This window comes from Cyrtonyx montezumae, unplaced genomic scaffold (assembly GCF_038088225.1).
Source record: "Cyrtonyx montezumae isolate F1298 unplaced genomic scaffold, pur_monq_1.0 scaffold_23, whole genome shotgun sequence".
Taxonomy (NCBI): domain Eukaryota; kingdom Metazoa; phylum Chordata; class Aves; order Galliformes; family Odontophoridae; genus Cyrtonyx; species Cyrtonyx montezumae.
The window spans coordinates 10,382,078-10,514,380 of record NW_027071970.1 but is presented as its reverse complement, the minus strand read 5'-3'; the positions used below and the strand labels follow the sequence as shown (position 1 = coordinate 10,514,380).

At 42.3% G+C, this 132,303-nt stretch overlaps 4 protein-coding genes across 5 annotated transcripts; 2 read left to right on the top strand and 2 right to left on the bottom strand.

The window, feature by feature from the left end:
- The first annotated feature begins 808 nt into the window (after nucleotides 1-808).
- IFT81 (intraflagellar transport 81) lies at nucleotides 809-36,122 on the top strand. Its single transcript, XM_065739184.1, has 18 exons — nucleotides 809-990; nucleotides 1,768-1,871; nucleotides 2,496-2,676; nucleotides 5,363-5,452; nucleotides 6,529-6,594; nucleotides 6,913-7,023; nucleotides 8,430-8,514; nucleotides 14,942-15,109; nucleotides 16,374-16,465; nucleotides 18,363-18,509; nucleotides 26,531-26,680; nucleotides 27,746-27,874; nucleotides 28,811-28,900; nucleotides 30,293-30,379; nucleotides 31,157-31,228; nucleotides 31,315-31,400; nucleotides 34,887-34,932; nucleotides 35,848-36,122. The coding sequence occupies exons 1-18, from the start codon at nucleotides 847-849 to the stop codon at nucleotides 36,028-36,030; spliced, it is 2,031 nt and encodes a 676-aa protein (XP_065595256.1). The 5' UTR covers nucleotides 809-846; the 3' UTR covers nucleotides 36,031-36,122.
- Nucleotides 36,123-71,549: 35,427 nt separating this feature from the next.
- ATP2A2 (ATPase sarcoplasmic/endoplasmic reticulum Ca2+ transporting 2) lies at nucleotides 71,550-111,379 on the top strand. Of its 2 annotated transcripts, XM_065739182.1 has the most exons (21): nucleotides 71,550-71,765; nucleotides 72,818-72,835; nucleotides 72,924-73,006; nucleotides 79,986-80,090; nucleotides 82,753-82,891; nucleotides 92,310-92,390; nucleotides 93,873-93,958; nucleotides 94,817-95,281; nucleotides 97,714-97,802; nucleotides 99,818-99,920; nucleotides 100,428-100,559; nucleotides 100,646-100,768; nucleotides 100,927-101,145; nucleotides 102,451-102,786; nucleotides 103,018-103,238; nucleotides 104,007-104,209; nucleotides 104,570-104,655; nucleotides 105,101-105,234; nucleotides 106,063-106,180; nucleotides 106,297-106,417; nucleotides 111,086-111,379. In XM_065739182.1, exons 1-21 carry the CDS (start codon nucleotides 71,648-71,650, stop codon nucleotides 111,097-111,099), a joined length of 2,994 nt encoding a protein of 997 aa, XP_065595254.1. In that variant the 5' UTR covers nucleotides 71,550-71,647; the 3' UTR covers nucleotides 111,100-111,379. The 2 variants fall into 2 exon arrangements, with proteins under 2 accessions (XP_065595254.1, XP_065595255.1); XM_065739183.1 differs by lacking the exon at nucleotides 111,086-111,379 and having other exon boundaries at nucleotides 71,564-71,765; nucleotides 106,297-106,890.
- Nucleotides 111,380-120,763: 9,384 nt separating this feature from the next.
- ANAPC7 (anaphase promoting complex subunit 7) lies at nucleotides 120,764-126,557 on the bottom strand. Its single transcript, XM_065739180.1, has 11 exons — nucleotides 126,340-126,557; nucleotides 125,962-126,148; nucleotides 125,238-125,357; nucleotides 124,619-124,730; nucleotides 124,244-124,397; nucleotides 123,997-124,139; nucleotides 123,524-123,641; nucleotides 122,932-123,128; nucleotides 121,996-122,220; nucleotides 121,561-121,711; nucleotides 120,764-121,260 (listed from the first exon to the last, which is right to left on the bottom strand). The coding sequence occupies exons 1-11, from the start codon at nucleotides 126,438-126,440 to the stop codon at nucleotides 121,071-121,073; spliced, it is 1,698 nt and encodes a 565-aa protein (XP_065595252.1). The 5' UTR covers nucleotides 126,441-126,557; the 3' UTR covers nucleotides 120,764-121,070.
- Nucleotides 126,558-127,218: 661 nt separating this feature from the next.
- Nucleotides 127,219-131,675, bottom strand: ARPC3 (actin related protein 2/3 complex subunit 3). The gene is made up of 7 exons (XM_065739179.1): nucleotides 131,589-131,675; nucleotides 130,313-130,412; nucleotides 129,495-129,571; nucleotides 129,288-129,356; nucleotides 128,906-129,032; nucleotides 128,321-128,415; nucleotides 127,219-127,673 (listed from the first exon to the last, which is right to left on the bottom strand). The coding sequence occupies exons 1-7, from the start codon at nucleotides 131,592-131,594 to the stop codon at nucleotides 127,611-127,613; spliced, it is 537 nt and encodes a 178-aa protein (XP_065595251.1). The 5' UTR covers nucleotides 131,595-131,675; the 3' UTR covers nucleotides 127,219-127,610.
- Nucleotides 131,676-132,303: the final 628 nt, after the last annotated feature.

The window sequence follows — 132,303 nt, the reverse complement described above, 5'->3', positions numbered from 1 at the left end:
AGAGCTAATCCAAGATCGACACGTTGTTTAGAATTGCAAAGTATTACATTTATGATTGCTGCTTACTGAATAAAATCCTGCAGTGACATACAACCCGTGCATTTCAATTGGCACCAATTTAATGACTCACTGCATGCTTCACTCCATCATCTGTGAACTCACGTGGGTTTCTAAGACAAGCCAGATAGCGACCTGTAAAGCAGGGGCTCTAAAATCCAAAACCTATACGTGAACCCCATGGCTGCCGTTCCTTGCCGCTATAGAGTGCTGCGCTGTGAAGACCGCACAGAACACTGCCATATAGCATGTACACTGCAGGGGACACACCGAGCTCCCCCGGGCTCACACTGCGCTGGGGTGGCCATGCTGTGGGGAACTCGGGGCAGGCTGCCTCGCCCCAGGCAGCGTGAGGTGAGGAGGGGGCGGATTCCCTCTCCCCACAAACCCACCGACGCCATTCTGTTCCCGCCCCTCCGCAGAGCTCCCCGCGCCACTCTACGCATGCGCGCGCTCCTCCAGCTGCAGTCCGCGTGGCACGCCGGAAGTGACGTCATCACCGGGCCTGGCAACCGTTACCAGGGTAACCTGAAGGCGCGAGTCGGGGGTGAAGGCCCCGGCGGCCCCGCTCCGTTACCTCACGGCGCGGGGGTGGCCCCGAGCGGGCTCGGCTGGGAGTTCGGCCGTGCTCCTCCGCCCTCTCTGTAGGGTTTTCGTAGCCCTCTCAGGTGTGAGGGGCTGGCCGGCCGAGCCTAGTGCCAGCTGAAGGCCGCTGTGCTGCCCCGGCGCCGCTGAGGCCTCGTGGCATCTCGTCCGGTTCTTCTGCAGAGGTTTATCCGGGACGCAACCATGAGTGACCAAATCCAGTTCATTGTTGAGAAGCTCAATCAGGAGCCCTTCAGGAAGAACTACAATTTAATCACCTTTGACTCCTTAGAGTCCGTGCAGCTGTTGCAGCTGCTCAGTGACGTGCTGGGGGAGATTGACCCGAAGGTAAGGAGGGCAATCAGAGGTGCTCGGACCTGGGTGACTGCCAGCATCTTAAATTGGCTTGTCACAAAAATGGCACGGAATGCTTTTATTTACGGCACAGTGTAACTTTGTGGCATGTTTGGTTTACCAAAATAGTTTGTATGAGTCTTCCTGGAAATAAATGTGCCTGACAAGAATCCTTTGTGTCTATGTACCTGCAAGTTTTTTGTGAACAAATGTTTCTTGGGCTTGGGATACTGGATCCTGGTCCACCAGAGACTGATGACTTTATCTTTTAACTTGGGAATCAAGATGGAGAGCTTAGATCGGTTCAGACTGGCAACAACTCTATTCTTGAGTCAAAAGTCAGGCTATGTCTTGCTCACATACACAGTGCAGGAGCTTAGCAAGAGTTGTTTCTCATTTGCACTTGGTAACTGAGTTATTGACTCCCCTTACACTGGCACTACCAAAGGTGTGAGACCAGAAGGGATCACTTGTGTACCTGAGGTGCAGAGTTATGTGCTCTGCTGGGGTAAGATTTGAAAGTGATTTGTTCTTCTGTGTAGATGAGGTCCTATGAGCAGGGAGAACTTAAGCCTAGAATAAAATTACCTGAATACATGTATAGGAGAAAGGTATTTTAAAGATGTCAAAACTTGATGATATGTATATGTTCTGTGTGGAACTCACTTCACTGACATATGGTAAGTGAATGAAGTCAATTCTTTTAATGTCACTAGTTAATTAAAATGACTTGAACAAACGCTGGACCTTTGTATGTTTCAAACTATGTAGCATGCTGTTGACATTAGAGAGGAGCTGCCGGAGAATACAGCAAAAAGAATGTTGACTCTCCTTGGTATCCTTAAATACAAACCTCCAGGAAATGTAACAGACCTGTAAGTATCTTTTGATCCATAAGTCCTGGCAAAGCCTACAGCTTTTATGTAACAACCGTTGAGTGTTTTTTGTATTCTTGACCTTGACCATTCAAGTGGACATGTGTAACATAAAGAGCTCCTGTTTTGTCGTCCTGGGGTGCGGCGCTGGGATGGCAGCACGAGGCTCCCGCAGTGTGGGGCAGCCCCGGGGCCAGGATGCAGCAGCTGCTATTGCGGAGTCTGCCAGGAGAGGGTGCCGCCTGCATGGCAGGGTCACTCCTGCCCCCAGCCCCTTCAGACTGCATTGCCACCCTCCAGTGCCAGGCAGTAATCCCGAAAACCTGCACTTTTCCCTCACTGTTCTCTTTTTCCGAAGAACATTGCTGTAAAGGATGAATTGTTTTTGCAGGCTTTATCGTTTTGTTTTGTTACGGGGTTTCTGTCTGCTTCAGGGTAGCAGAATCAGGATCGTAAATAGCAAACTGGCACCATGACTGCTTTCTCTATTAACTGCATTAAGAAAACCATTAGGGAAGTGGAATGGGAATGTCAAAACACTGCAAATTGTTTCCAGCCAGCGTTCTTTCGTTTGAGATTTATTGATAGTAGGTGATCCTTTTTTTTGTTGTTGTTTTTGAATAGGAGTGTATTTCGCCAAGGGTTAGTTACAGGAAGCAAACCTGTAATTCATCCTGTCTTACACTGGCTTCTTCAGAGAACCAATGAACTCAAGAAAAGGGCTTATCTGGCTCGTTTCTTAGTAAAACTAGAAGTGCCAGTGGAGTTCCTACAAGATGATACCGTGGCTGACATCAACAAACAGGTAGTATTGTTCATGAATGCCAACATTTTATGTTAATTAGCTAAAGTGCCAATAGAAGAATGGATCCACAAATTGAGGAGTTACTGTTGAGATTAATGTTCAAAAGAGTTATGACAAGAGCATGCTGGAATCAAGGGTACACAGTTATTCATAAAGTTTATGTTTTGACCACCATTCTTCCAATAAACATGAAATTGTTTAGTAAGAGGTAGCATTAAATTAAAATACTATGTGCTCAATAACCTTCATTTTCATGCTGGCTTAGAAATATACTTTCTTCTTATAACACTTCTTTACTTTCTGTGAACTCTAACATGGATATTTTTAACTTTACAAATTACCACTTCAGATCTGTTTGGAAAACATTATGTAGAAAAACTGCTGGCAATAATATTCAGCCCCTAACATTTATATCAGTGTTATTACGTTTTTACACCTGTGTTATCTGAGGTACGTATTTATTTTGGCCCAGTTTTCTCTGCTTTTTGCCCTATGTAGTTGCTTGCAGATCACAGTGTGTGTGAATGTTCATAACAGGAATCTTTGCTTATTAGCTGTGCGCCAGCAAAGCGAAGCTCTATAACTTGACTGATTTTCTTTTTTGACACCACTAGCAAGGTCTGATGTATAACTTTGAATAACTAAGCAGAGTAGGAAGGAGAGAAAGGAATGCTGGTTGTAAGTTTTCTCAGTATGTCACAGTCCCAATGTGTATAAATATCCATCTCCATTGTTTCCATTACGTAAGATGCATTCCTTTTTGGGATTGCAGTAATAAAACCATCTTATTAAATGAATGCCCTTCTGATTTAACTCAGAACAGAAGCTGGGGTAATAGAGTGCCTTTATGTAACACAGCATTACCATGAAAATATTTAGATACTAATGAATTAAAGAATTTAGCCTAAACTATTTATGCAGGCAGGCATGTGATGGTGCATTTTAATAGAAACATTTCAAATATGAAATTCTGGAGATCTTAGAAACATGAGCGAGTTTTATGGGCGTATAGAATCAAGTTCACATGCACTGCAGATTATTTAAACAAGTTTCTCAGAATACCTGCCACTTCTCCAGTTTTGTGATTTGGACATCAAATTGATTGCTGTGTATAATTTTAAAAGTAATCAAATTTAGGGAAAAATCTGATTGGCCAGTCTTCAGTGAGTTGCTCCCAGGAGCCAGGAATCACTCCTCCTGCTGCTGAAACCTGGGCTTTGTTTGGTCATTTGAGTGTGTGTCAGTTGTTTCAGGTGTGTGGCCCAGCTGCAGAGAATGCCTTTTTTTCAGTGAACGTGGGGAAACTTCCCCTTTTTTCTGGTTTGGCAAACTGTGCTGTGCCCATGTTTGAGTTTTGCCATTGGGTTTAAATGTTGTGTCCTAATGAGGAAGAGACTCTCTAAACTCATCTTTTTGAAAGAGGTAAAGAAGGGGTACAAAGGAAAGCTTCTGGACATCAGCAATAAATGCAGATGCTCCCAGTTAACTTGCTCTTTTGTTATTTGTTGAAGTGCTTCTATAATACATAGATGTCTACAAGGCAGTTGTGTTTTTACTTGTTCTTTTTTTCACTCATTTTTCATTACCCAGCCTGTGTGTACCTTCTAATCATACCTTTATTTGTTATTTAGTCAAGCTCTTCTTGATTATGTAATCTTTTTCTCAGTGGCCATTTTACTGCAGTTTTTTTTTTTTTTATTCAATCCAGTTTGCCCTAGTGTGCCTGGTACTGAAACAACCAGAAACAAAAGGACTATTTCAGGTGCTGGTTCCTCAGGGTTTTATAGGAGAGGGTTGCTGCTTCGCCTCTCAGAAATGTCATCTCTGTTTGACCTGGCCTTCGCTGTTGCTGTTTGATGTTCAACAGTCATATCAATTGCTCTTTCCAGGAAGTAAAAAATGATATTTTCTGTTTAGATTTCTCCATCTCATTCAATGTCTGTTTCTGTGGAGATTATTCTTCCCTGTATCTCAGCCTGCGTTTCTTCAAGTTGAATCTAAATTTATTTCCCATCCATATTTCTAAACTTTTTCTGTCCCCTGTTATTTCTCTACCCACACAGACTTTCACACTGCCTCGCAGTTGAAGAGTACTGGTGGGTAATGTACTGGTATGGAGGTAGCACACTGTCTACTTCTTCCTAAAAGCCTAACTACGTGTATCAATCTCTATAATATACCCAGGGCATGATTATGCAATATGGTGAAACTTTCTCACATCTTAAGTCAGGTGTGCTCTTGGATTGCTTTACTGGAGAGAAAGTCAGTGCCCTAATCTCGAGCTCCATTGCCTAGCTTATGCATCTTGTTAGACCCAGCTCTCTCTTTTTAGCCTGATAAGTTTACTCATGGGGTGTATACAGGTCTATAGTAAGGGAGAATAGTTGATGTAGCATTGTCCCTTTCAGCTAACATCTTCCTGTTTTGAAACTACATTGCTTATTACAAGAGAAGAGGTTAAAATGCTGAAGAAATGGAACTATTAACTTCAAATGGAAGATAGTTCACTACCATTTTTTACTTCTGCTTTCTAAGTTTGTAAACTTTAGTGGTGAAAAATCCATTTAATTCTTGTTTTTACAATGTTTCTGTGTCTATGTTTACTTTCTTAATAGTAAAGCAACATGTTGGCATCAAAGCTCTCAGCCATAGAGCTCATTCTGCATATTTTTCTCTCATTTTTTAGTATGAAGAACTGATGGAAGCATTTAAAAACCTACATAAGGAGTGCGAGCAGCTCAAAACATCTGGTTTATCTACTGCAGAAATAAGAAGGGTAAAAATAGGACAAAATTGCATCATTTCTAAGTAGAATTTTGTTTTTGTTTTTATTTATTTGTTTTTGAATGTTGTTTCTACTTTTTTTGGTTTTGTGGACTCACTGTAGTGTGTACGTTGTGGAGGTCAGAGCTGATGGGCACTCGGTTGCCTTTTTGAAACTGTTCTTTGTTGGCAAACAGAAAGTCCTTGCTTATGCTTAGAACTGGGCCTTCTGAAGCAGATGGGGAAGGGAGGCTGCCAAGATTGTGTTCAGCATGATTTTCAAATATTAGAGCTCTTTTTCTGTGACCACAAACTGATATCAAGCCTTGAACTTTACTGATATAGGGTAATAATTTCAGAGGTTGAACGAATTAAGTACATAAGTAAACAAAAGTGGTGTTCCTATGTGACTAAAGTGTTAGTAAAGATATTTGTCCTGTTTCAGCAAAATGTCTGAGCATGAATCCAGCTTTCCATTAAGACATACAATCAAGTTAAGCAAATGTTGAGATAAGGCCTAAACTGATAATTGAGTTCCTTTTCTCTCATAGTTGTTAATGTATGGTGTCCTGTTGTCATAAAGCAGGATTAAAGAAGGATAATTGAATACATGTTTCAGAAACATAAATTATTTATTTTAACACAATTTAAATGGGAAAAGTGTCAGCAAGTATGACTTCTATGCAACTTCATGCAGATTGTCAGGAAGTGGGTAATGGTGGAAAGATTTAAGATCAAATATGTAATTGTATCAGATGTTGAATTCATGCTGATTATTTTGCTTGGTTGTTTCTGTTTGTGGGGTGTAGGGTTTCTTTTTATTATTTTTTAGAGAAATACACCTGCTTTTATTTTAAATGCTTACATTAATACTGAAGGATGCAGAGAGTGGAAACTGAGGAAGAAGTAGAGGGGATGAAATAGACTGGAATCCTGGATATTCTAATCGTGAATTGATAAAGTTATAACTGCTTCAGTGTATTCAGAGAATAATTCTGCTTTTCACTATAATTTGTACAGAGTGAAGTTCAATCTGCACTATACAGTAAATAAATTAACATTTCTTTGTCTGTTTTTGCTGCTGTTTAGGATATAAGTGCAATGGAAGAGGAAAAAGATCAACTCATCAAAAGAGTAGAGCGTCTTAAGAAGAGGGTAATAAGAGAAGTAACACTGTTACATTTCAGTGTCATAATCCTTGGCTTGCAACTCTGATTTTGGAATGCAAACAAGGATTAGAATAAACATACTGCGTGTCTAGGAAGGAGTCAAATAACTAATTGACCTACAGGGAATCTCCCTAGGCGTTAGTCCAGGGCTTTTAAGAATCTTGAGTCCAGTACTTTGCTGTCATTTCTGAGTAGTAACATGTATGGAAAGGAAGTGCTAAGTGGGTTTGTTAGACATATGATCTCTTCCATGTATTTCTCAACTATCTGACAGTAACATGCACTATTTATCCACTTACTGTAGGTGGAGACAGTACAAAATCATCAACGAATGCTTGAAATAGCAAGACAGCTTCGCTTAGAAAAAGAGAGAGAAGAATCTTTGGCTCATCAGAAACAAGAACAAAAAAATCAGGTATTGCCATAAAAGTGTACCTCTTAAAAGAGTTTTTGATATCTGTCTGGTGATTGTGCATGTAAAGAAGTATACATCAGGAAAAAAAACAGAGCAGAGTTTCTTACAACATCAGAAAATTAATTCCTATTAAAATACAAATATCTGTATATGTCTTAAAGGAAGAGGCTTGATGCTACAAGTTTTGAACATCTCATTTGAGATATTTGGCAGCCTCAGCTGCCCCTGACATCATCATTTTGCAATCCTAGGAAGTGTTCCATGACTTACTGTGGGAGCACTCAAAGAGAGGTCATTATATTTATGGTAGTGAGCAAACGTTTCCTTAGTTTGATTGTATCTCTGTGCACTTGCACTAAGATTTCATAGGCTCAGTAACATAACAAGTACCTTCGCTTTTTGCTGTGGAACCACGCAGGGGGAATTTGTTTTCAGGAGCAACCTTGGGGTTTTGGTCCCCAGGTCTCACAAAGGTGATGTGATGTCCTAGTAAATACTGGAAGCAGATTGCATCTGAATATAGGGATAGATTTTATTCCTAAGCTGTGTTGCGTGTTCCCACGCCAGCCTGCCGTATCACCTCACTAAATTCTGTTGATTTCAAATAGAATATGAACTTCAATGCTGCTTTAGAAAGAGCAAAACTCAGATTCCTAGTATTACAGACAATATACAGATTTGGAATCAATGTGAATCAGAAGGCTTTCAAATAAATAAACATCTATAAATATCTAAGGAGCAGGAGGCGCCTGTGTGGGAACTTCTTCACAGTGAGGGCGATGGAGCACTGGCACAGAGAGGTTCTGGGGTCTCCTCCTCTGAAGACGTTCAAGATCCACCTGGACACCTACCTGTGCAGCCTGGGCTAGGGAACTGCTTTGGCACGGGATTGGACTTGTTGATCTCCAGAGGTCCCTTCCAACCCCTACAATTCTGTGATTTCTCTAAGTAGTAGAAATACTATTCACCTGGCTGCTGTTGTTTGGCAGCTTTTTCATGTGTTTTCCACTTGTCTCAGCGATAGAATAGTGGATTACTGTGATAGCTCAGCTGCCTTCTGAGAGTTGCAGCATAAAGAAAGTTTTCTGCTGCAATCCTGGCTCTGTTTTTTTTTTGCTGTTCTTCTGATGTTTAAGCCACTTGAATATTTGCTTAAAAATTGTATAACGAATTTCTGCTATAGAGAAAATACTACATGGGAGTACAATACTTTTCTTAATTAATGGTAAAGAATAAGTAAATCCAGGCCAATTGTTGAAAAATTGATTTGGCACATTTCCTTGTACCAGAAGCTGGTAGCTACCATTTTTTGTTCTGGGGATTCTTTGTGATATTCTTTTGCTTTAGTTACTTGGAAATGCATTTCAAAGGAATGAGATTATGCATGTCCAATTTTCTCTCCAAAGTTATTCCATGCAGAGCAGAGACTGCAAAGAACACAGCTGCAGCTGAAAGAGATGCATCATGCAGTAGTGGATTCAAAACCTGAAAGTAAGTAGTAATATGTAATGTTTGGGAGGTTTACACTTCTTTTCTGTGAGAAATGAAATTAAAACTGTGTGATTCTTAATAATGTGGTAGTGCCAAAAAGCATATGTGAACTAGAGAGGAGCTAATGGAAGAAATAAATTCTAAAGGCACGTGCTGGAGTTCCTAAAGGTGCGTGTGCCTTGCTATAAAAAGTCAGGGAGATGGTCATAAAGGAAGATGATGAGATACCTCAGTCTTGTTTTTGAGGTCTATTCTTAAAATCTTAAGCCAGTTAAGTACTGAAAATTATTTATAATATGATGCAAGAGAAAAAACAGCTGGAACTAGAAGAGAATGAAAAAGCAGAAACCTCTTAGAAAAGGCAGAGTTTCGATGCTGTGAAGTTTTGTGTCTTTTGTATTTCCAGTTGGGGATCAGGGAAATAACTGCTTCATCTCAATGAATGTACAAATACATGGAATACTGTGTTTTATTTGGTGTAGACTTGTTTGGTGGTGGTTGTTGTTTTTGGGTTTTTTAATATAACATTCATTTGTAGAGCTTTAAGGCCTGTTTCGTGTTGTAGTGCAAGTTTCTGTTGTAGTTTTGTATGGTAACAAAACCAAAGCCACTTCATAGTTAAGCTTTGTATAGAGAATGGATTTTACATACGTATATATGCACACTTGATTATGATTATATTTTATATGTTTATAGATGTACATACCAGGTATTTAATATATTAACATATAAATCTATATATTCCATCTATAGTATTTATATAAAATAGTTTCTTCTCATGATGTGACTGTAGCTAATTTAGTTGTGTGTCGTATTACATTAAGAATGGCAAGACTGCTTCTGCTCATTTTCAGTCATATCTCAGTCTACAAATCATACTAACAAAATTAATTATACTCCTTGTAGAGTAAAATTGTACTTATCGATCATTTATAGAAATACTGGGTAGGAGGGAATGATATATAATAGATAAATGCATAACTTACTGTCTCCAAAGTCTACAATTCTACGTCTATGTTTCTGAAGGAAATACATAGTTATATTAGTCTGAGTCTGTGTAGGGTTCAGTGTTTCTGATGCATGTGACCTCAATTGGTTATCAGTACTACATCACAGGATTGATAGAAGCTTTATGTGCTGTTTATACTGTCATTGGGGATGATTTATACAGAGTACTGTACCATATGGAGGATGGGAGTATGAAGTTAGGACTCAGAATGTTTTTTTTTCCAGAGCCTTTGCACTGACAGAGTTGCTGTGGTAAAAAGTGTGTTAGAATGCTTTTTGTTATCTGTATAAATTCTTTCCCAAATGATAGAGTCTGTGTATTTAGATTTAAATTTAGCAAAGTAATTCATTGTCCTGCCTTCTCAGGTACATTTGGTATTTCAGCTGCATCACAGAAGCATTTTGGCAGTTGTTTTGAGAGAGGATTTTTCATAGTCAACAGCACATTGTGGTATTACTACTTTGAAAGTTGTCTTTATTTCTTTACAGTGTTCATCAGCCACTGATCCACAAATGAAACTAAAGGAGTATCTGGACTATCTTTAAAGAACCTGTGGTGAATTCTATAACTGTTCCATTTTTGCAGTAGCTGTCTGAGAGTTTATACAGCAAAGCTATGTCAACGTTTCTGTTTCAGTTTGTAGGGTATTTTTAAGGCCTGTGGGAATTAGGTGGTTTCAGTTCACAGAAGCAAAGGTAACATAATAAAAAGTCAGTAAATATGTCATTTGATCGCTCAGATGTGAATGAAGTGAACGTTTTTAATACCTTTATCTTGAGCCTTACTTACAGGGAAAAAAAAGTATTTAGATGTTCTGAAGAAAAGCTTGGAGTCATGATTTAAGAAAACTTGTGTTGAAATTTTGCCCAAAGACTTCAGGGCTTAGCTTTGTAATTTAATTGCTTTTCCCCACAATAGTTACAAGGACACTGCCTATAGTAGCAATTACAGAATGCCAACTGTTGATTTCTTTTTCTTTTTTTTTTTTTAATTGAAATTATTTGACCACAGCATATTGAATAGGGTTTCATTTCTTTTAAAAGCTTTATTGGTCTGCAGTTGTCACTATTTATTTTTTTAAATTCCCTTTGGCTCCAGTTTTGTATCTCAGCTGCCTACTTGCATCAGTATAGCTTGTATGCTGACGATTCAAGGGCTGTTTGGTAGTTGTGGATTTTCACTGCAAGTCTGATGCTTTTTCTTACAATAATTTTCTTCTGTTTTTAATAACTAGCCTGTTTTTACTTCCAAAGCAAGATACATTGATAAAAGCTGTTGTTAATAAGTAGAAGATTTTTATATGTGTTATGGGTACATGCTGCTTCGATTACTTCATCTCGTAATTAACTTAGGATGATGTTCTTTGAAGAAATGCAAAGTAACTCTTCAAGGAATGCAACCAACCCGTACTTATAAGTGTCATTAATGTGGAGTTAGCATATGTCTACATTAGCTATGACAAAAAAATGGAGCTTATGGTTAATAGTTTATTTACTGTTAGAAATATAATACGTTATTTGGAAGACCTTGTGTTAGACCAGGAAATGGGACAGAAGCATTGTTACTTCTAGAATTGGGGAAGAGTGTTGAGAAGTTAGATTTCAAAGGACCACGGTGATAATTCTAACGTGGGTAGCATACTGTGTAGGGGAAGTTAGGGGAAGCTGTGTAGTTTTTCAAGGAGATATTGATGGATGTAATCGTTATCTGTTAATGTGTCCATGTCCTAGAACTCTGTTTAATACAGGGAAATTGGAAGTGGTATCACTGGAAGCTGCAAACTGAATCACTTCAGTACTCATTTGTAGGGGGTGAATGCAAACAGGGAAGTAAAGGCTTTGATTAGCAAGAGAATGCCACTTGGAAGTCCATTCTACACCTGCCTTTGTCATAGCCTTCCTGTGTGATACTAAACAAAGTGTTTGAGGGGTTGGCAGGCAGCTTTCTTTATTTAATTGATTAAATTAGTGTTGCAGATGTTTTTGATATGGAATGCCTAATTGGTAGCTCACAGAGGGAAAAGAAGTAGGAGCCTACAAAGTACAAAGTAGATCGGGTTTACATCTATTAGAAGAATTATGCAGGGAAACCTGCTTCTTTCCTACATGACTGAGCAAGCACTAAGAAAGTCTTTCTCCCATCTCACTTTTTGCAATAATAATAAAATAGAATGGAAAACATGAGGAATTGCTGTTAATAGCTCTTCACGTGTAAGGTTGGCAGAACCTTGCCAAAATAGCCCTAGGGCACAGAGCCAGCCTTTCTCTGCAGCTTACGTATGTAGATTTTGTAACCATAAGTGAATGCTAAAACATTAAAAACAGGGCTTATATGTGTAATGGAAAATTTAAAGTATGCTTGCTTTTCTTTCCTCTGTCCTGGGAATTTGAGGGGAAAAAAAATGTCTTTCACTGAGAAAAAAAATTCTTAAAAGAGCTGCTGTGTATTTGTTTTTTAAGGTTCTGTTGAGCAGCAGAAATAGCTCTTAGGTAGTTACTTCTCCATGTGTCAAATCATACAGGAGGAAAAATATCTCCAGAAGTATTTAGGAAAGAACTGCATTAGTCCTGAGGGATTATCGTGTCTTCCTCATCAAGATGTCAGGTTTTAATTTGCTTCATTGTGTGATGGAGAACCAGGCAGTGTTTGAAGTAAGTTGGTAATAGCTCTCGGGTTATTGGAGAAACAAATCAAGATACCAATCAAGGTTTTACCTAGTGAAGTCAATAGTCCCTTCTGTTTTCAAATCTGTTTTCAGAAGTGGTTGTTCAGGCACGGTTGTTTCATGAGTTTAAGTGTCAGATCTGTAATAACATTTAAGCACGCTTTATAAGAAAGCTGTAGAAGGATAAGAAAGGATAGATACGTTATACGTGCACTTGTTTTATTCTTTTACCCATCTAAGAGGAAGGCTGGAAAACAAGAAATTAGCTGATTAAAATATGACTATTAAGTATCAGGATAATTTAATCGATATCACTTTGATTTCCACACCAAAGTTCTTGGTTATAAATATCCACTGGGGAGTTATGTTCCTAGTTCTGAGGTGATAATTCAGCTCATGGTGTACGTGGGAAGCTTTGCTGCATTTGCAGAGGTGGTAGATTTCTAGTGAGACATTAAAGTGTAGTCCTTCCTGCACAGCTCGTCAGTGGGCTGAGGAAGACTGAAAGTCAGTTCTCTTGGAAGAAAGAGGTGGGCATCCTCAGGGGTGGATTGGTGTTCTCTCCCAGTAAGTCCCTGCATGTTTCTTAGAGTCTAGCTGTAGTGCCCAGCACATAATGGCTCCTGCATACACACAGTAAGTGTGCTGTCTGTTCTGAAACAAATATTGAAGCTATTCTGCACAAGATAACCTGCCCACAAAGGGGAAAAGAGTTCATGGCAGTGCTGTCTTTCAATGAAGTGAACCCCTGGAAAAGAGGGATTCCTGCTCAGTTTTAGTTTGGGTTGACTTTATTTTGTTAGGAGTGCTGCTTTCCCTAGGGTCTATTTTCTTTCTTCTCATTCTTGAGGCTTTCTCAAGAGCTAAGTATGGCTCTTTTCCTCTCTGGCAGCCAAACCAAGTAACTTTCCTTCCAATCTAAGCTGAGATCAGAGAGTGAGGAGGATCTGTCAGTACTGTGTCTGGTCCTCTCGGTAAAGAGATGGGAAATAATGGGGCCCCCTTTTCTGAGGCTTGTATTTCACTTTGTTCCATCCTTCTCCTTTCATCAGTCGGTGATGTGGTCAGCAGACCCTTTAGCCTGAGAGCCATAAGCTCTGTTTTTGACTTGCATCCTTTCATCTCTGTTTCAGCAGCATCAGCTCCGTTGTTGTATCTCTGTATTCAAGCTTTTCTTTCTTTCTTTCTGTGGAGAAAGACAGACAGAGATTTGGCACTCCTTGTTTTGCTTTGCATTTCGTGGCAATTCCATGTTCTCAAGAAAAAAAAACAGCCAACACAACAACCAAGAAAACAAACAGATAAAAAAAAGTACCAGAACAACAACTAACCAACCATACACCCCCCGTAAGTACCCAGGGTACTTACCTGTTAGTCATTTTGGTCATGAAAAATATTCTGAAATACCTCTTCCCACTCTAGACTGATGTGTAACTTCCAAATCTTAGCACAGCCCTCAGTACAGGTGTCTTGGAGGAGTAATTGCACTAAACTATCTGTTGTCAGCAGACTGCTGTGTAATGTAATTTAAATAGCAATTTGGTTTTATTCTGTCACATTTTTCTAGCTATGTATTGTTCTTATCTGTGTTTATAAATAAATTATTTGTAATAGAGGCTAAACTACTCTACCCAGTAAGGGCAAAGTCATTATAAGCATGGTTTTGTGCAGTGTGAATCAGGCTGGTGCATCAGGTAGGTGATTGCTTTTCTCAATAGAATTTTTGACGTTACACAGCAATTTCTTCTCGTCTTTTTAAAATCTATTTTTGTTTTCAATGTTCACAATATACTGAACTGAGTATTTTGAATGGGCATTCAATATACTGTCTCAAGATTGAGCATTTGTTCTTAAAAGAAAAAAATCATCTGTTATTTAGAGAGGCATTTTTTGATGCAGAAGACTCTTACAGTGTGCATACATTTAATTCTGCTCGTTGTAAGGCCTTTTTTAGATACGAAATTAGAACAAAGAAGTTTTATTTTAAGGGAGAATTTCCAAGGACATAACAGGCCTTACAGGAGGTTGGCCAAATTAAGATCTTTGTTCTATTTTGAGACACAGATAAAGGATTCACGCTGAGATAATTTCTGTCTGCGGATGATGTAATTCACATGAAACAATGACCTGTGTAATCTATGGGTAGAATTGCTCCCCTGCTCCAGTCAGGGAAGTTCTGAGGGATACAAGCTTCAGAGGAGCCCTGAGCAAGGCAGCACGGCTCTGACATGCTGTGCTGTCCCTCACTCTGTGCACACATAAGACACCAAATTTTTGCCATCAACATTTGCGTTTTGAAAGAATGTAATTCATAACAGCAAAAAAGTATCACAGTGCAATGATGTAATGTCTTGATGTGTGCAAGGTGTGCATGTTAATGGTGTTATTAAGGTGTTAATGGTTCTCTGTCAGTGTTGTGTGTTGAATTTTGTATCTGATTCATCTAGGCTTTTGTACAGGGAGAGATTTTACTTGTTTTATTGACTAAAAGAATATACTGAGGAGTTATTACCCACCAGTATCTCTAACATATATCTATTAAGTGTAATGCAACTTGTTTTGTTTAACATCCAGATTAAAAAGCTGAATCAAGTAACTATTTGTTAATTTGAGTTTTGAGAGGAAGATTCAAGCATTGGGCTGTTGTTATTGTAATCTGCTGTTAAACATTTCAGTGTGTTGAGGAAATGGAACTTAATTATCCTCTACATTACTTTCTTCATAGACACACATTGATTTAATTTCTTCTTAAGGTTTAATGAAGAAACTGGAAGAGGAGATAAATTTCAATTCATACCTGGCTACTGAAAAAATACCTAGAGAGCTTGAAAGTAAGAAGAAATCAGTATATTTCCTACAAAAGGTAGTTGCAGAGCCAGCTATGGGTCAATCAGATCTCAATGTACTCGAAAGCAAGGTAAGTTGACCAAAGTGACACTTAATTTGTGTTTCAAAGCGTGCTCTAGAGTTTGTGCATATTGCAGTTCTCCTGTGCCTACTTAACATCCTTGAGAAAAGGTTTGATTCCCAAAGGAACACCTCTTCAGTTGTAAAAGAAGTTGTGTTACTCACTAAATGCAAGCTCCTTAGGTAAGTAAAAAAGAAAAAAAAAACACCACAAAACCCATCGTATCCTCAAATGCTATTTAGAAAATTGTGTTAGCAATTTGCTATGGTATGAGCAGAGAGATCAGTTCCTCATTAAAGGTTTGATTTCTCATCTTTTCAGTTTTAGCGTGTTTTAAACTTTCACTGTCATCAAGGGAGTTTATGACAATGTAAGAAGAGTGCTTGTGACATGGTGAACAAAGCTTTATTTGAAATACTTAGCTTTCAAAGTACTCAGCTGTTACTCAGAGTAATGTTGGGGCAGTGTCCTGCTCTGTACCTGCACTTCGTTTTGACTTCATTAGATTTTAGCATATATTTACACAGCTTGCTTATCAGCAGTCATCTAGTTAGCAGAGAATTAAAGGAAGGTTGCTAGGGCTGTGGTTTCCATGGCTGATGAGAGTCCCAGTGTTAGCATTAAGTCAGAACTGAGGTAGCTGGAATCAGTGCACTGGTGTAGGTGTTTATTAGTTTCCAGATGCAGTGGGCTTTAAAGTTTCAGCTACAATGAAGATCAGCAATTTGAGCCTGTGGACAACCAGGTGCATTTTGTGGCAACAAAATGTGAGTACCACAGAGATGCAATGTGGTGGCTGTGACTCTTAAAAGCACTGGTAAAACTTGGTGTCTCTTAGTTTTTATCTGCTCTTCTTTAGAACTCTGATGAATGGTTAAGTGAATAGAAGTGTTTGTTAATGCTGGTAAAAGCACATTGTCACACAGTATATGGCATCATCAGTCTTCTTTTTTCTGTCTTTATGTACCAGTTCACTGATTTTATTTTTTTTTTTGGTCCATGTATACCAGTTTACTTCATTTTCAGGGCAAATGTCATGCTCCTGCCTTATCATAAAGGCACAGAACTGGAAATCAAAAACCCAGCCTTTTCCTGGCCAGTACTGAGTAACTCATTGAGTTTTTTGTGTTCTTTTCTTTCCTCTATTCTGAAAATGGAGCTGGCAGTATTTCCTTGTAACTGGGTTGTTAATCTGGTTTGCAAAGCGTTCAGTTCTTGGAGAAGACAAAGAAATAAAGCTCCTATTCCCCTATTTTTCTGCTCTTTTTTGCAGATAGATGAAGTGAATGCACAAATAAATCAGCTTATCGAGAAAAGAATGATGAAGTATGAGCCAATTGATAGTAAATTTTCCATGTATCGCCAACAGGTAAGGAAAAAAAGTTGTTTTGTTCTAAGCAGAAGCAGTGGAGCAATTTCAGCCACTGATTGTTGTACATACTGACCTTTAACTTATCAAAGCAAAAATCTGTAGGAATAAATGATAATGCAAGACAAAAACTAAACAAATGGTGTGCTTGAGGCTTAGTGAAACAATTGCTTTCAGTCGTGCTAGTGAGTTTGTCAGTTGCTGTCCGAGGTGTCACACGTCAGCTGCATGACAGTAACTGGAGAATCGCTTGGGAAGAGCTATTTTGGTAAATCTCCAGCTGTGGACAGATTCTTACAAGGCAGCACGTGTGCTGGATGCAGAGCTTGCTTTCAGTCATAGTACTCACTTGTGTTTGACCACATGCTGCTTTTCCTTTTACATCTGTTAAGAAGGCATTCTTTGAATTTATATATATATATATGTATTTCATCCTGAGGAGGCTATAAAAACGTTTCTCTGTAAAATAGGCTGTGTGGTCTAGTCTTAGTAAATTCAGAAGTTATAAAACGGATTGATGAAATCTGAGACTTCTACAGCTTACACAGAAACATGTGGTTTCTTTTCCAGCCAAACCTGTATAGCTGCTGATTTTTATTGAAGATTTCCATAATGATATTTGTGGTGAAAGCTTAAAAAAATAAAAAGGCGTAGGTAAAATATATGAGTGATAGGAAAAAATTGTGATTAAAATATATGCAACAGTTCAGTCACATAAAATATGTTAAATATGCCTGGTACCCAATGTGCTGGTACCTAGGACTGCTATAGCAGTGCTCAGTGGTGCTCAAGGAGTTCAGATTGCTGCTGTGAGTGGAAGGCATACAGTGGTCTTTGCTTTGTTCTTCTGAGGACTTGCTTCTGCTTCACAGGAATGATCATGTATATTGCAGTACAGTTGGTCACTGCAGATATCTCATGGAGCAAAGAGCTGAGCTGACCCCTCCAGAATTCTGTTAGATGTTCTTAGAAATAAAGCTGCTCCTCTGAATGTAGCAAAAGCATCCCAGTGTGTTTTGCTGTACTTTTACTGAAGTTTTTCCTTTTGTACAAAGTAACCAACAGTGCATCCAGATTCAGGTGCATACAAGTGAATTCCCGTGTTGTGTTATGTAAAAATATACTTTGGCAAGATGACAGTGCTTTATTTTTCTGAGCTAATGTATATTTATCTTCTTAATGAACTTTGTCTAATGTTAGGTACTAGTAAATATTCTGCCTGGTACAAAATGTTATTTTTTAATGCTTTATCTTCTAAAAAAATAAAGACTAAAAAAATTAATGAAATAGTCTATGATCTACAATATTTCTGTACTTTTCTGCTTTATTCATTGTCTTTTAGCTGTTTGCCAAGATTCAGAGGCTAAGTTCTGCTTAGTGTAACATATTTCTGTAGGCTGGAGTAGGTTGGAGTTATAAAAATCTGTATTATGACATTTGTGAAATCTTGGATGTCTTTCCAGTTAAACCATGTTGATGTGTCTTACATATGCACAGAAAGGGAATAAGTAGATTAAATGGAGCTCCCAAAATGCATCCCTTTTCTTTAACAAAAATGAAAAAGGAGGTGAAGAAACATATCCAAAATGTAAAATGCATCAGCGTGAATCTGAGGAACAAAGGGGCATGGCTGAAATCTCGGCCATACTGAAGGAAGTTGGGAATTGGCAATCTACTTTAAAGAAGCTGTGGTTTAACCCACTGTGTAATTGTGTAATCTGTTGGTTGGTTTTTTTTTCTTTGCAAAGAAATGTGTTCACAATTGCTAATGAAAATGAATTTCCTGCAGTATAAATGTAATTTCAGTTTTCATGTTTTTGTTTTGTTAATGGTTAAACAAGGCAAAGCAAATGCAGTTTTTAGTTTGTGTCCATGTATGTTTCTAATTTTCCTTCAGGCATCTATAATTTCCCGGAAGAAAGAAGCCAAGGCAGAAGAACTGCAGGCTGCTAAAGAAGAGATGTCCAGCACAGAAAGGGAGATGATACAGAAGACAAACCAGGCCCATGAGTTAGATGGCTCTGAAGTTCTGAAAGGGGATGAGGTGGGTGATGTAACAGTGCCTGTGAGGAAGAAGAAATTTGTAAGAGGTGGATTGATTTTGTTGTTGTAGTTAACTTGGAATTTCCTTTTAATTTCACACTGCAGTAACTGCTTCTGCTGTTTCTCATCCATTCTTGTATATGGTGTCAAACTATGTGGCCTCAGCGTTGCAACAGGCTGAGTTCTGGTATTTTTTTTATCCATGTTAAATTAAAATTGGACGACAAACAGTGGGTTTGAAGACATTTTTGAAGCGCAGATAGTACAGTGCTGTCCAATGCTTTCTGATATTTAACAGCACTTTTTAAAGTACTTGATTTATACTAAGTTCAGATTATTAATTTAAATGATTCACATTCAACCTAATAAGTTGCAAGGCATATGAGGACTTACTGTTGGGCTGTTTTAACATTCCAGAGCTTTGAGTCAAAATAATGTCAATATTATCACAGTGGTATGATGATAACTTCAACCAACTACAAAAGTCAGCGAGACTAATGGGAGGCTTAGGACTTCAAGTGATAAGTCATGACTATCAGTTGTATTTCAGTCAGTGTGTAATAAAAGTCTGCTATGTTACTATCTGATCATAAACCACAGCAGCAGCAGTTATCAGAAGTGCATGTAATACTTTGGTATTTACTACCTGCAAAAGCTTTTACTTCAGAAATATTTTTTTGTAGACCACCTGAAGTTTGTGTAACACAGACTTTGACTCACAGTCTTCTCAGACAAAATTACATTTGAAGCTGTACTTACTAAAGCAGCTTTTTCTTCTTCAGACATTTGCAAAGAGTAAGGCTGCTGCAGCTGGACAATGGCTTGTCAGCAAAATAAATTGGCTGTTCTTAAGACAATAATTTTTCTCACTTTGGAAGAAGCCTACTAAGTGTACTTAAAGGCAAATTCCCTAAGGAAAGACATGAGCTGCATCATATTCTGAATTAGAATATATCCTGGTTTCAGCTGGGATAGAGTTAATTTTCTTCCTAGTAACTGGCAAGGTGTTGTATTTTGGATTTCAAATGAGAGTAATGTTGATAACACACTGGTGTTTTAGTTGTTGCTGTGTTAATTTGCACTGCCATAACTTTATCGAGAGTAACACTCTTTCTTTGTCTGTTTCTGTGCTTTTTTTACATACTGCTCAATACAGTCAACGCCCTTTGTAGAAGGAACTCCCTTCCTGATCCCATAGGACATGCCTGTTCCACAAATATCAGTTTTGTTTTAAAGGAGTCTTACAGAGTGAATTAAGTATGGGAATATGTGTTTGTGTACACTCATGCATAAAGACTTCCTGGAACGTATGCAAGTTCCTCTTGCCTTCTTGCCTGTCTCCCGTTCAGTAAATCTAGATGAAAACCAAAGGTATAAGCAATAACACAACACTTTCTGTCCAGGGTTATGTTTAGAACGAGAGTATCTGTAGATTCCAGTGAAATTAACTCGTGCTACAAGTCTTGAGTAACTCTTTGAAGAATTAAGCTCCAGCTTTCTCTTACCATGATGACAATAGGCATTCATGGCGTTCCGTTGGTAGCAGTAATAACAACACCAGTGGATTAGACTTCTCTCCACCTCAGATTTTTATCCTCAGTGAGCACTTGGCTAGAATCGTTGACAGCTTTCAAAGTAAAAATAGAAAGCAGACAATCTGTGTTTCTGTGATGGGAAAGAAATTAATTGACAAGAATGCATTACAGAGACAGCAACATATGCTTTACATTATCTGTAAATACACTGTAAGGTAAGAAATAATGGATGTTCTGAGTGAAGACATCATACTCTTATCAACAGTACCTTAAACAGAGCAAGGCAGGAGGGAAGCATTTAGTCTAAAGGCTTAAGGATGAAAAATTCAAGTTAATTGTCTGCCATGAGGAAGAGGCTCAAGACAGAAGGAAGACATTACCTGTTTTGAACATAACCTGCATTCCTTTTGTTCAGATGTGTTCTATGTTTGATTTTTGAAATATTTTCAAGTCCTCACGTTGATGAGTGCAGAAGAAATGATGGAGTGCTTTGGGCAAAATGTCAGCTCAGTTCAGAAGTGTTTGAGTTTCGTAAGAACTGTTTCCTGTTCTGTGAAATACTTTCTGTATGTTGGCCAAAGGAAGGAAGCCAGCATTATACAGTGCTCTGTTCCTGTTTATTAGTTCATAAGCTGTGTTGTGTGGGTATGTGTATATATGTGTGTGTATATATGCGTATAATGGAAATAGGTCCTCAGGGAAGAGGTGATGAAGCAGAAGTGAAGTGAGCAGGTTATCTTTCATCAGTAAGTCTCTGTTCATCGCTCACCTAGACTATAGACTTGTTTCTAGTACGATATGCCTTTACATTTGTTTTCTCTGCTTTATTACTCCAGCTTGAGCCAATGCTAAAGGAAATTAGATTAATGTAATGGTGAGTCACTACTGCAATACATATGGTCAGTGAGGGCAGGAAGAGGTTGTAGATTCAACCTTCACATTCCACTCTTTGACAACTGAGAGCTTCTTTTATACCTTCATGATGTAGTCCCACACATTTTGCATTTATTTCCCCCATTTTCAAAAAAGGAAGAAAGTTTTGCTATCTTAAGCTCAGAACAGGCTTTTAATGCTGCCACATCTAACTTATCTAAGCACAGCAGTGAAATAGTTTTCTCACCCATTTCTCATCTTTTCGTCTACCTGTGTCCTCTTACATCATAGCACTCACAAGCAGTCAAAGAATTAGTGCCTTCTTAACTTATGCTCCCATACCAGTATTCAGAACTTCAGTGGAGGTCATCTTTGCACTTCATTCACCAAAAGGTCAATCCTGGCTTATGTTTTTAGGTGCTAGTGTTTTGCTTTCTTCTCTAATCATAAGAAAGAATGTTATAGCATTCCAGTTGGTTTGAGAGTTTGCACAGCTACACAGAACTTAGAAGAAACAGCAGGGAATAACCAACTCATTTACATCAAATGCAGAAAAGGTAGGAATAAATTGCCTGCTTCAGTGATTATGAAATCTTTTTAAGTACTTCAAACAAAGCACAATGGACGTGGGGCAAAGTTGGCAGGCACCTAGCTGCAGCTGTCAGATCCTGAAAATTAGGGAATCAAATGTTGACACTTAGAAGGCTAGATGGTTCAATTACAAGTGATCCTAGGTAAAGCTGTGATATTTTTAGCTCTTTACACAACACATTGTACTTTTCAGAGTTCAGTATAGGGCCCCAAGAGCCTAGACTTTCCCCAGGTTTCAGAATAGAATAGTATCATAGCAGTGCATAGCTACAGTCACTAATGTTTTTGAGCATGTGGTATGGACAGACTTAGCTGTTTGTTAGCAGGTATGTGAGGTTTGCATCTTAATTTACGTAAGTAGTTCAGTCTTTATACAGATGCCTACCATGCCTAATTGCACCCTGGTATAACAGTAAAGACAGAGATTGATGCACTTAGAGAACAGAGACAGCAAAGTCTTGGATTGCAGATCTTGTCACTTCTCCTCTAAAATGATTGAGTCAATCTGAATCTACAGTAAGCAGTTACTGAGCCCTGGGAGGGCTAGGGAGGCAGATCTTTAAGAAACCATAAGGAGCTCACTACTTGGCCATGAAATGGTTTCAGTCAGGACCCAGGGTAGATTATCCTGCAAGTTTACCATCTTAAATTTGCATTAAGGTTCTAGGTGCAGTTAAACTGCTGTCTGTCAAAAGCTCCTTCAGCATGGAACTGGGAGTTGATGGCAATGAAGTTGTGAGAACAAAAGCAGAGACTTCGTAGGATTCTTACAGGAGCCAGAAGCTTTTTGCTGTAAGAAGTTAACCATCATTTAAGCCAAATGTATGCAGTGATTCAGACATAAAATATAGCTTCACAGAACTGAACGCTCTTTCAGCACCCACTAGGATGAATAAATCATCAGTTGTATTGATCTGTGCATTTTCAGCGATAACTGAGAATGGTTTTTCATTAAAAATATTCTGATTGGTCTAACTTCTTAATAATGGTACACCAGAAGCAAACAGTCCTAGAAGAGAAATCCTACTCAAGGCTAATGAAGAATTTTCCTAATTGATCTGCCCAACAAGGTTGTAGGATACCTTCTTTTCACTTAGTTGAGATGATAGCAGTTGGGTCTGTTACAAGTTTAGCCCTCTTTTACGTGAGTTATTAACCACATCCAACAGTGGCAACACTAGCTCAGTTTTAAAACCTCTTAAAAATAGTTTTATTGAAATAGTGTCACGATCATTTTATTGAAATAATGTCATGATTCCTGAACTGAGTCTTAAAGCTTTGGGACAGTCTGTATGCCATTAATTGGTCTAGTTAAAAACTAAAACATCTGCTCCTTAATTCTTAATAGAAACAAAACCAATCAGCAAAGATTTTCTGCAATTACTGTGGTTATGCAAATAATTCTATTAAAAAAACTTTGAAACCTTTGGATTCTGCATCTCAGAAGGAAAAGTTTTATATATTTTTTTTTACAATTAATACTTTATTTTCTGTAGTAATTTCTTGTGAAGAATATTTTGATTACTGTAATATAATCAGATTGATATGGCAATCCACAAAACAGTATTTCATGAGGTTGACACAGAAGTGAGTGATTAATCAGGGATTTGTTCTTTCTGGTAGACAAGCTTATCCATTTTCTCCTTCAGTGATCATCATAGACTAAGAACCTTGTGAAAATTTCTCAGGGGGTGAAATCTGGATTTCAGGAGACTGAAGGGAGGAGTTAGGAGTGAGCATGAGAGGAGCTGGGCTTTGATCTCAGCTCAGCAATGCACTGAAGCATGGGGTCAGCGTGCTCGTGTTCTTGCCTGGGGAAGGGGGTCAACAGTTGGACTTGGGATGATTCTGGAAAAGCCATTTTCATTGCTGCAATTCAGTTTTGTCATATCTAGAGTTATAACAAGGCAATAGCAATCACTTTCAGCCTGTAATAAGTGAAGAAGTGTAATGTACTGGCACTGGTGGGTTTTTCAATAAAAATGGAACATGGTATGAGAAATCTGCCCAGGGATGTGAGCTACCTGTGTGTTTGGGACCTTCTAAGACATCAGAGTCCTGCTTTCATTCACTCTGCTTCATGGTCTAGATTCCAAGCTTTTTATGTTACAGTCTCCCATAAAAATAGCTCAGTGGAAAAGCATAATCTTTCTTTGCTTTCGTTTGGATCGCTTTTATATCTCAGGGGGCTCTGGCTCAGCTAGCAAATGAGCCCACAGGCTTGTTTACTTTAACTGCTAAGTCAGTGCCAGCATTTGGTTCCTGTCCAGTCATTTCATCTTCGAAACTTAAATAACTATTTGTGTTAGGGTGCTTGAGAAAGGAAAGCTTGCTGGTGGACATAGCCTTGAATGGTGCATTACTGTGAGTGCTGATGGATCCATGGGAACTCTGTAGGTTGAGCCTGCTGTTCCTGTGCAGGGAGCAGTTGACCTTGTCTGTGGGAAAATGCTGTTGGTCAGAAATGGATTCCTTTTGGGTGGTTGAAGTGATGTGGCTAGGCAGTTTTTCTTCCTTCGGTTCTTCGTTGTGTTTAAAATACCTTTTGCAGCAGTAAAATCCAATCTTGCATAGCATTTTAAGGGCTTGATTTTCTTCATCTATATATAGTTGGGAGCATGAGATGCACAAAGTTTCAGAAGCTGTGCTTAGAGAAATGAAGGCACTGGGATTTTGCTAGAGGCTTATTTATAGTTTTCGGAAATCTTCAGTACGATTCTCAGCTTTTAGACTGGAGAAACCTAGCTGTGCCAGAAGATCCCTACCAGCTGCTGAGTTAACTGGAGTTAAGCCTAACAGCTCCAGCTCCGAATTTGGCTCTGCATCTAAGGAAGGCTTCAGTTAGTGAGATTTTCAGGGGCTAATCTGTGCTGCATTTGGAGAAGGTGAATTCTTTTGAAACTTGTGCCAAACTGGTGATTGATTTCTACAGATACAATCGTTTTGCTACTGCTGTTTATACCGTTTCACCTCATTTGTGGCAAAAAAAAATTACATGAAAACCTGTTTGCTTTTTAAAAGCCAGAGATTGTGATGAAAGACAGGCATCTATCTCCTAAAGGGAATAGATTTCACTTGACAACGTGAGCAGCTTGTAGTTCACTTCGGATGAAATTGTTACTGTACAGCCTTAACTTAATCAACTCATAATGGAGCATCGGTGGAATCGGTTCTTGAATCAACAAAATCCTTTGACTTCCATTGTAAGATGCATTATGCTTTGAGCACTGAATATGCAGATTCTCTACCTCCCACTCAAATTATTTTCAAGACTTTAAAAGTAGTTATAAAAGTGAGGAGAACCATGGTTTGTTTTTCATCCTGGCATAAACTGACAGATTATTCAGATTTGATTGGTCTATGTGGTCGCACACACAATAAATTTCATCCAACACACTTTACTGTATTCCACTGATCAAATGAAACCTCTCTGGATCTGCTCCATCAAGACAGAAGATTGCTTCTCTTAAATAATTGGAGAGATGCTATTTATACTCTGTCTTGAAAATCACACAGAACTTGGTGCTATCTAAACAATACAGAAGAAAAAAAAAACAGTTGTTTGTGTTAGATAGGAGGGTATAGATGAATCTGCTATGAAAAATAATTCATTCTGGTTATATTATACGAAGTGTGCCAATAATATAACAGTGACAGTACGACTGTAAGAGGACTGCCTCTGCTGCACAGTGCTGTGGATTAGGTGACCTTGTCTATCCTTGTCCTAGGTAGCACACACACAGTGTAAAATGGTATTCTGAACCACACATAGTCCAATCTGCATAGAGCACATTGAGTAATTTGTGGGTTTGTTCTTTCACCAAAAACGTTTATAGCTTTTGGCTTTAAAAATAGTTGTGGAGCATAGCAAGAGAGAAGCAGCTTTGGCCTAGATATTGCACAGGATGGCAGATGAACAGGGTTGATTTCATTTTGGGCATTTTGCCCAGGACACTTTTTATAGAACATACAGTTACTCTGGGGGTTCTTAGGCTGTGGTCTCATTGGTTTTTTGGATCCCTCCTATAGAAGGGAGAGTGGCATAACTTTGCAGGAAGGAAAAAAACCCAAATGTAATATCTGAGTTCTTTTATGTTTGAGTCTAAACTTGTGGTGGAGGGGCTCCTGTTTCCTCCTGGCCGTGTCGTTTGCTCACTCTGCACGTGCTGAACGCTCCTCTGTGAGGAGCACTCTGAAGCCTGTTCTTGCAGCATCTACACTAATAAATTTTGTTTTCCATCGCTGGATCTGAGTGCAGTTCTGAGCTGTGACTGGCAGCTCCAGGAGCTATGCCTGTTTGACAGATGGAAAATATTCAGGCAAAGAAAAGCACGACATGTTTGTTTCGACATCTGATTTTTCATCTTGCAAATCGAGCACACGTGGATTCTGATGTTGTTTAGCTGTACGGATGTGAATTATTTTTGCTTGGTCTTTAATAAAACTGTAAATTCCCCAATTCCTCCAGATTTGGGTGGAACATGCTGCATTTCTCTGCTTCTATGCACGGACTCTGCTTTTATTTTCCCATTTTTAAAACTTTAACCAGCGACATTGAACGAGTCGAGGAAAGAGAGCATCAAATTTTGAGAACTAGCAGTTAAAAAGAAGGATTATGTTCTGCTTTTCACTGTCCTTTCTTACCATGTCTTTGGTCTGCTGTGCTCATCTGGTGCTCTGCTAAATGTGCAGATTCCTATTACATTGACTTTATTGTCCATGATTCTCAGAACATCTTGGAAACAGTAATCAGTTTTCCAGCAGTCAAATGGTGGTGAGCAGAACTGAAGGGTCTTCCTATTGCAAATGGTTGAGCTGGGGTAGAGCATTAGAGCTGGATTTCTTATCTCACACAGCAACCAAACACTGCTGACAGTAAATAGACTCTGGGAATCCTTGGTTCCAGATTCTAAACACTTCACCTTCAGCATGCAGTCCTGATAGGAAAATCAGTCGGTGATGAGACCCTGCCCTTTTTCACTTCGAGTTTTATGATGGATGCTTCTGTTCTCTCTCACTGCAGTTCAAACTCTATGTTAATAAGCTCCGGAGCAAGAACACAGTATATAAAAGGAAGCGACTGGAAATAGCAGAAATTACAGCTGAGTATGGCATCCTCCAGAGGACAGAAGAACTCTTAAAACAGCAGCATGAGGCTCTTCAGCAGCAGTTGGTAATACAGGCACTTCCTAGTCCTGCAGTCCACCACCCTTCCTTCCTTGCTGGCTAGCTGTGTAATGAGGTGGATGCTGTTTGGTTATTTTCTCATGCATACCATCCTACTGTCACCAGTAAAAGAGTCATTAGGGTACAAAATCTATTTCTGTTTGCTAAGCTGTTGTACTTCATGTTCACCAACAGTTTTTTACAGGCAGTCTTGAATGATCTGCAGTTTCTCTGTAGAATGAGGGGCTCAATCATGCTCTCTGAATTCAGTGGTAGATCTTCAAATAACTCCAATCGGAGTGGGGCTGCATTCTTATGTTAGGCTTTTCCCTTAATATCAAACGTGCCCATTCTAGCCCTGGGCAGAGTGGCCTGTTGGACTGTGTGTGCTGAGAACATCTGCAGAACGTTTGACACAGCAGCAGCTCCTTGTAGAGACAAATGTTTTCCTAAAAAACATGCTTGTAAAAGATGTTGGAGGATAATTGACTTGGTGTTCACAGACGGATGACACTTTAAAAATGAGTGTTTTGCACACTGCAAATCAGCACCTAGCTTTCAGCTTACTGAAAGTCCCTCCATTGCATACTTAATGAGCAAGCATTGCTGATTACATCAGCACTTAATTAAATATGAATTTTACATATATTTTGTCATATCGTGCAAGAATGTTGTAATCTGGCATTAATATCACTATAATTAATGTAGTATTTATTTAGTTTAGCTTGACAGATGTTCACAAAAAGTCAGCTACCTCACATCTTCTGACTGACCATCTGGGTTTCACATATCAAGCTCCTTCACAGCCTGACCTAGAGCCCATTGCTCATTGTGGAAACCTCCTGCTAATTTCATTGGGCATTTGATGACAGAACATGGATGTATTACAGGAAGTTGTTACTAGCTTGCTGTAGAGGCACGAGAGGAAAAGTTTGTGGCAGCTACATTACTAATGGCTTTTAAAATAAATGGATTACAGTACTTTTCCACTTCTTACGGTATTGCATCTTTATGAAGTAATTTGCTCTATTAATTAATGGATTCACATTCAGGATTTATTTTGTGTCTGCAGCAAGCCATTGAAGACAAGAAAGGTATTTCTGGATATAGTTACACTCAGGAGGAGCTGGAAAGAGTGTCTGCAGTGAAGAGCGAAGTGGATGGGATGAAAGGGCAGACACTAGACAACATGTCTGAAATGGTGATGCTTGTCTTTAACTGTTGTATTGCCACATTTTCGATATCTGGTTCCTCAGAGTATAAAACCAAGTGGAATGTTCTAGTTGGGTGTTTCACTTTCTTTTAGTACAGGTTGATATAGAAGGATAGGTACTTTCCAGCAGTGTAGGTAGCAAGTCTTGTCTTTGGTTTTCACTTTCTTTTTGCCTATTATTTGACCAGATAAACTGCTTGAGTCTTCTACAGCATCATTTTCTAAAATGCATATAACTCACTGGAGTTAAGCATTCATTTAAACATTTTTCACTTGTCTGAAGAACTAAAGGTTATTTCTTCTCTATAGCCTAATTTTCAGTTGTCCTCAGATCTGCAGTGTTTTAACTTACCATGTAGCCATAGAAGCAAAATATTATAAAGGAGCCAAAGCAAAATAACATTCTTTGAAATCATTAGGGCACTTCAAAAATAAAGTGGTAAAATCAAAACAGGATGAATCTCAAATAGAAAGCTGGGCAGAATTTTCAGTGTAAATATTTTGAAGTGATTCTGTTTTAGCAAGTTCAAACTTTATTTCACCTATGCAGAGGTTTTTTGGCTGGTTGATTTATGTAAAGATCTCTTCTGTCAGTGTAGCTGTGCAGCTCCTTTGTTTTCCCCTCTCCTTAAGCCATTCAGGCATCTGGCACATGGATCTGCTGCTCTTGGTGTTCTGTTAAACAATGGGAACAGAAGTGGTCTGGTTTGTGGTAATGACCTCAGTGCAATGCAGGCTCTTTCCCTCTGTTAATTAGTTCTGCACTTACATTATGTTATATACAGTTCAGTCTTCTTTTGTCTCATAGTTCTTTGGGTATTTTTTCCCTCTTGATAATTTGTTTTTTGTCTCTTTTCACAATCCTAATGATATAAATGTGTTAATACCATATTATCAGCATATAATACTTTGTCCCTCTTCCAGGTAAAGAAACTGAATGCTATGGTGGCAGAGAAGAAGTCGAGCCTAGCTCCTGTCATCAAAGAACTGAGACAGCTGCGTCAAAAGTGCCAGGTTGGTAGGAACACTTCAGAATACTTTGAACACTGCTTATGGATGAAATAGGGCAGGCAGCAGGCAGACGTTGGGGGGCAGTCCTATGTTTTGCTGTGCACATCTCTCCCTGCAGTCAGGAGCTGGAGTCAGAGCAGGAGTTCATTGTACCGGTAGATTTAAGGGGCATGTGTTGATACGCAGTGGCATTGAGTTATTTGCACCTCCTGTGGTTGAGGATCTACAATGCAGGAGCTGAGACAGTGCAGGAATACAAGTCAGAGCATGGTTCGTTTAAGTTTGATTTCATGTACCAGGCATCTAAATGCTTCAACTACTGCAAAACTCCATCATCTCATAACTTTATTTAACTGCATGCTTCATTTAGTGTCTTTTTTTTTTCAGTCTTGAAGTAGGTTTATTTTAATGTATTAAACCTTCCTCTCATTCTTCACAGTTAAGGTCAAAATCACAAATGGCCGTAACTCACAGATCTCTGCTGTGCTATATAAGGATGTAATCAGCTCTGGAGAAAAGCTGGAAACAGCAGAATAAGTCAGGAATGATTTTCAACAAGCAACAAGTGAAAGACTGGAATTTCTAAAAGCTAACAGTTCAGGCACAGATTCACACTGAGATTTTGTCCTTTATAGTAATTAAAAATCAAAGCAAAAATGGCCTATAATGGTAAATAATAAAAATAATGCTTCAAAATGACAGCAAAGTTAGCTTTCAAATCAGTTCCAAAGCTTTTTGTGCTCCACGGCAGCAGAGATCTCAAATATCTCTCTCTTTTTTAAATAGATCAGAAATAAACTTCATCCCAATGGTTGTGTACGTTCATCTAAGTCCTATATTAGTCCTCTGGAATGACAGATTTATCCATCTGTTTTCAGAATTTTACAGACAGCTGAAGAAGTCATTCAGGTCCACAGCTGCTGTGAGCAGGCTCATTGACACTGGAGTAAATCGAGCTGTCCCTTTATCTATCAACTAAATTTCCAGAAAACTTATTTTTAATGGTTCTATTTAAAGTGTCACCAAGTGAAATCCATCTAAGCCATTTGTTGTGTGCCACTTAAAAGCTGTTCTTTCATAGGTAGCAAGGGTATAATTCTTCATCTCCAATTTTGTAGTCGTTTCTCAGTTTTCTTGCCAGTGCTGCCCTAATGATCTTCTGTGGTTGAAAAGAGGAAATTTGCATGCAGTGTTGTGGTGCATACAGCTTGTTCACCACTATGCAGCCTCACCATGTGTGTGTAACAGTACCCACGTGCCTGCTGAGTTTACATAAGTGTCAGGGAGCGTGCCAGTAGCTGAGGTTGATGTGAGACCAGCAAGAGCCTGCTTGAATGTCACCTGTCAGTCAATTGAAGATTTCATTTATGTACCCTTCTGCCCTCTTCACATAAGGAATTAACTCAAGAATGTGATGAAAAGAAAACCCAGTATGACAGTTGTGCAGCAGGGTTAGAGAGCAATCGCTCCACGCTGGAACAGGTAAGATGGTGGCTTGGTCACACAGCTTAATAAATGCCATGCAATGCATTACTCACTACAGTTCAGTACTTTCCCTGCCTTCCCTCTGGGTATGGAAGGTCTAGGTTCACTTCAGGTGGCACTGAGTCAGTGGTGATCCACAACTATGCAGACCATGCCAGAAGCTGCTGTGCATGAGCTGCAGTCCCACACGCTTCCTGTTCTGAGCAGCAGCAATGAACTCAGTGCTACCTCAGCCCATCCACTGAAGTCCAGCACTGATTAGCAAGAGTGAAAGAAGAGGCATCTGCCAGGAATCCTGCTGACCTAAGTATCTGTTAGAAAAGAATTTCACAGTAAAACGTTAAGGATTAATTTATTAAGACAAATCTTCACATGCGTTTAGCATACTCTTTAATTTAGCAGAACCAATCCAATGGCTAATTAATGCATTGAAGCTGATGGCAAGGATTCTTCATTAAATGTGACTCATCGTGCATTCTTGAAAATTATGGACAGAAATAAAACCTTTTTTTCTAAATAGAGCAATATAGATATGTCAGGGAGCTTGCCTGTGTGTGACTTACAGCTCTTTGAGGATGGGAGGTACCTAAACCAGTTAAATATTCTGACATGGGAACAGCGTTAATATATATAAAATTCTAGAAGCACACAGGAAATGAACAGTTCAGAATGATGCCTTTTGTATTATGGACTCGTGGTTTATGTGGTGACACAGAGCACATGGTGTGGATCTTCAGTGAGAACAGCCATTGAAATCTGATTCTCGTACTACAGGAAGTGAAGGGGCTTCAGGAGGAGTGTGCTCAGGAGGAAAGCAACTACCATTACGTGAACTGCATGAAAAGAGTAAGGTCACAGGAGGGATTAAATCATGCTCTGTGAGATGAAATAGGATTTATGTGTTTTTAAAATATTTGTATCTTTTGTTTTAGAATCTAGAAATACAGCTGCAGCGTGTTAAAGAGGAAATGAAGACGTACGTCTCCCCAGATCCACAGGAGAGAAGAAAGGCAATTCGGTACTGTACTAGTGTGTTTCTTTTGTGTTAAATTGAAGGATATAAACTGAGAGTGAAGTTGGGAATTTTCTCACTGGCATTTGAACTGGAGGAGTTCACCTGATAAATTTAGAAACTCTATAATAATCTAAAAATAAGCTTCTTGAATTCCAGTATATGCTGCTGTAAACCTATGAGTTCTCTCAGACATACCAGAAGATTTTCCCCTCCTGCTGGAGATTATAGGCCCCAGATAGTGGCTTTAACTCACAGCCCCTGTTGGCATTAGCTCAGATAAGCTGTGCTTCAGCTAGGTCCCACGGGAAGCATGGCTCTACCAGGCGTAATGTCTGCCAAGTTTGCCCTGAGTTTGTAGGAGATGATCTACCACCTCTCAAAAGAGCAACAATACAGTGCCCTCAAATTCTGGCAACTCCTTGCAAATCTGCTGTCCTTTCAGATGCAGTAGCTGTTACCAACGCTGCTCTGGAAATGGAGGACTGCATGTTCATATTGTAACTGCTTTTGTTTTGCTCTTTTTTTTTTTTTTTTTGAGGTTTCTGTGCCATATCAGTAACTTTCATCTTTAAGCTCCATTTCATTGACAAGACAGTTGCATCAAAGTGAGAGGTTTTTAAGGCCCTTTGGTTTTGTCTGGTACTACTGTATGAAGGAGTCTCTAGAGTATCCCATTTTTAGTTCAGTGCAGAGGGGGAATCAGCTCTGCCTTGTACCTCTCTGTCTCACTACCTGCATCAATGAGCAGTTGGTTTTATTGGGTAGACTTCAAAATCCACAGCAATATTGATCTTTGATGTGAGGCCTCTTCTTAGATTGCTGCATTTGTATTTCAGAGATGTGACAGATTGCTACTTGAGATCTGCATGAACTGTCGTGTTAGAGCTGTGGTTCACGTGCAGTCTTTGGTACAACGTGCCAAAGTGCCTCACAGAACTGTGCCATTCACAAAACAGTTCAAAAACATCACTGAGCAGCACTGCAAAGACAAAACTTAATTAGACAATAATCATTCTGCATTTCATTGCAAAGCTTGAGAACGTTTGTCATGCAGATGTCACAAGAAGAAGAAAGAACTTAAAGTTGTCTGTCATTTCTCTAAGGAGATGGAAGAATAAGTTAATTTCCCAAGTTATCTGTCCTGTTAGGCTTATGCCTTTCAGAATAATCTCTGGGCAGTTCTGTTTGCAGTGGTGGCAACTAGGGAAGCTATCCTAAGTGGGAAATAAATGTAGCATCACAGGATTGTTTGGGGTGGAAGGGCTCTTAAAGATCATTTTGTTTTAAACCCCGCTGCTGGGGATAGCTCCCACTAGGCCAGGCTGCCCAAAGCCCCATCCAGACAGGCAAATGTCATCTGAGGCAATTTCTTCACTGGGAAGTGGGCTGAGAACGATTTTATCTAACAAAAGCAGGCAATAACAAAATAAAGTAGAAGTGTGTAAAGAAAAGCAGCTGCGAGGAAAGACCTCAGTGATGATGTGAATATTCATTAGTATGAAAGGCAGCACCAGCAAGCAGCTGAGAGGAAACGAGGGTCGGACAGCAGGCACTGTCCTTTTATGGCTCTGCAGGGAAGGGAGGTTTTATTCACAAATGTTAAGCAAAAAGTGCTCCAGCTCAAACACTTGTGACAAGAGCATGCACAGTGTGATACTCACACAGACAAGCCACTGAATCCAAGTGCTGGAATTTAGGGCGAGTCCAGCTATGTCATCCCAGGTATGGTGAGGGGAATGTGAGCGAGCATTACCACTCTCTGCTGTCCCTGCTTTGCTTGCTAATGGGGGCACAGAAGATATTCTCCCTCTCACAGTGACTATACACATTTCTGACCTTGTGTGAGAGGTCGCACGCTAATTGCGTTTAAATGAATTACAACAAACTTCAATACAGACATCTTCACCAAAAAAAACCACAAAAAAACATGTTTCTAGACATCATTTTAGAATGTGAATGTATTTTTCAGCAGGCAGTGGAATGTAAACGGAGTGAAAATGAACCATAAATAGAACAGCACTTTCCTAACAACGTATTGAACAAAAAATGTCTTATTTCCAACCCTCTTTTTTTGAACATAAACTCTGTTCCGTGCAGTCAGTTCTTAGGAATGCGAAAAGTTAATTTTCCTCTCTAAAAATAGAATATATTTTTTTAATGAAGTTATCAAGTTGCATTCTTTCCAGTCATCATTATAAATAGTAAAGAAAAGCTTACTACCAAAGACATCTGATTTTATTACTTTGAAAATTCTATTAAACAAAAAAATATTTTTAAGGCCCAATGTGTGTGAGCATATGCTATGTGCAGTGGAAATAAGGAGACTCGGTGCTGTTCTGTGTCTCTCGGATCTGCTGAGGGATCAGCTGTGTCTGCACAGCTCTTGGAGCAGCCTCAGGACTGCTCTGATTTGTTCTGGCTGGAATTGTCCAAGAGTGACAGATCATAACGTGCTCCAGCTGCATTCTGGGGCCCAAGTGCTCCGGGCAGAATCTTGGAGGACCTCCTAGGGATGGAAGGAACATAAGGAACATGATGCAGTGGTTCTGCACTGCTGCTCACTGCGCTCCAGAAGCTTTCACACTCTGATATTGGGAAGGCTGATATTTCCATTTGGAAATTAGGATTTCTCTATGCAAAGTTCTTCTATTTGAGCAGTTTGAAAAGTTCTTGATGTGAGCTGGGTTATTTTGTACTCCATGAGAAACCTCTCAGTCTCTTCGTGTACCATTACACTCAAAATACATTTTTTTTTCAAGTAATTCAGCAAAGAGATTTTTGTCCAATCTAAAAACAAAATAAGTACTTTAACATGCCTGAACTGTGCTGCTACACTTTGTAATACTATATTGTCAGGTTTCAGGTACTGAGTTTGCCTGTGTCAGAAGGTGATCCAGCCACTGTTACGGACAAAGGTGTACAGCCAAGATTTTTTATATTGTATGTCAACAGTCATCACTCCTAAACCTAAATTTAGGCACCTCAATGTGATGGCTGTTTTCTGGAAGTGAGGAACCCACGGCGGTTCCTTTGCAGAGATTGGATTTGAAATGCTCTTCTTTTTCGTTCCTGTGTTTTCCCACTCGTTCTAACACCACACTTACAGTGTTTAAGGGCTGTGAATTTGTAATCTTTGATGCTTGTACAAAGCAGGCTCCTGGCTGAGTTCAGAATACCACCACCTGAATGTTTTGCTGTGGTCTTCAAGCTTGAAGCAGCAATAATTATGCCTGGTTCAGAAATGTAAGAGCTCTCATCCAGTATTGCTTTTGCGAACTGCATAACTGGGAGAATCAGAGTGATCTGGACTCTGATGTCGTGGAATTTGTTGTCTAATGACAGAAATGTTTCTTCGTGCTTCCTCTTTCTGCCTCACCTCATTTATGAGCCTCCTGATACGTTCAGAATTCTTTATGCTTTCATCATTATTCTGTCACGTTATAAAGAACCAGACAAAATCATAATAAAATTATTATGTATTTCCTTTAGAGAACAGTATACACGAATGATCCTTGAACAAGAAAACCTTGGGAAGGTAAGAACGAGGTTTTTACCATGTGAAAAAAATCATAGCATTCATATTTTCATGGGCCTTATTACCAAAGGCTGTGGTCAGTCTTTTATAAAAAGCATATTGCAGCCTACAAAGAAAATTCCATCACTGCTGGCAGTGGTAATTAATACTCTGAGAAGAGATCATGCTAGCTCTTCAGGGCTTGATTTCCTGCAGAGTATAGCATGAGCCACTTGTGAAAGATAGTCCAACAGCTTAACGTGACAGCACATTCCCAGTAAACCATTTGGATAAGGAACTGAAACATGGGCATGACAAACTGTGCCAGCTCAAATTTGATGCTGTATATAAAGCAACCCGTTGATGACAATAAATTTTGGGCCTGTCAGTCTTATCATTGTTATTAAAGGCCAAGGGATCATCATTGTACCAGTGCTAAACAAAAGCAGTTGTCCACGGAGCTCAGAGCAGCACGGAAGAGGTTAGACTTAGCATTCACACTGAACATCTTTCTTTTACTGGTTTCCTTTTTATGAGTCAGTCTGTTGAGGGATTTTTACAGGGCTGGGCCGTCGCTGTTAACGATCAATAGCAGGTTTCATTGTAAAACATTAATGTCAGGTTTATAATCTGATCGTATGAATGCATTGCAGGCTGCTACTTGACACTGTAAGAGCTTTGTATGGAAATAAACTCAGCTTTTAGCTCAAATATACGAGACAGTTTTAAAACTTTGTAATGATTCTCAGTCCCTCCAGAGCAGATGCCTACATCCCCAGTGCTAATTCATCTGTCACTTGTAGGGAGTGTTACTAACTTGCACAAAACTAATATTTCAGTAGCTTGTAAAAATCCTCGTCGTTCCTGGCTGCCTTTATAAGTAATTTTTGTGATGTAGGCTGTTTTGACAATAATATATTTTTATATTTTTAACAGAAATTACGAGAGAAGCAGAAAGTTGTACGGGAAAGTCACGGGCCAAATATGAAGCAGATCAAAATGTGGCAGGATTTTGAGCAGTTAATAGAATGTAAGAGAGAATGTTTTCTAAAACAGCAGAATCAAACAGCCATTGGTCAAGTCATCCAGGAAGCAGGTAAAGACAGGCTTGTGCTGTGAGCTCTTCTTTGTACCCACGTCAGGTGAGAAGATGGTGGGTTGGCCTCTCAAAGGTAACCTTGTTTTAAACGTTGTTGCTTTCGTGGTAACCTTTTTCTATGTTTTTGCTTTCATGGTTTCTTTATGAATTTGTTGTATGCTGTTTTCTGTGATGGATAAAGTGCACCTAAACTATGAAGTTGTTCCTCCATTGTTTAAGTGACGACAAAACATGGTGAGGAAGATCTGTTATGAGATCTGTGCTAGGGTGAGCCTCGTCATAAATCTTTGTTTCAGAAGGCTGGGAATGGCATGCATCTGCAGAGAGATCAAAGGAAAACAAATCCTTTTCCAGGGTCACAGAAAACTTACGTAATTGCTCTGCTCCTTATTCTGTATCGCTGAGGTTATATTTTTGCAAGGGCTGGTACTTGATGGATAATTGTGGACCTCCTGGCTTGGCCCTCTCCTTCCCCATTGTCTTTATTCATCTAGTGTGACTGGCAAGAATGGAGCCATTTTCACTCTGAGCTGCACAGACCTTGCTTGCACACTCCTAGTCATACTTTCTTTGTGTGGTTCAATTAAACTGATTGTGCTTCCAGGAGACAGTCCACTGCAATAGCGTCAGGGCTGGGCTCTGGAAACAATCACTTGGATTCTGAGCTTTTTCCATTATCTGTTGTAGTTTTTAACGATTCTCTATTTTTCTCTATTTCTTGCAATATATAGAAACATCTTTTTCTAATTTTTCTTAGTTGTCCCTGTGAAAGCATTAGCTGTGGTGCACTAAAACCTTTCTCAATTGAAGATGTTTTGCTGTTGTACCTGTGCAGTGTGGTTCCAAAGTGGTTGCACTATCCAGAGAGCAAAATCCCAGGAGTGGAGGGCTCCTGGAGGATGTAAATGTGGCTCAGGGTTCCTGCATATGTTAGGGTATGCAGAACAGATATGCAAGGCTCCCTTGTGCTCAGGCTTTGACCTGTGGGCCACAGGCAACTGTCACAGACCTAAAAATTGCATCACGAGACCCTCAGCTAACCCAGGGTAAGAGGAATGCAGATGGGGCTTGAAACTGTCCCTCACGCTTCATCATTTCTGATGAGCACCTCTTAGTCACAATCAAAAGAGCAGAAGCAGAGAGATAAGTGTGGGTGACGAGAGCTCCTGCTGTTCTTCTGCAGGCTCTTGGCTTATTGATTTTTTTTTTCTTTTTCCTGACTAAATAAGAATGGATTTTTTCACTGATAATTCTTTGAGATGTAATTTGGACATAAATTATTTAGCTTTCTCTGACACCTAACTGAGAGATCTGCTATTTTCTCTATCAAGGGAGGGTATGGTAACTACAGTTCCCAGTTTGTCTTTACATTAAGTGTATCTGCTAACAGAACTCAAATAAAAAACAATTACTACATTTTGACTGAATGGTAATAGCTTTTCATTGGTGAAAGAAGTAATGGAAAGTAAATTCTTACTGACTGCTTTCTGTCTGGGCCGCAGGAGAACGAGGTTTAAAAGCCTTAGGGTCACTTAATTACATTTCCCGTGTCCCAAAAAGGTTCCACATCCCACTGCACGCCTAAGGAGCGTGTCCAGAGATACTCAGGACATCCTCATGCAAGCCCTCCCACACTGCTGAATAGCTGAAGATAGTCTTTCTCAACAGCTGCACATTGCTCTTTCCCAGGACAAGGGGAAGCAGCACTCTCTGCTATGCACATGATCTGTGAGCAGGGAGGGAAGGCTGCTGTGTGGGACTCTGGCAGTTAAAGTGGGGAGAAGGTGCTCCGTTGCCACCAGCAGCTGCTTCCTGGGTATTCAGGTTACTTAGTAATCAGTGCTGGAGGACTGTTTGTGGTCCAAAGCCACCAGAGTGGGATGTGGAGGAAGGGCATTTTATATACCTCAAGATTTTCTAACAAATCCCTAAAAATCCTATTTGAGTGGACCATTTGTACCAAGATTTATTGCAGCGATTAGTCTGCTGCCCAGGAGAAAGCAATGCTTCTGAAATTCATAGCAGTGATGTGGAGTAAGGCTGAGTATAATCATTTTCTGTTTTTCTGTTCACTTACCCTAAAAATAGTTCATCTTTCTTCCTTGTAAAAACAGTTTATTGCTAGTTACTCAATGGTGACGTGATTGTTGCTCTGATCTGATTAGTGCTCTGTCATTTGTACAGCACTGAGAAAGGGCACACAGATTATACACCAAGCAGCAGCAAAATTACTTTCTGAGACGAAGCAGAAAATCATAATGACTGTTATGAAAAGAAAATTGGGAAAACTCAAAAGCTATTTTTACCTTTTATATAAGTGGACATTTAATAAGTGCAGCCTTAATGGTTTCTGCTTTCCCGTGTAGTTCATGATTTGAAGGGAGCACACAAAGATTTTGCAGTTGCACCTTTGCTTCCTAACTTGTAAGGAAAAGCTTACTCTTAATTTTGAGTATTTTGTTATTATTAATAATTTAGCTGGTTAATTAATAAGATTAAACATACCATGTGGTAAAATTGCTGCCTTTGCTTTGCAAAGGCCCAAATAAATCAAAAAATCTGCATGACTACATTTGGGGTCTCGGCACTTACCAAATTTCTTCCAGTTGGAATGCTGACTGGAGCAGCCACTCATGAGCAGCTGCTTACTTTGCTCCAGAAGTCTTCTCCTTATCTCTGCCCAGCACTGGATGAGGAGGTACTGCAGGTGACGTTGTGCAGCTTTGTGTTATTTAGTCATATTAATGCCAGCTGTCCCTTACAGCCACAGGAAAACCCCACGTGGGCCCCTGAGATGAGACAGTTACAGACATCAGCAATAGGCATGAGAACAGCACACCTACAGTGTTACATAACCTGCCATGTTATCAACCGAACGTGAGAGCGTTTCCTTTACACTACCATGTTACTCCCATGTGGACTACAGAAAGTAAAATAAGTGTTCTTGCACTTCAGCACACACCTAGGGATGCTTATCTGCACGCCTTTACTCACACGGAGATGTTACTGCGGTAGTGTAGTTGCCCACAGACATAGAAGTCTTGCTATTGCATTTTACTGTGTTTAAATGTACGGATTTCCAGAGCTTTCCTGATAAGGCTTTTTTGCAGATATGATGTTGATCACTGTTATAAAACTCAGAACAGCATGAGCATTTAACAACAGTTTGGTGCTCAGACAGCGTGCTTACCATGAGCGTTTTCTGATTAATAAGAATGAATGGAGTACCCAACAAGCAACACAAAAACCATTCTCTAAACGACTTGCTGGTTCAGGAGCTGGAAGTAGAGAGCTCTTTCTCTTTGCATCACTATTTCGTGTCTGGCCCAGATAACAGTGACTCAGAGTTCACCATTAGCTTCCTGGTGCCTGTCCTCAGCAGTGTGCACAGGACCACTCTGGATTCCTAAACCACCACTCTGGCAGTGTCTGCTGAGCCTGGAGGAAGGCAGACAAACGTGATGGAAGATGACAGAGGCTGAGTGCTGGTACCCAAAAGGTGTCACCCTGGGAGAAAGGTCGTGACACAGTGACACAGCGGGAAGCTTACTCTGTCGTCTTGCTCGAGGATGAGGATGCATGCAGGTCTGCTTTCTTTCACTGGTGCTGTATTTGCTCAGATTTAGGTGAAAAAGACAAAGAGCTCGTTCTCATTCTCAACGTTTGCCCGACGTTATCTGTTGTAGCAGTAGGTCTCCTGCTGAAGGGATGCTGTTAACTCTTCAGCTGCCTTTCTCTATCACAGTCTGGAATGGGAACAATTAAAATTTGCAGGGACACGACAGTGTTGCAGTGAGGAAGTGATGCATGAATCGTGACTTTGTCATAAGGTGCCACCTTTGTGGGCAACATCTGCTCGGGAGTTGTTTTCTAACAGTCAGAATTGGACCCATTTGCAGCTTGTTTAAAGAGTTCTCTAAATTCTCAGGTGCTTCTGTTTCTGCAGCATTGGTTCCACAGTGGCAGCCTCAGAGCTCCCAAGGCAGTCCGTTTCTTTGCAGGTCACTGGGTGAAAAGGGTATTTTCACAGTTTCATTGCCCTGCTTCTCGTGCTCCCAGTTTACAGAGGGAAAGTGCTGTCAGCCACGCGCTGCAAGGAGCTCTGCTACTCGGGGCAGGGAGCAATCACACTCCAAATTATCAGCAGGAACTGTGAGACAAATCACACAGTCCATACTCTCACAAAACCCTCACTGACTTCAGTGGGAGATTTGCCAAAATAAGGTCTGCTGGATTTAGCTCTTCCTCCCGATGGAACGAGTAGAAATTAAAGGGCCAGGATCAGATCTGTGAGACAGAGAGAACAAGAGGAACCATCATTATCTTAAAACGATCAATTTTTGCCCAATGCAATTCAATGTTCCATTAGAAGCATTTAATTTCCAACGAAAATTGTTTGTGCAAAATCCACTACAGTTTGATTTTTATCAGAATTGTGTGAGGCTGTCTTGCTCAATCTGGTGCTGGAGTTTTTCTAACATTTAATATACCACATTATGCCTTACCTTACATTTAATGGAATTAAGAAATGTCGTTTTCCCATTTTTTGTATCTCCCTTCCTAGTAGTTTTGAGACAAGTACATTCCTGCCAGTGAGGATGCACAAGAGCATTTGCTGAAGGTGGTTCCACAAAAGCCAGTGTCTGTTGCACTGCTTCGGTTCTCTCTGTCAGTACAGAGTGGCGTTTCATTCTGAAGCTCCTAAATTTTATTGCAAGAAGTGCTTAATTAGGTCAACTTTTCAAACAGGATGAAGCCTGTTTTGCAAATACCAGGGAAAAAAAAAGGAATTGATAGGAGCATGGAAAATGGGATCTTAGCGACTTTCAAAGGTGAATTCCTTGTTCTGCTTCTTCCTCATACTCCTTGCTCCTGCTTCTTGCCCCTGGAACGGAATAGCAAACATGCCTGGCAGTTATGAAGCAACAAGAGAAGTGTAAAGGCATGCATTTATACAGAGAATATCCACTGCAGGGAAATAACAGAGGATTTAATCTCACAGTTTCTTCACGATAAATGTTACAAACTCACAGTTTCTTCACGATAAATGTTACAAGTGTTTTACACTGAAAAAAATCATAATTTCTGCAATTAAAAAAGGGGAATGCAGCGTTATAAATGGGCTGCTGTTTTTTGAAGCATCAGCCCAAACTCCTCAGGTTTGTACGCTGTGAAGGGTGCAGTTGATCTGGTTGACACCGTGACAGCAAATAAGCTCGTGCTTCAGCACTTCCTTGGAGTCAGCACATCCACCTCAGAGCCACTGATGACAAAATGCCCAAAGCACAAAGTGATTTATTTATTTTTTAATTCAGAACCCTAAGAGTCGAAGATCTAAAAATGAATCATCGTGTGAAAATGATCCATTTGCATCTTAACTATCTCTTTCAGTGATGCGTTTCTCTGGGGCAGCATCCCATGGACTGCAGCATTCAGAAACCTGGAATCTTTTAATAAAGCACTGTTCCCACCTCCCTTATTCCATGCTTTGAAGCTTGCTGCGTTTTTAGAGCATATTTAAGAGAAAACAGCACTGCATCAGAACACTGAAAGTCACCCACAGACAACCTGTTCCAGCGACGCTTTGCATTGGCGCTGCATCTTTTGTCCTCTCTGCTTCATTTTCATTTTCATTTCATGTAGGCTGATGAGACCACTCAGGTGTCTGCAGGAGTGAGTCAGGAATGATGGGAGATCTGCTTCACGTTCAGGGGTCAGTCAGGAGAACACAGCACTTATTATTTCATGGGCAGTGACATCATCAGCTCGAATCTCCTTAAGGAAAATGACTTTGAAAACCAGGGACGATCTGAATCCCCTGGCCAGGAGCTGCGGTGTGCTGTGCTTCACAGTGGGCTGTTACTGTTCCATGTTCTGCATTTACTGCACTTCAAACATCTGTATGTGAAACGCATCGCTTTAAAATCTGTGCATACAGAAGGTTCTTTTCTGCTTGTTGGTGTAATTGAGGGAAGAAGGTTGATGGCAAAACGTAATGAGAGGGGAAGAGAGAACTCTTATGCTGGAAAAAGCACTATAAATATTTTCCTGAGATCATTAACGCAACCTGGTAACACTTCGCCTCGTGCAGCGGGAAGAATTATACCATCATTTTATGAAGTTTCTAAAAAGTGTTTGCAATTCCATCCCAAATATATGTGGCTCTTTTTAAAGCATTTAAAAAAAAAAAAAGCCTCCTATAATTCTTAATTCTTTAATCAAAGTTGTTTCCAGGCTTTGAGGGGGTTCACTTCCCAGGGCCTCGGCAGCAGCGGACAAATGTTCGACTTTTATTCTGACACTTCTGGAAGAATTTGATTGAAACTATATATGTGGAGATAACACCCAACAAAGTGCCCCTCTTGCGTTTGTTTCAAGATATTTTTGGAAGCAGCAGAGATGACCTTGGATGGAGCTGCTTTTCCAATTTAGGACTTCATTTGGTCTAAGAGAGTAAAATTATACTCTTGGATCCTTCTGTGTACCCACAAACAAAACAGTGTTGTTACTTTCTGCTACTGTAAAATTGGTTTTCTGTACCTTGTTGGCAGTGTCAATCTGTTCAGGATAAGAACTGTTTTAGGTAATCCACAGTTGCATTCAAACACATATAAATAGTCCTCCAGTGTATCACGTGTCCCTGTAAAGCATTGTGCAACCTAAGTGAGCAGCGGTCCTTTATGTAACACCTTTCTTTCTTTATAACTAGTGTTAATAAATAAGCTTTAGCCTTTGTCTTTGCTTATAGACGTCAAGAATCTGATTTCAAGGCAGGGCTCGCACAGGCTTGATGCAGTCTCAATGAGGAGGGTGGCAATGCTGGCGAATGCGCTGCGATGGGAACTGCCCCCTGTCGGGATGAGGGACAGGCACTGTTTGTCAAGCTCCAAGTTTAAACCCAAGGTTAGCAGCCAGGCCCCGGCACTTCTACAGTGGGAGACAGCTTTCTCTGGATGTAGGTTTGCCAGCTCTGCAGTTGTGTCTGCAAAGTTTCATTAGGTCCGATCGATTATGCTTTAAACAGTTTGCATTTCATTTTCTTTAGAACCAGTATATTTTAATTCACTTGTGCTGCTGTCCGCTACAGGCACGCCGCAGTGCGTAACAAAAGGAAGTGGGTTTGTTGAGATTATAATGCAGTTTCGCTGCTGTGAACAGGAGCAGAATTGACAGAGTACATTATTCCTGTCTATTGTTTGTATGTCGTTTATTATCATTGTCATTTATCCTGCACTATCGTATCTAGTGTTGTAAATAATGTTTTTGTCCTGTGTCCTGTCTAACGGACAGATGCAAATGATGATACAGAAGCTAAATCCAGACATGCCAATCCAGTCTATTTGATGTAAGTGGTGTATGCAAATGCAGATGTAAATACACTAAGAGTACGTGGCTGAAGTTCATCTGGTTGTGCTCCACCATCAATACTTACAGCTGTATTTTACACCCAGTACACCTGGTGGAGTACGTCAGGAAACATCAGGAAACTTTCCTTAAACACCCAAAGGAAATTAAGAGATTTTTAATACCCAGCACTGCACTCAAAAGCACAAAGAAGCATGACTGTGAAAGCACGTGAGAAGAGCTGTGGGGCTGAAAACGTGGTAAGGGACAAGAGAGTTTGTGCCCCCCATGCTCTGGCCAGCTGTGGGCAGAGCTGCTGCTCCTGCTCGTCGTTCTCAGCAGTTGCACAGTTGGACTTAGAGCTGCTCAGGTACACAGGCAGCAGATTTAGCACTGGAGCACTACGTTTTGCTTTTATACGTGAGGACGGATCCAGGGTCGCCTCCGTTAATGAGTAACCCACTCAGTGGTGATAGATCCTATTTATTCTGATAAATTTGGCTTTAAAAACTGAACTTTTGTTGGTACAAGTGTAAACTGCAGGGGAATAGAAATGAGTTTTCCCCGTGAAAAACACTCAGTGTCAGCAGCACGAAAGAATTAAATGTTCAAATCATTTTGTGAAGATATCTGAAAAATCATGGTTTTCACAAAAGAAAAATTAAAAGCAAAGTTAAAATCTTCCAAATAAAACTTAGACTTTCTTGAAAGAAGAAAGAAAACAAAAGAAAAAACCCCAACCCAAAAAGCTGATGGAAATGTTCTCCTTACTTACTAGATACTTGCCTTGTTACTGTGTAGTGCCATTCGGATCAGATGAACCCTTCACAGCAGCCATCCTCCAAGGAGAGGTGTGCATTCTGGAGTTCGATAAGGGCATATTTCTTTGATACAGCAGCTGCATCAGAGCCAAACTTCACCTGCAAATACACAGCACTGGTGCAATTTATCTTTGAAACAATCCATGTGGGTACATGTGTTTCTTATGAAAGGCATTCAACAAATAGAGTGGGTTGCAGTGTTATTATTTCAGTGATGCATAAATATTGAGTATCCAAACACAACATTAGCTAATTAAGTTGAGGGTGACGATTGGACAGAGATAAAGTACACAGTAAATAAGCACAGATTACGCCTGCCCTCTCACTGCACCTACTGTGGCTGCTCCCTGAATACACTGAGAACGTTGGTACCAGGAAATTGAATCCAGCAATAATTGGCACCTGGAAACTAAAAGAAGGTCGACAGATATCAGAGAGAGCTTCTTCAGCTGCAGTGCGTTGTAAAGACACTATGGGGCTTGGCACAGAACTTAAGGACAGGACTCCTCCAATAAAATAGTAGTGAGAGCTTGGTTGTTAGAGGAACCATTAGGCAGAGGCAGCAGTAGTGTGAGCCAGAAGCAGACACACCAGAAAGCTCATTCCATTTCCGTGTTACTCTCCAACATGGGTGGGCAGCTCGCAGCCATTACAGCCCCCATGCAGAGCCCTGCCTCTGATGCTCACGCAGTTGTGCCCACCTCGTGCTTCATCAGCAAACTGCACAGCTGGCTGATCCGTGTTAAGAGTTCTGAAGGACTGACCCGTCTGAAACCCTTTTTTCAAAGGTTGCTTGCAGCCTCCCATCGTGGAAACACGAGTCCACAAACGTACCTGTAAGACACTGCAGGCTCGTGCTGCTTGCATGCATCTTTTACGATTATTACTTCACGTGCAGTCAGTGGATGAGAAGGGTTTCCTGTAAGAGGAGTGGGATCAGGTAAAGGACACGAGGGAAGCTGAGTGATGGGCAGAGCACGCTCACTGCCACCCTCTGTGCCCATGGAACAAAGCAACGGTAAAGAAACCCCATCCTGCCCAAACAAAGCTTTGTATTCAGAAGAATTCTGTTCCAGATGACTTCAAAAGTTATGTTTGTATATTCTTTGACAGATTAGACGAGAATACAGCAATACACAGTACCAAATAATTAGGAAAAACCAGCTGGTAGCTTGAAAGAGGTGGGACTGCCCTCCTCTGTAGTACTTTTGTCTGATTCAGTTTGTAGTTATTGTGAAAACATTTCTCCCATTCTCTAGCCCAACTGTTTGTGGGCCCGCACGGTCAGGCCGTACCAGTGTCTGGGTGAGAGATGATTATTAACTCAGTTGTTCAGCTTATAGCCGCAGGTAGCTGGAAAAGCACAACTGGAGGGGTAAAGAGCAGCAGGCAATGAACTGGAAGCAAGTGGAGGGGTCTGGAGCTTCCCAAACTGCCTCTGCTGCCAGAGAGGACATAGCACTGCGCTGTGATGGCAGCTTGTTGTGCTCGAAGCCATTCAGTGATTACAGCCTGGAGACACACACGCAAGAGACTGTGGGAAATTCCAAAACGTATGAACGCAGTTATGACTTATTCTATGATTCAGTTAGGCACTATTCTGCAATCTCTTCAGAGACACTGAATACATACTAAGCCCTGCTTCTTTGTGTATCGGTCGTTTGGTCAGCTCAGGGCGTGACCAAGTGGATGATATGCACTGCAGCAGCCTGCTTTGCATACACACCTCTGCAAAACCAATAGGTGCACCGTGCGACGGAAGCATTAATTAACAGCATTTTTCTGAGTTAGTGCTTTCCTCCTGAGCTTCATTCAAAATAGATGTGACTGATACAAATGTAGTAACAACGTATTGCCAACAACTCCTGTAATATCTTCAAGTTTTGTTAAGTCATTTATTAAAAACGCCTTATAAAATCAGAACATCTGCTTGTGGGAAATATTGGACTTCTGTAACGAGTAATAGGATAACAATTAGAATTCATTTGTGCTCTAACCCCTACAAAATGAATGAATTAACCTTTTTTAAGTCGACTAAGTCACACCTAGGAGAACAGAGTCCGACCCAAATAATCCATAACTAGATCATCAGCTGTAACACTGATGATCTCATGAGATTTGGAGTGGCCTCAGCTGCCCTCATCCTCCAGCTGCAATTCAGAGAACTGGCTTCATTCTTGAAATAAAAAGAGAAATTTTAATAGGATGTGCATTACTAAAATGATGATGTTGAATATCTGCCTCCCTGGAATTGTCTTAATCTGTGAATATAGAATCAGAAATCAGATTCTGACCCTGTCAAGCAGAACAATGATATTATTCCTTACCTGACTGGGGACCTGTGACATCCGTCTTTAACTGTCAAAATCAGTACATAAAAGTGAAGCTGCAAAAATATTCTTTCCATAATTCTATTTTTTGAAAGACACACAACTGGATCGATATTGAGGTTATAAAATAATAGATGTCTGTATTATTCTCATATATTGTTTGATGTCTGATACCTTTTTAAAATGGTATTCTAATAATACTCTGTCTAATAATATGTCTAATAGCTTTTATTTGATGATCCTTGGTGTCCCTTCCAACCCAGGCCATTCTAAGAGCATGATGTTCTATATTAAATCTGAGATGCTTAGGGTCCCTCAGAAGGATCAGAAGGCCCTTGCACTAACAGCAGGGTTCTCTTCCTCATTTCTGTGGCATGTGTTGTATCCAAAATCACAGTAAAAAGAAACTGCTCAAAACTGAAATCCTTTCTCACATTTAACTCAGCCAAAATTCCTGTGATGGCGGAATCAAAGTTGGGTTTGTTCTCTGACGGTAAGGAAGCCACTCTATGGAACAATTCACATCTTTTTTACTCCAAACTACAAAAACTGTTCCTTTCTTTGAACATTTAAAGTCATCTGTAGCTGTCAAATAAGTCCACTGCCTGTGCCCAGAATTTCCTAGGAATTTTGCTGGAGGAACTCACACGTGTACTGATCTAGAAGAAATGAGTAATCATTTTCCTTGTGAAAGGGCAGTGTGTATTGCAGATGGGAAGTGGCATTCCCTTACAAACACTGACATGTATGTAACATCTGAACTTAAGCTGAGACCCTCTTCTTCCTGTGAAAGATGAAAGAAGAAGCAGGCAGGAACGTCAGGGCCGGAGCAGGCTGCACTTCTGAAAATGAACTCACACTGGACAGAGGGCAGTGGCAGTGATTGTGTGTCTTCACCTTCACTGATATTTCTGGTTTTTTTTTTGCAGTATAAATATCCCACGAGGAGAAGATCTCACTGCATAGAACTCTTTTTTTTTCTTCATCTTTTTTTTCCCTCTGTTGAGTCATTTGGCTGCTTTATGTCTCCCGTGTAGAGGTGTAGCTTCACAAAATGCCTACTGCGTGCAGGAAGAACTCCCTCTGAACAGATTCTGCACCTGAGCATCAGGGAAGGAAATAAATCTGGAACTGGTGACATTTCAAGGACAAGGAAACAGCCGCTCAGAGGAGAATTATCCGATCCAGTTGGTGTTTATTTTCACTTACATCTAGCAACCTGCTCTCCAACAGAAGATGCTTCTTGGCAGAAAAGAAGGCTGTCTCCTGTCTGGACTGACTAGAAAAGGTGGCACTAAGGACAACAGGTATGCTTTAAGCATGTATTAGCATTAAGCATGTATAAGCCACGTATGATAGCTCATTAAGGATAAATTCTGCATTCCTTCCCATCATGCTTCTCCTCTAGCAGCATAAGCTAAATCTGCCTGGCACTCACAAGTGCACATTCCAAACTAAAGCATTCCACACGAGGAGTTTTAGAGTTGATTGTTCACAAACAGTGTGTGTGGAGAAGCCGTGAGGTATAGCTCAGCTGATGTGTTTTACACATGCTTACTTCTCAAATCAGAATTTCACAATGAGTCTTTTCCTCTTAAGAACTGTTGGGAGAGACTTTTGCAGTCTTGAGTATGCTGTAGTGAAGGTCTGAATAACTGCAGATTGCAAACTGGAGTGAAACAGATTGCATCAGAATGGCGAATAGGTTAAGAAGCAGAAAAGAGCTGTCACTTTTTGCTGCAACTGAATCACTAAGAAACGTAAAAGGGTAAAATCCACACTTCCATCTGCCCAAGGCTCAACCCTTATTTTTGGGTTGCTTCTACTACAGTGATTTTGTCTTGTAAAACTCCTTCATGTAAGACATTAAATAATGTTGAGTCACTGATGTGCCAGCTATGGTATCCAGTAGTTACTGTATATAAGCCTGAGTGTTTGCTCTCTCCAAGTCTTTGCCTCAGTAATATCTTAAAACATAATAGTCTCTGCCTGTTGGCTTGTTTTCTCACGGGGAGGGTGACAGAACATTTTGTGTTCTCTTATCTTCAATAGCAATGAAACAGGAGGAGCTCCACAATGCGAAACCAAATCTACTGCTATTAATACAACAACCCAGCCACAGAGAGGAGATTTGTTTATTTATCAAAGCTAGAGATGCCTCTCTCTGACCTTTCCAGAGCTTGTGTGCTTTACTGGGAATGGATTCCTAAGGACGGGATGCTCTCTTTAAAAATATACACTAAAAACTTAGCCCCCACTCCTGGAACAGAGCCAGGGCTGTAAACCCGATTCTGTGAAATGCCCCTCAATGTTGAGTGTTCAGAATAAGCCTAAGTAGGGCAGCAGTCAGTCAGCCCACTCGCCTTTCCTACTGCCAATCAGTGACACATTAACGGACTGTAACCATACATGGGCCTGCTTTCTGAGGCCTAACATCTGCCTGCAGCCCGAGAAACCTGTCAGTAGCTCTCTTCTTTGTTTGTTTGTGGGGCTTTTGTTGTTTTTTGGTTTTTTTTTTTTTTTTTTTTTTTTGCAGAATTTAAAAGCATTTTAGACTGTCCTGAACTGTATTTGTTTTTATTTTGTATTTACTGACCCGTCCGGACATCTTAAATAATCTCTGCAATAGTTACAGCTACAACAGAAGGCAGCACACAGTCCTCGGAAGACCCAGCCTTACGTGGCAGCTGTGCTCTGCTCACCTGGGCCCTCCCAAGACATGGAAATGTCACAGTGTGGCTCACAGCAGTGCCGTCGGTTCCCCTGTCCTGCCCTCTGTGCAGCTGTGCTGTCCCTGAGTGCACCAGCCCGCACTGCAAGGCGCGTCGCAGAGCTGCTCACCTGCAAAGTAACACTGAAAAAAGAAATCAGACTGCCTCGTTAGGCACTCAGCTCAGCGTGACTAACGTGTCTGTCAGAAGCACTGGCGAAATTGCTCGTGGGCCTGAGCACTGAATGTTTCCTTTTTTTCATTTTTGCTTTTACTCCAAGTGCCTGTGCCTGTAAAATGCTGGGAAATACAGGGACTGAAAGCAGCACGAAGGTGGGGGCACAGCTGCAGCTTTTGGCAGAAGTACCTGATGCTGGGGACGAGAAAGTGCCTTGCTGAACTGTGTCTTATGTCGAAGTCTTGTTTCAGTCATCATGCTACTTGCTGTTTTCTAGGCATTCCACACAGGGTCCTGTGAGTTGACAAAGCTGATCACCTGCAGAATTAGAAATGAACTCCAAGAGTCCAAAATAACTGCCAACTCTCTGCGAGCAACCATTGGGCAATATTATCTATAAATAAAATCTCCCAAATATTACTCTGAACCACATAGCAGCTTGGAAGGCCAAAAAACTGTCTTTCATTACTGCTTCACACTTTTAAAAGGACTGGTTTAGCAGTGATGCATCCCCTCATGCTCTGACCAACTTCACACTTCATTTTTAATCCAAATCTCAGTAACAGGCTTTGGGGACCTTGTCTGTATTCCTTCCTACTCAAGTCTGTTCCCATCTGCCTGATCCCCTCAGTGACTTTACAATACTTCTTTTGTGTCACCAAGAACTAGTGTCGCCTCCCAGTCGAACTTCCCACACTGGTCTCTAAAACCACACTCCCTGCTTCTGCATGTACAGTTTCTGTATCTGCAAACACAATGAATAAGGGCTTGTTTGAGGGCACAAAATTTACTGTTCAGACTGAGCTCTCTGTCCACGGAAAAACTGCCAGAAAGCATCTGATCCTGGTAATGAGGGGAAGGGCATGTGAGCAACCTGTGGAAAGAGGTCCCTCACCCTGCCTGGCTCACAGCTGGGGTTTCTCCCTTGCAGTTGAGACGGGTGATGTGAGAGGTTAGGCAAGAGTGGGAGCAGATTCCTGTGGGGCTTCACCAGCCAAACTCCTATCTAGCAGAAGGTTGCTACAGCAACTCTGAGCTACCCGAGATACAAAAATTATGGTAAAGGCTGCTGAAATGGCTCACTACTGCTCGGGGACAGGATAAGGCAAATCCTTCCCTTTGATATGGAATGGTTTCCACTGGCGTGCTTTTATGGCAGCTCTATACAAGCGCCAGGTTTCCTGAACTTGCTTGGGAACCACGGTTACCTTTCACTCGAAAGCAAGACACCGTTACTCATGTGCACGTAATGCAAACAGAAATAATAAACCTAAACACTGAACAACAAGCCAGTGCTTTTTGTTGGCTTTTTGGTTTTTTTTTCTCATGGAGAGAATAAAAGAGGAAACAAATCGTAGTTAAGTTAACATCTTACGGAGCGAGCTGACCAGAATATAGAAATCAGCACATAGCCAAACTGTGTGTTTTTCTGACTGGAGTTTCACATAGATACAGAAAAAAACAAAAACAAAAACAAAGCAAAAATGGGACAAAAGCCCTCATAGCTCCCCGGCGACTGCCCAGCTGTTTTCTGGCTGCCTCCAGCCCGAGCATGTTTTCCTCTGGCACTTGGCCCATTCACAGGTCATTCAGTCCACTGGACTATGTCATAAATACCAGACAGAGACGATGCCTTGGACAGAATGGGAAAGCTTGTGACCTAAACGGGACCTGAATTTAGAATGGGGTGGACTGAGGATACCAGGGACGTAGGACCTGTGCTATCAGCATACTCTGACAGCGACAAAAGCTTTCTCACAGTCACTCCCATTAACCTCCAGTTTACTTCTGAGCAACTCAGTTTACTCCAGAAGCCAACAATGAATAAAGCAGAAACTCGGTTATCTGAAATAGTACCCGCTTTTAGCTGAAAGAACTGGCTTCTGAAATTGTGGTGATGATTTTGCTCAGACAGCAGTTTATACCTCAGCACTGTATTTTGGTCACACACACACAAAAAAAGGACCAAATCGCTGTGGGTACAGATACAGTAAAGTTGATATGGTTATGTCCTGGCTGAATTTGGCCCAGCATGCCTAGGACATCCTTTGGGATTATTCTGTTCAAAATATCACACTAATCCAATCTCCTAAAGCTGCCGAATGTTGTGATATTTGGTATCAGAGTGCAGCATTTTATAGGTTTTGATACAAGCTTGGTCTCTTGTTAACAGGGAATTTCACTGGTTTCTTACCTTTCACCAGGTCTGTGAGCTTTTGGGCTAACCCTGAAAAGCCTGAGAATGAGCTATGCTTCCACTGTGCCCAAACACGCTGAGCCAGGCAGTGTCTGCTGAGAAGCTGCTTCCCAGAGATCAAGAAAAGCATATCGTTTTTAAAACAAAACATTTGTTAACTAAGGATTTCCTGGATTTTTCTGCTTTCTTATTTATACTATGATCTAGACATTGTGAAAGCACTGTCTAACTTCCAGTATTATTTATGGAAGCCAGCCCGTTGGTGTTTCCAGGTCTTAGGGAGAACTTACAATTTGCAGTTTCAGTACCAGGTGCATAATCCTGACTTTAATTAATAAACTAAGAAATTACGTAGTGTGAGTACTTAACTCTCTCATGCTCTGTCTGAATATCCACAGGCAGGGCATCTTCTACTGGGTCAGGCTCCTGAATCCTGAAAGCTGTACTCCTGTGACAATTTAGGACCTGTAGGTGTCCAACCTTTTCAGTGCAGGAGGGGTAAATACGAGTTTGGGAGTGTTCCTGTTGGGCACAGAAAGACTTGATGCCTGAGCCCATAAACAGACTTCAGGAAACAAACAATTTCTTATGAAACACTGCACACTACCACTTCTGACTAAACCTCTTCAATGCACAGCAGAAAGAAGTAGGCAAGGAATAGTGATTTAGCAAACTGGATCCAACTTCTGTGCTGTCAGTGTGACTGCTCTGATTTATAACTGTGATGAAAAAATCACTTCAAAGTATAACCCTCCCTTGGTGGGCCCTGGGTTTGCATGCTGTTTGTATGCATTATGTGCTGCACATCACAGCTGCATAAACAAAGTGGTTTGTAAATATTAGCAAATTAGAAATCAGCATTTTAAATTTCGTTTGCTTGAGTAGAAATGACCATGCACATAGCACAGGGCAGCACAGAATCAGGTCAGTGAAGTTCACATGACTCCTATCTAAGCAAGATTGTTAAAGGTTGCACAATAGGGGCCATTAACAAAAAGGAGAGAGCTCAATAATAATAAATAACTTATTTAAAACCCTGCTCAGCTGCTCCTTTACCTTACAGTCCTCCTGCCTGCCACTCATCAGAGGACTGTTTGTGCATCACTGCACAGACTTCACCATCACACCATCAGTTACAGGTGCCCCAAAGACTTTCTAGGATGTCAGACAAAGGTTACAGTGTGCTGATGGCCCATGAGGATGTTACTAGGAGCATCGTGATTTTCAAAAGCTTTTTTGAAAACCTGGGGGAATATATCCCCAATTTCATCATTTAAGAGAGAAATTATTAAGACTGTAAAACACTTCAAACTGCTGAAATTAGAAAATCTTGGGTTAGAAGAAGAAGCCTGGAGTCACGTAATTAAAAATTACGTTGGGGCATATACATGGAAAGGCAGCCTTTACTCTGGCATTTTCTAACTTCAGAGTGCTTGCAAATTATTCATATTTTGGCAAAGATGTTGGATACATAAAATGTACATATTATATATAGAACTGCATTTATCTGTTATATTTTTTGCCTTATGAATACGCTTTCCTGGTTCCGCGTCAGAATCTACAACATATTCAGACACCACTTGCTGGATTTAATTGTTTCTTGATAATCCAAAAGCTGAGCCTGGACCTGTTCAGCCTCTCCATACTTCAGTCTTGTACTTTTTCTAAGCCACTGTATGGCAACTGCTGAGTCACAGCCTGAACCTCTGATGGAGCACCTAAAGGAAAGACCTGGTCAGCCCTGGGAGCACAGGTGAAGGCAATTCACCTGTGTGACCAGAAGGGGTGGAGCTCCTCTTAGACCTCATTTAAGGGCTGACCACCACAGAGGAAGGGTTTTGTGTTAGAGATCCCTCCTCTGTGGAGTTTTCCCTTGTGAGCATTAATCCTCAGAGATGGGTGAGTACTCTTTTCCCTTCTGTTGTAACATCTACTTGATTGCACTGGTCCTATTGCTGTTAGACCATTATAGCCACCCCAGGTATGTTATCTCAGAGTCCTGAGGTAAAGTGATTTGCTCCTGTTTATTTATTCTGCCTCATCTGCCAGACAGTTCTGAGCACAAGTATTGAGAGTGGTGAATGAGCAAAGAATTTTCTTTCTCTGATTTCTTTTAAAAAAGAAAAAATGTACAATGCTGTACCAAGGATTTCCAAATGAAAGAAGTGCTTTTACTACGTTTCTTGAGAAGGAGCGTGGCCAACGATCCACATAAATACCAACATGTGAATCTGAAAAGAATCCTCATGTAGAATTAGAAAAATGGAGGAAAGGGTAGAGAAGGAAACCCAACGCTTCACCTTCTTGCAGAACACGTGCGTAAGAATGTGGTTATTTCCTTCTCCAGAAGGAATCAAGAACTCTCCTATATTTTTTTCCCCATTTTTTTTTAAGAATCTTTTGAGTTATTCAGTTATTATGGATGCAAAAGCAAAGTATTTGACTTTGAATGCGTTCAAATTCTGAATTATACAACTAATTAAAAGATTTACTTCCACTCAGGTCCTCTTCATGTAGTATAGATGTTCTCCAAAAGCAGCAGAACACTGCTCTTTTGCTCTGTTGCTATTCATGATCTCAAAGCACTGTAAATGGAAGTAAGTTTCACAATGTATTGTGCAGATACTTCAGTTTCATTTAATTCAGTGAAAACTGAGGCAGAGATTCAGGAACTGTGGAACCTGAGGGCAGGGCTCTCAGCATTCCCTATGCACATCCATTCTTTCTCCTTTTTCCTCTTTTCCAGCACATGTACTCTTTCAAAAAAATAAAGGTTGGCAACATAGTAAGCATCTTCTGACATGGTTAGAGAACTAATGTGCACTCAGACCACAGTAAACTTATATCCAAGATGCCAAGAACACCAAACACGTTAGTATCAGGAAATCCTGATTGCCTCCACTGAGAGGTCAATGAGAGACACTTATGTACATTTGCTGTTTGTTACTCAAATATCACTTCCTTATGACAGTGTGCATTACCTAATCTGCAAAGGTCAATGCATTGCTCTTTAGTTCCTTGCAAATGACTGTGCAATGAACTTTGCCATTTTTAATACGTATTTCTGAGGAAAAAAAAAAGCTAAGGGTACAGGTTTGAGGCTCAGAAAGCCTCTCAACTTGAAGCACGATGTGTTTCTAGGGCTAAGAGCTTTGTAACTACCAGACCTAAGCTGAGACTTAGAACTGATTCACAGTTTGTACAGAATCTAGCACCACTAAGCATATAAGGAGTCTAGCTGTTGATTATTGAATCTTTCTGCAATATAATTGCAATTAGTATATTGATCATCAAACACAAAGCTTTAGGAAAACTGAGATATATTACCACCTGATGTGTGCTGATAGTTAATAGAGGCATTGGTGGACAACTTAACTCTGCATTGTCAATTTGCTCACTTAAAAAAAAAAAAAAGGACCTAATGTGGAAATATTGCAGATCAACAGCTTGTCAAAACTGCATAAATGCACTGAGACTGGTAGGGCTGAACACAGTGCTGGCTGTGTACAGAGCTGCCAACTTCTCTTTTCAGCCATGTGGGCCTCCACTGAAATCAGCCAGTTAGTATGGATGCTCAACACAGCTTACAGGTCTGAACCACTGTGGATAGCTTGCATAGAATTAGAAATCCCCATGCTGAACCAAGACAGCAGGGTTTAACTTAGCAGGTAGTGGAATGCACAAGCACAGCACGGAGACAAGACTGGGGAATTAGGCTGCTGGCAAGTAGCAGCTGAAAGCTGACTGAACACAACAGATTGGGCTTTCATACTGGAAAGATAGGCAGCAGCTATTTAAATAGAGCATTAACAGTTTTGCTCTTAATTATTTCCAAACCTTCCAGATAATGCAGACTCAGTATGACATGTATCTTGCTGTTTCTGTGAGCTGAGTTGAAGCTGAATGGTTTGTGGAAAATTTCTGTCTATTGAAAACTACTTTCTTTTGGGTAAGTGCTTGTCTTCTTTCTTCATGCAGTTCTCATGAAAGTACCTGAATATATACCTCACAAAAATGTTTGCTTTCTCCATTCCAAGTGGAATTTCTTCTGAAATGACACTGCCTTGCAAGCCAACAAGTGATCATCGTTCTGACCCAGGGGCAGGTGGAAGGCCACTAGTCCACAGCTAAAGGGGAAACACTATACCTTCAGAAAAGGGAGATTCCTATCCATGCAGTTATGTATCTGTCACGGTGTTGTCCGTGACAGTGACCCAAGGGAAAACCGAGAAGGGAGAGGGGAGAGAAAAAGAAACTGCGTCAGTGGCCGCGCGGCCGCCCGAGCAGAGCCGCGCTCCGGGAGGGGGAGGGGGGAAACGGCGGGAAGGGATGGGTCGACAAGAAAACAACGGCACGATCTGAGAAGGAACGGTAACTTTACTAAATCTAATAAAATTGAACAATTGAAAGAGAGAGAAAAAGTTTCAAACCAAAAGCTATGAGCTTACGCTAAGGAGGACCCGCAGGGGAAGCACACGTGCTGAACCTCCACGGCAGCCCAGAGCAACGCGCCCAGACCGAGCGCCGCCTGCATCCGGTGCGGAGCTCCGCCCCTCCCCTCTGCTGCTCCCCCAGCATTAACTCCTTCACTGCTGCATGATGCTCTGATGTGGAATACCGGCATCAAAACCACAACATTCCACCCCTTATTCCACATCATCACATCATGCTTAACACACATCTATACATAACCAAACAGTAATAACATGAGTTACATAGAAACATATATATATATATACATACATACACACATAATTACAGACTGCATTCCCCCAGCATCAAATTCCCTTGTGGGACACACTGGACGTCCCCATTTTTATCCATTACCCACCAGGTGCACCCAGGTCCCTGCGCAAAAACGGTTCCACGGAGGGGTTTGCCCTTTCCAGAGGCTGGAAGGACCCACACCGCTTTTCCCAACATGCTCCTCACATGTACCACAGGGACCTTATCTCCCTCTATGGTCTGTAGGGAGCCGGACTGTGTAGGACCCTCTCGGTTGACTGATCCCCTAGTGTTGACCAGCCAGGTGGCTTCTGCCAGATGCTTCTCCCAGTGCTTGAATGTCCCACCACCCATTGCTCTCAACGTGGTTTTTAACAACCCGTTGTAGCGCTCGATCTTACCAGCAGCTGGTGCATGGTAGGGGATATGGTAGATCCATTCAATGCCGTGTTCTTTGGCCCAGATATCCACAAGAGAATTTTTGAAATGAGTCCCATTATCGGACTCAATTCTCTCTGGAGTGCCATGTCTCCATAGGACTTGTCTCTCGAGCCCTAAGATGGTGTTTCGGGCGGTAGCATGGGGTACTGCGTATGTCTCAAGCCACCCAGTGGTCGCCTCCACCATGGTGAGCACGTAACGCTTACCATCGCGAGTTCGTGGCAAGGTGATATAATCAACCTGCCACGCCTCCCCATATTTATACTTTTCCCATCGCCCTTCCTGCCAGAGGGGTTTCATCCTCTTGGCCTGTTTAATTATGGCACATGTGTCACAGTCATGGATAACCTGTGCAACGGCATCCATAGTTAAGTCCACCCCTCGGTCTCTAGCCCACTTATAGGTCGCATCCCTTCCTTGATGGCCTGAGGTCTCATGGGCCCACCGAGCTAAAAATAGCTCTCCTTTGTTCTGCCAGTCCAAATCGATCTGAGACACCTCAATTCTGGCAGCTCGATCTACCTGATGGTTATTTTTCTGCTCTTCAGTAGCTCGATTCTTGGGCACATGAGCATCTACATGGCGCACCTTTACACCCAACCTTTTTGTTCGGGCAGCAATGTCTTTCCACAGTTCAGCAGCCCAAATAGGTTTACCCTTCCGTTGCCAGTTGTCCTGTTCCCACTGCTGCAACCACCCCCATAAAGCATTTGCCACCATCCAAGAGTCAGTATAAAGATATAGCATGGGCCACCTCTCCCGTTCAGCCACATCTAAGGCCAGCTGGACGGCCTTTACCTCCGCAAATTGGCTTGACTCTCCTTCTCCTTCGGTGGCCTCTGCAACTCGTCGTGTGGGGCTCCACACAGCAGCCTTCCATCTGCGATGCTTCCCAACAATACGACACGATCCATCAGTGAAGAGGGCATACGTCTTTTCATTCTCTAGTAGTTCGTTATATGGTGGGGCCTCTTTAGCACGTGGTATCTCCTCTGATGGGGATGTTCCAAATTTCTTGCCTTCAGGCCAGTCCATGATCACCTCCAGGATTCCTGGACGGTTGAGGTTCCCCATCCGAGCTCGCTGTGTAATCAGTGCAATCCACTTACTCCAGGTGGCATCGGTAGCATGATGGGTGGGGGGAACCTTTCCTTTGAACATCCAATTCAGCACTGGCAGTCGAGGTGCCAGGAGGAGCTGTGTCTCAGTACCAATTACTTCAGAGGCAGCCCGAACCCCCTCGTATGCGGCCAAAATCTCCTTCTCAGTTGGAGTGTAGCACTCCTCTGAACCCCTGTACGCTCTGCTCCAAAATCCAAGGGGTCGGCCTCGGGTCTCCCCAGAGGCTCTTTGCCACAGACTCCAAGTGGGACCTTTCTCTCCAGCAGCAGTGTAGAGGATGTTTTTCACATCCTGTCCCAACCGAACTGGCCCCAGGGCCACAGCACGGGCTATCTCCTGCTTGATTTGCTCAAAGGCCTGCTGCTGTTCAGGACCCCATGCAAAATTATTCTTTTTCCGAGTCACTTGATAGAGGGGGCTTACTATGAGGCTGTAGTTTGGGATGTGCATTCTCCAAAAACCTACTACACCCAGAAAAGACTGTGTCTCTTTCTTGCTGGTGGGTGGTGACATACTGGTGATTTTGTCAATCACATCTCCTGGAATGTGACGACGTCCATCTTGCCATTTTACTCCAAGGAATTGAATTTCTTGGGCAGGTCCCTTCACTTTGTTCCGTTTAATAGCAAAACCAGCACCCAGAAGAATTCGGATTATTTGCTCTCCTTTTTTAAAAACTTCCTCTGCTGTATCACCCCACACAACAATGTCATCAATATACTGGAGGTGCTCAGGTGCCCCACCCTGTTCCAGTGTGGTTTGAATCAGCCCATGGCAGATGGTTGGGCTGTGTTTCCACCCCTGGGGCAAACGGTTCCAGGTGTACTGAACGCCCCTCCAGGTGAAAGCAAACTGTGGTCTGCACTCTGTGGCCAAAGGAATAGAAAAGAATGCATTGGCAATGTCTATAGTGGCATACCACTTGGCTGCTTTTGACTCCAGTTCATACTGCAGCTCCAACATATCTGGCACAGCAGCACTCAGTGGGGGTGTGACTTCATTCAGGCCACGGTAATCTACCGTCAGCCTCCATTCTCCACTGGCTTTACGCACCGGCCATATGGGGCTGTTAAAAGGTGAGTGAGTCTTGCTGATCACTCCCTGGCTCTCTAGCTGACGGATCAAGCTATGAATGGGGAGCAAGGAATCCCTGTTGGTGCGGTACTGCCGTCTGTGCACTGTTTTTGTAGCGATAGGTACCTGCTGCTCTCTCACTTTCAGTACCCCCACAACAGACGGATCTTCTGACAGGCCAGGTAAAACAGACAGCTGCTGAATGTTGTCTGCATCTACAGCAGCTATTCCAAAAGCCCATCGGTACCCCTTGGGATCCTTGAAATGTCCCCTTCTGAGATAGTCAATACCGAGTATGCATGGAGCCCCCTGTCCAGTCACTATGGGATGCTTCTGCCAGGTTTTACCGGTGAGGCTTATTTCTGCCTCCAACACAGACAGTTCCTGAGAACCCCCAGTCACTCCAGAAATATGAATCAACTCTGTCCCTTTATAACTCGAGGGCATCAGAGTGCACTGTGCACCAGTGTCCACCAGTGCCTTATATCTTTGTGGCTCTAATGTGCCAGGCCATCTAATCCACACAGTCCAATACACTCTGTTATCCCTTTCCCTCCCCTGGCTGAGGGCAGGGCCCCTCTATTGGTTACCTGCAGTGACGGGAGCAATTTCATTGGTGGCTGATCTCTGCTGTAGTTCTCTCACCCGTGCTCGCAGTACAGGAGTGGGTTTTTTATGCCACTTCCTCATGTCCTCTCCGTTTTCTCGTAAGAAGCTCCACATGGCCACACGTGACATGATGTTACTGCCGTCATTTGCTCGTGCAGAGGGGCGGTTGCCTTTGGTGGCCGAGACTTTCAACAGTTTGATAAATTGCTTCATCAGATTCTTTGCGTCATGCTCGTCTTCATCAGGTGTTTCCAATACTGACACAGGTTCATCCCTATTCATCAGTAATGACAGTTCGTCCAGTATAGTTTTCTGTGTCTCCTTAATCTCACCTACTTCTTCTGCTACTATAGCTGCAATGGAAGCACGTGATGGTGGAAACTGTTGTTCAAAGTTTTGGAGTGTAATAGTCAATTCATAAACTGGGAGTCTTCTGTCTTGACCCTCGAATCTATGGAACATTGCTACCAGTGTACTTGCGTACCTCTCTGGTGCTGTTTTTGAGAGCTTGCGATATACATCAGGTGTGCACCTTACTCTATCAGGATCACGGTCCTGGTGTGGATTGTTAGGGACGAAATTGGGATCATACAGCATCTCTACTAGGGCTGTTTCTCTCAAAAATTGGATGCCTTTCTCCACGGTGTTCCATCTTTCCACCTTAGGCTCCAGATCATCTTTGTAAGGGTATCTATCCTTTACAGCCACTAGTACTCGTTCCCAGAGGGTAGCGACTCCATTCAGACATCTGCCAATTCCTCTGTCGATAGCTGGGTCTCGGGCAATGCTTGCCAGTTGGCGGGCTTCGCTGCCATCTAGGGACACGCTGCTGGCACCGCTGTCCCAACACCGCAGCAACCAGGTGACAATAGATTCACCCGAGCGCCGTACAAACTCCTTTCTTGAACCTTGGATTTCAGTCATCTTTAGGGGCCGACGAGTAGTGGTAACAGTGACTCCATCATCATCGCTGTCTTCTCCATGTCTCTCACTTTTCTTAGTGGCCTTTTTAGGTGGTGGTGGTGGTGGTGGTGCTGAGGAGGGCCCCTCGCCTGGATCTTCCTTTTTTTTCTCTGCTTCTTCTTCTTTCCGTTCTAGGCGCGAGGACGGCCGTGTCCATTTCTGGCCTTCCACAGGGGCAACCGACACTGATACCGGTGCTTCCTGTGATTGGTCAGGTCTAACTTCGAGGTTTTCATTTTTGCTTTGGACCTTGGTTTGGAAACCATTTCTCTCCAGAATATCAATTATGGCTCGATAAGCACAAGCCAAACCCCAAACAATACATTCCTTCTCAGATCGTCCTGAGTCACATGACTCCTTACCTAAACACTCACTGAATTTCTCAGGATCCCACAGGTGCTCAAGATCAAAATTGCATAACACCGGGGGTCCCCACGCTTCTAATTTCTTTCCTAATTTTTTCCACCTTCCCTGCCATTCAACACTCTCTGGTTTTGAGGAACGCTCCCTCCACATGATGTAAATTACTATTGCAGAGAGTGCATGCAGAAAAACAGATAACACAGTTGCCGGGCTGACATCTTGAATATAGGTAAAGACCTGAAAAGAGTAATTGGAAACCGTTCCAAATGCCGCATAATCTGTCACGTTAGCCAGGGTGTTTAGGTAGGAGGCATGTAACCCCCTCAGCACACTAAAGTAGCTGTATATCCACATTACTCCGGTGCTGAACGCGAGGAGCTTAAAAAGACGCCAGCATGCTATTAGGTACATGAAAAACCTTAGTCCACTCTGCACCAGATTTACAATGGAGTGCCAATACTGCATTGCCCGCATCCTCCACCAATAATTGTCACGGTGTTGTCCGTGACAGTGACCCAAGGGAAAACCGAGAAGGGAGAGGGGAGAGAAAAAGAAACTGCGTCAGTGGCCGCGCGGCCGCCCGAGCAGAGCCGCGCTCCGGGAGGGGGAGGGGGGAAACGGCGGGAAGGGATGGGTCGACAAGAAAACAACGGCACGATCTGAGAAGGAACGGTAACTTTACTAAATCTAATAAAATTGAACAATTGAAAGAGAGAGAAAAAGTTTCAAACCAAAAGCTATGAGCTTACGCTAAGGAGGACCCGCAGGGGAAGCACACGTGCTGAACCTCCACGGCAGCCCAGAGCAACGCGCCCAGACCGAGCGCCGCCTGCATCCGGTGCGGAGCTCCGCCCCTCCCCTCTGCTGCTCCCCCAGCATTAACTCCTTCACTGCTGCATGATGCTCTGATGTGGAATACCGGCATCAAAACCACAACAGTATCACTCACTTTTTGGTCTGGGATGACCTAAGAGTGTGGCATTTCTATGTACTGTACAGTCTTTCCAGGAGTTTTTAGAAGTATGTCAGTTACAAGTTTTATCTCAGATGTGTATAGCCACGGTGGCTGGTTTATACCACAAAGGAGAAACTGAAAGAGTATAACAAACCTTTACTAATATAAATGCCATACCTATCTTAAGTATCTCTGAAATAAGAGAATGACCTTCCAAAATTACGTAGCTGCTTCAAAAAGTGAGCATTTGGGCCCTGTTTTCACACTTGTGTTTTCTATACATCCTCCATTACACTTTCAGTTAAGACTGGAAACCCTCATCAATACTAACGTGATGTGGATCCAGGGTAGTCATACAACAGCACCTGTGACAAGTGGGACAGAATGTACCACTTGACATTTATTCAGCCTGTGAGAGGACAGACGTGTGAAGGTTATAGTACTATACAGTTTAAAAGGTTCATGTAGACAACATGATACAGTAGAACAGAGTGGAACAGAATGGAATGGAACAGTCTGGTTGGGAAAAGCTTCAAAGATCGTGGAGTCCAACTGCCTGACCTCTTCAGAGCTAACCATGGCTCCATGTTCTCTTAGGGACGATGAGTAGCCACAGGTTTTGCCAGGGCAGGATTATCACGAGTTCTTGTACAGCAAATATGAATTAGCAGATCTGCTGATCCCTTCCTACAACTGTTATAAACAGATCCTCTACAAATACAAGCCAGAAACAATTCACCTCTTTACCATTCTCAGTGCGATTCTCATTTGTTTTTTTTCGTTCTTTTCTGGCATGTTTCAAATGAGAAAACTCTTGGATGTGAAAGGTAATCAAATTCACACTAGGAAATGGCAGGTGAACTCAACATATTGCCCCAAGGCTTAGGCCTGAGGGAATTTCAGCTGTGCAGAGATCCAGTGCAATAAGAGAATACAGAAATATAAGGAATGTATTGACATTGCTAACTATGAGAACAGACAGGCACTATTGGATTGATAAAAGTAGTAGGGGGAGGGGGTAGAGGTGCACGACAGTGATTCAAACTCCTTTTGCACAGATATAAAGAGCTACAGAAGCAAGTTTGGTGCTGCCATCAACTCCCCAGCCCAAAGCAGCACCAACTGGTGCAGGTGAAACGATGTGGGACAGCAGCAAGGCTTGCTCTATTCTTTCAGCGACAGCTTCAGAAGTTCTGCCACACCTACGTTATTCCTGGAGTACCTTATCCTCCCCCTCCGCTTTCTGCATGGATGATTGAAGCTGCAGCCTGGCCCTAATTTTGCAGCTAGTCTCAACAAGTACAGTTAACAGTCCGAAGCATTCCTGGCTCAGGGCAGCAGAAACGAGCAAGTCTTTTAGCAGTTGATATCCAAGAACGTATCAGACAGAATATTTTCCAATTATAGATTTGGTATAAAAGTTGTAAATTATGAACTCTAGATAGTTTGTACTGTACCTTCCATTTCAGCTGTGGATGTGAAAGATTAAGGCAGGACAGTGTCTCTATTGCTTTTGCTTTCTGTTTGCAAAGTCTGGAAAAGAAAATCTATTTTCTCTGCAGTGGAGCAAGTTTTAATCCTAGCTTCATTTTACTGTTCCATTGGAGACAGCTTACTGTGTGTTTTCCACATTTTCAGCGCTGTAAACAAGGAAACTAGATGATTTAATTTTTAATTTCATTTAATCATCCTCTCATACCTCGCATTTATCTGTTTGCAGATCGCTGCGTTACCTATGGATGCTGTAGCTAAATGTCATTATTTTTACTGTACAAATGGAGCAGTCAGAAAAAAAATGCTTACCTAATAGGCCAGTGGCAGAGGTAGAAATATATCTGTGGGTTAGAGCTCAGTAAGAAAAATGTGTTTTCATCTACAGTGCTCTTGGATTTAAAACATTATTTTGCCTGGTTCAAAGATACTGTATTATGTCTCCAGATGGCTTTTTCTTAGAGCTATACAGCTGGAGTACTAGTGTTCCAAAATGTCCCAAATGAATTTCAAATGAATATCAGAAATAGGCAAGGATATACATGATACATGCAGAATATGCATCCAGGGAAATCACAGAAGATCTAGTTTCCTCTAGTTGGTTATGCATAAATTATTTAGGAGATATTCGTTAGCCTGTTGATTAGCTGGAGGGAAAGATATCTATTTTAGGTGTACTTAGGGTCAGGATTAATTCACAAAACTTGGATGGTATTGTCCATAGAACAGACAGAATCATTTCAGCAACCTCATTCAAAGATGAGGTATTCTCCTTTATCACTTTTAAATGTCTTTTTTAGCTTTCCCTAACGAAGAGGATGACAGTTTTGAAGATGATGTGATAAACGTCTTACAAAGCTATACTAGAAACTATTTAGGTGACTGGAGAAAGAACAGGACTGGGAGCCAGGAGACTATTTCTATTTCTAGTTCTGCCATAGATTTTGTGACTTTGAACCTCAGCTCCTGCTTCTGTGAAATGGGGATGATAATATTTACTGTTCTCTCAGGGATATTGTGTAATACAATTTTCATGATGGTCTCTGAAATGTCTGAGATCCTTAATTACAATGTTCAAATGAAAGCAATTAATAATAGTAATCAGAGTATCAATGTGAATGTTACTGATAAAAATAATGTTTGATAATGTTATTAATACTAAATTATAAGCTTGATAACGTGGTTCTCAAAAAAAAAAAACCCAAACCCAACAACCTGTTCATATCAGGATGATCACTGTAACACACTTCTAGGAACCAGAATGCTGCCAGCACAGTTGCAATACGCGAGTGGAAAAGAATCTGTGAAGCTCTCTGAGCAATTGTAGGAGGCAGAAATGAATATCTTTTCAATAATGCTTTGTGACATAGGAGCAGCGTTAAGAGCTTAACAGTATTTTTAAAATATGACTCAGGAGAGGTTTTCTTTTTCTAACTGAGCTGGGGGAAAAAAAAAAAACACAACAAAAACCCAAGGAACACCCGGGAGTCAAACAGTCTTTTAGCAACCTGGAACCTTTAAATAAAACAAGTACTGTAGGTCAGGATAATTTGAGTTCATGAATGACACCACTGACAAACAGAAGAAATCTATGCATGATAAAGAGAGAAAAACAGATCTGATATATTGGAGACCTGAGTTCTGAGAGATTAATGGTAAGAACTGCCCCCTCCACACACATGAAATACCTATATAGATTGTGCTGAATAGTATAAATGAGATAAGACACATGAAAGATGAATACAGCAGTACTTCCATTCAGATTTGGTTAGTCACAGAAACAGAAAATGAGGGCAGTTCTACAGCTCCTCTTTTCTTCCCACCTCAGGAAGCTGCTGTAGAGACCTTAACAAAGGTAGGGGAAGGTGACAGATGCATTTGTATCCATTACTCCTACCACAGAAACACTGCCTTTTCAAAAAGAAAGCCCACCAAGGTTTTGGCTTACAGAGAGTTCTGATGGTTCAGGCTGGAAGGATTTAACTGGTAATCCAAACAGAGCACTTGGTTTCAATCTCTAATTTTGTCTTAATGTTATAGGAGACAAAAAAGATCAACATGAAATTTAAAGTTATCATGTAACTAATAAAAGAGCTTCTCTGACCATACAAGAAAATGAGAACTAAAGTGTGTTGCTTTGGTATGTTTAGATTAAATCTTCATCACAAAACACAGAAAGGTGCTTCAGCTTGTGTCATACCAGAAAATGTCACAAGTCCAAATCTGTCATGTGCCATTAGTCCGAAACAATGGCTGAAAATCAAGTAATCTCCACGACTGAAAAGCTTTCCAGTCTTGCATTATTGCTACTCGCCTGCATGGAGAGCGTAAAGATGTCATCTTTTCAATCTTGAAAAGTCATAGTGATTCAGTAAATATATGACATGATAGCTCTGCATTGCATGGGGGAACTCTTCATGGTACCGTACTATGAAATAAAACCAATATATATCATTCACACCACCTTGATTATAGCTTCTGATACTGCTGAGGAATGCCAAAAAGGAAGTTTTAAAAATAAGTAATTCAGATCACTTCAATTTAAGACTCTTACTAGACAAAGTCAGAGTAAATCAAACGTGAAAAGACAAAACACTGGCATCAGTGAGCAACGTTCTGGTTGTCATTGCTGCTTGCAGGCTAATGTGGGCATCGTTATGAACACACTGATAGGAACATATGAAAAGTGTTAACTGTGTACTTTTCTCAGACATCCTTCTTTCCATCACATGTCCTATCACAGGGAGGACCATATAAAAAAACTGTGGATGAGTAATTTCCATTCTCTTCTCCTTTCAGCGTACAAGACTGGTTCTGTCTCCATAAATATCTGTGAAGCAGGAAAGGAATTTGAATTTATAGTGCCCCTAGAGACGGATACAATGGCACTATTAATCTACAGTAATTGTTGCCCTACCTTGCAGCTGGTAGTTTCTAGGACTTGTCATTAGCCTGCTGAGCACCAGACTAACTCTCTTGTACCTGGTTCGTATAGAGACAGTGTGCACTACGTGTTCAGGAGAGTGCAAGGTAAGCTCTGAATGAGGTAGTGTTTCTAATGTATTATCTTAAGCTTAATACTCTGAGAAATAGGGCTGTGTGTTTGTGTGTCCAACTTGGGCACTGTTCTCCTGAGTGCCAGAGGCCTCTGACTGCTGGCCTCAAAACCAAAGCAACTTCTTTGCTCTGGAAGTGGTGGCCTGAGCTCTATACAAAACTAATTCAACCTTTATAGCCTACAGGTAACGTGCAGTATCACCACAGCAGTTAGCCATCAGCTCGTTACAGACATCGAGTACAGGTCAAGTTTGCAACACCTTCCTGACAACAAACTCCACCATTTCATGCGGTGGCTGACCCTGCTCATCCTTACAAGCTTCCCAGTATCCCTAGCCACTTCTACTGATAGTAAAACCAAGATCCAGAAGCTCACAAGGGATATTTACAAAGGGAAAAAAAAAGGCCGCTTGCTGCCAAATTAATTAGAATTAGACCTCAATTAGATGGAAAATTCAGGTCAGGATGAGAACATAATTCAAATCTCGTGGGCAGCGACCAGTGCTTTGTTTCTAAAGTTGTGCATTTTTAAGACAGCAGTGAAGCTGATTTCCCTTTAAGAGAAATGACTTGGCCATCAAATTAGGATAACATTATCTTTTCAGATATGCATGATGGATCTTGGTTCTGATAAAAACGTTGCTCTCTCCCATACTTCTAGATCCCCCATTGACGTCAGTATCGGGATAGAGAGAAAGATTTTTCCAAACAGGGAAATGGAGATGACTGTGGCAAATACTCTAACGGAGTCTTCAGTGACAAACTAAGTGTCAGTAGATGAAAGAATAAGAGAAGAATCTACCAAGCCAAACTGCGATCTCTTATTGTCACTGAGACCAGAATCTGGCTCACTGTCTCTTTTGCACTACCAAGGCAGAGAGCAGCTGCTCTGTGCAGGAATAGTGATCCAGTTCTAGAAATCTCCCAGCAGCAACACTATCCTTTGTATGCATGGTCTCTTGACCCCTGTGGTAGACAAATTCTATCTGCTGCTGGTACAGGAACATACATTTCCTAAGAAGAAAAGTCGATAAAGAATGAATTCAGATTATCTTAATGACCAACATTCAAACTCATATTTAATCACTAATTTTTCTACTGGGTTTCTGTAACTGTTCCATCCCAGTATTTTTTTGCATTTTGCTGTTTAAGCTATAAGCTTCTTAAAGAGAGAGAGGGGAAAAAATCCCTAGACATAATACCATGAAATCAAAGAGCAAGCTGACTGTGAAAAAAAAAAAACCCAACCAGTTACTATATTTAAACTGCATTATCCTATCAGAGAACTGCAGTTTTTAAACCTTTTCACTTTGATGCAGCATTTTTGCAGCATTTTAATATGTTTCAGTAATTTAAAATGGCTGAAAATTTTAATAGCCACAATTTAAGAGGAATAAAATAGTATTGTAGAAGGAAGAATTAATGCCCCCATTTTTTTACTCATGATGATATGCATCTGAAATCAGCTGAGGTAATGAGTGCAGTGAGCTTGGTGGTCCCAACCTAAGTTTCATCAGGCAATTTGCCAGTCTGCAAAAATCATCACATAATTTGGCACAGTTAAGCAGCGTAACCTTGTCTGTGCTCACTGAAGGAGATCCAGGCCTGAAATAGGAGGGGTAGTGCTGCTCGTGGTCAGCACTCCGTGTATTGGCACAATAGATTGGTGAGGTGCCCTTCTGTGCTCCGTAGAACTCCAGGAGAAACTATTCATCTCCTTTGAAACCTGAGCTACAGAACGGACGTTTTGTGTACGAGAAGCAATTCCTGTGATGACCAGTAACTACAGTGAATCTGCTTTGCAGCAGTATGGATGAGTTAATGTTACTGCAGTTTGAAGGAAGGCATTCTGCAGTCCTCTCTCAGGCCAAATTCCCATTTGCTTCAATTAGTAAGCATTACAGGAACAGTTTTAATGCTGCTGCCTGATGTGTTGGCTTCTTCTGCTAATATATTACAGTGAAAAAAAGATAGCAGGCCAAATGCATGAATGGTATACTTCCATTATGTGAATGGAATTTCATCAAGGCTAAAGCTAGTCCATTTTGTTGTGCTTCTTTCCAAGGTAAAGCTCTACAAACTGCGACTTTACTTCATAACAGCAAAACAGATCAGTTTCCTTCCTCCTCACGGATGGAGAATGTAAAGCTGTGTGCACCTGCTGAAATACTGCTCTACTGGAAGCTTTTTCATGGGCTTGCACAGCTGAGGCAGAGCTGAGTCGCCTTCATTTTGATTTGGGTCAGGGCAACCATCTTCTGTAAGAGACGAGACAAATTGCTTAGGAAACTTCATGAATCCCCGGGTAATGATGGGAAATTAAGACTTTTCAATTCACAACCCTAAGTTTCTATTATATGAAATGATGCCAAAATGATCAGGTACTGCTTCCAGTGCTTCGTTTTTGCACAAGAAAGTGACTGTAAAGGAAATTCTGCTCAGGAGGAGAAACACCTGTAAAGCAGTCCACAGTTCAGCCATTCTTCTCCCAAAATTCACTGAGCTGTAGCTGAAATAGTGAATCCTACAGAGTGCCAAAAGTTCACCAAGATTAGGTAGAATGCAGACTCTACTTTCCTGGCAACATTTCTGCCTGTTAACCAGTCAGACTGAAACAAAACTGTATCTACTTTTTTTTTTTTACATTCACTGCCAACCTCTAATTGCACATGCCATGGTTCTGGTATGCCTAAATACTTTTCCGTAAGTCTTTTAGGAAAGGAGCTCAAAAAGGAAAGCAATAATGACAAACAGAGTACATAACAGAGGGAAACAACTATGAAACACAACCATTTTTTTTGTTACAGTTTGAGTATGTCTACAAATGTGTAGTGTGATGCAGTGGTCCAAGAAGAAACAACTGTATTCAAGCAACATTTGAGCATGCAGACTAATCCTGCAGATAAAAGAAGATAAAATTAACATGGGCATGGAGTAACTAATTCTCGTACCTAAAGTAGGTCATCAAATCCTAACTCATGAATTTTTATTCAGAACTGTCCTGAAGTGAAGACATGCTGTCAAGAAATCCTTATCTGGACACTGGCTAATTACACAGGAATCTCTTCTGGAAATGGTGTGCTTTTGCTGGAAAGGATGCAGGGCAACACACCACCTAGAATGCCATGATTTTATATCGCTGTCCCCTCTCCTCACATCCTGTGCCAATACAATGAGGTAAGACGAAGATGTTTTCCTTCCAGATCAGCTTCTCACAGTGCGATACTGTGGGTGGATTCTAGCTGCGATGGATATGCAGCTTGTATGTAGGTTCTGCATTTATGTAAGCCAGCACACATGAACAGATCAGCTCTTGTATTTGCACACGCACAAGAACTGGTTGAAACCAAGAGCTTTTAAGGGAATGTATACCACAGAATCACAGAGTCGTAGGGGTTGGAAGGGACCTCTAGAGATCATCGAGTCCAATCTCCCTGCCAAAGCAGTTCCCTACACCAGGTCACATAGGTAGGCGTCCAGGTGGGTCTTGAATATCTCCAGAGAAGGAGATTCCACAACCCCCCTGGGCAGCCTGTGCCACTGCTCCATCACCCTCACCGTAAAGAAGTTCTTGGGCACATTCGTGTGGAGCCTCCTGTGCTGCAGTTTGTGGCCGTTTCCTCTTGTCCTGTCTCCACACACTGCTGAAAAGAGTCTGGCCTCGCCACTTTGCCCCCCACACCTCAGGTATTTATAAACCTGGATCAGGTCCCCTCTCAGCCTTCTTTTCTCAAGGCTGAACAGACCCAGTTCACTCCGCCTTTCTTCATAGGGGAGATCCTCCAGGCCCTTCCCCATCTTTGTGGCCCTCCGCTGGACTCTTTCCAAGAGATCCTTGTCTTTTTTTGTACTCGGGAGCCCAGAACTGGACACGGTACTCCAGATGAGGCCTCACCAGGGCAGAGTAGAGGGGGAGGATCACTTCCCTTGACCTGCTGGCCACGCTCTTTTTAATGCACCCCAGAACGCCATCGGCCCTCTTGGCCACGCGGGCACACTGCTGGCTCACGGTCAACCTGTCGGCCACCAAGACAGCCAGGACTCGCGTTATCTCCGTGCAAGCCAGGGCTGAGTGCCGTGTCACTGTCACGCAGGCAGGGCAGCGGGAACGGGGGAGGACTCCGGCCCCGTCAACACAGCCGGGCGAGAGCTCTCGTCCCCACAGCGGCGGGCACAGCCCCGCACTCACCCTTGGGTTGTTTGGTTGTGTTTATTTTTTGTCGCGACTGAGGCGGCGACAGCCCACCCCTCGCTGTTGGGCCGTTTAAGTGAGGTTCCTGTCGCGACAGAGCCGGGGCAGCCCCGCACGCTCGCATTGCAGTCACCGAGCGCGTTCCCCTCAGCCGCTCCGCGCGGGTTGAGGCCGGGACAGAGGGCGACCGCAGCGGTTCACTCCGGGCCAGGGGGGCGGGAAAACGGCCACCCCACCTGCGGGCCTCTCCCACGGCGGAGCGGAAGCGTTTGGCCCGCCACACAACGCCCGCATCATCCCCCCCTCCTCCTCCTCCTCCTCCTTCTCCTCCCCTCAGCCGAGGGCGCGCGGCCGCACTTCGCAGGACCACGCCTCAGTGCAACGGGGCGTGGCCTCGCTTCTCCCCGCCCACCTCCTCTCGGCCGACCAATCAGCGGCGTCCACATGCCGCGGCGGCGGCGAGTGGGCCCCCCGGCAGCCCTGCTCCCGAAGTTACATTAGAGCAGCCGCCGCCGGTGCGCGAGCGGAGCGAGCGGGAGCTAGCAGCGGGGCTGTGCCGGGGGGGTGGGCAGCCGGAGCCGTGACGAGCGCTCTGAGCGTAGGGCGGGGAAGGACAGATCGCGAGCTGTTCCCCGGCAGCGCTTTCTCCTTTTCTCCAGGGGCGTGCCACGCCGTTATCGCCCTCCGCGGGGGCGACCCCTGAGGAGACAGCGGCCCCGGGTGCTCTCCTCTCCGCTCTCCTCAGCCGCCCGCCCGCGCTCGGGGGCTGCGTGAGTTCCTCGTTCGGAGAGGCGGCCCGGCTCCTTCAGAGGGCGTGTGGGGTGGGAGGGGGGCGGGGGCTTTTTTTTTTTCTTTTTGCCTTCCGTCAGTTTTCTCTTTTATTTTTTTGATTATTATTATTATTTTTTCTCTGGAAAGAGTGGAACGGGCTCTGTGTTTGACGGGGAGGGTCTATGGTGATAGCACGGAGGCGGTGGGGGAGAACGCGAGGGGCTGAGGAGGGGGCACTCCGCCGCTGAGGAGGAGGAAGAAGCGAGGCTCCATTTGCCGCTCCCTGCCCCGACCATGGAGAACGCGCACACAAAGACTGTGGAGGAAGTTCTGGCGTATTTCGGGGTCAACGAAAGCACCGGGCTCAGCCTGGAGCAAGTCAAGAAGCTGAAGGAGAAATGGGGCTCCAACGGTAGGTGAGGCGGCCGCGATGCCGCCCTCCGCTTCTTCCCCCTCTTCTCCCCTTTTTCACGCTTTCTCTCCCGCCCTCCCATCCTTCCCGGGGCCGCGCTTCGAGGCCTGGCGCGGCTGTGCGAGCGGAGCCGGCATCTCTTGCAGGACCCGGAATCGGAGCGCGGCAGAGAAGATGGCTGACTGCAACTCCGCCGCGTGGGTTTCTTTCCGAGCCCGGGCACGGCGCTGCTCGGAGCGGGGCTGCCAGCTCCGCCGCCCCCTCCCCCCCCCGGGACGTGCCGTGCTGGGATGGAGCGCTCACTGCTCTCCTCTGTTGTGTTTTTCTTACCCACCCGTTTTCCCTGTTTCCCGATGCCTTTCTGTCCCCAGTTGTCCTTTTTTCGCGTTCTTCTTTCGAGTCGTGGCACGAAATTACGCTGACGAGGTATTTCTGTGGGGTTTTTTTTATTTTATTTTTTAAATCCTCGCTGCTCGCCCTCATTTAGTCCCTTCGGAGCCCTCACGGCATTGTGTAAAAATGAAAAGCTGTGGGGAGGTTGCTCTTTTTTTTTTTCTTTTTGTTCAGCTTTGAACGGCCCTTCCACGCCTCTAGTTGTGGGGAGCTGAAATAAGAAAACCCTCAAGTGGAGAGAAAAAAGAGCCTGAAATATTTTGAGCCAAGCTGCTTTATTTTATTCTGTAAGAATAATTTTTGGGAGCGATGGTGGGGGGAAAATCTTTGTTGGCGTTTGGAAGGCATTCTGAGCCCTTGAGCCTTCGTATGCAGCAATAGTAGGAGTCACGCAGCTGGCTGGAGTGATGACTTGGCTGAATCATAACCCTTAGCAGATCCCAGCTAACCTGTGTGTGCCGTAAAGCACACGGCTGGCAGGCCCATCTGATGCTCTGATGAAAGGAGCCCCTTCAATGGCTGTTTCATTATGGCTCTCCAACCCAGCTGACTCTACCATGCGAGAGCAGTATCTGGTGGATGTCTTATAATGCTCTAATGATTTCCTCAATGATTTCTTTTTTTCTCACATGCTGCCTGGAAAAATCTGTGATGGATAGAGTTACCAGCTGAGGAAGGTATGTATTTCAATGACATCTTCTACTGACTTCTGTCAGTAATTCAGCTTTTTTTTTTTTGACTAAACATCTTCTATACGTTTTGCAGGAAAAACCTTACTCGAGCTTGTGATTGAACAATTTGAAGACTTACTAGTTAGAATTTTGTTGCTGGCAGCTTGCATATCTTTTGTAAGTATGGATAGTTCTTATTTCATTGATTTGTGTATCTCAGGTTCAGGAGTGACCTGTGTTTGATGTATAGGGAATATACACATTGCTTTTTCTTCTGAGAGGTAAAAGTATCAGATGCAAAGTAAATTGTTCTCTCTTAAATTAATTGCCTTGTGAAGGGGCTTTTGAATGCTCAAAAACAAAGTTTCAGAGAATCTGTTACTGTATGAGTCAGAAGTACATAACTGCACCAGACAGGTATTTTAAAAGCATTTCTCATTCAACCCAGCTCGCTTGTTTGAAGTGGGATTTCTCAATGCTTTTGTTGGCTTTGAAAACTAACCTTGAGTAAGCATTTAACTGGTCATTCTTCTTGCCTTTGAGTTAATCGTTATCAAGCTCAATGTATAATCATTGGAAGACATTTTTGGATGCAGCGTGGACTGGAAATAGAATTACATGGCGAGTATTCCAACTGCCTTCCCTTCCTGATAATAGCAAGGTGACAGTTGTTGCTTTTGACAGTGACAGGAATGGTGACGGCTGTGATGGCACCATTGTTGACCAAATTTGGTAACTGACCTTTGGATGGTCTGGTCATAAAATGGACATCTCACTTTGCGTTCAGTTTTGAAAGAACAAGAAGAGTTGAAGTGAATTTTTTGTTATAAACACGTTTAGCTGGTCCTTTTACGCAATACACACTGTGTGTGTTTGCTGTGGAGCTGAGCAAACTCTTCAAGGATAGAGGGAAGATGAAAGCTCCATGTCTCTGGGAGATGGATAACAGAATGTCAAATTGTTTAGAAGTCAAAGTTTATAGTAGACTTTGCCCTGCAGTTGTAATTAACTGCTTTATAAAAAAAAAAAAAACAACAGCAGCTCTTGGGGGTTGTGGAAATTGTGGTGACTCTTTAGCTAAGGGCAAGGTAATTACGATGGGCAGAGGAGAAACAGTTCTGTGGAGATGTGGGGGAAAGGTTGTCCTGGTGTGGCTGCTGCAGCGTATTGTGCTGCTGCTCCTTGACTGAGGCAGGTTTAGCTATCCCCATCAGACATCTCTTCCAGAATGCTGTGTGTTTTGCTGTGTATATACCATTACCAGCTGAGTGATGTTTGGTGGTGTTGATCTTGACTGTGGGGACTGATGTGCTTTTCTCTTTCCTGAAGAGGAAATCAGGCTGCCTATAGAACTGTGAATAAGCAGGTCATTTTAAAGCTCTTCTTCCTCCTCCTTCTCATTTTCTCCCCCCAGAGGACAGGAGAGGAGAATGAGATAAATGACAGCACAGAATATTGTTAACCTTTCATTCTAATGCAGATTACCTGTTTTTATTATAACCCAAGTAAGTGAGGAAATCGTGTTCACCAAACTTAAAGGTTTCACTGCTGAATGTGAGTACTCAGTGCAATGCTGAGCTGATGGAGGTTGTGTACTGCTGAGCATGCACTGCAGACTTCTAATAAATGGATTCAATTTCATTTTTCAGTATGCTTAGTTTTCTTAATTAAGGGGGGATTGCACTCTAAAAGGAGTGTGGGGGTAGGTCTTATGTTTTCTGCCTCTGCAGCTGGGATGGTGTATGACCTTGGACTGCTGCTTTGCCTTTTCTGTGTCTCCTGTCTAATGAGTTCTGGCTCTGCTCTATAACGCTATTTTAGAAAGGGCAAGGATTTTCTTTTTAATTAATTGTAAAGGAAAAATCCTGCTGTATTTTGCTGTTGACACTTTGAAAGCACTTCCCCTTTCTTTCTGTCTTTTTTCCTGTTCAGAAGGGGATCATCCGTTGTCTTAATTTCTTTTGACACTTCTTGATGAAAGTGTATTAGAGGCTTTCACGATAGCAGTAAGGAGCTGTTGAAAATATTGATAGGAGGTCAGAACTGCTGTGAAATTGGTTGTAATTAACATTGAGTAATCTGTGTTCCTGAAAATATTTGAGTGTGTAGTTGTGTTAGACCTGTGGACAGGGAACTTCAAGATACTGCATTGAATACCAGAGCTGTAGGTAAAGTTGGAGCTATAAGTTCTGCTAAGCTATTCTTATAGTGGAGTAGCTTAATGCTAAAAGCTAATTTCTCTGTGTGTATTGTGCTGTCTTTTTACAAGCCAAAAGAATTCAGTTTTGCTGTTTGTACTGTTGCAAAGCATGCAGAACTCCCTGTACCTTAGAGATCTTGAAGTGGATAATTAGACTTAAAATGGAGTCAGCTAAATTTTTGTTGTTTCTGGATGTTGAGTAATACCATTGAGAACTGCTCTTTATTTAATAAGCCAAGACTTGGACTTCCTTGGGGGCAGTGTTGGACCCCTCAGAATCATACTCTGGAAGTACTGCTTCACACTTGAGTTCTGTGACTGCTTTTTACTGTAAATTATTGTTTGGTAGATCTTAAACTATAGTGTTTGAGCAGAAAGTAGGACTTTGTGTAGTGTAACAACAGAAGTGTGGATAATGGCTCCTGTTTGAAATAACTCCCAGCTGAAGACTTTTAGATCCAGTGTATATCCACAGGAGGATTTCTGTCAAGATGCTTAAATGAGTGGTTTACTTTAAATGGCAGTGAATAGGGAAAAATGGCATATCAAGATTTGGCTTAAGAGTGAATGACCTCCAAAGCCCCAATCTCTCTCAATGTTTTTGATTAGTAGTGACCGAGCAGAGCCACTACAAAAAAAAGCCTATATTTTTAGGCTTTCCTGAGTGTGTCAGTATGGTTCAGGTGTGAGAGATGGGGCAGGGAGGTGTGTTACACTGCTGTTCTGTATCGAGGAAGCTTTTCTGGGCATTGTGACCTTAAAGCTTACTGTTCTGATTGATGGCACGGAAACAGCAGTCTTGAACATCACCATCTTCGTTCAGCTACGTTTTGGTGTAGAGGCATTGCATAGTGCAGTGTTCAGAGTGCCTTTTGTGTCCTCTGCTCCCACAAGGCCTGTCAGGTATGCGTCAGTAAAAATAAGTCAGACTAACAGCTGAATCTGTGTCACCCTAGCTGATTGTGGGGGTCATATGCTGCCTGTTGCCTTGGCTGTAGATACTGTGTGCTGCGTTCCAAGTTGGAGCTGCTGTTACAGATGTGCCAAGTTAGTAACTGCTTAAATTCTTACACTGTTATTTCTCCAATATTTTTCCTGGCCTGAAGGTATGGCTTATGAAGGGAAACAGTATGATTTCTGATGCTGAGTAAATGGAGCTCAATGCAGACTTAGACATTGTCTCAATATTTTGTCAGACAACGGTGCAGCCTATGCGGAGGTCACTTGCAGAATACATCTCAGCATTTCAGAGGCCTTTGTAGCCTGAATTCTAGGTGCAAGTAAGAGGATGTTTAATTTTCTGTGAATTCAAGTTTTTAGTCCTTCTACTTCATTGATGTTCTCTGAAATCTGCTGTATTTACATTAAAGAAAATCAGTTTGCTCTGTTCTGTAAATGACTTCTACAAGTTGCAAAACGTTACTAAAACATATCTTAATTCAGGATAATGCTGTGAAGAGCAATGTGAGCTTAACTGTACGGTCCTATCTTTGCATCACATCTGTATTGAACTTTCTTCAACAAAATGAAGCATAGGCTTGACAAGAACTTGTATTTAGAAGGAAGTTAAAACTTGCAGCCTATAAATGAAGACGAGTACAGCCTCGTTTGTGTTGAGAGGTGAGCAGAGTGCTGGTGGAGGCAGTAAGGTGTGCTGGTAGAGCACGGCAGGCTTTGCCCTGGGATCACCCCAGAGCTACCTGTGAAGGTCAGTAGCTGCACGTGGCACAAGATAGCGATGGCTGAAGCACGTTGCATCGTCACTCTTTTTGCTGAACTCTGATTACTCAATAGGGCTTGAGATACGGAGCAGTGCAGTGACGTAGCAGTGGTGATTCCATTTTAGTCTGCACAAACTGAACAGGAGGTGCTGTGTCTTTTTTTTTCCCCTTGATTTTTCTTACCCTGACCACAGGAATGTGTTTTCATTTAAGAAATACAGAGTAGCATTCCTATCTGATGGATACTTAGGACCTGCTAACTCAGTGTAGTTCTTGATTAATATTTATGGTCAAGGTTACATACATGCTCTCCTTGGTTAGCAAATAGAGAAAATTTGTTAGTGAATTGGAGGAGTTCTCTTTGGTATTTCCTGGTGTTTGTGGTACCTGAAAAATAACTTGGACAAGTGTCAAGACTACTAAAATAGTTTGCATCTGCTTAATTATAAGCTAATTCGTATTGAAAAGAAAAAATCATTAAAGGAGGGCTTTCTGAGCAGTAGTTAGTACTCTGTCCAAAATGTACTGGAGGTTAATTCAAAGTGTCCTGTGAGAAGAAAGCTCACTTGAAAGTGGACCATAGTTCTGCATGACCAGCATTAATTAGTTTAAGGATTTTTTTTTTTAAGTTAGGATGAGCTCTTACTCCTTCTGCCTTCTGAGTTCCCAAAACCCTTTTTGTTTTGATGGCAACGAACCTGTTTCTTTTTCTTGTTGGCAACTACAGCCTGCTGGGCAACAGAACTTTATCTTGAAACTTCCATTCTTCTAATTCAGTTGTCTGCTTCGTGATAAATAGACACCTGAGGCAACTTGCCATTGTAACTTGCTTTGTAGAAATGCCAAAGGCTGTAAGGATATGTCTTTCCTAGCTGTGTTCATCAGTAGTCTCCCTCATTGCTGGCTGACTGCTGCGTTGGACCTCTGACCTCGTTATTTTTTTCTTTACACCATAACCCAAAGTCAAATGTTCTTAATGAAAGTTGTCCTCTAAGCTGCCTCTGCCTGTTGGTATGGAGCTATTAGGTGCTGCTATTAATTCCCCTTACACTTTCAGACTTGCATTTATCTTCAGCAATTATTTTTATTCTTTCCTTACTCTTATAAACTTCTTAAATGGTGACTTTTCTTACTGACCATTTGGCTTGAACAACATGCTGGAGCAGTAATGTAAGCTTATCTATGTGTAAGCTTTAAATTACGGTGGCTAAAATATGATGGAGGCCTTTCTGGGTAATAGTCAAATCTCATCTGTTACAGCAGTTATGTGTTGCCTGTCACAAGTGTCCTAAATGAAGTGTTAATGAAGCAGTAATTTGCTATAGTAAAACCAAGAACTCACATTAATGTGCTCTGTTATGTATGTGGCTATATTTAGATTCTAGAACTAGAGCCCTTGTTAATAACTGCATGGAAAGTTTTGCAGGGAGATGGGTGTTGCTCGCTGCCAGGATTAACGGGTTATTTTGTTTTAATCTAGTTATAAATTGGTAATTTCACCTAACAAGCAACTGCAGTTCTAAAACAGTTTAATAGATTAGTGCGATAGATAGATTAGGGTTTCTCATCTATCTGCTCTTCCTGAAGTAATGGTTTATTGAAGGGAGGATCCCTTGAGTAACGAATACTCATTCTCCTTGACATATTTCTGTCACGCTGTCCTTGTAGCTGCTTTCCTTACCTCTTGAAGTTGCAGGCTTTTTCAGAGTTGTTTCACAACCCGCGTGGTTTTCAACCTCCAACAGGTTCTGATTTAGTGTTATGTATTAATAGGGTAACTCAATGTTTTCCAGTAAAGAAGGGGAGGAAAGAGACGTGAAGCAGCTTTTTCTGATGGTAGTGTGAGTCCGTATGTGCTGGGAGAAGTGTGATGTATTGTTAGCCCTTTGTGCAGCCCTTTGCAGTGGTGGCAAAGAGTAAATGCTGTCTGTGGTGTAAGGGGTGAAGTGACTGGAAACTGCCATGTAGTCAGTGTTGTCCGGCAGGTCAAGTAGCATTTGGGATAGAAGATGAGTAGGGTGGGAAGATGCATGGAGATGTGAAGGGGATAAGAACTCCTAACTCGTCCTGTTTTCCAGAGGGATTACACAGACCCTCAGCATATTGCACTGCCAGTTGGAGTGTTTCATTCTTATTAATCATAACCCGGATCTTACAAGTTTATCCTTTTATTATAAGATTTGTTGTTGCATTTTATTGGCTTGACAGTCTGTTTTTTGCTTGAGGCTTTCATGCTGCTGCTCCGTCTTCCTTTTAACATCCTGGAGTGTTTCACAATTGAGCAATAGCTCTGAGCAGCATGTTAGTGGATTTGTGGTGCTTGCTTTAGTAATGGTTTGCTCACTGCAGTCTTCTAGTGATTCAGAGCACTGTTGCCTGACTACCAGCTCTAATTATCTCAACACGTTGTTCCTATTTACTGTCACTTTCCAGGCTTCCTGTTGCTCAACATACTGATGAAAAAGCTCTTCCTCTCTGGTCGTGTTAGTTTGACTTTTCTTTGGTAGCTTCAGTGCTCTGTAGGGACCTGGTGCTCACCTGTTCTCCAGGAGTCTTAAAACTAGAGCATGGATTGAAAGCAAATGAACTAAAAATCTTGGAACCTTTTATGCAAGTCATCTTGTTGATTTACTTAAAAGAAGAATGTGTTATAATTTGTATTAGGTACTTGGCTTAGAATTCAAGTTCAGATGGAATTGTACACTTCGCTTAAGTGCTTCAGTAAGTCACTGCTTATATTTTAATTTATAGGTGTTTTTCCATATCTCACTGTAAATCTGTGAAGCTCTTTTCATATATTTGTCTAATTTGATAAAGAATGGTGTAGTTAAAATTCATATTCCAGCTACCTCCATCATGCAGAGCTCTAGAGCTCTAAGTTAGGTGTCAAGTAATCAATCTGCATTTTGTTTTAGATAGGTATGGAAAAAAGTTTGCAACTTTTCACTGCTGTAGCCCTTGTCACAATAACTTCTGCTTTCATTTTTGAAGCAAGAGTAGCAATATGATTCCCAAACAGCTTTCTCCTTTAAAAGGAGAGCAGGCTTGGGAGTGAACTTTGTGCTAGTTCATTAAAGGTTCTTTCTCATTTTTTGTTTTGTATTGCTGGCTTGTGCAGGAGCTTGGAAGATTTGAGGGTACTTCAAAACTGCTCAAGCCTGGGGAGTTGAACCTCAGTCTTAAGTTTACTAAGTGTTTAATTCACTTAATTTAAATCAGTGTTTCTCTCTCACAGGTGCTGGCCTGGTTTGAAGAAGGTGAAGAAACAATCACAGCATTTGTAGAGCCTTTTGTAATCTTACTTATATTAGTAGCCAATGCAATTGTGGGAGTGTGGCAGGTATGCAGATGTTTTTGCAATACCAATCACAAGTGACTAGGCATTTTTTGGTTTAATATGGAGAACTGCACATTGTACTGTCAGATGCTTCATAAAATGCAAGCAACGTACATTGCTAGCTTTAGATTTTTAAGAGTCAATGTACTGTATAAGCTCAGGGCAGAAAGAGTTGATTACAAGTGAAATGAAAGCTTTAGAAGTTTTGCCAAAGAGACCAAGTGGCCGTCAGTGTATTTGGCCACATGCTGATGATCACAGGAGCTAAACAGTCCAGTGTGAAATCCTGAATTCAGGAAGTAAATGAAATGCTGCAAAGCTAGGAAGCAGTCGGTTGGCAGAACAACAAAAAAAAAAAAGATTAAACTCTTGTAGTTGTTGTCTGTTTCCTGTTGAGAACAAATGCTGTGCTTTAGTGCATTTATTGGTAAAAGTAACAAGGTATTTTACCTGTTCAATTACTACCATTTTAATTAAACTTAATAAGATTGCATTTTCATAAAGAGGTAGATGATATTTCTTAAACAGATATTCTGCGTAATCAATTGTGAGGTTGATTGGATTACTTTATTTAAGTAGTGTTGGCAGTAAAATGTTCTGAGACTTAAGATGTCAGAATGATGTGAACAGTTTTCTTTTGCCAATACAATCACTTCAAACAAAGCACATTTTCTTAGAATTGCTTTTCTGCAGGTAAAAAGTATCGCAGGGCTTTAGGGTAATTGATGTTCTTTGTGAATTTTGTGAAGAGGTGGTATTAATGTGACATAATTACTTCTGTCTTAGTTAGTTAGGCTTCAGGCTTTTTTTGTTTTGTGCAAACAAGTAAGCTGGCTGAAGACACTCAGAAGACTCACTTTTTAGCAACACCCAACTTGCTGCACCACAACTAGAGCTGGTATGGTGGGAAGAGGTAATGTAGAATGAGGAGTAACAGCAGTGCACCTTTAAATGTCCTTTTGTATTCAAATCTTCATGGAGCTGTTGCACAAGAATTAATCTTTGAGTTACAATTGTGCATGTAATAATTTGAAGTGTGAGATGTAAGGTAAAGCTGTCCATACAGTTTGTGAATATTTGTGTGCAGATGTCTAAGCTCTTGTAGAAAATGATTGAATTGAATGGGTTTTCAGCTGTGATAAAAGTGTGCAAAGAATCTTTATGTACTTAAATGCAGTGAACTTAATTGTGAAACAGAACTGCTGCATGGATTAAATGACTCATTCCCTTTTTTTAAATAGGCATGGAAAAAAGTCACGGTAGTCTCCACCCATGTATGTATCTGTTTCTACAGGTACTAGATGTGAGCAACTGAGTCACTGTCTTAGCTCTCCCCTTCTCAACCTTCTTTTCCACATGTACTTTCCCAGAGTGCTATTTGCTAATACTTCAGTGATTGAGAGGACAGGATAGCTACCTTAAAATCAAGCAAACTGGGGGAGAAAAACAAACAAACATGGTTTAAGACATGGAGCTATCTGTTGTAGCTGAATCATATCAGTGCTACATTGTTGAGAAACAGTTTATTTACCTGGTTAAATACGGGGCTGGGATTTATCCCAGCTTTTGGATCCTGCACTGGTACCTGTGCACTGCCTGGCACTGAGCTGTATGCCATGTAAACAGAAGTCCTTCAAGGGAGCTTTGGCAGTGCCATGTGAGCTACTTTACTGTATGGAAGTACCTAGTACCTCAGCATTTGACTTTTTCGAGATTGCGTCTGCTTTCTTGAATGCTGGAAAGTCTGATATATATTTCAACTGCAGACATTGCAATAAATGTACTTACCCATGCCTTTATCTGTAGTCATCAGGACTGTATGACGTCTGTACTTGTCAAAAGACTGGAAAATGAGAAATAAGTTGTTCTTCCCTGAGCTAGAGCAGTGGTAATGATAAGCTGTTGATTTCTTATGTTGTCCTCTATCTAGATAGAATCACAGCATAGGTAACAATTTCCAGCAGTGGTTAACTGTGGGAACTGCACTTGAGATAGGAAATGAAGAAGGTCTTGTTATGTGAGGATTCATCTCAGTTTGCCAGCTGTTAGGGACAACGTGAAGTTTCCTGTCAGTGCACTTAGATTTCACTCTAGTGTGTTTGATTTGCTGAAATGAAGTTGATAATACTGCTGGGGAACTAGAACTCTAGTTCTGTAGCTAGCCCATAGTAGGGTGCAACTTAATGGTTGGATTTTAGTCTTAACTTGACCCTTGACTTGTTTCTGTTTGTAAGTGAAACAAGGTATTGTTGCCTACTCCAGTCTGACAGTAAGCTTCTCCAGCTGGTCAGGTACAACTGAAAACTAGATTGCATCTCTGAGTTGCAATCCTATTTAGTTCTTTTTTTATAAGTGCCAAAATGCATCTTTGCGTTATATAGTATTGTTTGTGTCCTCCCTGTAACAAGATACAGCGGATATTCTTGATGGGAAATGCTGTTGGATTGAATAAACATCAGGTGGCTTCTTAAATACCCACTGATATTTGAATTACATTGTAATGGTTTCCATTAAGCAACAAAGTCATGTAGTTTTTTTGTATGAATAACTGTAGCTTAGCTAAGTGGTATTCATGTGAATCCTGCATTTGAGAAATCAGGTCTGACGTGCTCATCTTTCCTTACCTTGGAGGCTTCTTAAATTGCATGTTTTTGCTGTCTTTCAGGAAAGAAATGCTGAAAATGCTATTGAAGCTCTTAAAGAATATGAACCAGAAATGGGCAAAGTGTATCGACAAGATCGGAAGAGCGTTCAGAGAATCAAAGCAAGAGACATTGTCCCAGGTGATATTGTGGAAGTGGCAGGTAAGGCTCATGGATGTGGTACATACTGTGTATGTTGTAAAGCTGTTGTGAGGGCCTTGTCCTAATGATCCGAGGCCCTGGGGGAACTTTGCAGAGAAGTCTAAGTATATACTTCAGTTAAGAACAATCTTGCTTCTGTTCATCTATAATTACCTTAAATGTGCATTTGCACTGAGGGGATTGTTTTTCAAATTGCTGCTTAGTTTAATTAGTAGGTCTAAGAGCAAAGCATCTTAATTGGAGTACAAGTTTTAACACTTGTCACTAGTCTGGAGCTATTTTCTGCAGTCTGGAGTCCGACCATCGTGTCTGCTGTCGCAAGACTTCTTTCCTTGCTCTTAAATGCATTTGTATTAAGTTCTGAAATGCAGAGGTGTTTTGTGTTGCACTCCATACTTTAGGCAAAGAGCTCATTTCTTTTAAAGTTTTTTCCATCTCTCACACTTGCAGCACCAGTGCCTTTCAACTTGGTAGAAATGTCTTCCTCTGTCCTCCTAGCTGACGTGTGCCTTGTGTGGGAACTGATTGTCATCTTTCATAGTGCTTTGGTGCTTCTTTATTTTGTCTATTACTGTACAGGAAACAACAAACAGAAATGATTAAAGAAAGTATAGCATTTGAAGCACCATGTGTTACCTTTTTAAAAAAGAAAAATAAAGCCTTACATTGAAAGATTATGTTCTTACATCAAACTTTTTAATACTTTAGACTTGTCCTAAAAGATACTTCTTAGTTTGAAGGAGTGTAAAAACAGAAATAGGAAATAGAAGATGAAAATCTTTCCTTTTGGTGATATTTACACAGCGGTCTCTTTCTTTAAACTGGACTGGTCATTGACCTTAATGTTTCAGATTTCTCCCCAGATAAAAGTAGGTGGTTCTTGTTAAATGTCAGGGGTAATTGCATACTTACATCTTGTAGGTCATTATCAGCTATTAGCTTCGTGGTTATTCCTTTGGGAGCAGCACAGGGTGTACATGAAACTTGGTTTCTGCTGGTGTCCCTCTGCTTTTAGAGGTGGTAGCTGTCTAAAGCAGAGATAAGTATATACCCTTGGCTATCCTGCTGTTTTAATTAGTAGGCAGAGAGAGTATGCACTCAAAATGAAGTTGGTGTTGGCTTTCTGCCCAGCTTTCATTCCTTGAGAAACTTCAACGTTTGCTAAGCCCTGTCTGGAGGTTCAATTTTGAGCAGAGGAAGATACAGCTACAGAGGGCTTGTCTGGAGTAACTGAGTGTAAATCTCATGAAGGCTGAAGCTAGTTTCCTCTTGGTATCTGCTGGTGATGAACAAGTGCAACTACAAAGTGCTGATAACTGAAATAAAGAGTGAATTATGATACCTTGTCACTTACTCTGGAGTTCAATTACTGGCGGTACAGTAATACTAAGCATTATTAAGATGCCTGTAAAGAAGTGTCTGATGGTTTGATGCATGTGGAACTTAAACAAAAAAATAGAAGGCAAACTGGTGCATTCATTGGAAAAGCACAGCTTCTCTGATTGTTCTTCAACATGAGTGGTCTAGCCTGTAGACTGACTGTAGAAGCTCATGCAAGTTAAAGCATTTGTTTAAACTGGTGGGTCAAATAGTTCCTGGCTGCTCTTAAGCACTTGTCAATGCAAGCAAAGTATTACAAATGTAATCAGTCAGGTCTGCAAGGGAAGGTGGCTACATATGTATGTTAAGTGTATCATGTAGATGTTTGAGACATAAAGTAAATACTTTGTAATATGGACGCTGATATTGAAATAATAAATTCTAACTTGTAGTTGGAGAAGGATGAAATCTTTATTGTATCAAACTCAGGAAAGCTCCTAGCTAGTAGAGAATACACTGTGTACCAGTGTTGGTGTCAAGACCTGGAGGTGACAGAGAGTGTGTGCATGCCTGTGCCTCAAGCACAGGAGCACTGCGATGGCCTTTGACATGGTGTTTGCAAAAAGATGACCATGTAGGGAAGCGACAGAGCACTTCATATGAGGATATATATCTGGGTCTGGAATTCTGGGCAGTGTGCCAATGACATTTGTGTGTCCAGGCAAATCTCTCTCAACTGAGTGGCGTAAATAACCAGGTGATAGGTTTCTCCCCCGTGCTGATATCTAATTTTGAAAGACCTTTCTACAGGTCTTCTGTTATAGAATAGCTGTTAGATAATGCCATAACATCTTTGTTAATTTGAAGTAGTTACATTGGGTTCTCGTGCAGAGATGACCTCCTTGTAGGAGTTAGTAGATTGGTATTGCAATTAATGCAAAAATGCACTTTTAGTCTTGCCTCTTTACACTGCAAGAGTTCTCTGAGAGTAATTAGCCTTGAACTGTTGAAAAAATCATTTGGTCTTTCTGGTAGTTTTGAAACCTTTAAAGATGATATGTGCAGCTTAACGTAACAAAAAGACTGCATGGTAATGGTTTATATCATTACTTTTCATTTGGGCTCCTTAGGCTATTTGTGGAGCTTGACTGTTCATTACATAGACTGCTCAGTCTGCTTTGTGGCCTTCAGAAGTAAAGCGATGAGAAGGTGCTTGAATTGCTCTGCCAGCTGAGGAAATACTTGCTGATTTAACTGCAGATCTGCATTGTCACCTTGCAGTGAACGTGGAGTGCCTTGAAATGGGTTAGGCCATCTATCTCTTAAGTGGTAGTGTATCGTACTTCTCTGGGGGTCAGTGTGCACGCAGATACTGTGGAGCACTTGATGAGCAATTACTGGTTATTATTCTTAGAGGCCAACGTTCAGTGTAAATAGCACACTCAAATTCTGCATGTGTACCAACAGTTGGTTGTCTGTGCTTGAGCGTTTGGAGGCTGTGCAGATGTATCTTAGCTGTGTATGTTAGGAAAACTTCCTTCTGTGTCCACCTAAGCAGAGTTAGTGAAGAGATTCTGTACAACCAGCAGGCAACCTTTGGGGATGGAGTTGGAGCTCAGGGGATTGCCTTAAATTGGCTTGCAGAGCTCTGGGGGGCATAGTTGTGAGAGCTGTAGCGTGGAAGGGTTACTAAGCTACGCTGTTTGTTTCTTAGAACTGATGAACTGAAAAAAATCCAGATGCTGTCCTCAAACGGCTTTTCAGTTTACCCGTCTTAAATGGATTAACCACTCTGCTCTGAAGCCTTAAGTTTATTGAAGGATGCACTCTAAATTGGTAACTAGTGACTGTCTTAGTAGATTAAAGAAGTCCTTTGATGTTTTAATTGAATTAGTTGTCCATGGCTAAAGTAATATTTTAAAGAGAAACAAAACAGCACAGCCTTAGTTCTTAGAAGTTCTGTCTGAAGCCCAGCCTGACAGGTTGGGATAAACAGTTTGCAAAACTACTTAATTTTAGAAGTAGTACATTTGGGGATGGAAGTGAATGTTGTTTGCTTCTGTTACTTTCTCCTTTCTAAAATCTTCTATTTTAGATAGTGGATCTACATTTCTGTACTAAAGTACAAAAATGTTCTCTAGCTGTAATCTATAGGTGACCAGGCTGGGGTCACAGCAGTCTCTTTCCCTGAGATTCTGAGCATTGGTTCCTGTGATCTACTGCTTGGTCTGTAAGTACTCAATAGCTTAAGAATAGGCACAGAATTCTTAGAATTTCATGCTTAGTTGATGGATATGCTTAAATACTCTCTTTTAAGTTTATGCCTGGCCTAGAGTATGCAAGTCTACTTTCCAATGCTTTTTATTTTAGCTGTAGAACAAGACTCTTTCTAAAGCATAGGTACCTTAGGGGGAGACATTTTGAGTCAAGAAAATTGGGAGGGAACGTTCTTGACACCAAACTATGTCAAACTCCAAAGTGATTATGGAGGAGCTACAGGTCTCCTTATTAACAGCAAACACTGGTGTTGCAGATTTTACTTCAAAGCATCTTTCTTTGTGTTGCTTTTTCTCATGGAAAACTATTTAGCTTAGGGGGCTAAAAACACAAAATGATATGGTGGAGTGAGACTTAAATTGAAAATGTCGGCCCATCCTATAAAGCACACTGCTTAAAGCAGCTGCAAGTTTGTGTTCTTAGAGTTGTCAGGTCTGCTTGTGAAAATGAAGCACGTGTTTTGCTTCCTCCATGAAGCACTGCTTTTGAACCAGAGAAAACAGGGAAGTCGTATCAGTGGTTAGTAAATATATGTATAGATCTGTGGGCTTCAGTGAGCACTTTGGCTGTCAGCCTCTTCTAGCACATCAGAGGCAGTTTTGAGATAACCACATGCAGCCCAGGCCTCATTCCATTCTCTGCTGACAGAACCATGTTGGTGGCTGTGCACAAGGTTCAAGTCAGGACACAGCCTAAGCCCATGTCACCTGCAGCACACATTTGAGGACTTAAACTTGTCTCTGTTCATTTTTTGCTGATGCTCACAGCATTTTCCTCTGGAGTTGCTGAACTGCTGCATAAAATCAGTGAATTGAGTCCTGTTTTAATTGTCGATATTCAGTAGTCTGTCTAGTGTTCTATACTCTGAATAGAACTGATACTGCAGGGGGTTTATTCTGAACATAAGTAGTACCAAAAAATGCTTGAACATCAGGACAATATTTTGCTAATACTGTAATCACTTTGGCAAAGAAAGCACTTTTTAAGGCTAAGGAAAAACTTGTGCATTGGTGCAGTGCTGCACTTCGAGAATGCTTACCACTGGTTCATGTGTTACCTAAATGGAGTCTGATTAGGAAATGGGACTTCTGCTTCAATGAGCAGGTGTCACCTACTCCTCTACCTGATCTAGCAGAAGTTAAACCTTAGTGTCTTCTTTTTCTTATTAGATACTTTTATAAGCTGATCACAGGAGTTTGAAGTCCAGAAGGTGGTGTTAGTGTTTATTTATAACACACTGATTAAAAGCTGAAGTGAGGCAGTCAGATTAGAAATGAGTGCAGCCTCAGAGGTGAGGTATCTGGCCATTGGCACAGCTTCTTAATGTTCTGGTGCCCTCTTCAGAGAGAATGACATGTATGTTATTCCAAACCAGTAAGAGTTAAGATAGGAATAATTTATCTTACAAAGTTCTTAATACAGTATGCATTTTTTCTAAATAAAAGCATCTGTTTGGACCTCAGTACATATCATGTCCAGAAAGCTGATTCTTCTTTTTTCCCTCGTCTTATTGGTTATCACTGACAATGATGCAACATGGATAACTTTTTAATGCATTCATTTCTATTGTTTTAATTTCTACCTTTGGCAGTCCTTAGATTTGGATAATTACACTTTTGCATGCACTGTGTAGTAAGATCTCAGGATCGTTTCTCTGTCCAAAGCACAGAATGATTTGTGGGAGAGAAGACTGCTTTGTGAGCACTAGCTAACCTGCAGCTTGTCATCGATGCCAAGAACTGATGGGTGGAAGGTTGGACTGGATGATTTTGTAGGTCTTTTCCAACCGTGGTGATTTTATGGATGAATATGTTCAGAAAATGTATTCTTCTGTCTTGGCAATTAAAGCAAACTCCATTTTGTTAATATGGTTAGGACTGAAGAAACCACTGCTGTTTTAGCCTTTGTCTTGTGAAGAAGTCCATCTTACTGTTCTTGAGCAAATTGCACTTAGTGTATTTCATAGGCATTCTCGTTTTGATAACTTAACATTTGACCTTATGTGGAAAGAGTAGATGGAGTTAATCTTCCTGTTTTGAAGAGCTTCTGAATTCTTACAGTGTTCTTATTATGCCCTGTATAGGAAGTGTTAAGTACTTAGTAATTTCATACGGTTGAGACAGGAATGCTATCAAAGCAGGAAAGAAATGTAAATAGAAGGAACATATCTAAGAATGTTTTAGAAGTAAAGGGGAGGGGGAGGATGACAGTTCTGTACTTCTTTGTTCTCTGCATCTGATGTCCTATGGAAGGTGATCAGGATGTTGTTAGCCACTTTCAAGAAAGTAATGTCAGTTTTGCATTAATTTAGAGGTAGACTTTTTTTATATATAATAAATCTAAATCAGTAAACCTCTTCCTGGCAAGTGTTTGGTTGTTGGAGGGATCAGAGGTGATTAACAGAGCTGATAGTAGTGTTCAAAGTACACATTTAAAGTGGCAGTTCTATTTGGAAGACTTCAGGATCTGCCTTTGGGGTTATTCATTCTGGAATACAGTTGATTCTGCTTTCTGAGCCTACAGTTGTCCACAACCAGGACATGCAGAACAGCCTTTGAGACCTGGAAGATGCACGATCCTCTGGCTGGAGTTCCCCTGATAATGCAGCCAGGACTGAAATACAAACAGCTTTGTTTTTTTTTTTTGCCTGCAGCTTAACAAGTCAAGCTGGGCAGCCTGGGTGCTGAGTTGTCTTTTGAGACCTTTCTTTACTAGGAAGCCCTTTTAAGGGACTGCAGTCATTCCTGCAAATGGGCACCTGTTTTACTTGCAGCATGCCCAATTGCCAGGTATAGTTACACCCGGCTTCAAGATGAACGTACATGTCAATGATTGCACATGTGAGGTGGAAATTGACCCATAATTGTGCCACAGCACTGGGAGGAGTGAGATAAGAGGTGGGGAGCTTTGAACTCCAGAGGAAAGGCTGAAGTGTGAGGTGTAATCAGTTGGGATCTTGGCGAGATAACATTTCATCTCCTTGTAAGCACCTCAGTGGATCTCAGTGATTTCAGGTGTTACTTTGTCCGTGTTTTGAGTTGAAGTTATGTGGATTGTTTAAAATAACTGACACAACCTTTAGTTTATATCACAGCTACATGTGACTCCAGGTTCTGTTGAGGAGCAGGAACTGTAGATTTCATGCTTCGACATAGACTTGCACGCAGTTAAGCAGAATCTATTTTTAACAAGCTTTTTCCTCGTACGTTTCTTTGTGTTTGGAAGCTCAATATTAATGCTGAAGCAGTATTCAGTGCAGGAACAAAAAGGATTCTGTGAATAAAACCAGTGATTTGAAACAAGCCCTGCTCCAACTCTTCCAAGCAGCAGTCCTTTATATAGCTGTAGGGGCTGTGTTCTCAGTTGCTAAGTATTTGGCTAAACCATGCTTCAACAATATGCACTCAGATGATTGTGGAAGCAGCCTGCTTGATTCTCTGGGGTTGTTGTAGAAATCTAGGGGCTGTTTTGGATTCATTTTTTAAGCAATTGAGGAAAATCCTTCTGCGACTGGCTTGAGCTTTTAGACTTAGTGCTGTGAGATTGTAACCGTGTTATATTTAGACTGTGGTAGCTCTTCATTAAACAGTGCAAATATATTCTTCTGATTTCTTGTTGTCTTTCAAATTACAACTTTGGGTAATACTTCCACTGATTCTGTGCTCTGAAAGTTGAACAACGAAATAAATGACATGAAAACAACAGGAGATGAATTCTTTGTTAAAGTATATGGAATAAAGCTGCCTTCTTGTAGATGCAATCTGCAGCAGACAGCTCACAAAAAATTTCCTGTGGGTTCCTATCTACTCTGGGATGGTTTTCTATCTACAGTAGGTTTCTTTTATGAGCATAAAAAAACATTCAAGACAATACATGGCTTAGTGTAGTGGCTAGTATTTTGCAGAGAGCTTTTCAAAGTAGTTCTGAATTGATCCTGATGTGAAGCTTTCCTACCTGTTGGAAATACCTCAAATGCTTTACTGTCACCTTCTAAATGGAGGCCGTGGGGGGATATAATGTGTCTTCTCTTAAGCTGCTGAGATAAACTTAGAAGCAGTGGTATCATAACATATTTAACATTACAGTGCTGATGGAGAAGGCCAGTGATGCTCAGGAGTAGCTTTCATTGGAATAGCAATGCTTGATTAGTGGTAGAGGTGCAAAAACGTGTGCTTAGGCTGATGGGTGTTGCACCCCATTGCACCAAGGTCTTAGCCTGTTGTTCAGTGATAGCTGAAAGGCAGCTGCCATTACATGTCTGCATATAAACCTCCTCATGACATCAGGAGTGTCTATCGAATGCTTTGGCCATTTTTGGCTGAGGTCACTGTTTGTCTAATGCTATTTTCTCTTGCTGCTCAAGGGCATGGTGGCTTAAATTAGTTTTCACATGCTATAATGATACAAAAAGGCAATTTATGCCTATTTATGGGATCCCTTCATAAACACATGCTTACAAAAGGACATGTCTCACTCCTCAAGCAAAGCTTTTCCATCTCTGCTGCTTTTACTGATTTGGGGGGCTTTTGTGACCTTAGGAAAAGTCACGTGGTGCAAGTTTACTTAATGTTCAAAGCAGCACTTAGTCCTGTTCAGTGTTTTGTTCCTTAGCTTTCCTGTTGAACGAGTGTATGCTCTCAGGCTGTGACACCACTGCTGATTTCTCATGGCGTTATTTGTTAATGTGCATTATTGCTGTCAGTTGCATAAGCAGTTCCTGCAGGAATTGCAGCTTGGTTTAATTTTACTGCAGGGACACAGGGTCCATTTACTGAGAAAATTGTCTCTTATTAGCTAGTTATTGAAGTGTTCTCCCCTGTCATTGTGCATTGTTTTATAATAATAAAAAAAAAGAATTTAGCTCTTGAATAATTGTGGTAAACTATGTTAGGAGTAAGTTTGATTGTGTGTGTCCGTTTGGACAGAATAGTGCAGTTTTCCTTATTTTACTTCCCTTAAACTCCAGGAAAAGCAAAATGAGAGTAAGTAGAAAGGTGGAAGAAATAATTCTGGGATGATGATGTGGGAGCAGAACTGAAACTGTCTCTATAGGAATGTGCTGTTAACTCCTGCACCAGCTGCTGCCTTGGTATCTCAAACACATGGCGGAGGAGGAGGTTTTTTGTGCCTTTTTATTAATTGTAGGCTATTGTGCTCTACAAGATAGAAATATGTAACAAGATAAATGTAGCATAGAGGTGTGCCAGATTTTGCAGGGGTTTGGTCTGAGGTATATTTAATACAGTTGAACCACTTAAAGCTGGTGTATGATCTGAATTTAGCTTCCAACTCAAAAGTATCTGGCAGTGTTCAAAGTATAACACAGAAAAAGCAGATCTGCAGAAGCAATTTCCAAATAAATGAACATGGGTCGTGTTCTGATCTGTGGAGAACAGGAAACTGACTTAGTGTGTGAAGAAAACAACTTGCTAGGACAGCCTTTCATCTGAGGAGACTTGATTCACCTTAGCTATTAATTTTGGTTATTTAAATGTATTCTGAAACTGATGTCTTCCAAGAATGTTCTCCCTTTGCTGTCATGTTATGGTCATGTGATGAGAAAGCCAGTAGTGATTTATGGAATGCTTTGTTGAGATTATGTAGAGGTAGAGACTTTGAAGGCAAATTTAATTTGCCAGAGTATATTGGAAAGTCATAAAACCAGAGTATTGCAAACCACAGAAGCAATAAGTAGCTGTTAGGAATCTTAATCGTTGGAGTAGTTACTGGAAAATCACTTTCCTGGCTGATAGAGCTAATAGTATGTTTGGTTAGAAATCCCTCGAATAATCGGAGCTATGTCTAACTCATTTCTTTGCAGTTGGAGACAAGGTTCCTGCTGATATAAGAATAACTTCTATCAAATCTACAACTCTAAGAGTAGACCAGTCCATTCTCACAGGTATGAGTTGTGACTTTTGGATCATTATGCAGACATTGGAAGTGCCTTTTTAAATAATTATTTTAGAATATGTTACAGACCAGCCTGTAGCTATACCAGTGCTGTATTTTAGTGCAGCAAATTTCTGATGTAGTCAGTTGAATCTTAGTGGTTGAATGTGTTGACTTTGTTACTTGTGTTCACCTTACTGAGATGAGTATTCCTCCTGAGACTTGTCATGCTTTTTTTAGTCATTGTTGTTAGTCAAGAGACAATAGAAACCTGTGTGTGGGGGAAAATAATTTCTATTTTAGTTTGTGTTCTATGTTTGAATGCCTTGTCAGTCTTACTAAATGTCTTCTGTAACACCTATTTTCTTGCACAAGAGAGTGTAACGTTTCAAGTACAGGCAGTTTTTAAACTGCTGTTTCTAAAGCCTTATTTGATGAAATTCTGTCCACACATGTTCATGTGTTTTCTGATGCCAGCTCAAATGCAGGAGCTATATTTAGAGCTCTTTTCAGATGAGTTGAAAACAAAACAAAGTAACAGGACTTCTGAATATAGGAAAGAAGCTAGGAACCATCCAGGCATGCTAGTGCAGCTTCCTCTCAGCTGGAACGTGAAGATCTGTCTACCAGTTTTGGTAACATAAATAGTAGAAGTCAACTAGCTGTGAGTTTTAAAGCTGTAAGTTATTCATCTGAAAAATATTCTTGATCTGTCTTGAAGCAGGCTGCACATTTTCTTACTACAGATATTGATCATTCTTATGCTATTCAAGCTTACTTTATAGCATGAGTATGGAGTGCCTACAGTTTCTTATAAAAAGTAGTGTATACTCTTAGCATCAGTTACTGAATCACCACCCTTCTGCAATCTCATGTAGTAATTGGCATCTGTCTTTACTGAAAATAATCTTTTTTTTATTCCTATATGTCATAGAGAAGCGATAAATTTGAGGTTTTCATGGAAGAGGTTTGTGAAGACTTCCATCTAATGGAGGTGACTGACAGATGCATCCTGTTTAAAAAATAAAAATCTAATGCCTGGCAATGAATGCATAACTACCATTGTAATTATTTAAATGAGAACATAACTCTTCCAATACATAGTGAACAGAAAAGCTTGTGGCTGTGTGAGGAGCACACAGCATCACTGAAGTAGAAACTTGATGAAGTAAGGAGGATAGATCATCCTTCAAGCAGTAGGTAGTTCTTGCTGCCTTAAACTGATGAGTGAATCATCTGCTGCTTATGTCCTTTAAAAGATGTTGTGTGCTTTGTTGATCCTAAACATGCAAAATGTTTACTTAAGTCCTATCTAATTTTCATTGAAATACAGTTATTCAATACCTTTCCTGCTTCACTTAAGCAATTAAAGTCATTTGAAGAAAGCAGGAGGACATCTTAAAATTTTTTTGGACTGAAGATTGACTTTTGATTTCTCACAGGACTTAAATGATAAATGTGTAATCTCTTAAGGCTGCTACCTTCATTTTAGGTGAATCTGTGTCTGTTATTAAACACACTGATCCTGTACCTGATCCTCGTGCCGTAAACCAAGACAAGAAGAACATGCTTTTTTCTGTAAGTTTTCTTTGCAAGTTTTAAATACAAAAGTAATACAGAAGCTGATAAATAAAAGCAAAGTAGTCAAGGTGTGCATCTCAAGGCCATGGGACTTCTTGCCCTGTTCTCTGTGCACATCTATAAGCGTGTCTCCATGTGCATCAAACTGAACAAATCAAAGATTAGAAATGATTTCTAATAAAAGCTACCCCTAGGGAGGGTGCTTGTTGAGGCCAGTTTATATGAGGAAACTAAGTTTTGTCCTTCTCTAGAAAAAATTTTGAAGGACATACACTTGAAGGCACTCCTAAACTACTTTTCTAAAGTAATTGTTCTTAAGGCTGATAAAAATGCCCACCGAAACTGTGCTGCTGTGTAGCTCAAATTGAGCACTAGCTTGCTATTAAGGAAAGACTGTTATTGAAATTTGCTTCAAGGAAGTGGTTGAATGCCTTTCAGATACTGAAATAACAATGCTTATTGTTGGTGAACTCCTTGCAGAAAGCCTAACTGTTCTTACTCATCTTAAATGCTCACATGCAGCGTCCCACAGAACACATGTATTACAGTAAATAACTTTATTAGGACTGTGTTTTGCCAGATTAAAACAAACAAATGCTCTTATGATTCCAGTACTTACCCAGCAGATGGATTTGTTTACACTACTTACAATAGATCAATGTTTGTTCACACTGACCCTAATTTTTAAGTAGAAATCCTACACTGGAATATTCTTTTGTGTATACTGGGGGAATGTCAGTCATTCTTCCTGTTTCCCCTTTTCCATAACTGAATTGAAACACAGCCTCTCTAGTCTGCCCTTGTAAATGTAGCTGTTTGTTGTTTGACTGCAAGTTTTTCTTTCATTTATATTAGGGTACTAACATTGCTGCTGGTAAAGCTATGGGAGTAGTTATTGCAACAGGAGTAAACACCGAAATTGGCAAAATTCGTGATGAGATGGTGGCTACTGAACAAGAGAGAACCCCCCTCCAACAAAAGCTGGATGAGTTTGGAGAGCAGCTGTCTAAAGTCATCTCTCTTATCTGCATCGCTGTTTGGATAATAAACATCGGTCACTTCAATGATCCAGTTCATGGTGGCTCCTGGATTCGAGGTGCTATCTATTACTTTAAGATTGCTGTTGCTCTTGCTGTTGCTGCTATTCCTGAGGGCCTGCCCGCTGTCATTACCACCTGCTTGGCTCTTGGGACCCGCAGGATGGCCAAGAAGAATGCTATTGTTAGAAGTCTTCCCTCCGTGGAAACCTTGGGTTGCACCTCAGTTATTTGTTCTGACAAGACTGGTACTCTGACCACCAATCAGATGTCAGTCTGCAGGGTACGTTCAATTGATTTGCTTGGTTTTTCTCCTCAGCCACTCTGAATAGTCAGTGTTACTTGAATTCTTTTGATCAAGAGGTTTTTGGTTCTCATATCATCAAAATCTGGCTTTATTTTCCTAAGATAAGCTTAGTTGTTTGCAAGCAGCTTTCCATTGCCTGTCTGAGCAATTCAGTCACCTGATTTACTCCAGTTTGTCCTGTTTCAGAAAGGTGGGGTGGGGTACAGTGTAAGCATAAAATCATTCATCTCTATGTATGAAGATGACAGAGTGGGAGAAGTTTAGCAGTGAGAAAAAGCTAAAGAGTTTGCTGGCAGTAACTTGGATAATCTGAGGTATTTTCACTACTGAACATTCCCACCTTCATTGGGTTATTTTCACTAGCCACTGTTGCTTTGATGTAATTTGCTGTAGTGTTCTCAACATGCAGTGTTGTCTGACTAATCTGGCAGCTCAGAGGTGCAGATGGCACCATCACCTGCATTGCCACGGTCACATTCAATGTGTGGCATATTTTTATCTTAGCATAACACTGATGTGCCCACCTCCCTTTCTCCCAGGTATTCTTTCTTGTGCTGATTAGTTCAGGATTTTTATAGCTAGTCACTTAATACCACGCATAATGGGTTGCCCAATTTCTGTGCATCCTCTATCCTTGATATACTTAAAAGAACACTTTTTAAATAGCTGTGGATGTTCATCAGCATACCAATATCTGATATCAACTCTGATATCAAATGTTTGGTCAGAGTTATTACGCGGGGTCAGAATTCCAAAGGCATAAACATTGAGTTTGCAGACTGGTATCTTTGGCAAGTCTTGATTTATTCTCATGTGATTGTTGGCTTCTATTTAACTGGCAGTTGACTTGTTCTACTTGCTTAAGTATTGTAGTATTTATACCTAGGAAACACAAAGCAGCTGCTCATCAGTATTCCACAGGAGGTTACTTGCAGTAGAGTTGCATAACTGCCCTAGTCTTTGCGGAGGATTTTTTTGTCACCAAATGAAGGCTGCCAAAAGTGAAGATGCCAAAAGCAGAAGGCTTCATGGTAAACTCATCAGTTAAGAGCCTTCAGATGTGTTTACTTAAAAGCTCAAAATGCACAGCACCTTACATTCCGAGGGCTGAATATTCCAGCTTTGTGCCATACCACTTACTGGGTCCTCATTATTCTGTGGCTGTCTCGGGTTGACCTTAATTGCAAAGTTTTGCAAAATATGCAACATCCCAGTAAGCTGTGAGCAGTACATGCATTTGTGGTTGCACCTGAAGCAGAGAGCTTGCCCAGGTTGTGAAGAGGGATTTTTACAGTAGTAACTTACTTTGTAGTTTTGTTTTTCGTGATGTTAAATGGAGATTTGAGGTCTTGTTTTCATGTCCTGACCTGTCCTCTCAGGCAGGAATGTGGTTATTCTGTCTTGTGGCCTCTTAAGTCATGGGTTTGTTGAGCTTTTTGGTTTTTAAAATGACTTAAGACAGTGGGGACTGCAGACGCTGATGAAGACCATGTGTGCATCAGTTAAATGTTAGGCTGTCTGTTGTGAAAATGCCTCTGTAAAACATAAGGCAATGCAATGAGGGGAAAGTGAGACATTGCTGAAGTATGGTTTGGCAAAATGGCTCCTTCCACAAAACTAGTAAGAAACTAAATTAAGGTGCACTATTGAGCAGTGCCCTTCTTCCCCTGCTGCCACTCCAGCTAGTCCTGGTAGAGCATAAGCGTGTTTTTATCTTCACTTTCCCAGATTTGAGTCTGCCTGCAGCTCATGGTACAAATGCATCCTTTAAATCAGTGTATTCATTTGAAAATAACTTCATTCTGTGCTGCCTGAGCACTCAAGCAGTCTGAATGCTTCTCGTCTATCAGTGTACTGGGTATTAAAGGACTTAGCAAGAACCAGGATGGGAAATGCTTTCAGTGGTATTAAGGGAACCTTGCTGTATTCTAGCACTTGACTTCTACCTCTGAAAGCTTCTGCTGTTTGTAGATGCTTTGTATTTTTGCTTTGGCAAGAATTGTCCCTTTCCAAGCTGTCCTATGCTGCCTTTGATTGGAACTCTCCAACATCTACACAAGAGTTAATTCACAGGTCTGAAGCCTAGGAGGCATGGTCAGGATGATGAACTGGGAGTACTCTTAATTATCAGTTGATACTGAGCATACACAGTGTCTTTCATCTCCTAGGTCTCCTTTATACCTCCATTCACTTCTCAAATGCAGTCCATTAGGCAGAAGTGCTGAGTTCTGTACTTCTGCATTAACAGATCAGGGAGCTGTTCACATGTGTATGGGATCAAAGTCTGGTTTTCTCTAGTTGCTTATTGAACACCGACTTGTTTCTTGTACCTGCTTGCTTAGGGCCTTTTTAAACCTTGTGTATTAATGACTGTTCAAAGGCAGTAACACTTCTAACTCTAATTTCAGATGTTTATCCTGGACAAAGTAGAAGGAGATAGCTGTTCTCTGAATGAATTTACTGTAACTGGTTCGACATATGCTCCCATGGGAGAAGTGTAAGTGCTGAAGTTAAATATTTGTCTGTTTATTCATTGGCTGTTGCTTTGGACTTGGGAAGTGAGGCATAGAATATTTGTTAATACATGAAAGCTGAACCAGTGAGAATGCCTGCTGAAGGGCTGGGGAAACAACTGTAACTAGCAGTAAAAGGTAGCTAATTCTGAGAAAGTGAATTCCCATGAAGTCCACATACTCCAATATTGCAGTTTTCCTTTAGTAATTAAGAATAAGTCAGGAGCAGACCAGGACAACTTCTAGAATCTTTAGGGTTCTGCTTGTAGAAGGCAAGCCTCTCTATTGGGTTGTTACTGCACCTTTTATTTGGTCAGTCTTGAATGTGTTTTTAATTTTATCACTTCAGTTTAACAGAGTTCTACTACGTGTGATGTAGAATTGGATTCAGCTATTTTTAAACACCTCAACCTTATGGAATTTCACATACAGGCCTCTGACTTCGTGCAGTCTTCACCAATCTCAGTAGCAATTATCTCTCTTTAATTTTCATAGCAATTAAGACCATAATGTTCTCAGCAGCTGGAAATCTTAATTCCCCAAATCTTTTTTTGCTTCAAAGCTAATTGCTGTCAAAAGCTTAAGCTGTCATTTTGGTAGGCAGAATTGGACAAGGTGACATTCTGGATCTTGTAAGGCATCTAGCTGTTGTGCTTTAACTGGTCTCTCAAAAACTCTAGGTAAATGAAATAATAAAATGCATTGAGGTGTGGCAGATGTTGATTACAAGAAGACAGTCATCAGTCTGTGTTCACATTCTGTTTTTGCTTGCTGGAGCTGGGCTATGAACAAGCACATTATAGCTTTGCATTCATGTACTTAACACTCTGTGACAGGAAAATTTACCACCACAAGTTATTTTTTGGCATGAGATAGTGAATAACTAAATTCTCAAACCGAGTGGAAGAGTTCAGAGCTTGGAGCTACTAAATTTTCCTTGTAGCTGTGGGCTTATATGCAGAATGGGACTTGAAAGGCAAACTTGTTTTTAAAGATGCATTTTGTTTGTAGGTTCTATTATGCAGCACTGGAATTGGTTTGCAGTACTAGGAGAGGCTGAACAAAAGCTTACATAATCTGATGTTGTAGGCATTGTTAAACATTCTTATGGGGTAGTCATCCACCATCAGGCACTTTTTTTCTCCTTGAGGGCTTTAGTGAGAGGTGTTGCATCAGAACTGTGTCTTGCTGATTTTGGTAGTGAGAAGGTGACAGCATTGAATGCTTCCTTTATGGTTTTTTTGTGCTTACTCTAAGAGTGTGCTGTTGTTCCAGAAAACAAATTCATTTATTATCCATCTCTTTCTACATGTGAAGGCAAAGAGGTTGCTTTTTTTATATGTAATCACTAAATGGTGTATTACTTCAGGATATTCAGCAGAATTTGCTTTCTAGTGAGATCTGTGTTGTGAAATGGCTTAGCTTTTCATTGGTTTGGAAGATTCACATTGAGCACAGATGAAGTTTTAAGAAATGACAAAGGGACAAATCTGCTTTCGTGCCTGCCCACTTGTGCCTAGCTGTAAATGTACAGAATCTGCAATAATATGAAGAAAGCTCTGTAATAATACGAAGCTCCTGATGTATCCAGCTGTATTTTCCTTCTTGGAACTCCCCTCCAAGTCATACGTGCTCTAGTACTGTTTTCATATTCTGCTGTCACCAAGCTTTTTATTTCTGTCTCACACTGCTGTGTAACAGCCACCAGAGGAAATAAAGTTTTGTAATTCAGGTACTAATTCCATCAGTAACCATGTTGTTATATTTGATCTAAAATTCAGAGCTTGCTTTTATCAGAACTGTTTTTTCTCAGCTATTCCTACTGATAGTGTATTCTCTTGAAGGGTATTTGGGTTCCCTAGTGAACTCTGTTGCTCCCAAGTCCTGAATTACTAACCATTGTACTAAAAGGGAACAGTAAGGGTTTGAAGAGGGAAAAAGGGTGAAATGCTAATGCTAAATAACAAACCTAAATAACCATTTTTCTTCCTTTGGAAAGGCATAAAGATGACAAACTTATTAAATGTAGCCAGTACGATGGCCTTGTGGAGCTGGCAACGATCTGTGCACTCTGTAACGATTCCTCTTTGGATTACAATGAAGTAAGTACATATCCTGGAACAGAAGGGAGAGTGAGAATGAGGATAGATGCTTGTTCTCAGCTGTCTGTGTAATACCTTTCAGTGGTAAATCCCCTTCTATTCAAGGAAGGGTATTTAGGCCCTCTTAAGAATGAATTCAGGGAATGACTTGTTTGTTGAACGGGGAGAATGCTTAACCCTGGCAGTGTCATCTGGAACTTGGAGGTCCCTTGTTGTACACAGTGCACTGCCACCTTGTTGCTTTGCCTCCCCTCCTTAAGGTTGCTACATAATGACTCTAATAAAATACTGACATCCCTCTCAGCCAGCATTAAGAGGAAAATCTGGAAATGCTCTTCAAGTTACACTCTTCAAAATTGCTTTTTAAACATAGTTTTGCTTGTTTCATAAGCTATAGTAAGGCTTGTTTTTTTTTCCATTGTGGAACTTGAACTTTGTCTCTGCTAGATTCTGATTGAGGCTTAAAGTAAACTCCTGTGTTTTTGTTTGCTTTGTGTTATCTTAAAGGCAAAGGGTGTATATGAAAAAGTTGGTGAAGCCACAGAAACAGCACTTACCTGTCTGGTTGAAAAGATGAATGTATTTGACACAGACTTGAAAGGACTTTCCCGAATTGAACGTGCAAACGCTTGCAACTCGGTCAGTACCCACAGCTGGAATCACTGGGGAGTGAGATTTGTAATGCATGTTATCTGAATGTATTGCTCTGCTGCTCTTTTTACAAGGTGATAAAACAACTTATGAAGAAGGAATTCACCCTGGAATTCTCAAGAGACAGAAAATCAATGTCTGTCTATTGTACACCCAACAAACCGAGCCGCACGTCCATGAGCAAGATGTTTGTTAAGGTGAGTTCTGGGCTGGAGAAGTGCAGCTGTAGAATGGCTGCTAAGGTGACATAACACTAAACATTGTGGCAGAAAATGAAGAACTTCAGTAATTTGAGCTAATGCTGTGTTGGAAAGGATTTATTAAACTGAGGTTCTTTTTTTTTTGCCTCTGCAAGGGTGCTCCTGAAGGTGTGATCGATAGATGTACGCACGTCCGTGTAGGAAATGCTAAAATACCATTATCCTCAGGAATTAAGCAGAAAATAATGTCTGTTATTAGAGAGTGGGGAACTGGTAGAGACACACTGCGTTGTTTGGCTCTGGCAACCCATGATAATCCTCCTAGGAAAGAAGAAATGAATCTTGAGGACTCCTCAAACTTCATCAACTATGAGGTAAGCTTCAGTAAAGGACTGTTTTAAGGCTCTCCCTCTCCTAAAGTGGAGAATGTTGGCTCCTTGTTTGACTGTTACTTGAGGAAGCTAGGCTGAGATTTTTGTCTTATAAGATATTTTGGATGTCAGACAACAGTTAACTGCATCTGTGGAGGAAATGGTCAGTTTAAGAAAAGACACTATGTGGCTCTGAAGAAATGCAAATGATAAAGTTACCATAAACCATGGAATATTTCTGAATTGGCCCTCCTAATTCATTCCCCCAGTTTATTTTGAGTTTAAAAGAAAAAAAAAAAAAGGTGACTGACTGTGTGTGCTGCTGCCAAGCTACTAATGTCAGAAAGCAGCTAAGCTGCCACCTGCAAGCTCTGCTATTCTGCATGTATACGTACAGTCCTTAAGGGCATAGCACCGTAAACTGCTTACAGAAGCTGAGTCTGAAAACTCTTCCAAAAACCACACTGGTTACAGCTTTAACATTTGACATTGCTCAACTGCAAAGACCTCTGGGGATTTTGTGAGGGAATCTAACTGCTGTTCTGTGCTCTGAGGATCAGGTTCACTTCCCCTCCTCCATACTGTCAGCTGCAAAAGCTCTGTCCATTATTATCCTAGCTACTCTGAACTTTCCAATGAAACCTGTATCTGGGACTTGGGGTGGGTGGGTGGCAGAGGAATGACAACAGTTGTGAGTTTTGTCTTGGGCACTGTGCTCTTGACGCTGATTAAAAAAAATAAAAGGCTTGACTGCTTGCAGGTTGAATTTGCATGACTGACAAATCACAATTTAGGTAATTAAATGAGTGTGTTTCAAGCAAGATTGGGAAACATAGGTTCCCACTGCGGTGTACACGTAGTAAATAGGAATTAACTATGTTGTCTTTTATACCCCTCATGTAGCATTGTGACTCCAAAAGCATCAACTGCTAGGTTGCCTTCTCTTGCTTATTAATCCACCTGTAGATGTGACCTTTCAGTTCTTCTCCCACTCTTTGGATTCTCTGCCAGTGCTAAAGTGCAGTGAAAGTTTAGCAGGGCGAAGCAGAGCATCTCAGAAGCGACTTCTTCGAAGGGAAATGGCTAGTGATTACATCACGTGTAGTCCACTGGCTTTTACTAAATGTCAGGGTGACACAGGCTTCAGTGTCTGCTTGCTCAGTGTAAAATCACAGGATATTGTGGACTGGGAGGAAACGCTAAGGTCACTGTGCTGAGATTGTATGCTTAGTAACGTGATTATATTGGGAATGTCAGGTGAAAAGTGTACAGGATTTCGTGCTGGAACTCAGTGGTGTGTTGTTTCAGACCAATCTGACCTTTGTGGGCTGCGTGGGAATGCTGGATCCCCCAAGAATTGAAGTAGCTTCCTCTATAAAGCTGTGTAAACAAGCTGGTATTAGAGTGATTATGATTACTGGTGATAACAAAGGCACAGCAGTGGCCATCTGCCGACGCATCGGGATCTTTGTGGAAGATGAAGATGTTTCTACCAAAGCTTTCACTGGCCGTGAATTTGATGAGCTCTCACTTGCTGCCCAAAGAGATGCTTGCCACCATGCCCGCTGCTTTGCCCGCGTGGAGCCATCTCACAAATCTAAAATCGTGGAGTTCCTTCAGTCCTTTGATGAGATTACAGCTATGGTGAGTAATTGAACTTTTCGCGTGGTTTGAATGGCAGATGTTCTTTTTAAACCCAAATTTCACCGTGTCAGACGAGTGCCTTGTTCTGGGATTCTGCTTTTTCCTGAATTCCATCTCAGAGTGGTTCTGCCCTTAAGTGATTTTGAAAGATCCAAAATACAAGACCCGTCGTAAAATACCTGTCCTATGTGCAAGTAAATGCTTTCTTCAAACTTCAAATTCTCGTTCTAGACTGGTGATGGTGTCAATGATGCCCCTGCGTTGAAGAAAGCAGAAATTGGAATTGCTATGGGCTCTGGGACTGCAGTGGCTAAAACTGCTTCTGAAATGGTTTTAGCAGATGATAATTTTTCAACTATTGTAGCTGCTGTGGAAGAAGGACGTGCAATTTACAACAACATGAAGCAGTTCATCCGTTACTTGATCTCTTCCAATGTTGGAGAAGTTGTTTGGTAAGTTAAACGTGTTTTCTTTGGACTGGAATAGTGATGATGGAGTTGTCTTTCCTTGTTTATTCTGGTATCTCTCTAAAACCAGAGAAACAGGCTCTCCAAGTGGTGGCCTACTGTGACAGTGGGATGGAGCCTGTGTACTTCTAGGCTCAGCAGTATTTACTGGAGAATTTTAGCATACAAAAAAAGAAGCACTGAACTGCATGTAATATTCTAGCTCAATAGGTGGCTGAATGCTTTACTGTTATTTGTGTTGGAAATGCTTCTTTGTGAAGCTTAATTTTAAAAATTGGAAGTAAGAACTTTTAGAAGATGTGTTATTTCATATAACTTAGCCATGTGTACAACCTGAAATATTGCTGCAACTTCAACCTCAAGTTTCAGAGCAATGTGTCTTATGCTGGGGAGGAATGTTGCCCCAGTGCCACAGAATGCATTTCTGGTAGCAGAATGCAGGTATTGGTCCCCTAACAGTTCCTTACATTAAAGCATGTCTTCTAGAGCCAAGTGTAATGCAGTGTTTGTCTTGCACTGTTTTTTTTTCTTAGTAAACTTTTAAAGCTGTCCTTTGTGTGGCCCTTATTGCAGGCCCTGCTTCTGTTCTCAGAGCTGTGAAAGTTAAATGCCCAGTACATTTCTGGAGATGCTAATGGAAACCCAGCTAAATCATGCTCAGTCATTTGAGTTACAATAACACGATCCCTGCAGAAGCTTGTGTCTTGTAGGAAGTGGCTTGTAAGCTTACCTAACTGGTGGGTTCTCTTGTAGTATCTTCTTGACTGCTGCCCTGGGTTTTCCTGAAGCTCTGATCCCTGTCCAGCTGCTGTGGGTAAACCTTGTGACGGATGGTCTCCCTGCTACTGCTCTGGGCTTTAATCCTCCTGATCTGGATATCATGAACAAGCCACCCCGCAACCCTAAGGAGCCACTCATCAGTGGGTGGCTCTTCTTCCGTTACCTAGCTATTGGATGTAAGTAGTCAGAGCTTCTTGGGTTTTCTGAAGGAGAATGAGGCACGTGCATCTTTTAAGATCCACTTTGAAAGCAGCATCTCATCCCTTATGCTCAGGTCTTGAAAGCTTGGGTAAATATTCCGTGGAATTTGTTTTGTTGGGGGTTCTTCACTTCTTGTGTTTGCATGTGGTGCTATGATAGACTGCCAAAAGTTGTGGCTTTTTTCTTTCCATTGATAACAGCAGAGGCAGAAAAAGCCACAGTTGCACGACATCAGCATGGTGTTTAGCACTGCATCAGAATCTTTTGATTTTTGACGTATGAAATCTTTTCAGTGGGGTTTGTAGCACTGAAAAAAGCCCTTTGTTTTCCTTAAGGTTACGTTGGTGCTGCCACAGTGGGTGCTGCTGCTTGGTGGTTTATTGCTGCTGATGGTGGCCCAAGAGTTACCTTTTACCAGCTGGTATGCACTCTGTTTCATTTCTTGGAGGGGGGTGAGGTGGGAGGGAAGGGACACGCTTACAATTTCTACTTGAAAGGACTGTAGGAACACAGTCTCTTTTTAAAATGTTTATATAATGATGTTTTTTCAAACATGATTTGTGTTCAAGTTTTATTGCAACATTAGTCTTCATATTGAGCTGAAAGTCTGAGTACCTAAACTTGTAAAACATCTTAAGGACCAAGTGGTGTCCTGTGAGTAAAGACTAGCAGGAATGTTTCTAATGCTATTAAACTGCTATATGCTATTAAAAAATAGTTGTTTTTTGCTTTTACTGTCACATTAGACACAGCAGTGTCTCCTAGTTCCGTGCTTGTAGGATTCTCTTAGTGCTGCTCACTTGCTAAGCCTACTTTACATTCTAGAAGTTAAGCTCTGGAAATGAGTTCACATTGTTCTGTTTTAGAGCCATTTTCTGCAGTGCAAAGAGGACAACCCAGACTTCTCTGGTGTCGACTGTGTGGTTTTTGAGTCTCCATATCCGATGACAATGGCTCTTTCTGTACTTGTCACCATAGAGATGTGCAATGCCCTCAACAGGTTTGTATCTCCCAGCTGGGAGGGAAAGCTTTTGGAGAGCTTATCATGGTACCTTCTGCATGGCCCAGCTGAGTCTCTGGACAGCTCAACTAATAAATAATGAGTCATGCTTTCTTTCCAAATCCTGGTAGTGCAAACAAAATGACACTTTTAGATATCTAACACTTGAGACCTCTTATCTTAAGGAATATTGTTAATCCTGCCAGTTCACTCTGGTATTTTAGTAAGCACGAGCAGCTGAAATATTTTCCATTATTCCTAATCTTAAGATTAATCAATCAGATTATCCCTCCTATGTTGGTATTAAGTGATACCAAGGAGAACTAAAATAAGAATATTGAAGATATGGAAAATAACTTTTCCTGCCCTAAGGGAGTGTGGGTTCAGCCAATTAATGTTAGATTATAAATGGAAACCACTAAATAGCACAATGTCAAGGGTATATTTCTTCAAATAGCTTAGAGGTCAGTTAATTTTAAAAACAAATAAACTAAATACAAGTGTACTGTGGTATTCCTGTGTAATACAACGCTGCTCTACATCTGATGTTCTGGATCTCAGGCTCTTCTGCAGCATAACCTAAATGCAGACTGAATCTGGAAAGCAGGTTTTGAGAATAACCCTCTGAGCTTCGAGGGAACGACTGGACAGGCAGGAAGTGTCTTGTGGTATTTTACCCAGCGCTGCCACCACTGAAGTTGTGACCTACTTACACAAAACTTGGTGCCCTCCTCCCTGGGGGGACTTGGATAGCTGCACTTCCCTGACTTCCTCAGCTTCCTTTGGTGCCTTGTGTGTGTACACGTGCGTACCGTGTTTCTCTTGCAGCCTGTCAGAAAACCAATCCCTCATGAGGATGCCCCCGTGGGAGAACATCTGGCTGGTGGGAGCTATTTGCTTGTCCATGTCACTCCACTTCCTTATCCTCTACGTGGAGCCGCTGCCGGTGAGTGCTTCCATCTCACCTCCCCCCCTGAGCTCAGACACGGGGCAGAAAAGCTCTGGAGCTTCAGGCAAGGGCTGGAGGTGAAGCAGAGCTGTAACGCTGGGCTGCTCTTTCAGATTATCTTCCAGATCACACCTTTAAACGTGACGCAGTGGCTGATGGTATTGAAAATCTCACTACCTGTCATCCTGCTGGATGAAACACTGAAATATGTGGCCCGTAACTACCTGGAACCTGGTAAAGATGGTGTGCAGCCTGCCACCAAACCGTGTTCTCTGTCAGCATGCACCGAAGGAGTTTCCTGGCCCTTTGTGTTCATGACCCTGCCCTTGGTTATCTGGCTTTACAGCACAGACACTAACTTTAGTGATATGTTCTGGTCTTGACTGACGTGGTGACAGTTTTACATTCAAAGAAAAAGTTTAACTTAATCAATTTTTTTTATTGTTTAGAGCAACTGTCTATTTCTGCTGAATTTTCACATGAACATACTTGCCGGTGATGGAGGTTTCATACTCTAGGTTTTGGTTTTGTTGTTTTTTTTTTTTGCTTTTTCTTCAGTGGGGGCAATATATTCCTCTTTTATACACAGTTCAAGTGTCCATTGACATGTACAGAGAACTAACACTATTTTATGCAAATATTTTTTTGTAGATGAAAAGCATGTACAGTGTTCTGTTGAATAGTTTATTCATCATGTAAAAAAACAATTTGTTTTGAGCCAGCGGACACTTATCAAACTAAATTGGCAGCAGATTTTAGGGAATGAATGTGTGTTGTCTCCAACTAAAAAGAAAAGAAAAGCATGTAACTGTTTGTCTTCTGCATGGTCATCCAAACTTAATTTGTCATACGGTCAGGTTTTATTTTATTTGTCAGCCAAACTTCCTGCACTGGGCAGAGAGTGCTGCTGCTGTGGTCAGCACTCCTTCTCGGTTTCCCCTCTTCCTGCTCCCTTGCTCTGGGTTCTGACTGTCCTTGTTTACACCACTTTCTGTATTGAGGTATGCCTGATCTTGCTCGTGCAGAAAATGCCATTCCAGGTGCAGCCTGCTGGGGTTCTTCCACATTCTCAACACACATAGGTGTTGTTCTTTTTTAAAGATTATTTATTTAAGTGTCTATTGTATTTTTATTGTGACAGACCTTGTTTTGCCAGCGTTGCAGGGATAGGGAGGTCTACCTAAATCCAAACCAATCCTTTTTTTTTAACCCACACAATCCATTTTATTTCCAAAACAGGGCTTCAGTTGATTTTTAATCCCTTATTAACGTGTGTCAGATTGTTCCCCCCCCTCCCCCAACCACCACCGTTTTTAGGATCAAAATTTGTAATGAGACCTGGAAAAATAACTTGCACTGCATAGCTAGAAGTGGGATTGACTACACTTAGGGCACTAATGATACGTCGTGTACATGGAGATGCTCTGCTGGCCTGTTGCTAGCCTGACTTGAAGTAACAAGCTTGTGTGTGTTTTTTGTACAATCTGTAAATAGCACATGACCAAATTGAACATATTGTATAGAACTATTTTTATTTTGATGTGGCACTAACCACCTTCATTATGACGGTAAATGTTAAAGCATGTTTTCAAATTCAGTCCTGTATCAACAACGTGTAAGTCATTAACAGTCCTAACTGTGGTGTTTTTCTCCAATGCCTTCCAACTTTCATCGACTAAAGTGAGTATTTCTCTTCCATTTCACCATGCCAGTGGTGACTTGCTGTAAAATAGCATATGCTGTATTCATGTTGAAGAATAAATAGTAATTTCCTTCATTCCCATGCTGTGTTTTGTCAACTTCTGCTGTGCTACATTATTATCACCACTTTAGACTCTTGCCTTGTGGTGTGGAGCTCCAGACACTGATTCTGAACGTAAAGAGCTTGCTTTCATTTTGGCATATTTTAGATCTTATTTTGTAGCACCGTAGGGCCTTAGTTACCCCTGTGATCTTACAGCTTCTGCTCTTTAAGTTTGAGATAAAACTCAATACATCTCTTAGTGCAGACAGTGACAGCTGTTTATATGAATTTTCAGTGTCCATGGTCAGGTGCTGGCTTATCCTGAAGCTTCTTCCTGCTCTGAAGTGCCCAAAGCCTCAGAGCAGACCGGTCCTTCTGCTCTGATGGATAATCCCAAGGCTGTATGTGCAGGTGCACCTCTTTGCAAAAGCAGCTTGTTTCCAGAGCCTGCAAACACTTTGAACTGTGCTCATATGGAAAGACAAAAGAACAGGCTTGGCTTATCAAGACAGGCTCTGAAAATTGTACTGGGGTCACTCTGCTTTTGTGGAGCAGCAGGTGCTGTGTTATCTTGTGTTGGCTTGACTTTAATAATCCAATTCAAACAGCTTTCTTATTCCTCACAGAGGAAAATGGTACTTAAAAGCTATGTTCTGCTGGTGCCAGCTGGAATCCCAGTGAGCACAGCTAATCCTTTAGGTTTCGGTCTTCAAATACACACACACTAACCCCAAAATACACAGAACCTGTTTGAAATCCCACTGCTCTGTGAATCGGTGCTCTTTGGAGGAATGCTGTCTTCCTTTCGCTGATGCTGAGGTGAGCTGGGGCTGTGGACCTGCAGGGCTGTAGGCATTGAACTCCCTTGAAGGCTTTCTTCGTTCAGTGTGGCAGAAACCTGACTGCCAAACTGGGTGTTCCTTACAATGGTACCATCAGGTGCTGCATCACTGCTGAGTGAGCAGTGGGAGGCTTGTCCCTTTCTAGAACAGGAAACTAATAGGTGGTGTGCATCTGTTTTGGTCTCAAGGGTCTCTTGGCTTTCCTAAGCCACGTACATGGCAGTAGTTTTCAGGTCTTGTTGTATGGTCTTTCTCCTGTCTGTGATGCTGTGTAGCTCTGCTCCCTAAGGCCTTTCTCCCCATCTCTAAGAAGCTGAAGGGAGAAGGACTGTGGATAAATTGAATTCAACACTTTCTGCTGCATCTTTGACACACTCAGCTGCGTGTGTTGAAAACAAATCTTGCTGAGAGCATTCTTGTGCCAATTAGCTCGGGGTGTCACTTGCATTTCTTCTGCTCCTTGGAGTTAACCTTTGAGAGCTGGACAGACATGGCATTTATCCCTCTGATGGCACGGGCAGCCCCAGGAGCCCGGTTTTGCTGCAGTATTCCTGGATATTGTTTGGGTGATACCCGACTTTGTCTTGTGTTTTTCCTGGTCTTGTTGCCCGGATTTCCTCGTGGAGATGGAGCAGCAGGTTTTAATGCCACTCAGCAGCAGTGTCACTTGCTTTCAGTGCTTCTGCTCTCCCAGTGTTGCTGCTGTAAGATAGGTGCCAGGCTGGCGTGGGTTTAGCACAGACTTCGTAGCCAGCATCTCAGAGCTGAAGCTTTGGCTTCATCTCCTTGCTCTGTAGCTCTGGCCTCCTCGTGGGGGCAGAAAGGGATGGGGCTCCTGTTTGTGTGCTACCCCTGTGAACATGCAAACAGAAGCACTTCTGCAGCTAGAAGGAATGCAGAGCTATCTCTGTTTTCTCTCCCTATTTTTAGAAGGCAGCTTCCTACGTTTGTTCCCCTTTGCTCTCATCTCACCGAGCTGCTTCATCTCTGCAGTCCGTAGTGCTCTTGGTGTTTCCTCGGGGTGGGGGAGGGGGGGATTAGTATCCATGGTGATTGATGCTGCCTGACGTGAGGAAATAGAGCAGCCTTCGCTGGGGAAGCGGTGGGTTTCGCTACAGCAGCTCCTCCTGAGCTCAGTGTTCTGTGGGCTGCTCCAGAGCAAAGTCGATGGTCGGCCTGGCTGCTGCAGGGCTGTGTTGGCAGCGTGGAGACAAAAGCTTTTCTCTCTCAGCTTTCAAAAGTGAGTGGCTCCCGGTGCTGGCTCAGAGCTGCCCGGGTAGCAGCGCCCTTGTGCTGTGCTCAGGCACAGTTTGTGGCTTTTATTTTTTCCCCGAAGCATTATTGCAAAACAAAACTCAGTGTGAACGAAGCTGCAGAAAATTACATGCGGGTCTGTCAGTGCTGCGAAGCTCACGGCTCAGAGAACTGATGGTAAGAAGCTGAGTTTTGAACCTGATGATAAAATGCAGTACAGCAGTGCTCTGTCAGTGCTCCAAGAACACAGCTGGTGCACCGTGTGTGCCAACTGCTTAAAGACGGTTGAATTTGCTGAGATGAAGGGAGGTAAAACTGAAACAAAGCTGTCTGTCTCTCGCACCTGTCTTGTTTACCTTCTTGCACTTCTAACCATTAACCGTTTCCCTAATCTCTGCTAATGACATCCTTAATTACATTAATATCGTGCATTCTCAAATCCTAGCGAGGGAGCCTAAATTTGAGCATTGGAGCAGTGTTGTGAAGAGCCAAAATGAAGTCCCAGGCAGCAGAGCACGGCCGACCCGGTGCTGTGCTGTGGGGGGGAAGCTGTGCTCTGCCCTTTGCCTTCACCTGGAGCTGCGTAGTTAATGACTTCTTTCAAAGCTTTCCTACTGCTTCACACAACGAGCTGCATAAAACTTGAAGAAGGGACATTGTTAGGTCGCTCCGGGCCCAAATGGGGGTGATGCGATGCCTCAATTAGGGGGAAAATGAAATGGTATTTTTCAGATGGGGAGGGGTAAAGCTCCGACTGTGTAACATGAGAGCTTGAAAGGAAAAAGCACAGGAGCTGTCCAGGCAGCCCAGGACTAACATGTGCAGCCTGTGGTGGGCAGAGCTGCCTGGTGCTGACCATGAAGGAGCTCTGCTGAGTTGGGGAGGGCCGAGAAGTGCCCCGAGAACAGAGTAACCTGAGAGTGTCCCTTCCGTGACAGAGCAGTTGGGTTATCAGACTTAACATCCTTCCTTCTGTCACTGTTGATGGCAGTCTTGCTTGTAGAGTGGAACTCAGCATTCATCCTTTCATTAACCGATGCCTTTTCTTTCTTTCCTTTTCAGCAATACTGGAGTAATGGCTTCCTAAACAATTTTGCAGAAATGTGAGGTTGTTTTGTTGCGTGCATGTGTTTTTAGCGACACATCTGCCAAAAAGTGCTGCATGTATCATGTGTAAAGGTTCTTTGCTTTCCCTCCAAACAAAACTCATTGTGTTCTCTGTGGAAGAAACGCGGGGTACCGTTAGGACTTCAGATGCACGGCCGTGCAATACAGCTCACAGAACTCTCTGCAGAGAAGTTTGGGTTCTGTGCCGCGTGGAGAAGAGCTCGTTTGTCCCTGAGCGAGAAGCGCTGGGCTGTCACCGCTGTCCGTGCTCCCGTGTGATGTAAAACATCCTTTGTGAAACGTACAGTATCCAATCGTGCATGCCGTGGGTGGCAGACAACCCTGCACTGCATCACCCGAACGTAGCGCTCTGAACAGCTTGAACAGCTTACCTACAACGCTTCCCTCGTGGAGAGGCCGTGGACGAGGCTGCAGCTGGACGTGCCTGCCCCACCTCGGGCTCTGCGCCGCTCACGGGAGCTCAGCAGTGAGACAGACGGTGCGATGTGATGCGCTGCGTCCAGCAGCTCACAGCCACCGCAGCGCGTGACCCTGAGGAGCTGTCGGGAAGATCAGCTGTCCCCTCCCGTGCCGGCGCTGAGGAGCACGCGGTCCCGTCTGTAGTGGGTAAATAAATCGCTTCTACCCGACGTGCTGGGCGTGCTCTTTGACTCACTTTGTTTCCTGCAGGTTCGTGCTCGTGTGTTCTTACACTGCTCACACCAACACTGCTCTGTCTCCCTGTGGAACTGTGCAGGCTCCAGCTGCTCCTCCAGCGCCCCGACCTCCGCTGCTGTGGTTTCCTCTGCCCCGTGTGTGTGTGTGTGTAAGGGACACTGTCAAGTAGTTTGATCACTATTTTTTTTTTTAATGCTCCATTGTTTGTAAACCCCTCCGATAAATTGAAAATAAACGTTTCTTTCCCAACGACACCTTTAAGCTTTGTCCTTTTCTGTCTTCCAAGCTTTCAGCCCTTAGAAGCTTCCCCAGGCAAAAGAAGCTCCTGCGTGCTCCCGAGAGCTGCTCCTCGAGCACGGGGCAACACAAGAGCACAGCGAGGGTAAAAGCTCCATCAGCCAAGTGTCCTCTCGTGCTCCGCTCTGAATCTCATAAACTAAGTTGTGTTTGGAGTAAGAGGAGGGGAGGAAGGGCACGAGCAGAGCCTCTCTAAATAAGCAACTTCAAAAGCGAGTAATGTGTTTTAAATTAAACGTTAATGCCTCTCAAACTCTGGGCTGCAGCAGCAGCGCCCGCACGCTGTTATTACCCAAATTAGGTGACGTGGTCGAGACCCTTCAGAAACAGCAGCACGGGGTTTAAAAACACTGCAGCTGAATTCCACTGCTGGGCTCTGCTGTGCGGTGCCGGGTGCTGTGCTGCTCCCTGGGCTGCTTCCTACTATGGTAGTGTTGCTCCGAGGGAGCTGAGCTCTGCTCCGAACCCCCGGGGCCAAAGCTGGCAGAGCTGAGAGCAGTGCTTGTCTGTGGCTGCTGCTCTTCCCTCTGCCCCGCTCCTGGGCTGCCTTCAGCAGGCACTGAGCAGCACAACACAGCCCGAAGGCAGCAGCACGAGGCTGAGTCTGTACGTGGTCACCTGAGCTAAGCCACTAAAACTATCGGCTCCTGCCACGGTGGAGGAAAGCACCTGGCCAACAAGTCAAGCTTGGCTTTAAGGAAACTGAGAGAAACGAGGCTCGTTTCATCCGCTGAAGAATAGTTTTGCAAAGAGCAAGCTCTTTATTTTTAAACGTTTTTAAGTTATCATCTGCAAGCTTAACTTGTCCCTCAGAACTGCGAGCAGCAGCACCCACAACACTGCCATGGGAGCAGCTCAGGGCACTGCTGAGCACTCGTGTAAGAGAATGGGGAAGGAGATGCTGAGATGAACAGCTTCATCTTCCCTCTCCTCAGCTCCCTGGGACACCCTGCAGCAGTGCAGGGGCTCCCCCAGCCCTGTAGGGCCATACTGCATCAAACTCACAGCACAGAGGGCAGAAATAGCCCCAATCTTCCACTGAGGTGAATTGAATTGTGTGAGATTACAACCCACGCCCACCTCCACGGTGGTGGGAGAGAACTGAGAATAGCATTTGGTGAAGGAGAGAGCAAATCTGCTTCAGAGCTTCAGTGAGGAATAAGCCCAAGGAAAACCCCCAGGCCAAGCGTGCAGGAGCAGCAGAAGGAAGCAGGCAGTGCCTCTCCTGCTCCAGTTCAGCCCGCAGAGCCCAAAGATGGTTTAGGCAAATAATTCACTTGCAACCATTCATGTGCTCTACAGCAAACCCCATCCGAGCACCATCTGCCCCCGACCCGACGCAGCCGCCCCTCGGACCTTCCCCACCACAGTCTGATCCCTCAGCAACCAAACCTGTGCCTGCTGCAGCTCATTTAACCCCCAAAACAGGACCCAAGAGACTCCTGCTTCAAGATGCCACTCCAAACCCACCCCACGTCACCGGGTGCCAGCAGTCACCAGGCCGGGAAGGGCACAGAAACCTCCCAGCACCATTTAGCTCCACCAAGGCCCAGTGCCCCGCTCCTGAATAAACACAGACTGTGGGATCTGCATTCGTGTGGGTGAGTTACCCCATCAGCCTCCAGGAGCAGCTTGAGGGGATCGTGCGGTGTCACAAGAGCACCTAGAAACCTCCATTTATATCATCAGGTCTTGTGGAGGCAGTGCAATTTTCACTCGCACATCATCCCACCACCAGGCTTTGCTGACTCAGCAGCTTCAGAAGAGCTATTCCTCAGCTCCTGAACGATGGTCAGCCTCCAGAACAACCCCACGTGTCTCCTGGAGCACAGAGACACCGCCACAACCACTGCAAAACAAAAGCCACAGATAAGCCCAGGCTGCTATAAGCCTATTTCTGCAGGTGGCAGAGTCAATTTTTCCTACAGGCTTTGCTATTGGGGTAAGATAACATCGGAGGCTAACCATCAAGTTGCAACCAGCTCATGCATTCATAACAGCTCCAGCACACTGAGATTGCAAAACACGAAGCGTTTCGGTCTTGCGCGTGTTCCTGCCCTCCCCTGCACTCAGCGAGGCATGACAGCCCAGACAGATTTCATCATATGAAAGTTTCTCTTATCTCTGCCCTCCTCCAGGACTAAGCAGCAGACACAGTCGCTGAGGGATGAGAATAACCTTCAGCAGGTGAAACACGGCCACGTGGGGCTCATCCAAGCGTGGTCCTTCTGCTGCTGGCACATCAAACCCACAGCGTGGCTGCCATGCCAGGACCAGACCCTACAATGATGCAACTCCTAAACCTCCCAAGAACCCTGTACTGATTTTCCTCATCCGACCACACAGCAGAGGATGCTGCTTGTCTCAGGAGACAAGTTACACCGAATCCTGTACGACCACAAACCCTGAGCCCCACGTCTGTGGGCTCTGTCAGCTTCTTCCTGGGACATCCCACTGAGCTCTGAACCTTCAGTGATGGCACAACAGCCACACACCCACGGCCACAGAACAAAGCTGGGAGCCTCAGCCCCACGCAGGCAGCGCTGCCTCGTTCCATTCTGCGTGCCAAAACCCACACTGCCCTGAAATGCATCTCCTAAACCTTTTGCACATCAAAATGAGAACCAGGAGGAAACTGCCGTGGCATTGACCCAGTCTGTCAGAGGACGCACACAGACTGCAGCACCTCGGAAATCAAGGCCAAGTTTCCAAAGCACCCTGAGCCTGCTTTAACAAGCTGTCCAGGATTACAGAGCCTCCCAGAGAAACACTGCAGACATTTCTACCACTGTTGTCAATCAGATCCCACAATAAAATAGCACAGAGTTGTACACCGAGTGCCAAATGGTGCCCAAGGAGCATGCAGCACTGCTTCTGGATCAGCACAAGGAGCAGAGGAAGGCTGGTGCTGCTGCTGGCTGGTGACAAGATGCAAAGAGCTAATAAAGCTAATAACTGTGCTGGAATGAAATTCAAGCACCTAAAATCCTGGAAAATTCCTCTCTCGAGCTGATGCTGACCCTGGAGCACACACTCCCTGCTCTTCCCTTCTTGGAATTGCTCTCACAGCTGATGTGGCCTCTCTGGCACACTCAGCTCTGTGTGGTAAGAGCAGCTCCACGCTCAGCTCTTCCTGCACCTCCTCAGGTTCCTCTCGTTAGTCCTCACCCCACGCCTTTATCTGACAGATGGAGCACTAATGCCATCCAACCTTCCACAAACACAGCTGCTGTCCCACTGCTTTTACAGCATAACAGGATGAGCAGCTCCTCTCTCCCCTCGCCAGCTGCCATCTGTCTTTGAAGCCCTCACCAAGACGCTTCCATCCCAATGAAAGCCCCGCTAACAACATCCCACAGCGTGGGCACAAGGACTGCCCAGGGCTGCACACACACTCACAGCCCACCAGGGAGAGCAGCAGCAGAGAGCAGAGTCCAGGCAGCACAAAAAGCATCAGAATTTACTGCATGGATGGTGGACGATGGCACCAAGGGAGGCTGAACCAATCTGTTTCCTGTCCACTCTTTTCAGGCAGCAAGAACGAAAGCTGAAAGCAAAGTTCAGCATAGGAAGGGTTAAACTGTCTTTGCAAAACCTCAAATATTTCCAGGGCTGGAGTGTTAGTGGGTCCCTGAAACTGCTTAGAGCCCAGGAGGTCGTTGCCTCCTTCTCACCTTGATGACGGAGCTAAGCAGGAAACGTTGAGTCCATCCTCCAGCTGTGTGCGACTGCTGGGACCCCAGGGCAGACAAAGCTCCTCGCTCACGGACTGCAGCTCCGTGCTGGCCTCCTCACAGACATTACAAACATTGATTTCAGGAACCATACGGCCTGCAGCGCACACAGCCCAGCATAAAGAAGATTCATATCTGCAGACTGCTGCTCTCGTTCGACTGATGTCATCGTGCTTCAGTTTCCTGGAAAACTACTTAGTATTCCAACAAGACGAAGCCAAGTTACCAGCTTCAGCCCATCAAACCCTGCAGCGTGACAAGGGAGAGCACAAAATATTATACAATAAATACTAGGCTAAAGGCAGAACAACAACAACCATCTGTCAGATAGTTCAGGGAAAGGGCTGGCACCTTAACGAGCTCTGCAGCAACACGCAGGGCCACGTGCTGCCCCTCTGGACAACACAGGAGCGAGGCCTTGGATCAACTGCCATTGTAAGCATCACCCTCTGCCAACTGCTGAGCTCTCCCAGCCCAGAGAGCCCAAATGGGACATTCCAAGTCACCAAACTCCCCCTGAGCTGAGCAAAGCGTGCTGCTGCTGCCTGCCTGGCAGGAGACTTTGATGTCATTGGACTTTCTGTTCTCTGTAAATGTTTTAGAAATTTAAATCAAGTCTCAGGATGTGGGCTTCTTCCCTTTTTCCTCTGGACAAGCAGTCACTGTGCTCAGCTGAAAAAAAAGAACAGACAGCTGAAGTGTCCAAAGGCGAATTTCAGAATGGGAGGTCACTGTTCCCTGCCATGCCACACACTGGTTCACCACGGTGCAGGCAGGACACAGAGCAGCACTGCCAGTTCAGCAGATGTCCCTCAAGAAACAGCACTGTTAATCCCAAACCGTCTGCACGCATCAGTGTTTTGACAGGATGACAAAGAGAAGGAAAAGGAAACTCATCTCCAAGCTCCTGAAGTCCTTTGTCTCTCCTGGGAGATGGTTCAGAGCAGAGAAGCTGTTTTAAACGGAGGCTTTTGCAACATAAACATCTGTCAGTGACCCTCTGCAGTGAAAGCTTCCCCTGCACATTCCACACAGAGCATTAAAGAGCCATTAGCATTAAGGTCAGCAAAGCGTGCACGGCTCAGCACAGCAAGTGAAAACACACCGTTCTTTCTGCTCTCATCAGCGGTGATGGACACGGAGCAGCCGAGCAGCTTTACTTAATGCACAGGCACAGGAAATTGTGAGGCTGAAATTTCCCGCATGAAGAGTTCACTCCTCATTGAGATGTTTCACCACAGCCTTAACCACAGCAATTCCAGAGCAGCAATTCCAGGGCAGCACAGCTCCCAGCCCCTCCTCCTCGGCACACTCGAGCTGACAAACCTTTTGCAGGGCCCTGAAGCAAATAAAGCACAAAGGGGAAAAGCTTTGCAGAGTTGGAAAGATAAAGATGGGTGGGAGAGGAGTGTGAACACTGCAATTGTTCAGGAATCAGTTCCTGAGAGATACATAGCTGCAATACTCCTCCACAACTTGGAGTTACAAGAGCAGACGTAACCCTCAAGATTTCCTTACAGCTGAGATCCCAACGTCCCATCTCCCAGGAGAGGCAAAGGACTTCAGGAGTTTGGAGATGAGCTTCCTTTTCCTTTTTTCTTTGTCATCCTGTCAAAATACTGATGTGTGCAAACAGTTTGGGATTAAAAACAGCAGTGAGGTTCCTGATGTACAGATCTGAATTAAAAAACACTCCTTGCCTCTGTCCTGGAGGGATCCATTTCTGCATCACTGAGCTCCTGAAAAGGACAGAAGGATCGGTGCAAAAAACCAGGCCCATCGAGGGAAACAATCACCCGAAGGAAAATAAAAGCCCTAGTCAATCCAAAACTATCTCCATTATCAGCACTGATGTAAGAGGAAAAGGCAGTTCAGACAGACAGGAACACTTCCCTCGGTCCTCAGCTCCTCCTATCGCCTCTGCTTCACAATTCTTGGATTCTCAAGATGTAGAAATCAGAGTTAGAAGTGCTGTCAGTACTTCAGGTGTTAGCAGCACATCACAGAAAGCACAGCCAAGCCATGTGCTGCAGCCTGTACCTCATGAGCCACATCACCAATGCCCAACGCTTTTAGGTTCTGGTAAATTAAGACTTTCAGCTGATACAAGTCTATATAAGGACCTTAGGTTTGAACAAGCTGTCCCTAACATCACTTCTGTATCTTTCCTATCATGAAACAAGACAGAATTCAAAACCTGCTAGTGACATCTGTGATTTAAAAGTCAAACACAGCTGTCAGGATTTCAGGCACACAGTTCCTTTATCCTTACACAACCCCACCCGCAGCTGGATGTCAACTGCTTTTTGGTGTCACCTAAGAACTGCTTCACTTCTGGAAGCTTCCACCACAGATGCAGCAGATGGAACGCTGCTTCTTGGCGTTACTATCTCCATTTCTAGGGTGCACAGCACATGACTGATGGACAAAATGAGGTCAGCTGTTTATTAGGGACTACTTGTTCTGCTCCCTAGACTAGAAAACCAGTAAACGAAGTTGAGTGCATGAAATCTATGCAAATCTGGAGCTAATATTCTGTGATTAAAGCATTAATGAAAGCTTGCTGATAGACAAGAATCCCTTTAGATTTCTGAAGCTGGTGCAAAGTACATCTACGTACACAATATCAAATGCATTCAGCACGTGTAGCGTTGAAGTTCCTCAGTCGCTTGCCAATAGCAAATATTAACAAGCTATTAACTGTATTGTAAACATTTCTGTAGGTACTTGTAGCAGAAATGCTGAGTCACAGCTGAAGCAGTGATGCAGCACCTGGTGGGAAGGCAGGGACAACCCAGGGCAGCTCAGGTGCATGCCATGTACCTGAGTGATGGGGATGGGTGGAGCCAGGATCCACCCCCTCCCAGACCTCATTTAAGGGCTGGCAGTGGAGGTGAGGGCATCTCTGCTGGAGGCCTTTAGAGGTAAGCAGATTTTCTTTCTTTGTTTCTGCTTCCACAGCTGCTGCACTGGGGTTTGTTCTCTTTCACCACCCTATCACTGCACTCTCTCACATTAGAGTGCTGTCTATGTGGTGCTTGACTGAAACTTTCAGTAAGGAGCAGAGTTCTGAGGAAAACAAGGCAGCAAGGGTACAACTCTGTTTTGACAGCTATCCTAAGGTGTTCTTAGGTGTACCTGAACTTGTTTGCTGAAGTTGCACGTAAGCCTGCTGATACTTTGCAGTTTTGGTTTTTTTAAGAGCCCACTCGGCTTCACTTGATCACATTATCTTCAGACACACCACAGGATGAGTCAGTAATGTGGCTCTTGTGTTTCCTGTTCTATGTAAATGCTGTTTCAGAGGAGTGCTTCTGACCAGTGGTTTCCACCAGTGATCAATTTCAAGGAATCTTTAGACTAAAACAGCCAACAGCTCACAAACTGTGCGCCACGTACCTCGTTCACTTCTCTCATCAAATGAGTAGTCCTATTGATGTTAAGAAGCCTGTTATTTGGTCCAGGGGGAAGGGCTGAAGTAACTTTGAAAAGCTGCTGGCCCTACCTGCCTTTCAGATATGGAATACAGTTTGAGGAAAGCTTGAGCCTAAAGGGGGAAAAAAAAAAAAGATGGTTTCAATTTGCTGGTAAGTCTGTATTTCTTCCTGCTACAGAAAATCAGCAATGAGCTGAAAGCTGCTCACTGCATCAGGCAGCAGGGCTGTGAACAGTCAGAGCCTTCGTTTAAAGAAGGTTCTGGTCCCTAGACACCAGAATGCAGTGTTCACTGAACTGAAATAAAGCATTCTGGTGTATTTATTTAATTAAAGGACAGTCACAAATTACACCAATTCAACCACCAGGGTAGCAGCACGTGCTTTTCTGGTCTTTCTGTATGGTCTTCAAGTAAGCATAACTCAGTGTAATACTCTGGAAGTCTAAAGCCCCCAGGATTCCAGAGAGAACAGACACTCAGCTCTTCTGCTTGTTTTTAAATGTCTAAAATATTAAGACTCCTTTGTGAGGATGTGACATAGGAAAAATAACTCAAGAATAGCCTGTAATAGGAGTCATCAGTGCTGTGCATTTTTGTAACTCATATAACACACAGAGGAAGAGCTTTTACCCTTCTCAGCACTGTACTCCTGCAGTGAGGGGATGTTTTCCATGTCAGGTATTGGTACAAAACAGGTATTTGTCTGTTAGCTGCTACTCTGAACTGCTTTTTATCCCTGCATTAAGGTCTGTCTGCTCCTGCATAACTGTGGGAACAGAATAAATACAAAAGGAATTAAATCAGCAGCATAAAAAGATGTTCCAGGAAATGGTAATGGTAATGTAACAGCACAAAGTGATTCCTCTTCCTGTACATCAAGCCTATGGAACTGAAACCATTTCTAGATTATGCAAAGATCAACCTTGTAGAGATGATGCTGAAGAGAAAACACATTCAAATGCTGTCAAACAAAAGTATATATACATGAGAAAAACAAGACAATACATCTTTGTACATTTTAACATTTTTACAGCAATGCAGGTGGAACAGGATGGGTTTTTATACCTGCTGTATGCAGAATGTGAAATGCTTTGAGACTTGAGACACTGCTGTAAAACCCTTTAGTGATGTGTTGAAGTAAAACTAAATGGCATTTAAAAATAAATGCTCACGTGCACAGGTTATAAGGCTTAGTGAGGATTGGTTTGACTCTATACACGTAAATGAACAGACTACAAAAGTGTCCTCTAGGTCTGAGCTGCTGGGGTGCCAGCCTTCTTACACCACGTGCAGTGCCTTATAAAAAGAGAGTCATTGAACCAACACAGCAAGAGAAAGGTGCTGCTTTCAGCACAGCCAAGTGACTCCTTGAGACTTCAACAGGAGTGTGAGCCCAACTCACACCCAAGCATGCAAACGAGGGAGTAAGACAAAGGTATAACAAAATGCTATTTACAAATTGGTAAAGCACACTCAGCCCTGAACACAAACAGCTTCCATCAAAAACAACAGGCTTTTAGAAACCTTACACTCTTAATGCTTTTGGTTTTAGTGGGTTGTTTTGTTTTTTCTTAACTGGAAGTTACAAGTAACTTCCACTGCAGTTAATACCTCACAATTAATAAATAAGAAGCATCAAGAATCTTCATGGCATTGAGATGCATAGAACTATTAAATGGTTCCAGTCTATTAAATAAAAAAAAAAGTCTTCTGTTCCTGCAAAAATCAGAGTTCAGAAAAGAATGGCCCTAGTGCTACGTTTGTGTGCCACACCAAGCACTGGGAAGAGAGGCCATCACTGCATGCCAAACCACTGCTCCTGATCTGCCCACTGGGCTGCCTCACTGTCGCTGCCTTCCAAGTCTCCCTCCTCTCCACTTCCCTCCATATCATCCACATCTTCTTCCTGGGTTGCATCTGTTGGACTTTCCTCTTTTTCCATTTTCTGCATTCCTTCTAGTGACTTCTGATCATTTGGGTCCAAGCTGAAGGGAAGAAAAGAAAGTATTGCCTTAAACCTACTTATTTCTCTTATGTTTGTAGCATAACCATAAAGGCATACTGCCTTGTTTTCTGCACTTCCCATTCAGCACCACCAGCAATGTCAGCATAGTAGCTGCAACTGCACCTGACAATAGCACCAGGTATTACATTCTCATCATTGTGAGCCTCAAGAATGCACTTTTCTAAGTGCATTATCACATTAAACATTATCACATACAACTTTTTACTTGGTCAGTTATTCTTCTCTATGTGTACACTCCAGTCTTGGGTTGCTGGCTTACCTTAGGGCAATGCTGTACTGGTCCATTGCTTCCTGGTATTCATTGACAGCCACGAGGAAGTCTCCCAGGATTCGATGCAGAACACAGTCACTCTGATTAGCCAGTGCATTCCTCAGCAAAGCAATTCCATCCTCATACTTCTGCTCTCTACCTGTTTATTTGCAAAGCTAAGTTTTAATTAATAGTTTCAATCAATCTGTAAGCAGACTGTACACTAAGAGCAATCACAACACAAAAGCCTTTCTTCCCTCAGAGCTGTCAGGATGAAGGATGGCAGTAACACACTTCTTGTAAGCAATGACTGCTACACTCATTAACATACACACTTTCAAGGCAAAACATTTCATATGCCATGTTTTTATGTGCTGCCTTAATGTCAGCTGGTAGGTAAAATTAATTTCTGTGCTGAGATGGACATGAAAAAAAGGAACTTACTAAGAAGTTCTGCTTTCTTTACCACAGCTTTAATGTAATCAGGTCTTTGTGTCAGTGCTTTGTCCAGTAATGTTTTTGCTTTCTCCTGTGTCACTGGGTCTTCAAGGCAGACTGTTGCCAGCAGAGTGAGTGTCTGTGCATTTGCTCCCAGAGTTTTATACACATTGTTTGCCATAACCATAGCTTCCCGGATACTGTTAGATGCGAGGTAACACTCAATGAGACCTGATCAGAAAAAAGAAAAGCATTTCAGGCTCTTTTAGTACTGCAGTCAATCACCCCTCCTCAATTATTTGTTCTTGGTCACCATGCAAAATGGTAACAGTGGATCAAGAGGACAGCAGAGCAGTTCTAGGCAGGCAAACTACATACCATAGTGAATCTCCAGACGTACCTGTTGCTAGGAGTTGGAAACATTCTACAAGCAATTCCTAAGACTGCCAATAAACAGTACGTCGGAACCATATCATCCATTTTTATTTAATACTGTGTATCTTCTGAGGCTTTTAATTTTGCTAAGTTTAATGCAACTTCACAATAAAACACTTACTCCTCTGAACACACGAGTATTTCTCCTTCTCAGCCACTTACCATTTAAACTTGCTCCTACTTAGGAGACAGGACAAGATGAAGCTCCTGGTATCACTAACCATACACTGAGTGTCATCATCCAAAACCGATCAGCTCAAAACACCCAAGTTTGTTTACACTCAGATAAAGCCACTCAAAAACAAACAACTTTTTGGAAAATCATTCTTGCAGATGCACGCATTCTCTGGTGCCTCTTGTCTACTACTTCCAACACTTTAAAGTTCTTTGGGTAAAAATCATTCACGTGCTAGAAAGTCAGTGGGGAAAAGAACTCATCTGCTCTCTTTCTTAGTAAGAAGTCATTAACACAGCACTGCTGCAGGCTGAGTAGCTTGCTTCACTCACCCTCGTAGCAGTCCAACCTGCACGGCGCGAGGCGGATCGCTTCACGGAAGTGTATGATTGCCTCCTGCACTCGGCCCATATTCCTCAGGGCAGCTCCTTTCAGCAGCAGAGCTTGAACACTATTGCTATTAAGCTGGATAGCTTTGGCTCCTAAATATAAGGCACGGGAGTATCGTTTACTATAAAAACTATGACACCTATGGAAAGACAAGATGGATTGTAAACGTGTACTGCCCGTGTACGTTCACAGAGACTTAAAAGAGAGAGGGAAGAAACACACTGCAAGCAACTTGAAACACAAAAAGTTCAGCAGTTAAAAATACACATCTGTGTAAAAACAAACACCTCTAAAGCTGGAAAGCAAACAAAAAAACCCACCAATATGAGTATTAACCATCACAGCTATTTAATGCATCACTGCTGTTGCAAAAGTATAGCAATTCAAACAGACTTAAAGTGAACAACCAAAATACATATTCATGGCTAGTTAGTTACCCTGGAACAGGACAAAGCAGCTGGTTTCACTGTCAGCTGTAATTACCCCACACAGCAAATTAAGAGTCAAGGCAAGAAAGGAAAGAGAGCATCGTACCCAGACACCACCCAGGGCTCTGCATGTTGATCTGAAATATTGAAGAGACGGCAGCCTAAGTTTTCTACATCCTCCAGTCGACCTTCTCGTGCCAACAAATAACCATACACATCCATTCCTAAGGTGAAAAGTCTGAAGGTCAATCATCAAGAAACAGAAAGCTCATTCACTACAGTAAATTCAGACTTCCTAACTAAATTATTCCTAATATATGTTTGTTTGGCAAACCACATAAACAGATATGTCACCTTCCAGACAACTGCCATTTTAAATAACTTGCAACGCAATCACTTGAACTGCCTAACTACCAGGGACTGCTCAATGTACACAGTCTCTGAATGTAAACCCTGCACTGAAAGACAGCTACAACTACACTCAACAGTCCACTCAGTATTTGTTGGCATATATCTGCTACTCTAACTTAATTTATCACATCATGACCCTAGGTAAACTTTCCTTTACAATATACTCACCTTTTATTAGGTAAGGATCCAGCATTTGGGCTTGTTCGAATTTTAGAATGGAGTTTTTATTATCCCCAGCTCTGAAATACAGGTCTGCCAAGCTCCCCAGTAGATCTACATTATCTCTCAGCAGTGACTTTTTCTCTAAAGAGCTTTAAGAGAAACGAAATGCTGTTATTCATATGTAATGATACTAAAGTAACAATAAATAAATATTTTATGCTATATGATTACACTGTGCTCTTTCAACTCTTACCAAATTGTATTGATTGCTCTAGTGTTATCTCCAGTATGCACAAAAGCATATGCCTTGATCCACACTGAGAGCCAGTCCAAGTTCGGAATGCTCTGAATGATATTTATTGTCATGGAAGCCACTTCTGCACCTTTCACTGACAGCGAGAGCAAACCTGTTCAGAGAGGTATTAAAAATAACAAAAAACAATTTAAATCACCATTATTACAAATTATCTGAAGACTAGAGAGCAGCTTGTCACAAATGTATAACGTGCATTAAATCTGTCAGCATTAAATATTACACAGAAATGGCAGTCAATTACCTAGTCTCAAACACGCTTCAAATTATAATGCTTCTTAGAGCAGATGCACTTAACAGGGTGGAAAAACCTACCTAGTATGGCATCAAGTGCTAATGGGCACTGCCTCAGTACTTCCTTGTAGCTTGTAACAGATGAGCGTTCCTGACCTGCTTTCTTGTACAGATTTGCCAGCATCATATTGATCTGCAATATCAAAAAGGAGAAGTTCTCACTAAGAAAAAGACAACTTTGTCCTCAGGCATGCTGTCTCCCTCCCTTCTGAGTAGTTCTGAGATCACTATAACCTACCAATGTATTATAAAATAAAAATAAGACTAGTGAGTCCAAATATAAAATTCACATTTTTTAACTGACATAGTACATCTGTACATCTCAGCAATGTGGCATCAAAAAATGGGCAAATGCTTAAGTGTGATGACGAGAAGAACCTGTATATCCACTGCACTAATGTTCTTTCAGTTGATCTCCCCATATCAATGGAAGTGCTTAAGAGAAGGAAGGCAGAGAATGTTTCCATTTAGCTTCTAAATAAAGTCATGATTGATAAAAGAACAGAAAGGATTCAAGCTCTGCACAGTCCAACCAGCTGGGTCTCACTACAATCTTTTATTATTCTAGTGTATATAGATTGTAAAGGTTTGCTTTCCTCAACCTTTTCTTCTATCTCCTGAGCAAGCGCTGGTGACAAACCTTTGGGGTCCTCTGTCTGGAAGGAATCCCATCCAGAATGGCAATGGCATCTTTATCTTGCTTCAGCATTGTGTAACATTCAGCCATTTTATATTTTACTTCGATTTCAGATGGTAAGCACTGAAATAAAATACAAATATTAAAGAAAAACTGTAGTGGAAATGCTAAGTCATGACCCAAAGCAGTGAATGAGTGACAACCCTGAGTGAGAGACAACCCTGGGGAGCTCAGGTGCAAGCCATGCAACTGAGTGACCAGGAGAGGTGGAGCCAGGATCCACCCCTTCCCAGACCTCATTTAAGGGCTGACAGGGGAGGTGAGGGTATCTCCCTGGGGTTCTTCTAAAGGTAAGCAGATTTTTCTTCCTTTTTTTCTGCTTCCACGGCTGCTGCACTGGGGTTTGTTCTCATTTACTGCAGACTATGGTTGTGCACTCTGCTATTACTATACTTTCCATCATACTATAGCATTGCAGCATTACAACATTATAGTCACACTAGAAAAAATAAGTTGTTCTCATTCTATGCTCAGAATAGGTTAAAAATATCTAGTGCAAGAAAGGTGAAAATACACCCTGCTGTTGGCTCACATTGCTCCTGTCTACCAAAACAATGAATTATGCATACAAAAACTAAAATAATCCACAGTCTAAAGCTACAATGCTAAATCAGCAACATTAACTGAAGGGCAGGGAGATGCACGATCACTGTCAGACTTCAGATACCTGGCTTTGGGGAGTTGAAGCAGCATTCCCAGTAGAAGGCCTTACTTTTGAAGTTTTACTCAACGCCTTTTTCTGCTGCAAGGCCATCGTGTACTTGCTTACAGCATTTCTATATTCTTTATCATGGAAAAGAGAGTCTGCGTGGTACACGAGGAGCTGGTACTTCTGAGATGGTGAAAACAGCTCCCTAGAAAAGATGCGGGCAGAATGAGATCAGCTAACAGCCTAAAGAAACAAAGACAGACCCAAAGTTATCCGTCCAGCTTCAACTCTGAGCTGCTGCTGCCGCTTTGCTACGCGGGCACAGCACAGCTCCCCGCAGGGAAGGAGCCCTTTCCCGATCCCGGTCCTATCAGAGCAGGCGGGCGGGCCACTCACGGGTTGTTGCCGCTCATCGTCAGGAGAAGCCCGCTGAGGAGTCGCACGTTCGAGTGGAGCCCGGCGGAGGCCATCTCCCGTACGTGCTCCACCACACTCATGGCGGAGGAAGGGCTGAAGGGACTGAAGAAAACTAGGAAAGCGGCGCCCAACGGACCGCACCACACTACTCCAAAATGGCGCCAAGGCGGGGGCCTCGCGCGGCTGCCCTAACGCCGCCCTGACGGCGGAACAGGCGCGCGGCGGGCAGCCCCACGCGCTCCGCGAGGACCCCGATAGCCCCGCGCGCGTGCGCAGTGGCGCATTTCCTCAGTGGTGCTGTGGGCGGGAGGTGGTTAATGCCGGCGGTAGCGCTGCTCGAGGTGGTCCTTCCCTGTCCAGCGTTTTATTTTGACTTTTGAATGAAAAGTTTGCCCCTTTTATCTGCGCTGCCCTTGAGCCTGGGATGCCTTTCTCATTAGATTTCACTATCTGAGGGCTGCAGCGGTCGTGAGAGGTGGCAAAGCCCATAAAATAATGACAGCTAAGGAGGAAGGCCCTTCAAAGCCGAGGTTGCTTCTGGCCCACCGTCAGGGGAAGTGCCTCAGCGGTGCAGCTGTGAACTACGAGGTACACAGTACCTCGCACAGGAGAGAAATCCTGCACAGCAATAACGAGATGAAACGGTTGTGTCAGGATTTTTTTCTTTCAGTGAAGTACCACAAAAAGCAAGTTAGTGCTGTGTGGTGGCGGCGAAAGCATTGCCAGCAAGGAGACAAAATGAACTCAGACCAGCAGGTCCTCAAAACAAATGCAGTCTTTGCCAGTGCTGTATCACAATGGCCTCCAAAAGTTTTTATTCTTTGAAAGCTAGCCATGAGACATAAAGCAGTTATCACATTAATTACAAGCTAAGTTTATTAAGGAGAAAAAAAAAAGCAAAAACACTGCACTTAACATGTGATACTGAGACTCTAGCCAGCAGAGCAAATACATACCACTCCATGCACAAACATCTCTTCAAACAAAAGCCCTGCTTTAAATGCTAGCTGTAAATAATAAAGCAGCCTGCATCTGAAACAGTATGTTAGGAATTGTTTATTAAGCACCAGCTTAATAATACTTGTTTACAGTACTCAAATGATCTTTTCACTTTACCTCCCTCCTCCCCTCATTTGACTTTTTTCTTCATAAACTTTTTTTTTCTTGGTACAAAATGTATCCAAAACAAAGGCAAAATATTTTGTACACCTTGCTGTGGAAATGTTTCGTGTTGTTGCTGCTTTGCCTGTTCACTGCCCAGGTCCTGACAGGCTCTTGTTCATGAACTGTCTCTTCACAAAGCAGATCCACCACTGCAGGAGAAAACATAATCAGAAAACAGGCAAAGGAAGTTTCCATCTTATAAACAAAACTGTGACTTCAAAGTATGCTTACTACCTATTCCAGTATATTTACTGCAGTATAACAATGAACAGGGGCTGCATCAGAAAGCTTTGCCTTTGAAACTAAATTAGCCTGAATGATTGCAATATTAAATGCGAACATTTATCTCCTGGTCTTATGCTTCATGTGCAATTTGTGCATGGACTGGCTAGTTCTTAAAATCCAGATAAAAGGCAAAATGGTCTACTTCAAAGAAGCATGAGATCAGAACTGCCTGGGAAGATGAACAGCATCTCTCATGCCTATGATTTTCTATTTGAAAACAGTCCCTAGCCAACAGCAGATGTGAAAATACTTTGAAGATTTAAACCAGAACTGCTTATTACTGCCCTGCTTTTTAAAGTAGCTTGAATTGGAATTTGGTGCCTTAACAGGTTTACAGATGAAATTCATTGATAACTGGCAGTCCTCTGTTTTGCTAGCCTGCTAAAACCAGGGAAGCCTGCTTCAGAGTTACCCACATCTGAACCCTCACCTGCTTCTTACTTCTCTCCGTGTTTTGAAAAAACTGACCAAGCCTCTCATTAAATCTGTGATGATCAGACCAAATTCTTACCTTACTAGGCTTGTCACTCTGAGGATCAAATACTTTTTCACAAAGTCGAAGACCAGTTTCTTGCCTGAGCTGCTGCAGATAGGCTCTCATCACCTCTGAAATGCAGCACACGTGCAAAACAACATCAAGTTAAACTAAATTTAGTATGGAAGCATTGGACATCACTGCTTAAAGCAGGAAGTGTGAGCTTTCACAGCTGTAGGCCCTTGTTGACTGGCTAATTGTTCAATTCACAGCCATACTTATATTTTCTTTAAATGAATTTTGCATCAGTAAAAAGGATCATCCAAACTGTTTTCTTCTTTCTATTAAGCCTTTGCCCATTGTTGTGGGCTTCCTCTTTGCCAGTGCAGGAGCTGAATTGGTCTCTGTAATAGAATAATAGAATCTATCTAGAAATTAAGCTGATGCAAGAGGCAGACTCAGACCCTGACTGCTTTGTTCTGTTGGATCTGTGGACTGGGGGGAGTCATCAGGCCCTTAAACTCAGAAGCCCTCAGAAGAGGGTCAGTTTTCTAGTCACAGAAATGTAGCTGGTAAAGTACAGACCAAAGGAAGTCTTCAGAGTTCTTCATTAAGCCTTACCTTCCTCCTGCTTGTTGGTAGGTTTGGCATAAATGGCATTAAGTGGAAAGCCAGGTTCCCCAGGGATTGGGAAATTAGTGATTCCTAGTGTGTACATCTCTTTCTCTCCTTGGCCTTTGGAGTTGCACTGAAAGACCCAACCAAACAATTGATTAAAAGTTACAAACAAAAACACTAGACTCAAATACTTTAACAACTACTAGAACATAAACTCTCTTTGAGAACAGCAACGCAATTTCTCTGCGCAGATCCACAGCCTCAAACATTCTGGTTCCAACAACTGGGATTGCAGAGAACAGTATTTGTTGTGCCTTTAGAGGCGAGTATCAGCAGACAGTCTCCTGAGTACAATCCCCAGAACAGACTCAGTTTCCCTCCTTACCTTTTGCAGCTTTTTTAAGCACTCAGAAATATAGAGAGTTATGTAGATCAGTGTTCTGTCAGCCTCGTTCTGCAAAATAAGAGCAAGCACAGAGCCCAGCCTGTTAGACTACAGGAGACTTCAAGGAACTGGGAACAATTTGAAACAGGAATGAATTCATTTGTGGCAACATTTTCCTCAAAAGAAAGAAACTACTAAAAAAAATACCTTTATTTCATAATTTTTGAAGAAAACATTAGCTTTGAAGTAGTAGATTGCTTCATCTATAATGTCTGTATCTTTAGCTAAAAAAAACAGAAAACCAAAATTAAGCAGCGCATCACAATCAAACAACGTTTTTTTTTTTTTTGAAGAGAACAATGAGAAAAGGAAGAGAGTAGATTACATAGCGACAACTTGCAACTTTCACTTTCTATCTACAAACGTGCTTGAATTCCAAAATATTTCCTTTTTCAAACTGCATCACCACACTACTGGGGGATGCCATGCCTGGGAAGTTCAACTCCGTGTGCCAAAGGGGAACTCATTGTAGGTTGCCTGCAAAATCCTTCAGTACTGAGATGTCCAACCCTAAAGGTTAGACTTTTGCTGCCCTATGGTGTAGACAATCTCCTTCCTCACTCTTCAGAGCAGCAGAGTGTCCTCAGCCACTTCCCCAAGGCTGAGTTCTGCAGCTAAACCTCAGCTTCCTCTGACAGCAGAGGGTTCACACCAGCACGTCCTCCTCACAGCCTGCTGAAAAGCACACTGAGGCACAGGAGGAAGTGTGAAAATAGCATCTGTAGGCAGTGTTAATTGCTAAAGCAACTGAATTACCTGGAGCTGCTCCAGATAACAGCCATAGGATCATTATTTTCTGTGGTTTGCACCGATTTGGTATCTGAAAGCTCTGTCTTCCTCTCTAAAACATTCAATTTCTAAACCATGACTTTTCTGCTCTGTCTTAGTAGGCCTGGTCTGGAGCAAACTGAAAAATGATGACCAGCAAAACACAATGGGCTTTTCATAGATTCTTGTAAACTTACTTTCTCGAGGTGCTGGGCCTTTGAACTGACTTCTGATGGGTAACAGTGCCATGTTCCCCACTAGCTTGGTATCCGAGTCCATTAGAGTTGAATGGTAAGCCTAGAGATGGGAGAAGGCTGATTATCATTGCTGCTGAGGAGAGCCCTTCCAGCATCCTGCTGGCAGCACAGACACATTGTATGGGAACTGTTGAATCAGGGCCTGAACCACTGATTGGTCACCTGAGGTGAGCACCAGTCAGCCACAGGGGCACAGGTGGAGGTGATATACCTGTGTGACTGGAAGGGGTGGAGCCTGGCTCCACCTCTCCCAAACCCCATTTAAGGGCTGACCACCACCAGGGAAGGATCTCTTCTCGGAGATCCCTCCCATGTGGAGTCCACAGTGAGCCTTTATCATCCTAAAGGCGAGCCACCTTCTTTTTGCTTACTATCTGTGTACCATCTATGTAGACCTACAGAAATATACTATCTTCTATACTATTTTTGAGTACCATCCTTGGAGATTATTTACCCTACATACATCAAACACAAATCAGAGTTTTACTTCTTAGTATACCTCCAGCAACCTTTCCTTGCAGATACAATGGCTGTTTTTTAATTAGGCCTTTGTAACTCAGCACCATTTTGGTGATAACCACAAAAGCACCATCCTGGAACCGTGCATGTCAGGGATGATGGAAGAGCCCAGGCTCTGCAGCCTGGAGAGGAAGAGGCTCTGGGTAGAGCTGAGAGAGGCCTGTCAATATCTAACGGGGCTGTGTGAAGGAAGAGGACAGAATCTTTAGTGGTGTCTGTGTGTTAGGACAAGGGGAAAAGGTTTCAAAGTAAAGAAGGGAGATCCAGACTGTGTGTGAGGATGAAGTTTTCACACTGAGGGTGGTGAGGCAGTGGCACAGGGTGCGCAGAGAGGTGGTACTGCCCCATCCTTGCAGACATCCAAGGTCAGGGGACGGGGCTGTGAGCACTGCTGGAGCTGTGCGTGTCCCTGCGCACTGCGGGCAGATATGTTAACTTCACGTCTAGTAATAGCAAGTAACTAATTAATAACTAAAAGCAGGCTTATCACACGCACACACAAAAGGGACCCGTCACATCACGCAGCCCTGCCGCTGTGAGGCCAGGAGGGGAGAAAAAGAGGAAGAAAGAGGAAGGCGGCATCCTCCCACCACACCGAGCCGCTGCTCCGTGCGCGGCTCCCGAATACAGCCGCTCTCCCACCCGCGCAGCCGCCCCCAGCCCGGCCCCTTCCCTCCCCCTGCCCCGCTCCCCTCACCGGCATGGCGAAGGGCAGGGCGCAGCTCGGTGCGAGGGCAGCGGGGCTGAGCTCGTAGCGAACCTTCCTCTTCCTCCAGGAAATGAGGCAGCGGGGCGGTGCGAGCGGGGGAAGCCGCAGCCTGCACCGCCCCGAGGAGCCGCTCCCTGCCGGGGAAGCGCAGAGTCGGTCCCCCCCGCCCCCTCCCCGGGTTGGGTTGGAAGGGAACCATCTCTCCCCCCCTTCACCCCGTGGCCCGTTTGCTCCCATCGCCGCCTGGTCGCATGAGTTAGGCCGAAAAAACGGGGAGATTTGGAGCTGAAGGACTGGGTTTCTCCTTTCCGTGAGCAGAGGACACCTCTGCTGTGAGGATGGGCTGGGGGGGTTCAGCCTGGAGGAGAAATAAGGCTGCAAGGAGTCCTTCCAGCGGCCCGAGGGGTGCCACAGGACAGCTGGGAAGTGTTCTGTCAGCGAGCGTAGTCACTGGTCAAGGGGTGATGGTTTTAAACTAAAAAGGATGATGTTAGGAAGAAATTAGTTGCTATGGGCGTGGCAAGGCACTGGAATTGAGTGCTAGAGAGGTGTGGGTGCCCCATCCCTGACAGTGCTCAAGGCCAAGGTGGATGGGGATGAGGACAACTTGATCTGGTGGCTGGAAATCCTGCCCATGGCAGAGGGGTTGGAGTCTAGATGGTCTTGAAGGTCCCTTCCAACCCGAACCATTCTATGATTTGAT

Coding starts and splice junctions, on each gene's coding strand:
- IFT81 (XM_065739184.1), top strand. CDS start 847: ATGAGTGACCAAATCCAGTTCATTGTTGAGAAGCTCAATCAGGAGCCC. Junction 5,453..6,528: donor CTACTGCAGAAATAAGAAGG/GTAAAAATAGGA, acceptor GCTGCTGTTTAG/GATATAAGTGCAATGGAAGA. Junction 26,681..27,745: donor AGGCTCTTCAGCAGCAGTTG/GTAATACAGGCA, acceptor TTGTGTCTGCAG/CAAGCCATTGAAGACAAGAA.
- ATP2A2 (XM_065739183.1), top strand. CDS start 71,648: ATGGAGAACGCGCACACAAAGACTGTGGAGGAAGTTCTGGCGTATTTC. Junction 103,239..104,006: donor AATGTTGGAGAAGTTGTTTG/GTAAGTTAAACG, acceptor GTTCTCTTGTAG/TATCTTCTTGACTGCTGCCC. Junction 106,181..106,296: donor TCTACGTGGAGCCGCTGCCG/GTGAGTGCTTCC, acceptor CTGCTCTTTCAG/ATTATCTTCCAGATCACACC.
- ANAPC7 (XM_065739180.1), bottom strand. CDS start 126,440: ATGAGTGTGGTGGAGCACGTACGGGAGATGGCCTCCGCCGGGCTCCAC. Junction 124,731..125,237: donor CCAGACAGAGGACCCCAAAG/GTTTGTCACCAG, acceptor TTGATATTGCAG/ATCAATATGATGCTGGCAAA. Junction 123,642..123,996: donor GGATCCTTACCTAATAAAAG/GTGAGTATATTG, acceptor TTTTCACCTTAG/GAATGGATGTGTATGGTTAT.
- ARPC3 (XM_065739179.1), bottom strand. Junction 129,572..130,312: donor AGGCCCAGCACCTCGAGAAA/GTAAGTTTACAA, acceptor TGTTTTTTTTAG/CTAAAGATACAGACATTATA. Junction 128,416..128,905: donor TACCAACAAGCAGGAGGAAG/GTAAGGCTTAAT, acceptor GCTGCATTTCAG/AGGTGATGAGAGCCTATCTG.